Source organism: Notolabrus celidotus, chromosome 18 (assembly GCF_009762535.1).
Source record: "Notolabrus celidotus isolate fNotCel1 chromosome 18, fNotCel1.pri, whole genome shotgun sequence".
NCBI lineage: Eukaryota > Metazoa > Chordata > Actinopteri > Labriformes > Labridae > Notolabrus > Notolabrus celidotus.
The window spans coordinates 30,420,443-30,554,912 of NC_048289.1; the positions used below are offsets into that span (position 1 = coordinate 30,420,443).

The 134,470-nt window shown below is 42.8% G+C and overlaps 2 protein-coding genes across 3 annotated transcripts; both read left to right on the plus strand.

The window, feature by feature from the left end:
* The first annotated feature begins 13,152 nt into the window (after positions 1-13,152).
* LOC117829817 (SRC kinase signaling inhibitor 1-like) lies at positions 13,153-110,446 on the plus strand. The gene is made up of 20 exons (XM_034707512.1): positions 13,153-13,214; positions 15,309-15,619; positions 36,966-36,992; positions 62,797-62,998; positions 66,153-66,282; positions 68,721-68,892; positions 78,504-79,450; positions 81,928-82,017; positions 86,249-86,289; positions 86,526-86,549; positions 89,534-89,694; positions 90,030-90,205; positions 90,299-90,429; positions 93,206-93,353; positions 95,219-95,543; positions 96,867-97,206; positions 97,289-97,431; positions 101,340-101,489; positions 101,586-101,684; positions 110,294-110,446. Exons 1-20 carry the CDS (start codon positions 13,175-13,177, stop codon positions 110,444-110,446), a joined length of 3,810 nt encoding a protein of 1,269 aa, XP_034563403.1. The 5' UTR covers positions 13,153-13,174.
* A 13,825-nt stretch (positions 110,447-124,271) lies between these two features.
* LOC117829829 lies at positions 124,272-130,879 on the plus strand. 2 transcript variants are annotated; one of them, XM_034707540.1, is made up of 4 exons: positions 124,272-124,416; positions 127,388-127,589; positions 129,405-129,411; positions 129,502-130,879. In XM_034707540.1, exon 4 carries the CDS (start codon positions 129,555-129,557, stop codon positions 130,548-130,550), a length of 996 nt encoding a protein of 331 aa, XP_034563431.1. In that variant the 5' UTR covers positions 124,272-124,416; positions 127,388-127,589; positions 129,405-129,411; positions 129,502-129,554; the 3' UTR covers positions 130,551-130,879. The 2 variants fall into 2 exon arrangements, with proteins under 2 accessions (XP_034563431.1, XP_034563430.1); XM_034707539.1 differs by lacking the exon at positions 124,272-124,416 and adding an exon at positions 124,740-124,785 and having other exon boundaries at positions 129,405-130,879.
* Positions 130,880-134,470: the final 3,591 nt, after the last annotated feature.

Consider the following 134,470-nt stretch of genomic DNA (forward strand, 5'->3'; position numbering starts at 1 on the left):
AGCGTTGAGAACATTGGACGCCGTAGTCGGGTTGGCAGCTGATAATAATAATAATGACTATACTTAGAACAGAAATGGATTTAGAAGTAGAGACTAATGCACACCAATTGCAAATAAAATGTATATAGATGAACAAAAAAGGGAAATAGTGAGGAGATAAATAAAAGATAAAACATGGGGCGCCGTTGGCCTAGCGGTCTAAGCGCACACCCCATATACAGAGGCTATAACCCTCGTCACAGAGGTCGCAGGTTTGATTCCAACCTCGACTATTTACTGCATGTCCTCCCCCACTCTCTGCTCCCCATGTTTCCTGTCTCTCATCATCTGTCCTATACATTACAAGGTCAAAATGCCCCAAAAACATAACTTCAAAATAAAATAAAAGAAGATAAAACATGACTAATTAAGACAATAAAAACAGTATGGAAAGAAGTCTAAAAAAAGCACAAAAAATAGTGATAAGATAAGAGTTAAAATAAATAAATAAAACAACAGAATATTGAAATAAATCTAAAGAAACAATAAAATGATAAATTATATGAAGTTATAAGAAACCTTACATAAAAGCCCGACTACAAAGATGTGTCTTTAATTTACTTTTAAAAGTCTCATTATCTACGATGCAGAAGTGCCAAAAACTGCAGTTCCTCGAGTGTCCACTAGAGGCTGGCTCCAAAAGCCCCAGAAGCCACATACACACCCATTCATAAAAGCAGATCTTTACAACAGAAATAAACATGTTTACAGCCTGGTTCAAAAAACAGCTTTTGTCTAACTAGTTCATTTGTCTATCCGCACACACTGTACGGGGGTAGAAGACGTTAAGGTTAGGATTTGGCGTAATTAAGGGCACAGCTAACGTGACTGACAGGCGGGCACTATCGCTGTTAGCGAGTAGGCTAAAGGCCCGCCACTGTTCCACCTCTTTGCTTTGACATAACTCCCCCTTGGCATTTTGCTGTCAGGGTTTTAAGTCATAATAGGGGTTCACATTCATTGTTTTCATATCCATCAATCCTTGTTACTGGACATCAACATGGAACCAGATTGCAGCCTCCTTTGGATGCTTCCTCTTGGCTGCCTTAAGTCAAACCTACGCTGTAACATACGCCATCATTTTCATGCATATGTAGCCTGTCATGCACCTCCTCAAAACCTAACTATGCATCAAAACAACGCAGACTGCAAGCCTTGTGATTGGTCCACTGGGTAGCGTTGCATTTCCTGTATTTACAACATTTCTGGCATTGTTCTACATCGCCATTTACATTTCTTCTTTGCAATCACAAACAAGCAGAGACTGTAGCTGAACTGGAATCTGACAATATGACTTGCATAGAAATCACACTGCCAACTAGTGTTCATGTGGAGTATTACAGAGCGACACAGCCTTTGTTTTTGTCTCTGTGTTGTTGTGTTGCAGACTCCACTCCTCTTTTCTCTCATGCAAACAAAAACACAGACTTCCTTCCACATCACAGTTTACACCTCTCCTGTGTACACTTCATTATTTCCCCCCTGATTATAAGTCCAGCTTTTATCGCCGCTTCCTGTCGGTGACTGTTTTTATTTAGAAGCTATAAAAACTTAGTAAAGCACACAAGAGATGATGTTTACTAGGATGCATTTTCCCCCACAACAGCCAGAAGGAGTTAGAGGAGGAGCAGCACCACAGCAAGCCACGATAAAGCCAGCATGGAGTGTGATCGTCAGAAGTTACTTCAGATGAGAACATGAAGTATCAGCGTGGTCATGGCTTAGCGTGTAACAGAGCTGTGGAGTAATTTCAGCTTTAAGATCTCTGCAGGCTGTTAGAGGAGAGGGATAAACATTCATGTGAGAGAACATCTTTTATAAATATTAAACCATTTAAAAAACCCAACAACAATCTCTCCTGTTTAAATGTTCATGTTTCTGGACTGTGTTTTGACAATATCCCTGAATCATATCAGTTTGTTTACTACCTTCATAGAGAATTGAAAAGCAGGAATAAAAGATGTCAGAATAACAAAAAAATCAAGGATTTAAAACAAGATGAATCAGAGCTCAGAAACAACTCTGAATAAGTAGGAACAGTTAGATTTCAGAGAGGATTTCTCTAACACTTCTAATGTGATAAATCAGTGAAAAATCAATCCTCAGTGATTGCTTCAATCTTCTTTATCCAATCCAACCACCTCTTTGCGTTCCCTTACATCACTGCATTTAAAATGTGTATAATAAGTGATAAAATGCTGCTAATTAAACAATAAGTTCACATATATCAGCATCATTGATTCCCTGAAACACGAGCCTCTGTTGTTGAACACTCAACACTCTGATGAAGCGGCGGTTTAAATATAGAGGAGAGGGGAACAAAAGCCAAGACGCTACATTAGCCTGCTCCCTTTTAAACCCTCCTGCTCTCTGTTTTCTGAAAGGTCAGGGCTGTCAGGACGGCTTACTTCAGGTCAGCGGCACAAAATCTGTTGGTCAAAGTTCAGGAAAGCTGAACTAATACCCAGAAAGTACACACAGCTTTACTCGTCTGCTGTTGTATCGTACTTTTCTACCAGAACAAAAGTGATGCAGTGAAAGTTCCCTGCTTTCAAAAGCTTTGCTGGAGAGCAACAACGGCCTTAATACTATGATGTGTTTCTTTACTCATTCATTATTTATAATACAAAATGTCAGATAAATTAAAATGACCTGTCCAAAGTTTCTGTTGCGTAAGATAATGTTTTCAAATAGAATTCCTAATGCAGTTCCTCGAGTGTCCACTAGAGGCTCCAAAGGCTTAGAAAAGACCCTTAGAGATCAAATTAAAATGCCTGTTCTTACAGTAATCTGTTTCATCGCTATACCTCATTTCTTTATGGGCTGATTTTTCATGTGTTTTGATTCTATTGCATAAGTCGAGGTGTGGCTGATCTGACTTGGTTGGTGTGTTGTAGCTGTTAGCTAGGAGGCTAGGCCATCTCCTCAACTCCAACTCTTTGCACGTCTGTAGATTAGCCGAAAGCTAGCTGGAGTCAGGGTTTCCAACATAGAATATATAAGGAGATGGATGGCACAACTTCCAGTCCCATCTTCCAGACAGGACTCAGTCTGATCTCATCTTAATCCACCATGAGCAGAGCACTTTGCAGCATTTAGCAAGTTACAGTGGCAAGGACAAACTTCCTTTAACAGGCAGAGACCTCCAGCAGGACCAGACTCATGTTAGACACACATCTGCTGAGACCCTGTTGGAGAGAGGGATAGAGGGAGATGTAGAGAGAGAGAGATGATAGTGGGGAGACGGATAGTAGTAGTTGTAGCAGCTGGAGTCTGGCACATCCACAGCAGCAGAGATCCAGAGGAACCTACGAGACAAGGGAGCTCAGGGACTCCAGAAAGGTCTATGGTTAGTAACTTTAATGGGACAGGAAGAGTTAAAGTAAGAGACAGACAGAGAGAGGAGAGGGAAGGAGAGACAGGATCCCAGTGTGCCAGTCTAAGCCTATAGCAGCATAACTAAGAGCTGGTCCAAGCCTGATCCAGCTCTAACTATAAGCTTTATCAAAAAGGAAAGTTTGAAGCCTACTCTTAAAAGTAGAGAGGGTGTCTGCCTCCTGGACCCTGACTGGTGGATGATTCCAAAGGAGAGGGGCCTGATAACTGAAGGCTCAACCTCCCATACTACTTTTAAAGACTGTCGGTATGTTGAGCAGGCCTGCATGTTGGGAGTGTAGTGTTCTAGAGGGGGGAATGGGCAGAGAGAGGAGAGAGAGGGAAAGACAGGATCCCAGTGTGTCAGTCTAAGCCTATAGCAGCATAACTAAGATCTGGTCCAAGCCAGCTCTAACTATAAGCTTTATCAAAAAGGAAAGTTTGAAGCCTACTCTTAAAAGTAGAGAGGGTGTCTGCCTCCCAGACCCTGACTGGTGGATGATTCCAAAGGAGAGGGGCCTGATAACTGAAGGCTCAACCTCCCATACTACTTTTAAAGACTGTCGGTATGTTGAGCAGGCCTGCATGTTGGGAGTGTAGTGTTCTAGAGGGGGGAATGGGCAGAGAGAGGAAAGAGAGGGAAAGACAGGATCCCAGTGTGTCAGTCTAAGCCTATAGCAGCATAACTAAGATCTGGTCCAAGCCAGCTCTAACTATAAGCTTTATCAAAAAGGAAAGTTTGAAGCCTACTCTTAAAAGTAGGGAGGGTGTCTGCTTCCTGGACCCTGACTGGTAGATGATTTCAAAGGAGAGGGGCCTGATAACTGAAGGCTCAACCTCCCATACTACTTTTAGAGTAGTACGATGATCATCTTTCGGCTTCACGTCGTGTCTTCAGTAACAAACATGTTGAGACTGTCAGTGTTTGATCCTGTGTATGGTGACAGACTGCAGCTCCGGTCTCATGGTTAACACAAGCAGCACTATTTAGCAGAGCAGTGTCATACATGTGGTGTTTATAGTGATCATCAGCACGGCGTCCTCTCCTCCTCCTCGCCACGAGTCAGAACCTCAGGAAGAAATCTCTCCCTGTAAACCTGAGTGAAGCCCAGACGAGAACAAATAATCAGACCTCAGCGTGATGAAACCATAAAACTAACAAACAGCCTCTGTCAGACTCCGACCATCAAGTGGCATAGGTTGTAATACCTGAGCACGCACACACACCTCACACACACACACACACACACGCTGTCTCGCTCTCTCTCTGGCACACTCACAGCCTTGTAATGAGAAATGTTTGGACGTGGCCTTGAGCAGACTTTTGGAATGTGTCCCGGGCAGCTGATATATGATATCTGTGGCACAATGACGATCAATCACGCAGGTTTTAGTCTCCCTTCAGCTCTAATGAACACAGAATAATGAATCACCGGGGGAGGCCGGCTCACGCCTTCAACTAGTGGGAGTGACAGACAAACACACATTTTATTACGGGGAATTCAAACGACTTCATGATTTCAGACGTGACAGATTTTAGTGCATTTGGTTTAATATTGCAGATAAGAAGCGTTAATCAAAGCTGCTGTGAGGAGTTTGTGGACAAAATAATACATCTTACCTCTTTGCTGAACTCATCCTCTGCACGTCTAAGTCACGTTTGTCCGTCTACATAACACTTTCTGCACTGTGTATCTGCTGTAACTCATTTGGTCTCCTAAAAGCTCTCACAGAAACATCTGTATTAATTCCTGCATCAATCAATCAATCAGACTTTATTTATAAAGAACTTTTCATACAATAACATTGTAACACAAAGTGCTGTACATCAAAACAAATTCAAAGAAAAATGTATTAACCCCCCCATCCTGATCCCACCCCTCAATCCTAAAGTGAAGAACACAATATATGCAACAATAATAATAAAAACAATGAAAATAAAATAAATAAATAAACGAATAAAAAAGAAGTTGCTGAACGAATTGAGGAAACGCTCTCATGATATCTGAATGAGGAAACACTGGAGGTAAAATAAGATGTTAAAACTCAACACAGGAAATTAAAATCACCAAAATAAAATACATTTCTAAGATAATAAAACACTGAAATATTAAACCATTGAAAGAACATAAGATGCTAGACTTAAACAATAAAATAAATAAGTAAATAAATATATATATAAATAAATAAATAAATAAATAAATAAATAAGTAAATAAATAAATAAATAAATAAATAAATAAATAAGTAAGTAAGTAAATAAGTAAATAAGTAAATTAGTAAATATATAAATAAATAAATATATAAATAAATAAATAAATAAATAAGTAAGTAAGTAAGTAAGTAAGTAAGTAAGTAAATAAGTAAATAAGTAAATAAGTAAATATATAAATAAATAAATATATAAATAAATGAATAAATAAGTAAGTAAATAAGTAAATAAGTAAATTAGTAAATATATAAATAAATAAATATATAAATATATAAATAAGTAAATAAGTAAATAAATAAATAAGTAAGTAAATAAGTAAGTAAGTAAATAAATAAATAAATAAATAAATAAATAAATAAATAAATAAATAAGTAAGTAAATTAGTAAATAAATAGAATAAAAGTGACTTAAAGTGACTAAAATTTGATCTAGATTCAAAAAACCCTGGTGGCCTAGTGGTCTGGGCGCCCCACGTACAGAGTCCTCTACGTAGGGTCGCCGGTTTGATTCCTGGCTGGTCAACCGTTTCCTACATGTCTTCCCTCGCTCTCTGCTCCCCACATCTCCTGTCTCTCTTCAGCTGTCCTATCAAATAGAGGCAACAAATTTGACAAAAAAAATTGAACTAGATAATAAATAAATAAATAAATAAATAAATAAATAAATAAATAAATACATGAATAAATAAATCAATAAAACTGTTATAAGAAGGAAACTCAGTTAAAAGCGAGACTAAAAAGGTCGGTCTTGAGTTTGCTTTTAAAAATGTTGATGCTCTGTTCCGCCCTCAGATCTTCAGGTAGTGTGTTCCATAGATGTGGTCCATAATGATAAAAGGCTGCCTCACCATGAGTCTTTGTTCTAGCTTTTGGAACCATTAAAAGTCCACTACCTGAAGACCTGAGGGCTCTCACTGGCTCATAGGATAAAAGCAAATCTGATAAATAAGAAGGAGCATTAAGATAACATTAAGAGATTTAAAAACCAATAAAATCATCTTAAAATCTGAAAGATACTGGAAGCCATGCAGAGACTTTAAGACTGGTGTAATGTGGACTCTCTCTTTCTGGTCTTTGTCAGCATTCTAGCAGCTGAGTTGTTTCATAACCAGCCACAGGATCTCTGAGGTGCAGCATAATGATCTGAGCACACTCAAACAGCCCTCACATCTGCTCTTTGAGGGCTTCTCTACATGTTTGCAGAGCATTACTAATGTATAAAACAGCCGACATGTATGTAAGTCAAGCTGAAATAATGCTTCACCCCGATAGCGACAGCGTCAAAGTTAAAGATTCCACACTGTGAGTAGAGTAAGATAATTATCAGGTCATTCATCAGCTGGACTTGTAGCGGTGTTAGCAGCAGCAGCGCTGTAATAACAGAGGTGGTGCCAGGAGCAAGCTGGGAGGAGGAGGTGGCAGCCCATTAAGTAGCAGTAGCAGCAGCAGTAATGACATGTTGGAGTTATGAAAAAGTAGACGGCTGGTTTCACACATGGATGAGTAATGTCAGGGTTTCAGTCGTATGTGCCGGTCCGGGCTTTCTGTGTGCAGCCTGTGCCTCTGGGTGAACACACAGAGGAGATGAGATGAGACGTTACATGACAAAACACAAATAATCAGGCCGGATAAAACAACACTGGAATAAAACATATCAACATTTACTCTTAGTTTTTAAATGAGAGTGTTTATTGTTTGGATCTGTGAACAAAGAGCGTAATCAAAGCTTCACGTCTGAAAGGAAACATTTGATGAAACGATGAAAACATCACGCTTTGTTTAACATGTCTCTCAACTAAAGAATGTTTCTGTGATTATTGGTGCATAACAAATACAATATGAGTCAAACAAAGCCAAGAAATATACAACTCTGATCCACAGGAATTTAAGACATTTTATAAAACACTCATACAAAATAAAATGCATTGATGTTATAATATTTTCTGAATTATTTTCAATGAAAAACTGATTTAAAATGTTAAAACTGATTTATTTTTAATGAACTTTGATGTATTTAATTTCTGCAAATGTTATCAACATCTAAAACCGTCTAACATTTTTTAAAAGCAGTTATAAAATATAGAGATTTTAAATTGCTGTGCACTTTGTCCAGGAAAAGAGACTCAGAAGTGGTTAATGGTTGCTTATCTCAATCAATCAATCAATCAGACTTTATATGTAAAGCACTTTTCATACATTTATATTGTAACACAAAGTGCTGTACATAAAAATAATAGAAAATAGAATCAATTAAAAATACAACAATAAATGTATAAGAAGACCCCCCATCCCAATCCTAATCCCACACAACCAACTTGAATTAAATTAGATGAAATAAGAAATCCAAAGTCCAACATGTTTTTAAAGGTATATTTTTTGGCATTTTTTGCCTTTATTTGATAGGATGGTAGAAGAGAGACAGGAAATGTGGGGAGCAGAGAGAAGGAGAATTTAATGGCCAAGGTTGGGAGTCGAAAGAGCAACTGCTGCCATTAGGACTGTAGCCTCTGTACATGGGTACACAGGAATTCCACCAGATCCGTGTCCGGTCTGTCTCCAATCCTCTGCGGTCTGTAATCCCTGAATCAAGGATTCTTCTCCTCCTCCTCTTCTCATCCATGTTGTCTTTCTGGTCCTCTGAAAACCTCTGACCTGTTGACTCCAGGCCTGGCTCCGCTCATCATGACTTTGGTTTGTTGTTGTAGTTAAGTGAAATACGATCTGGTGATAACACAGAGTGTTTTATTCTGAAAATTAACCAGATGTTTTCATTTTGTTTTGGTGAAACCTGACTTCCTGTCCCGCTCCATCTGCTCTGTTGAGATTGATGCGTCGTGCTCCGGCATCCGGCAGAAATAGAAGTCTTGTGTATCTGATCCGGAGGACTCCGACCTGCCGGAACTCGACGGAGTGGATCCAGTGGAAGTTAACACATTGACTAGAATAGAAACGGATCAGATGCTGTGCTGTGACGGATCGGAGACGGGCCGGACAGGGATCTGGTGGAATTTGGCTGTTTGTCTTACACACAGCCTGCTGTTTAGGCTTTTGCAGTTTGAACCTAAGCATGTCTTTGTCACGACCCCGGTACAGTGGTTGGTTCCAGTCATAAAAATAGAAATTGTCAAGCCTTTTGTCTATGATCTCATTTTCTTGTCTTGTGTATCTGATCCGGAGGACTCAGACCTGCTGGATCAGAGACGAAGACGGAACGCAACAGAGCGGATCCAGTGGAAGTTAACACATTGACTAGAATAGAAGCCTATCAGATCCGGTGCTGTGATGGAAGGAATTTGGCAGTTAGACTAGTAGGCAAATGGGCACCCCAAGTCCAACAGATTTTTAAAGTAAAAAACAAAAAGTCTGCAGTTTTTTATTTTATAATTGTGTCGTACATATAATCATCATATGCCTAGCCTGTATGAGCTTACAAGACACCATGAGTTCATGCAGTCCAGGGTCAGAGCGCACAGCACGTCAAGAAACACGGGACGAAAATGAAAACACAATGAAGTAAAAATGCACACTACTTAAAGAGACTATCTTGTCTTCCTTTCCAGCTTTTGAGACCAAATCAGTGAGCTTAAATGAGTCAAAATTAAACAACCATTCCAGTTTCTGTCCACCTCAATATTTCAGGCTTTTTTGACAACTTTTTGAAGTAATAATTCTCTGAGGACGACCCACAAAGTCTACTTTCTTCTGGGATGTTTTTGAATCCACAGACCTCGACAGCCAGAGGAAAAACACCAGATCTTAACTGAGCCACCAAGGATGTTTGGCCTCTAGATAAACAAGATGTTACTGATAATACAAAGGATTCAACAATTTAAAAATTACACTGCAAAGTGAGCAAAGTCATCGATGTGTAGAAGAAATATGTAGAAGTTAGAAATCATCACTGAGGGCACTGGTTGTCTCAGCGGTTAAGCATGTTCCTCATGTTCAGAAGCTGTAGTCCTTGTTGCAGTGGTTGCCAGTTTGACTCCAGACCACGACCTTTGCTGCATGTCTCCCCTTTTCTCTCCTCTCCTCACATCCCCTCTCTCTCTCTTTAGCTCTCCTGTCAAATAACAGCAAACTCATCCAATACGGGATTACAGAGGCAGCGGGTGAACATTGGTTGTAACGGGCAGCTTCCAGAATGATTGACTGTGTTTCTATGAATATAAATGACACATTTAGAGCGAGTGAAGCCTCGGCATGAATAAAGTTTAATGTAGGACAGATGTTCCTCCGGCTTCACTGTAACTCCGTTGTTTTAAAGAGACCTTTGCTGTAAATCCCAGCAGGTATTGCAGTAGATGACCAGAGGAGCTTCTACTGGTAAAATATAGCATCTGTTTGTCCCACATACACCCACATACACTCACACATTCCACCTCCTCACACACATACACACACGGTGGAGGTTTGCTCAAGGCTTCACATAAATTAAAGTGACAAGCTTCTGTCTGGATGTTCCTTCCGTCTCTCCCGGTCTCCCCCTCTGTTTTATAACTCTCTTTCTTCCCTCTTTCCTTCCATGGAGACACACCGGCATGCTGCTGCGCTCCTATTGGAAGATTTACATCTGGGACCGACTCAAACACTCTCTGCTCCAAACAATTTACAGCTACAAATACTGCTGTTGTCAGGCTGAATCTCCGGAGACAAAACATTTCACATCCTCAGAAATCAGAGAGGGTGACTGAATATTTTCATCTGGCAGAGTATGAAAGTGAAGCGTGATGAACTTTATGAATTACTGGTTTACTTTCACTTTAATGATCTGCTGCAGCTTTCAAAGGATTCATACATTCACTGAGATATGCCGTTAAAACCCTCTCTAGGTATTAACACATGTATGTGGAAACAATATTCACAGGTGCTGCTGTCATCTGCTGTATTCTGTGCCTGTAAAGTAAAGTGTAATCTATACTTTTAACTTCTCTCTGATGACTTTCTGCATCACAGAGTTTCTTAACTGCAAGCTAATGAAGTCGAGGGTCTTGCTTCAGTGCTTCTGTATTTGCCCAGCAGGCAGATCAGAGACCTCAGAGCACGGATCAATAATGTATACAGAGTCTTTCTGCTCGTTCTATACAAACTCTGTGAATGCTTTTTAAATATGCAGATTAGACATTACAAAGTGGAACAGGAGGAAAGCTGTTCACGGTCTCTTCTGAGGACTCTCTGGTTCTTGAACGAGTCTCAACGTCTCTGATGTGACTGACAAGTACGACCCACATTAACCTGAAGCTTCATATTAACCTGAACTTACATTGAGTTGTGTAGTATCACGGCTTCTTCTGAAGAAGAAGTACTTTAAAAAGGTCGTGTCCACACTTGTGCCTGACAATACGGACCAGAGATGAGTCTTAATTCTTTCATTATAATCAGTTTGAAACAGTAAATGTTCCATTTTTAAATAACAATCTCTACAGACAAGAATTTAGGTCCTGGAAGTGTTACGGTTTCTTGTAAGCTGACACAGGACTTCCATCAGATATGTGTCTGATCCGTCTCTGATCGGCTCCTGATCCGTTCCGGAATGCTGGGTTCCGGAATGCTGGGTTCCGGAATGCTGGGTTCCGGAATGCTTGGTTCCAGAGTGCTGGGTTCTAGAATACTTGGTTCTGGAATGCTTGGTTCTGGAATGCTTGGTTCTGGAATACTTGGTTTTGGAGTGCTGCGTTCTGGAATGCTTGGTTCTGGAATGCTTGGTTCTGGAATACTTGGTTTTGGAGTGCTGCGTTCTGGAATGCTTGGTTCTGGAATACTTGGTTCTGGAGTGCTGCGTTCTGGAATGCTTGGTTCCGGAGTGCTGCGTTCTGGAATGCTTGGTTCTGGAGTGAAGGGTTCTGGAATGCTTGGTTCTGGAGTGCCGGGTTCTGGAATGCTTGGTTCCAAAGTGCAGGGTTCTGGAATGCTTGGTTCTGGATTGCTTGGTTCTGGAGTGCCGGGTTCTGGAATGCTTGGTTCCAAAGTGCAGGGTTCTGGAATGCAGGGTTCTGGAATGCTTGTTTCTGGAATACTTGGTTCTGGAATGCTTGGTTCTGGAGTGCTGGGTTCTGGAATACTTGGTTCTGGAGTGCAGGGTTCTGGAATACTTGGTTCAGGAATGCGGGGTTCTGGAATGCTTGGTTCCGGAATGCAGGGTTCTGGAATGCTTGGTTCCGGAGTGCAGGGTTCTGGAATGCTTGGTTCCAGAATGCTTGGTTCTGGAATGCTTGGTTCCGGAATGCTTGGTTCCAGAATGCTTGGTTCTGGAATGCTTGGTTCCAGAATGCTTGGTTCCAGAATGCTTGGTTCTGGAATGCTTGGTTCCAGAATGCTTGGTTCTGGAATGCTTGGTTCTGGAATGCTTGGTTCCAGAATGCTTGGTTCCAGAATGCTTGGTTCCAGAATGCTTGGTTCTGGAATGCTTGGTTCTGGAATGCTTGGTTCTGGAATGCTTGGTTCCAGAAGGCTTGGCTCCAGAATGCTTGGTTCTGGAATGCTTGGTTCTGCAATGCTGAGTTCCGGAAAGCTTGGTTCTGGAGTGCTTGGTTCTGGAATTCTGGGTTTTGGAGTACTGGGTGCTGGTGTGCTTAAAATGTCCTGAAAGAGACAGTAGCTAGAATACGACAGCAGTTTGACATGAGCACAGAATTGTTGATCTGTAAATCGTATAAATCTTCTAACAGAGATATCAGAGGGATGATATGAAGCCTGAAAAATGCCTGAAAACCAGCGTCATGTGACCAGACTGTGAGTTAGTAAACCTGTAGTCCAAATACCACAAACCTGACTCTGAAACAAACGTCTGTAATAGATCAGCTTCTTCATCCAGACAGGGAGACAGCAGAGAGTATAACACCACCTCAATGCTGCTGATGTTAGAAAGTGAAAGGTCGATTTCAGACTCTAAATATGATCCACTATTGAGTGGCTGGTCGATATGAACATCTATCTCATCTTGTGCATCCTCCACAGCTTCTTTTACAACTCATCTCACTTCTTCCAGTCCATCAGATTCTTTATTTCTCAGACAGTGTGTCTGTTTTATACCAGATGACATTTAGAGACAGAGACTCTGTTATTTAATAAGTTATCTAATATTTCTCTCCCCTCACACGCAGCAGAGATCAGCCTGACTTCAGATGTTTGTTGTATTTGCTTTAAATGTCATGTACACTGGAGTTTCTCCTCCACAGTGGGTATCATTTCATATTGTTTACAACAGGACTGATAGCAGTGCTTCCTCCATTCTTAATTCGATCACTCTTTTTCTTTTCTTCTGCACGAAGTCCTCCAAACCTCATCGTGTCGTCTGTAACATCACCTGTGAGTGCTCACCTCCAGCAGCTCTGCGGTGCTTTATGTCTCATGGTCACAAGGTGGCACTAAACCCGTCCCCATGCAAACACAGCTCCTCTCCTCCTGTTATCCCTCCTCTGCTGCTCATGACTCGGCTGTGAGATGTCGTTGCTGTCACATACTAATGGGGGACGTTTCTGTGCAACAGTTTTTTGTTTTGTTTTGTGCCTCAGGGTTCCCAGGACAGTGGCAGTTGTTGGAATTGACAGATGTTGCAGCTGTTTCTACCAGGGCTCTATACTGCCAGAGGTGTGTTTGAGTCTTAGTGGTGTTGTCGTGTGTGTGTGTGTGTGTGTGTGTGGCGACACATTAAACTGTGTCCTCCAGACATTATTAGACTGCGTACGGTGCTGGAGTCAGCACATGTGTGAGACTGTGGGAGCACCATCAGTCGTCACATTAACACTCACACTGCTGCTCCGTCGATGGGCCTCCAGGTGTGACCTGTTAACTTCTCTGTTAACACAGAGCATGCTGTGATATTAACATTATCAGCCTCACTTACTCACAGTGGGATGAACAACCTAAAGGAGTTACAAGACATCTGTGTGCTTCTATAGAGCGCAGCTAGCTCACTTAAACAAGCCTCTGCTGTGTTTACATTCACAAACGTCACAGGATGAGCAGACTACATGTATGCATTAAGCTCAAATCATATCTTAATATATGTTTATGTGTTTGCATGTCATATTTACTGCCCTGATGGTCACCTGTGCATCACTCTCTGGCCCCGAAACGACCCACAAACCAGTCTGGTTCTGTTACTGATGTTTTACTTTGTCACAAAACAGGTTTCTCTGGGCTTTTACTAAGTTCATGTCCAATGAAAGCTCTCTGAGAGGGATAACCTGCATGCATACAGAACCTATGAACTAGCTGATACTAAGCAAAGTCCCAGGACTCAAAGACAAAGGGACAAACAATGAGTCGTCTTATTTGAGAAGATGGAACCAGTAAATGTCCTAAAAATGTTCCTTAAAATGTCAAATATTTCTAAATGTGATTTCTTGTTTGATTTTTTAGTTCATTTTTGGGCTTTTATGCTTTAATTTAGAAAGTGAGGAGATACAGGGACGATAAAGACCCTCCAGGACTCATATTTGTTTTTTGTTTTTTTTCTTTATATTTTTGGCCTTTTTGCTTTTATTTGTTAGGACAGCTGAAGAGAGACAGGAAATGTGGGGAGTAGTGAGCGGGGGAAGACGTGCAGGAAATGGTCGACCGGCCGGGAATCGAACCGGCGACCCCTGCGACGAGGACTGTAGCCTCTGTATGTGGGGCGCTTAGACCACTAGGCCAGCAGTGCCCCCCCTCCAGGACTCACATACCCCTTTTTGACCAAGGCAGTTTCAGGGCCGGTTCGGAGCTGGCGCTCAATTGAGAACCGGCTGGGAAAACCAGTCCCAGAGCGTCTCCAACTCTTTGCTGGTCTAGAACCATGAACCGCTTACGTCAGGGGCTAGGGGCGGGGGCGGGGTTGGCGTGATCAAAAACACAAACCAAACGTGTTTCCTCCATTGTCCTGCAGTGAAAAAATAAAAGAGACTAACGGATTCCAAGGCAAAGCTGCGGTCGGCCGAGGAGACAAGCTGCCGTTGTCCACCATCATTGTTGTTGTGAGGGAAAGTTCGCGGTAGTGCTGCTGGGAAAAGTGGTAAAGTAAATCTGACGCCATGGCGTGCCTCTTCCACGGACTCGAGCGGGCGGAAAAACAAACGGGTGCCGTGTTGGTTTGTGAGTTCAACCAGCTGCAAACCAGCGCGAGCACCAGCCCGGAAATACAACCCGGTTTGTGTTGGTCCAAAAGAGGTAATAGTCTCTGCACACGGGGATCTCGATTCAACTCCTGAGCCAAACAAGTGCCCTGGAAATGTATTTTAATATGTTTATTCCCAATCTAACCCTGGCCTTTTTGGCACAGATCAGCTGTAGTACCTGCTTTGAACAGTCTAATACCTGAAAGTTCCCCAATGGGAGCTGGAGCAGAGGCTTGATATTGTAGTGGGGGCAGCTTTAGCTAGTTTGGGGCTTGGCTTGGGAGATCCAAGTCTCAGTGTGGACCAAAGTAAGGAAGTTGGTTCTTAAAGCACTGAGCCCCCTCCTTCCTTACTGCATGTCCACAGAGTCACTGGATGATGTCATCACAGTCATGTTTAGTTCTGGTGCAGGTTGAACTCCCAGCTCAGGGACTTTCCTGCGTCCTCTCTCTCTTCAGAAGCCTCGACATAAAAAAGCAAAAAGGCCCAAAAATAACTTAAAGAAAGGAAACAAACATGTAAAGCTCTCTCACTTCATCCTCCTCTACTCTCCATCCTCTGCCCCTACACCCCCACCCTGCTGCAGGTCGAGAGAAGAGAAAGGGTCCCATGATCTCTGCCGGTGATGCCGAGTTCCCGCGGGATTACCACACCCTGGCTGCCGGCGGCGGCGGCCGCGGGGCCCGGCGGTTCGCCGACAACAGCAACGGCGGCTTCACGTCGTCCTCGCTGGACCGCCGGCACAACTCGGTGGCCGCCAAGAGCCTGGAGGCGCTGAACAGCATCCACAAGGCGGACATCGAACGCCAGCGAGACGCCCTCATGGACCTCCAGAAGAACAAGTACACCAACAGCCCCGGCAGCCTCTCGCAGGGCGCCGCTCCTATTGGACGACAGGTAACCGAGTTATGATACCACACACACTAACAGCGGACACTTCTGTGACTTATTTACATGAAAGCAGAATAAAGTGAATTATTCTGCAGCTTCCTAAATTCCCCCGGGACACGAGACTTATTGGACTCTCCTGCATCGTCTCTTAATCATGCTGAATATTTCTGTTTATCACTGAAGCGTTTTCTTTCACATAAACTCAGGGGACAGAGAGCGTGCAGTCCTCAGAGAATACAAACAGAAATATGACACATCCTGGAAATATGAGACTTATTATCAAAGGACCTAAGAGGAGAAGTTTCTCTCTTTTACTGCTGCGAGCTCGCAGGATAATTCATCATATGAGCTGTTTACGTTGTCTTATTATCCTCTGAAATCTGCTTACAGTTTATTGTTTTTATAAGAAAAGAAAAGAGATACTACGCTGGATTCCTCACACACTCTCCCCTGACAGATGCTGCTGTATTCCGTGTTTCTGTGGGGCGTATTCATTAATACAACACAAGCTTATGGCTGTTTGTCAAACACAATCTCTTACAGGAAACAATGAGATCCTTTGTTTGAAAAGACACTTTGTCTTCCTCCTGCTTCTTCCACTTTTTAATACATAGTCTGAAATTTGAAAGAGTTGAGTTTGCTTTGTGTTAAAAAGTCCAAATTGAGATCCCTTTAAAGGCCTTTAAACTTCCACTCCTGTCCATGAAATATTAATGCCATGCTGACACTTCAAAGTAACCGGACTCCACTCACAGAAAGTTGTAAAAGGAGATTATTAATGCATGTACATAAAGAGCAGGGAGGTTTGAGTTTTCTGTAAAACCCCTGTTAGGGTTTGTGTTGCTTCATATAAACAGGTCAGCTGTCAGAGTGGTGCCACACTGTTTAGATCTTTGTAGACACTCCTTTAAAACAAAGGTGGTCAAACAGGACTGAAACACTCCTGAAGTGACATTCACCTTAGTTATATTCATCAACGTCCAACAATGTTACAATGTTACAATGTCATTTAGAAGACGCTTTTATCCAAAGCGACGTACATACGAGAACAAGAACAACACAAGCAAAGATCTAGACAAGAGGAAACAAGATCAGTAAGAGGAACAAAGTGCTTCAAGTCCATTTGGGTGCAGGTACTGCCAAGCAGTGTAAAGACAATGCACAAAGTAAATAAGGAACATCTACAATGAAGCAACCAAACCATTTAAGACCTTCCATTATCATCATCAACAATTAACATCACCACAATAATGACCAAAGTACCAAGTGCTGGGTCACTCCAGACCTGAACACAGAGTCCCAGAGTAGAGCAGGACAGTGTGAGTCAACTGTAGCTGGAAGACATGATCTGCCACTGGGGACAACAGTGGAGAGCAGTCTAGCTAAGTGCATAGTGCTTCCTAAAGAGCTGGGTCTTTAGCTGTCTTTTGAAGGTAGAGAGGGACTCTGCAGATCGAATGGAGTTGGCCAGTTTGGATATATAGGTTGAATCTTGTCTAAGCTGTAATGCAACCCACCCTCCACTGGCATGATGATGTTAAGCTCTGCACAGGTGACAGATGTCGTCTCGTAGCACGGCGTGGTTTGTCAGTATGTTGATCTAGTAAATGGAGATAAAGTTGTATGTAGGCTGTGTCTGGTTAAAGTGACATATAACCACTCCACCAGAGACATGAGGAACCAGCACAGGCATGAGGACGCTAACATGCAAGGTGGTGCTAGCTCTGCTATCTTTAGCCTCACTCTGCAAACTAATCTGACATGTCTACCCACAGACTCTGGGATCCTGGGTTATATTGAATACATCATGCTCAGTTTTGAATGTTTGTTACCTTTAGATTAGTCGGTTGGTTGGAGTTTAAATTGGCGTTTAAACGGCAAGGTAACCAGTCGCTTTGGAACATCCCTTTTGTATAATGAGCAGGTGTTTGTAGTGGATTGGAATGAACCCTGCTTTGAAGTGTGGTGGTCTTTTGCCACCCTGAAGGATACCAACCTGCTGGCTATACTTTACCCTGATTATTACCGGCCTTCCAAGTAAAAAAGGAAACAAGTCGACCCAAAATTTGTATTAAAAGAAGATATATTAAGTGAACAATATTAATTTGTGCAGCTAAATAAAAGTAGTCAGTCTGATTTTGCGATGCGTGGCGCTTTTACGGCAACAATAGATTATTTAAGGACTACAGATGGGTCAGATTAATATTCAATTTAACATTTTCACTCACCGTAAAATCTAATCCTTCTTTTCTGTCCTCTCTGTGTTATTTTCATCCTCTCTTCTTCTCTTCTTTTCTTTGCTGGTGACTGAAATGTCCTTCATGTTGTTTTCTGATTTAGAATACTGACACTGATAACTGATTTTGCCACAGTGTCAACAGGCAGAGGTGAAATGAGCCCCGACTCCTCTATAGGCTCCTCACATTTGGCATCAGTGTATCTGGTGACACTTTACAGTCAAAAACTAACCCACCATTGCTTTGGAGAATCAACCAATCAAAGTCAAGTTGAAGTTTAATCTCATAATAATCTCAGTGTGATAATGGAAGGGTCCATTTTTAGTTTTCCTCGAGTATCAGGAAGTTTTCTCGACATTGAGATGTAGATATTTTTGTCCATCTGCACTCATTGCATGAAGAAGTCTCACAGATGTAGTACTCTCCATCACTGTCAGTGTTTTAACTCAGATGAAGACTTCCATACAATAACAGATCCAGAGGAGAGTGTCGCCCAGGGCGGGGGTTCGAGCTCGTTGAGTGCTCTCCGTTTCCTCATGTGAACATTTTCTTCCTGGGAGATAATAACAGGCCGTCGGTGGGCTCTGAAGCCCACACAAGAGCATTATGTGGCGAGTTGCCTCGGGGCCCGTCAGACGCACACAGCGGAGGCATCCTTACGACCGGCCTCCTGGGTCAGTAATGGCCACTTTTTAAGTGGTTATCATCTGAGAGAGTGAGCAATAGAAGACGGAGAAAAGGGGGTTTAAGTGAGACGGTGAGAAAATGTCAGAATGTGAAATATGAAATGCAGCGCTCCGTCACATCTCTTACCCCTCCGCCTGTCTGCTCGCTGCTCTCTCCTTTCATTCTGCCATCAATCACCACATGCTCTGATACCTGTGACAGATGGTCAGAGCACACTGCATACTCTTCATGCAGCTTAAAGGAATACCTCAGCATGAAGGAGAGAGATATGTGATTTCATGTCCAAATCCCACTCCTCTCATGTCTCTACAGCTCAATATGAAAATACAGAGAAGACGTCTGCCTTATCTGAGACTATTCCTCAAACTATGATGCTAATATGTGTCTGTCATGGATGCTGTCTCCCAGGTTAATGCTTTGATTGGCTGTTGCAGTCAGGTGATGTATAAGGATGAGAAGAGTCTGCATAGGAAGCATCGCGTGTCAGCAGTCGTCTCTGTGAACGACTGTCACAGAGACAGAGCAGGCGGGGCAGAATACCGCCGTGTGTGTGTCTGAGTTTGTAACAGCAGGGCGTGACAGGCGACTTCATACAGGTGTTTCAGCAGTTAGCTATGTTTCCAACCAGGTGAGCACGTCAGCACAGAACCTGGAAGTGTGTGCAGTCAGCTCATCTACCACCAGCTGACTCACAGCGTAAGATCTCATTTAAGACTCTGAACACAGTTCTGTTACAACCCAGTTTGTGTCCAGGGATAAGTGAGGCAACATAAGCGCCGGCGTTCTCAGGGAAACAAGCCGTTTATTGTTTACAGCCTGTAAATCAACAATAACATAAAGTGGTCAACACAAAGGGAAAGGAAGGGAAGGGAGGGATGCGGGATCATGGAACAAACAAAACAGAACAGGTGCTTATCTCACTCTAAACGCCAGGAAGAAGAAAAGACCAAACATAAATACACCAACAGCAAACATAGCATCCAGAATAAGAAAATAAACAACCTAAACCTGGTGATCAAGCTCCTAACAAGACAAAACCAGGGCCTGGATCTCAGTAAGAATAAGCATGCTACAGTGTTGACAATCTAGAAGCACAGAACAAACTCTGCCTCCCTGATGGATGCAGGATGGAAGACATGTAGTGGTTGATTGGTGGACAAGAGTAGGTGAAGTTCCTGAAGCCCTCTTTTGAAGATGTTAGTCGGTGGGTGTCATATTGGAAATGATGAACTCAACCTAACTTCATCCGAGCTAGTGTGAGGTAAAGAGGCGTGCCTTTATCAATCAATCAATCAATCAATCAATCAATCAATCAATCAATCAATCAATCAATCAATCAATCAATCAATCAATCAATCAATCAATCAATCAATCAATCAATCAATCAATCAATCAATCAATCAATCAATCTTTATTTGTATCGCGCCAAATCACAACAAACGTTATCTCAAGACTCTTTTACAAACAGAGCAGGTCTAGACCACTCTATGTCAAATTATGAACAGAGACCCAACTTCAAGACAGGGTAAGACTCAGTCTGACCCCAGCTTAATCCATCATGAGCATTGCACATCGCAGTATTTAGCTAGTTACAGTGGTGAGGAAAAACTTCCTTTTAACAGGCAGAAACCTCGAGCAGGACCAGACTCATGTTAGACACACATCTGCTGAGTCCGTGTTGGGTCTTGAAAGAGGGATAGAGGGGAGTAAGAGAGGGAGGTGATAGTGATGAGACGAGTAGTAGAAGCTGTTGCTGCTGAAGTCCAGAACTTCTGCAGCAGGAGGATGCCTACGGCAGCTCAGAGGGACCTACGAGACAAGGGAGCTCAGGGACTCCAGAAAGGTCTATGGTTAGTAACTTTAATGGGACAGGAAGAGTTAGAGTAAGTGATTGGGGGGAAGGGGGTGGGATAGGATCCTAGTGTGTCAGTGTGCCAGTTCCCCCGGCAGTCTAAGCCTATAGCAGCATAACAAAAGCTGGTCCAAGCCTGATCCAGCTCTAACTATAAGCTTTATCAAAAAGGAAAGTTTGAAGCCTACTCTTAAAAGTGGAGAGGGTGTCTGCCTCCCGGACCCTGACTGGACCCTTTAGCCTCCTTGCTAAGAGCTACAGGATGCCCGCCTGTCAATCAAGTCAGTCACACCCTCCACCTCTTGCAGTGTGTGCTGATAGAGAAATGAGCCATTCAGACCTGAACTGTATTTTGAACCAGGCTGTAAACATGTTTATTTCTGCTGTAGAGATCGTCTGCTTTGAATGGGTGTGTATGTGGTTTCTGGTGTTTCTGCAGCCAGCCTCTAGTGGACGCATTTGCTTCATATTTTAAGACCGGAGGTTGCAGCTTGAGATCCACCGACCAGGCACATGACTGCAAAAAATAAAACCAGAACACAACCAGATATCAACTTGTTAGTTCTTGATTCAGTTGATTTTGAAGTCGTGAGGTTTGGGCGGCGACTGAAAGACTCAGTCACAGTTATAAGCTGCAGAATGAGACTCCTCTGCAGGGTGGCTGGGCAAGGAGGTCAGATATCAAGAAGGAGCTCAGGTACTGTGCTGCATCAAAACCAGGAAGGTGAAGTGTTTCAGGCATCTGATGAGGACGCCTCAGGGCACATCCGAGCGTGGAGGGGAAGACCCAGAGCCAGCTGGAGGGTTGGACTGAGCACCTCAGGAGGAGCTGGAGAGAGTTGCTTGGACTGCTCCACCTCAACTTGATACTAGCTTAGCAGAAGAGAAGGGATAGATGTCTGGTGATTTAAGAAGCTTTATCTCTACTCATCATCCTTTTCTTTCTTTAGCTATAATAATCATTGACTCAGAAGATGTCAGAGAAACGAAGACTCTGCTGTTCTGCTCGTCTCGTCTCTCGAGCTGCTGAGTGACGGACTCCTTCGACCGTCGACTTGACACCTTTTCTTCCCAAGGATAGAGAAACAGCTGCAGGATTTCAGCTGAAGGGGCGCTGGTTTGGCCTTGTGGTTTGGCGCCCCATGTAGCAAGCAGCTATTCCACCCTGCAACCCCTCTCCCATACGCCGGTTCCTACTCTCTCAGTCCTCTGTCCTCTCCTCCCTGAATAACATCCATCGTTTACTAATTTGGCTTGTAACTTGGGTGCAACTCTGAACATTAATCTGTGTTAATGCATTCCCTGGATGCTCACTTCTCCCTCTGTAGGAGTTATTTTTAACTTCTTGTTTCTGCACAGGTCAGAAAAATGTGTCCCAGTGTCCCAACATCTGAGCTGTGGAGGTGTCACTCAGCGTTTCTCTCAGGGTCAGTGTCTGGACATCAAACTTCTCATCCCAGCTTCACTTCCAGGAGCGAATAAGCATCTTCACTTCACCGCTGAGCTACACCTTTAAGGGCTTTCTCTCCCTCTCTCTTCTTCCTCCGTCAGCTTGTGTCCATCACGTCTCAGGCTGCCGCTCTCTCTCTCGTCTCACCGCTCCAGCTCCTCCTTCCTCTCCACCCACTCTCCGCTACTCTTCATGTGCCGTGTCTGTGTAACCGCGCCGGACCGACCGAAAAGGTGCTCCTAGACCCGAAACCGAGCGAAGAGGAGGAAGAGGAGGGAGAGATGTAGAGAACAGGTGGAGTCTGCTGTCGTCATAGCAACCTGCCATTTCCCATATAAGGCAACTGAGTGATATCATATGGTTGGCAGTGCCTGGGTCTGTGGAGGGAGGCACACGCTGTACTGTGTGAGCAGCAGGAGGAGGAGGAGGAGGAGGAGAGGGAACGAGCGACAAGAGGAGACACAGTGAAGGAGGGAGGGAGGGTGTTTTTTTATGTCAACAGGGACGAGGGGCGAGAGAGTGACAGACTCAAAGAGAGAGAGAGAGAGAGAGAGAGAGAGGGAGAGAGAGAGAGAGAGCGGGCAGGGGAGGAGGAAGAGGAGGAGGAGGAGGAGGGGACAGGAAGAGATGCTAACAGCCTCTTAGGCGCTACTACGGGTACCAGCGAGGGGGGACTCTGGCGGATCCTCAGGGCGCGGGAAAGACACAGAGCCGCAGTGAAAAAAAAAAAAAGGATGGAGAGGGGGGAGGAGGAAGAGGGAGGCGTGTGGAGCGGGAGGATGCACCAGGCGGCCGACGCGCTCATTAAGTAGCAACGGTAACTCTCTCTAACCCCGTCATTGCATCCTCAGCTGAGAGGTTTCCTGCGTGGAGCTGCCATGACGCTGTCTTCATCTTCTTCTTCTTCTTCTCCTGCTGCTGCATGAATGATGATGATGGAGAGGAGGGTGGAGGAAGTGCAGGAGTGTGAGTGTGTGTATGTGTGTGTGTCGACATCATCTTAATGTATGTGGAGGCATGTGTGTGCTCTGTCATCTCCTCCTTTTCTGTGCTGTGTGTGTGTGTGTGTGCGTGTGTTTTTAGGGGAGGGTCTCTTTGCTCCAAAACAGGCAGGCAGGTGTCGTCCAGGTGTGTGTGTGCTGCCGCAGTGATGTATGATCATGTGCAAAACAAAACTGTGTGTGCATCACAGGAGTGTGTGTGTGTGTGTGCATCACAGGAGTGTGTGTGTGTGCATCAGAAGAGTGTGTGTGTGTGTGCATACTGGTGAGTGCACATGTGTGTGTTTTTGGGCAGGAGAGGAAGCTGTGAGTGGGGGGGTTAAAAAAAGAAGAGGGTGGGTACAAAAATGGCTACTTGGCATGCAGGTCAGACGCATGTCTCTCTCTCTCTCTCTTTCTGTGCTCATGCCTCTTTTTGCTTTTCTTATTTTCCTCCTTCCTGTCGCTCTCTAAGCTTGGTCTGTCTCCGTGCACACGAGCGCCTCGGGATTTCAGCTCAAGTGATTGAGAAATATTGCAGGCAGTAATCACTGAGTCACGGTGCATAGGGGGCCCGTTTGTGTTGGAGGAGACCGGTTCTATGTCCCTAAAGATGTCCGCTTGTTGGTGCATTAAAGTGTTTGTGAAGTGACTCTGCAGGTAGATTGTCTTTGATCTTGTTTTTAAGGTGCTCAGCTCTGTAATCTGTATGAGGGATTATGACACAGCGGGTGCTTGACTTCTCAGTTATCAGCTGTTTGTTTGTGTCACAGTAAGCCGGACGAGCTCCTGCGTGCTGGATGATAATGTGAGCGCCTATCGTGGAGAGAATGTGGGAAAGTGCTTCAAAGTTGTGACGATGAAGTCAGCAGGAGGTTACGTAGCTTCTGTTGCAGGGACGAGACAGAGACAGAGACAGAGACAGAGAGCTGCTGAGACATCGACTCTGTTCAGTTATTGATTGCAAACCTGATTACATGAAGGCGAATGATCGGTCTGCTAAATACAGTCTGCTCAGGTGAAAGGTTCAGTGACATCTAAACAGGGATTACCTGAACCCCTCCTTATTCTTCTGTGGTTCAGTCCAGCTTCTTCCAGCTGAGACTCATAGCTAAGGTGAAGGCCTATCTCCCTCCCAAGGATCTAGAGAGAGTGGTCCATGCCTTTATTACTTCTAGGCTTGATTATTATAACTCGTTGTATGTGGGCTTAGACGTGTCGTCTATTCAGCGCCTGCAGCTTGTTCAAAATGCGGCAGCTCGCCTCCTGACTGGCAGGAACAAGAGGGAGCACATCACACCTGTGCTGCGTGCTCTCCACTGGCTCCCAGTCCGTCACAGGATTGATTTTAAGATTGCGCTTTTAACGTACAAGGCCCCTAAATGGATTGGCACCATCCTACTTGGCTGATCTTCTCCGTGTTCACAACCCAGCTCGAGCACTGAGGTCAACAAACCAGGTGCTCCTGGATGTGCCTAAAAGTCACCTTAAAACCCAGGGAGACCGAGCCTTTGCAGCAGCGGACCCCAAAGCTCTGGAATGGCTTACCACTCCAATTAAGATCGGCCCCCCACTGTTGAATGTTTTAAATCTTTGTTGAAGACACATCTCTTCTCTTTGGCCTTCTCCTCGTGAAGAGGACAGTAATATCCTGATATGTTGTTTATTGTTGTCTTCATGTACTTTGTACTTTTTATCTTGTAAAGCGCTTTGGACAACACTGGTTGTTTTTAAATGTGCTATATAAATAATGTTGACTTGACTTATTGGTAGACCTACGAATACATAAGCTAAAATATAAGCTGCACACAGAAGTAGACCGGATCAGTTTCCTAGAGGACGACTTCATGGTGGGAGAATGTCTTCAGCTCATCTTGAAATTGGACTTCACGTCAGGTCTTGTTAGGATTCTGTTTCACATCATTACCTGCTCACTATACATTATCCAGCTTATTACTCAGCTATAAACTAAAGATGAGAGCATGCTGGCTCTGAGTATTGATCTAAAGATGATGTCATTGATTTAACATAATGGATGCAGGTTTATGCAGTTAGAGAAATATCCCCACCTCGATGTAAACCGTATTCTTCTCAGTCTACTTGCAGGATGCATCAACATATGTCTCAGCATTTCATTCGTGTTAAAGTCTAAACATTATCCTGCTCTTCTGTCAAATTAAACTAAACATTTCTAATCCGGGTGAAGTCTTAACATAAGCGTTTTTATGACGTCATTCTTGACAGATGCAGAAAATATCAGCAGCTCCTGTATGAAGTCTGTTCTCTTCAATTTGGTCGACGTCTCTTTCACTCATCTCATCCCTCCTCTCATTGTTTCTTTCCTTTTCATCTTCTTGTTTCTTTTAACCACCGATCTAAAGTTTAGTGCTCTTCCAATAAACTGAGAGTGAAACGTTTTTGCCACAGGAAGAGGGGAAATCATACAGTTGATAAATGTGTCAGACTCCTGTCCACAGCTTGATTTGATATGACGTGTGTGATCTGGTTGTATCTGGCGTCTCTGCAATTCAGAGTTAATAACCGTTGTTATGTTATGAGGTTTTGACCAATCAGAATCAAGTACTTAACACAGCTGTGTGATTGGTTAGAGATGCTTTTGATGGGGGGGGTTTGCAGACTTCTCAGCGTGTTAGTGAAGGCGTGCAACGATTTCTTTGAAGTCGCTCGTATTTAATTTGTTGCCAATCCAAAACAGGAAGTTGACTTTAAGTTTAACAGCGCTCTGCTCTGAGTTTCCTGTAGTCTCTGTTTGCTGAGCATTGATTCTGACCGTCTGCTTCTTCAGAGAAAATCCTCTCGTCTTTATTCTGGAGTTCAGCTCGAGTGCACTTTGCTGACTCAGAGCCTGGAGAGCATTGATGTGGGTTATGTGCAGCACCTCTTCGATCTTATCGCCCTCTTACATAAGGTTCAGAGAAGGCTACATCCTCTGCATGTTCATAGAAAACAAAGTTTATACAGTTTCATCAGTGAGAAGGTAAAAGAAGGTGAAGGAGAGAGAACGTGACATGTTTGTAGCTTGAACCTTCATCACGATCAACTACGTCAGACCTTATATACAGTCAGAAGTTTTATAAACGGTTACAGAACAGCCTGAATTAAAGCTCTGCATCGTTGAATGTTAATGAAGCTTGCTGGTGTGATAGACGGGGAACAGTTCAAGGAGTTCAGAGCCGGCTCAAAATATTTGACTCTAGGTTTTATTCCTTCCACTGTTTTTCAACTGCATAACTGGAAAACTACTCTCCACATTTACCTCTAACTTTAGAAGGATGCAGGGATGGCAGAGGGAGAGTTTATTCAAATTAGGGACCGGTAACACTCACAAAGCTGCAGTGGAAGCAGAAATGACTGACATCTTAAGCTCTTCATTTGCTCGTCTATTCTTTGAGTTGAAGGATTTCTTTGAAAGTGATGATAGAGACCATCTTATTTAAGGTTAATGCTTATAAGTGATCTTATTTGACTCATTAGAAGAAGAGAAGAAAGTAAAAGTGAAGATTGAAGATGATTGAACATGGACCTGGTTGGTTCTAGCTGTCTTAAGATCTAAGGCTCCTCTTGAAAGCACTGTTTCAGACGATAAAGAAGAACGTGCTTCATTTGATTTGGCTCCCTCAGATCTGATAGGTTTCTATTCTAGTCAATGTGTTAACTTCCACTGGATTCACTCTGTTGCGTTCCGGCTGCGTCTCTGATCCGGCAGGTCAGAGTCCTCCGGATCAGATACACAAGACTTCTATGTTCACCGGATGCCGGAGCACGACGCATCAATCTCAACTGAGCAGATGAAGCGGGACAGGAAGTCAGGTTTCACCAAAACAAAATGAAAACATCCGGTTAATTTTCAGAATAAAACACTCTGTGTTATCACCAGATCGTATTTCACTTAACTACAACAACAAACCAAAGTCATGATGAGCGGAGCCAGGCCTGGAGTCAACAGGTCAGAGGTTTTCAGAGGACCAGAAAGACAACATGGATGAGGAGAGGAGGAGGAGGAGAATCCTTGATTCAGGGATAACAGCAGGAAAACCTCGGTCACATGACTTGAGCTGTCCGGCGGTCCTGCTCCTTGCTGCGTTCTGAAAACACAACCGGGGAGTGTTGACGGATGAGAGAGCATGGAGATGGTGGAAGTCCTGTGTTAGTTTCTGATGCAGTTTGGTTCCAGTTTGCTGTAATATGAAAAACGGGTCCAAGGACGATCAGGCTGAGGCGTTTCATTAGGGATTCAGAGCGTGGCTGTGGATGTTATAAATCTTTGATATAACGGAGGAAGAATAGCTTAATAGTTCTGTTTTGTTGTCGTGAAATTGCAGCCGGCTGAGGCTAAGTGGCATCACCCCTGTTTGTGCTGTTTTTGGTCACGAGGCTTGTGCAGAGGCCTGAAAACCACACAAGGCTTGAAATCTGGGTCACAGCACCCCAAAGGCCTGTTGGTCTTTATTTCCCAAACCCTGATGCTCTAATCCGGCTTCCTTCATGACTTATTCACAAATAAAGTGGGATGGATTTCCAAAGCTCCAACCAGTGGAAATATTTGTAATCCATGCAGCTTCCAGAACAGCTGCTCAAACATGCATTAAGATGCACCCACACCTTGGTTTCATTATTGAAGGATGACTTTTTAAAAGCTGAGAGCAGATTCAGACTTTTAAACACCTGGGCTGAGAAGTTAAAGTCGCTGAAGTTACTCCAGAGTGTGTCGGCGTTTGAGTCGACGCCGTGACGGCATCAAATCTACACACTCCGACTGAAGTAAATGGTTTGTTGTGACAGTCACTTGAAGATGTGTAGACTTTTGTGCTCCAGATAACAACTAAAGAGGTGCTGAGCGGGAGTAAGAGTAGCTGCAAATATTAAACTTTGAACATGTTAAGAGACGCCGAGAGGCAAATAAGCTTGGAGCTGTCATGCTGGTTGTATTCTTCTAACATTTAGAGTCTGATGTGATAAATACAGAACGCCCTCAGAGCAACTCTGCCAAATAGATCATCTGTGCCAGCAACATTCTACTCTGTGTGTTTGTGTTTAGGTTTACTGTTAGGGGACGACTTTATGTGATCATGACGAAAGCAGAGGAGATAGTGACCTTCTTATAGATGTGAGGGAGTCAGAGTCCAGAGGAGTTAGTGACCTTCTTATAGACGTGAGAGAGTCAGAGTCCAGAGGAGATGGTGACCTTCTTAAAGATGTGAGAGAGTCAGAGTCCAGAGGAGATAGTGACCTTCTTATAGATGTGAGGGAGTCAGAGTCCAGAGGAGATGGTGACCTTCTTAAAGATGTGAGAGAGTCAGAGTCCAGAGGAGATAGTGACCTTCTTATAGATGTGAGAGAGTCAGCATCCAGAGGAGATAGTGACCTTCTTATAGATGTCAGAGAGTCAGAATCCAGAGGAGATAGTGACCTTCTTATAGATGTGAGAGAGTCAGAGTCCAGAGGAGATAGTGACCTTCTTATAGATGTTAGAGAGTCAGAGTCCAGAGGAGATAGTGACCTTCTTATAGATGTCAGAGAGTCAGAATCCAGAGGAGATAGTGACCTTCTTATAGATGTTAGAGAGTCAGAGTCCAGGGGAGATAGTGACCTTCTTATAGATGTTAGAGAGTCAGAGTCCAGAGGAGATAGTGACCTTCTTATAGATGTGAGAGAGTCAGAGTCCAGAGGAGATAGTGACCTTCTTATAGATGTGAGGGAGTCAGAGTCAGAGTCCAGAGGAGATAGTGACCTTCTTATAGATGTGAGAGAGTCAGAGAGTCAGAGTCCAGAGGAGATAGTGACCTTCTTATAGATGTTAGAGAGTCAGAGTCCCGAGGAGATAGTGACCTTCTTATAGATGTTAGAGAGTCAGAGTCCAGAGGAGATAGTGACCTTCTTATAGATGTTAGAGAGTCAGAGTCCAGGGGAGATAGTGACCTTCTTAAAGATGTGAGAGAGTCAGAGTCCAGAGGAGATAGTGACCTTCTTATAGATGTTAGAGAGTCAGAGTCCAGAGGAGATAGTGACCTTCTTATAGACGTGAGAGAGTCAGAGTCCAGAGGAGATAGTGACCTTCTTATAGATGTTAGAGAGTCAGAGTCCAGAGGAGATAGTGACCTTCTTATAGATGTGAGAGAGTCAGAGTCCAGAGGAGATAGTGACCTTCTTATAAATGTTAGAGAGTCAGAGTCCAGAGGAGATAGTGACCTTCTTATAGATGTGAGAGAGGCAGAGTCCCGAGGAGATAGTGACCTTCTTATAAATGTTAGAGAGTCAGAGTCCAGAGGAGATAGTGACCTTCTTAAAGATGTGAGAGAGTCAGGGTCCAGAGGAGATAGTGACCTTCTTATAGATGTGAGAGAGTCAGCATCCAGAGGAGATAGTGACCTTCTTATAGATGTCAGAGAGTCAGCATCCAGAGGAGATGGTGACCTTCTTATAGATGTGAGAGAGTCAGAGTCCAGAGGAGATAGTGACCTTCTTATAGATGTTAGAGAGTCAGCATCCAGAGGAGATAATGACCTTCTTACAGATGTTAGAGAGTCAGAGTCAGAGTCCAGAGGAGATAGTGACCTTCTTATAGATGTGAGAGAGTCAGAGTCCAGAGGAGATAGTGACCTTCTTATAGATGTTAGAGAGTCAGAGTCCAGAGGAGATAGTGACCTTCTTATAGATGTGAGGGAGTCGGAGTCCAGAGGAGATGGAGATGGATGGCTTAAGTGACTTTAATGACATAATGAACACAATCATTGGAACCTAAACCCTGTAAACACGGTAATTACTTTCACATTCTCACAATCACCTGACGGAGTATCCTCCTAATCAGGCGGTCTGTAGGATGTCTGGTCTCTGCCTCTGCTGCGCTCACATTTTCAGTTCCCAGAATGCAGCTGCAGGCTCAGACTACAGGAGCCTGCAGGATCTAGAAGGGGTGTTGAGGTTCGGATGAAGTTTTGATCAATACAACTTCAGTTGATTGACTGAGTTGGTTTTAATCAGGAGCATTTAATGTTAACACCTTCATCAGGATGCTATTGCAGTCCAATTTGAACATGTTGTTTTTTTCCTGCATGCTATTCTGTCCCTTATGGCACACCGTAGTTAAGCTGCCGCATAGTCTTCCTGCTTCCCGCTGCCGCCATGATAGAAAATAACGACACCAGAATGACACATTCTCAACTCAACTTTTTTTATATATCACCTTTTAAACATTCAAGTGCTTCACAAAAGAACAGAGACAGAAAACAACAGAAATGGGTGAGATAATAATTTTAAAAAATAGAATGAAATGAAAACAATAAAGTCAATAAAATAACTAAGGGAAGAAAGCAACATTTGAAATCAGTTCAAGCTAAAAAGATCAGATAAATACAATAAATAAATAAGATAGATAAATGTTGTTAAAATTCTGAGTATAATAAAGCAGTCCAGGGTTAAAAATAAATTATTCCACTTTATAAAACTCCCAGACATTTATGAGCATGAAAAATGAAAGACTTTGAAGCTGTCTATTACCTCATGGTCATGGTTTAAGACCACACTGGTGTAGCTGTGCAGCATTTATTTAAATATTAAGTGCATTGCTTTTATTCCCAAATGAAGACACTCGTAAGAGTTTAACAAAGTTGTTAATCGCCTTAAAAACGTCTTTTAAGATGATTAACCTCGGTTAAAGAAATCAGGGATTTAAAGGCCATAGTTTTCTCACTTAACCCCAGAATCAGAATCAGAATCAGAATCAGCTTTATTCGCCAAGTATGCTTGAACACACAAGGAATTTGACTTTAGTAAACTGTGCTCTCTTTGTACAAGGCATAAGAATAAGAATAAGAACTACAATAAAAAATAAAATAAAAATATAATAACAATAACCTTAGCTATAAATACAAAGAAACAACAAATAGGCTTGACTAATATGTACAGGCTAAAATAATATGATAAAGTGCAGTGGTGAGTTGCAGAGGTAGTTTTACATTATAAAATAGAAGTTAAATAATACAAAAAATAGAAATATGGAATTCTGCTTGAGAATTGTTGCATTGTGTATTTACATGTATATTTACAGAGAGTATTTATCTGACAGGTGTGACACTGTTATGGTTTAGTGTTCATCAGAGTGACAGCCTGGGGGAAGAAGCTGTTCTTATGACGGGTTGTTTTGGCGCACAGTGATCTGTAGCGCCTGCCGGAGGGGAGGAGTTTAAAGAATTTGTGTCCAGGGTGTGAGGGGTCAGCGGTGATGCTACCTGCCCGTTTCCTGGCCCGGGACCGGTACAAGTCCTGGATGGGGGGCAGGTCGACACTGATGATTTTTTCTGCAGTCCTTATAGTCCGCTGCAGTCTGTGTTTGTCTAGTTTGGTTGCAGAGCCAAACCAGACAGTGATGGAGGTACACATCTTATTTCATGCAACTTATCTAACATTAACTAACTAAATAACTTAACTATGCTAACCCCCCTAGCTAGCTGATGCACTGGTTGCTTCCCAGTGTTGGTTTGGTCACATTTGTCATCATGTTAGTCTCTGTCAGTCGTTTTCTGTTAGGTTGTTGGAAATCTTATCTTAATCTGGCACGTTTGGTTTTCATAAAAAGAGCTCTGATATTTAATATTTCACATTTGGTGTGAATGGTATCGGTCAGGGTCAGAGCTGGCTGTGTGATAATGTTAGTGTCTGGTTGTGATTACAGTTAAAGAGCCTGATCGGCCTCTCCTTGAACTCATGTGTCCGTCTGAGGAAACATCACAAATGAATCTTTAACTCTCTGCTGCTACATTTTTAAACCCAGGAACGAGCCCGTGTTGTTGCTTCATCTTTTGTTCCTTTGACCTTTATTTTTCATGGTGTGTCCTCGTGGCATCAGACTCAAATACAAGTTAATTAAACGGCTGTCATGATACATTATTCCATTACAGTTGACTTAACCTCAAACTGAACCCTGCGTTCATATAAACCCAGTGGAGACGTCTGACGTCCTGCTCACACCGACACTCTGATAAACCCTGACTCTTCTTTACTGTCGAAGTCAAACCAATAAATTAGAGAGGCGGACATCTTGGCTCTAATGTTGTGAGACCAGTCGGTCCAAACATCCCATCACCACCCAGAAGCTGTTTCTGTGTCTGCATGAGTGATTAAGTGATGCTTTTAAAGATCAGTGTTGCCTCTACATCGTCTGTTAAGAAGAGCATTTCTATCCATCAGTATCAAGCTGCTTTTATTTATTATTTGTTCCTTTTTAAACAACATTATTAGATATTCTCAATGGAGCTGCAGTAATGAGTATTTACAGCTGTTCAAACCGGCCTTTGAGCACAGAGGCAGCGTGTTAATACCAGTGTCAGTTACCTTGACTGCAGATTACAGTCTTGGCTCCTCGTTGAAGCTCAAACAAAAGACTGAATTTGTGACTTTTATTCCCCAAACCAAGCTGTTAATGTTTTCTGAGAATGTTCATTTCACATCCTCACACCTCTGTCAGGTTTCCTCTCTCCGAACATATTTTAAAGTCACAAAGGAAGTCAGTTTTTTAAGTGGTGTTTATGTTTGTAGGATTATTAAACTGCTGGCTTGATTTTCATGAAAATTGGTGAAAGCATTAAGTGTTTGCCAAAGAAGAAGCCACCAAACTTTGGGAAGTATCCAGATCCAACTTTCAAACACAGAAATAGCTGACTGTTGGCCTCGGCAGAATATTAATAATAAAACAGAGGAAGTTTGAATAACAGAAAGACTGTGGAAGCCAATTCAGCAGAATAGTTCTTCTTCTCCTGTAAGATATGGTGCATATAATTAAAGCCCAACTGTGGACAAGTTGCTCTTTCTTTTAAACCTTTTTACTTCATCAGGTCAGAACTTGAGTTGGTTCAACACGTGTATGACTCAGCTTGCAGAAATACTATCATCCTGGTGATTATGGAAGCTTTACTTGATCAGATCTGAAATGGTTTAAACATTGGAGCATCTCAGCATCCAAGAGTCACAGACCAATCTAGAAGAAGGTCCTCAGTCGAGGCAGATGTGTGTCTAACGTGTCTGGTCCTGCTGGAGGTTTCTGCCTGTTAAAGGAAGTTTTCCCTCACTGCTGTAACTAGCTAAATACTGAGAGGTGCAATGCTCATGGTGGATTAAGGTTGGGTAAGACTGAGTCCTGTCTGTAAGATGGAACAACCAAACGCAGTAAGTTAAGTTTAAATGAGTCATTAATGGAGACAGAAACAGAGACACAAAACAAAGCCTTCCTTCAAGAAGCTCCCAAAATCCAGTCCAGGTTTTCTTTTCAACAGTCCACAACAACAACTCAAAAACTGTTCAATAAATCAACTCACAGTTTTCAGTTTAGTTTATTTTCCTGCAGGAGATGCAAAAAATATCATCTAAAAGATAGAGTCTCAACAAATGTCTGGTCCTGCTTAAGGTTTCTGCCTCTGGTTCTCTTGCTGTGGACGTGCCAGACTCCAGCTGCTACAACTACAACTATCCGTCTCTCCACTATCATCTCTCTCTCTCTTCACCTCCCTCTATCCCTCTCTCCAACACGGTCTCAGCAGATGTATGTCTAACATGAGTCTGGTCCTGCTGGAGGTTTCTGCCTGTTAAAGGAAGTTTGTCCTTGCCACTGTAACTTGCTAAATGCTGCAAAGTGCTCTGCTCATGGTGGATTAAGATGAGATCAGACTGAGTCCTGTCTGTAAGATGGGACTGGATCTGATCCTGGTCTTGATGTTGGGTCTTTGTTAATACTAGAACATAGAGTACGGTCTAGACTTGCTCTGTTTGGAAAGAGTCTGAGGATGATGTTTGTTGGGATTTGGCGCTATCTCGCAGTCAAACGTGACTTCAGATTTAAAAAAAACATGGTGGACGATGGAATAGTTTTTAATCTAAAGTAGTTACAGTTACAGTTTTTGTTTCACTCCTCTCCTCCTCACTTTGTCATGTTGTTGCCAAAAATCCTCCCTTTCTGATGTCCGTCTAACTTTATGCTCCACATTTACCAGTTTTGCCATGGCTGTTTGTTATGCCTCCTTCTTCAGTCTGCTTGATCCCAGAGTGACAAACCCCAGAGTCAGGCGGGGGAAATAGGTCCCAAAATCAGCCCAGATATCTTGTTGTGTGTATCCTACTTGAGTCAATGGCTGCAGGCTCTTATTTCCATTATAACCCATCTGTACTGTAGTTGCAGTGAGTTCAGCCTTCAAGCCAACAATTTAATGATCTCAGTGATGACCGAGTTCTTTGCAGGTTTCTGATTCTGCTGAGTAAAAATAAACACTGAACTCACAATAACCTCTGAGCACTGAAGCACTAAACAGATCTTGTGTATCAAGCGGCCTCGTGTAGGATTCACATTGTCACTTGTTTTGGAGGACAGCCATTCATGCTCTCTTTTGTACCGTTTTCTCTCTCAGTGGCGTCAGAAAACACAAAATAACTCTGAGTTGAGGGAAGCGGCGACCTTGTGGATCTGTTCATACATATTTATCCCTTTAGCTTGAGTGAGAGTAGACTTTGTTTGAGAAATAGTCTCACTTTACAGACACGTTTCATCCAGGTGGTGACAACAGAGCTTTAAGTGGGTTGCAAAGTAACCTGGCAGTGTTTCAAGAGGACAGGCAAGTCACGTATTTCCACACCAAACTGGATCCATCAAAGCCACGTACTGTAGCAGATAATTGATGGTTTTTGTAAATTAGTATTTTTGTCAAAAGTGCATCACATCATCTTATCAAGCAACCCTACCCTAACTGTATTCAATCATCCACCCAGGAGTCCCTACTGTATTCTACCTGAGTTCATTTATCCAACCAGCCTATCCTACCTTAGACTACCCTACCCTCCCCTACTTCTGATCCATTTATCCAACCAGCCTACCCTACCGTAGACTACCCTACCCTACTTCTGATCCATTTATCCAACCAGCCTACCCTACCTTAGACTACCCTACCCTACCCTACTTCTGATCCATTTATCCTGCCAGCTTTCCCTACCCTACCCTACCCTACCCTACCCTACCCTACCCTACCCTACCCTACCCTACCCTATCCTACCCTAACCTACTTCTGATCCATTTATCCTGCCAGCTTTCCCTACCCTACCCTACCCTACCCTACCCTATCCTACCCTACCCTACCCTACCCTACCCTAACCTACCCTACCCTACCCTACCCTACCCTACCCTACCCTACCCTACCCTACCCTACGCTACCCTAACCTACTTCCCATCTATTTATCCAGCCACACTACCCTACCCTACCGTACCCTACCCTACCCTACCTAACTTCCCATCAATTTATACTGCCAACCTACCCTATCTTAACCTACACTTCCCTATGCTACTTCCCATCTATTTATCCTGCCAGCCTACGCCCTACCCTACCCTACCCTATCCTATCCTATCCTACCCTATCCTACCCTACCCTACTTCCCATCAATGTATCCTGCCAGCCTACACCCTACCCTACCCTACCCTCCCCTATCCTATCCTACCCTACCCTACTTCCCATCACTTTATCCTGCCAGCCTACACCCTACCCTACCCTACCTTATACTGTACTGCCCTACACTACATTACCCTACCCTACCCGACCATACCCTACCCTACTTCCCATCCATTTATCCAACCACCCTACCCTACCCTTCTCTAAACTGAACTACCCCACCCCCAATTAATTTAGCCACCCTATTCTAGCCTAGCTTAGCCTACCCTGCCCTACCTTACACTGTACTGCCCTACACTACATCACCCTACTCTACCCTACTATGCATCCATTATCCACCCATCCACCTCTCTATCCAACAATCCATCCATCTATCCGTTCAACCATCAACCTTGCCAGCAAGCCATCCTACCCTACCCTTCTCCTACCTACTTTACCCCCCAATACCCAATCCATATTTTTACCCTACCCTACCCTACACTACCCTACCCTACCCTATCCTACCCTAACCTACCCTACCCTACCCTACTCATCAAACTACTACTACCACTCTATAGTTTATTATTCACATACTGCAGTTAATCTTTTCTGAATCCCAAACACACTTCCCTCCCTCTCGTCCTGTTTAGGGCGGTCAAATAGAAAATACAGTGACCACCTAAAGTACATGCAGTAAATAATTTTGAACTAGCTTAATAACTGTTCTTGGGGCTGCTGTAGACCGGGCGTGGATATGTTGAGAGATAGACCAACACTTTGCTATTTTCTTCCCTATAAAATATAGAATATTATGCTAATCCTATTAATGTTTGCACTTTGCAACCGAGGAATTAGAGCAAAAAGACGTCTGAGATTATCCAAAGTTGGCAGAGTTTTCACTCGGCTGTGATTGGTGTCTGAAGGGAAAGGAGAGTTGCTCAGAATGTGTCAATTGTGATCAACAAAACTGTGAAAAACAACATTTAAATGCTCTGAGGACTTGTTTTTGGCGATTAAGCTCACACAAGAACATTCATGTCATTATTGTGCACACACTCACAGCTTCAGTTGCTGTTTTGTAGAAAGTCAGAAGGATGTCGACCTTAATGTTGGCTCCTTCCCAGACAAAGTAAAAATGGCAGCTTCTTAATCCAGTGTTGGTGCTTTGCTTTAATCCTGCTCCTGGGTCCTCGCCAGCCAACGCCGCATCCAGGGAGAGTGAGGGGTAGCATTGAGGAGCTGCCTGGGTCTACATCATTAGCGTGTGTGAAGTCACTGTAAACATTTGATTAATTGCTGAGAGGCAATTACAAGCAATTAAAGTCCTATTATGACGGCAGTGAAGGACAACGCAAGTTAATCTGGCTATCATCATTATAATTAGCACATCATGTTCGCACCAGGGCTAATGTACAAAAAATAGGATTTTTATCTGCTTGTTTGCTTAAGCTTGGCAACAATTTGTGGGAATTTCATGCAAAGTGACGAGACATTCAGGGCGCAGTACACATGCTGCATGAAAATGATACACACATGAATCTCCTAAACTTATCATCAACACTCTGCGCTCTCAGTCTTTCCTCTCTGTCCTTCTTTTTCTGGTTATTTCCTTCTGCAGCTTGACACATGAGAAAATGTCTCACACTCACTTCTTTCTCCCTCCTCTCCCCCTCCCTGTCTCTCTTCTGTCTCCTTTACTCTTTGTTTTTTCTCTCCCCCCTTAGCAACAACCAAACTACTGGAGCTTCAAGGTCAGTGCCAATATTGTGTTTGTGTTTCAGCGTAAATCTCTCCCTCTGTGTGGATTTGTCTCTAATAGGATAACTTTCCATTGTGTCTTTGCATGCCTGCTTGCCTCTTTTTCTCCGTCGGTCACATGTTTGCTCACACTTTTCTTTGAGACTTGCTCTCATACTGTGCTGTGTGACATTTCTTAGCTGGAGCAGAACTCTTAAATGGAGACTGATTGCTGGAGAAAACGTTCTGGAGTCTCATGTGCCGTGTTTAATTTGGACCATTCATGTTAAACTCCTGTCCAAATGAGCACTTATAACTCAGCACTGCCTCTTTCTAATGAGCTGGTGGAGGTATAGTTATCATAATTATCAAACAGAATGGGCACTTGTCCTGCTAAAGGAGGTGAAATTGTTCAGCTGCTGTGTTGAATGCAGCGCGTGTTCTGGGTTTAGCTGAAGAGCCGCTGATTAGAGCTCACATTTCTGCTCCTGCCTCCAAAATATTCAGATCCATGGACGTGTGCCCACACCTGAGATGATTCCACCTGTGATTCAAATAGACTGTGGAGCAGAGCTCACTGACTGACTGTTTCCTCCATTATTAGAAAGAAAATGAAGCCAACAATCGCTCTGCAGACTGGAATTATAATGAGAATGTTATTATCTGGTGCCATGACAGGATGATGTCCATATTTGGAAGAGAGGGGTGGAGCTAGAGAGGAGGGGGCTAAGATATCCAAACTAAGCCATCAACACAGGAGCTGATTCATTAGCTGGTGGATGATCTGTTCTGCCTTCTTGAGACTCTGTTTGTGGTGTGTGCTGACTGCAGTTGTTTATGAATCAAACTGAAGCAAGCTATCAGGGATCGTAGGAGAACGTAGCACCAAATCTCTGATGAGGCAAAATGAGCCGCCTCCTTGTCTCTACCAAGCGTCAACCTCTGGTCTTGGAATATGAAGCCCATCCGGAAGTGCTAAAAACTGTAGTTCCTCAAGTGTCCACTAGAGGCTGGCTGCAGAAACACCAGAAACCACATACACACCCATTCAAAGAAGACGATCTTTACAGCAGAATTAAACATGTTTACAGCCTGGTTCAAAAAACAGTTGAGGTCTGAAAAGCTATTTTTTCTATCAGCACACACTGGACGGGGTGAATTTTTTAATAACTTGTTATTTTAGAAGATATTAAACTTACAAGTTTTGCCCAAATAAGGGCGTGACTGACTTGATTGACACTGAACACTGCAGCTGTTAGCGAAAAAGCTAAAGGCCCTCATCTTTACCTCACACTAGCTCTGAAGAAGTTAGGTTGTGTTCAGCATTTCCAGTATGGCACCCGCCAACGATCGGCTCCAAAACAGCGCTCCAGAAACAGACCGGTGACACGGCTGAGAGGTTAAGTTAAATAATTATTATAATAATAACTGGGATTTATATAGCGCCTTTCAAGAAACCCCAGGTGGCTTCACAGGGGCAGGTAGGGGGTCAGGGGGGTAGGTGGGGACAACACTAGCTAACGGGGAAAGGCCTTGAGGAAAAGGTGCGTTTGGACTGCTTTTCTTAAACGGTCCAGGGTTGGGGCGCTGCGGATGTCGGGAGGGATAGAGTTCCACAGAGTAGGGGCCGCCACACTGAAGGCTCTGTCTCCTAAAGTCTGCAGCTTAGTCCGGGGGACGGAGAGAGGAGACCCAGGTCCGAAGACCGTCCGTTCCGGGATGGAGTGTGTTGGTGGAGGAGGTCAGGCAGGTATTGGGGGGCGAGGGCATGCAGGGATTTGTAGGTGAGGAGGAGGAGATTATAGGAGATGCGGTACTTAACAGGGAGCCAGTGGAGATGCATGAGATGTTCAGTGATGAATCAGCTGTGTTGATGTCCACCTAGAGCGACAGCTGTAGTGACCCCAGACTGTAAACCTGATGTAGCTGAATTAGACATGTTTTGTAGAAATGAAGAAAGACGCCACAGAGACCTAAACTGGATTTTCTGTCAGACTGTGAATGTGTTCTTTTCTGCTGTTAAATTTCTATTTTATTATTGGGTTTAAAGGCAATTAGCCTCAAGTGGACACTCAAGGAACTGCAGCTCTTTCTGCACTTCCACTTTGGCTTCATTTCTCCCCACCAGAGGTTCAGATGCAGGTGCAGATGCTCCACTATCACTACAGCTCATATTCCAGCTCCTTCTCCGGGCAGAGTGTCACTCACTCCTGATAGAGAGGGGAGTGTTATCACGACCCTGTGTTGGTGTCAGCCACAACCAGAGGCAGGATGTTTTTGGAGTCGTCTCTTGTTCCTGTGAGCTCCTTTTCATAGAAACACGATGAGGAAGTATCTTCAGATTTGGCACTTGGAGTCAATGATGAACTTACAAGTGTTAGTTGTTAAAGAGGTTGATAATGCTGTGACTGATGTTGACTGATGTGGACTGATGTGGTTTCACGTACACTTTCTACGAAATCTGCTTCACACTTCATTTTAACCTGAGGATGACCTCTAATAACCTCTATCTAGCTTCATCCATGTTGGTTTTAACATCACGTCTGAGCTGTTTGTCCTCTTTTCTTTTCTGTCCTCATGAATCTCTGGATATGAACTCTGTCTGAATCCTGCCTGGTGAAGCTGCTGCTGCTGTGCTGCAGAGTGATTGACGACTGATTGGAAAACCTCGACTGTGCTGACATGACTCTTGACTTTATTGCATGAGCATTCATTGTTTTGTTCCTTTGTCTTGTCTTAAATATTTTGCACCCTAAAATGCAATGTTGTTATTGTTTATATGGAACCACATTGAGTGGACTTGATGAGCTTGATGAGCTGTTGGTTAAGAGTTCAGAGTTCATGATGCTGTTTGGTGAGGTCTGCTTTGGGTTCTATTTTGTGATACTGACTTACATCCAAAGACCTGACTCCAATGTTGTTACGCTCTGAACGTCACTGTTGTCCCTGCACTTGGTCAAACAGTTTGATGCATCCTGCACACATTTTTTCAACAATTGAATCTCAGTGCAGGGGGATAGTTGCACTTTCTGTAATGTGCTTCTCTTGCAAGTTTGCTAGCTCTCAGCCCCAGGGCGGCTACACCTGGGTTCTTATTTGATTAGCTGCAGGAAGTCTTCTGGCAGCCCCAAGTGCAGTAATGGAGACGGCCGTGAAAGTGCTGTGTGGTGAGAGATTATTCATGCCCTCTTATTTCTTCAGGTAATATGAATGTAAGCTCTACTGTATGACGCTGTTTCTTTACCTAGTGACAGGAAATGTGAGAGAGGGGATTAGTTGGCATGCAGAAGAAATCAGGAGCCAAATTTAAGCCCACGCTGTGACAAACACATGGTTCGCCTCCAGGATTTCTGCACCACTCTGCTGCCTCTGAAAGTGTGCCGACGCTGAGAGCTACCACCAAAATGAAACCTCATTTTTTTCTGCGACTCAGACATTTCACCAAGCAGTGGCACAGTTCAGATATAAACAGTGTGAACTGTGAAATGCACGAGTCAGTCTGAAATATGGAGCCAGTAACAGTCATCTGTCGCTGCCAGCTTCATGCTGTTCCCCGGGTTAGCTTGCAGTCGCAGCTGCAGCACTAACAACTGGTTTCAAATATCCTAAATGAGAAACTTGAGTCCCATTACGTGAAAGGGAAATCACACAAGGCGCAATAATATTCCAAGAGTGATTTTTCAGTCTGCTGTAGCTGAAGCTGCAGAAATGTGGGTGCTGTTTGGAAGAAGCAGTTATAGGGAGGATGGAATTGATCATCTTGGTAGGAGTAAAACGAGTGCTGAGTTTTTGTTTAAATGAGCCAAAGTAAAATAAAAAGGACCTCTGAAGTGTTTGGATAAATATGCCCTAGTTCCTCTGAGGAGCCCACATTTTATTTGGAACAACTTTCATCCAAAGACGTCCCCACAGAAATGGCAGACGGTATGTTCGGTGACAAGTCTGATTATATTTAAGACACTGTTCAGCTGTGTGCACATGAAGCTCCCCCGTAATGTAGAAGTCTTTAAGTTAGGTTCCTTAAAAGCTGAATAACATCAGAGCTAATGCTGTGTTGAAGGCACACTGAACACTGAGGATCAGGTCTGTGAAGCAAGCTAAAGCAGCAGAAGTTCCCCCTGAAAGTCGTTCCCTGCATTGCCATCTTATGTATGAATATTTTTTGAATGAGAGGGTTATATCTTGTTGCAACAGTGCCCACTTTTAGAATCAAAAACTGAAGAGAAGCTGCAGTTTGTAGCTTCATGCATGATCAGAAAGTGAGCGTAGCGTTTGTTCAGGCAGGCCATGAAGTCAAGCTCGGCCGACAGAACATCAGCCGATCTTTACGCCAGCCCCTACCAGCTTCACCCCAGCTCCTCCTTCCTGCTGTGTCTGATGTTACCAGTGTCATATGTACCACCACTGATGCTCGCTCTGTTCTGCATTGGAGGTCTTTGCTGCTGATCTCCCTGCCCTGGCTTTTTTGATGTATGCACACGAAAGTTATTTGTTTAACGGTGCACATGTAAAATTGAGGGTAGGATTAGTTTAGGCAGACCATGAAGTCAAGCTTGGCCTACAGAACATCAGCTGATCTTAACGCCAGCCCCTGTCAGCTGACGGCAAAATATGCGTTCTATTTAAACTGCTTCTGCCTGCCTTCTCTTGCTGCTTCCTTCCTGCTCTGTCTGATTTTACCAGTGTCATGTATCGTCACTGATGCTCGCTCTGTTCTGCATTGGAGTTCTTTGCTGCTGCTCTCCCTGCCTTGGCTTTTCATGTCTGCATATGAAAGAAAGGGGAGGTGTGCTCTTCCCACCTCAGGCTTTGGCATTCCACGTAGATATTTATTTAATGGTGCACATGTAAAATTGAGCGTAGGGCTAGTTCAGGCAGGCCATGAAGTCGAGCTTGGCCTACAGAACATCAGCTGATCTTAACGCCAGCCCCTGTCAGCTGAATTTTCTGATGTGTCTGATTTTACCAGTGCCATATGTATTGTCACTGATGCTCTCCCTGCCTTGGCTTTTCATCTCTGCACATGGAAGAGAGGGGAACTGTGCTCTCCCTACTTCAGCATTCCACGTAGCTATTTATTTAATAGTGCACATGCAAAATTGAGCATAGGGTTAGTTCAGGCACGCCATGAAGTCGAGCTTTGCCTACAGAACATCAGCTAATCTTTACAACAGCCCCTGTCAGCTGACTTTGGATGTATTGTCAATGATGCTCGCTCTATTCTGTAGCTGCTGCTCTCCCTGCCTTGGCTTCTCATGTCTGCACATGAAAGAGAGGGGAGGTGTGCTCTCCCCACATCAGGCTTTGGCATTCCACTCAGCACATGGAAGGGCAGGGATCTCCCAGAACAGATCCGTACTGCCAAATATAACTTCCTGCCTAAAAATAATTAGTATTTTGAAGAGAGTGGTCCCGACTGACTTAAATTATGTTCAAAAATAGACTCATTTATTTCTGTTTTCTTGCACTCAGTGTTTACCCTCTACCTGTGATTGCACCATGAGCTGGAAAACATGCACCTCTTATTTGGGAACCAATGCTTAAAGGTGCAGCACGTCAACTCGAGCGGAGAAAATGAAACATCCGATTTTAATATAAACTAGAATATCAGTTTCCTCTCAGCTCCACGAATAAAACAAACTCCTGTAAAGAGCAACAAAAGGTTGAAATGAGATATTAGTTCCAGCTCAGTCTTGCATACATAATGTTCACTCCACAGACCCTTTGACCCTCACTTCTATGTACCCAGAGGGAGATTGTACGCTGTGCATATGCTAACCTAAGCACTTACTGCAGCTTATAGCGTCTTAACCATAAAATGAGTTGATATTCTGAAAGGCTCTTTGCATACCTTCTGCTGATCCGGCGAATAGAAACACAGCTGAAGGATTCTCTGAACTGGAACAATGGGAAAGCTGCTGCTTTAGGATTAAATGAAACATAATGTTTTATGAATATTTTATAATTTGTACTTTTAGAGACCCAGGCTGATATTCTGAGTCTCTCATCTTTAACAAACTGCATCAGAAGACCAACACCAGCGTGAACCGCTGACGGTTCTGTGAACACTGAGGCCTGATTCTTCTTCTTTGTTGTTGTTCTTCAAACTTTCTAACTCATATTAATGAGCCACACTGTTGACATGCTGCGTCATTAACACAGACACACTGTAGTTTATATATAGAGCCTCTCCTAACGAAGGGCTTCACAAATACAAACCAGGCGTCTTATTGAGAAGAGATATCTGTTGAATTCCAGACAGAGATCAATGAAATCAAAGAGTCTGCCGTCTTCAGTCGCTACTGTTAGGAACTGAGACTAATCCTGAGTTAGTATCCTCTCCACAACCATCTCTCTTTCACTCGCCATGCAGAGTGTAATTTAGGAAGGGCACCTTCGTCTATTTGGGCTGACTGTCCGTCCTCTATGTTTTATTATTAACAAAGACCCAACATCAAGACAGGATAAGATCCAGTCCCATCTTACAGACAGGACTCAGTCTGATCTCATCTTAATCCACCATGAGCAGAGCACTTTGCAGCATTTAGCAAGTTACAGTGGCAAGGACAAACTTCCTTTAACAGGCAGAAACCTCCAGCAGGACCAGACTCATGTTAGACACACATCTGCTGAGACCGTGTTGGAGAGAGGGATAGAGGGAGATGAAGAGAGAGAGAGAGATGATAGTGGGGAGACTGATAGTAGTAGTTGTAGCAGCTGGAGTCTGGCACGTCCACAGCAGCAGAGATCCAGAGGAACCTACGAGACAAGGGAGCTCAGGGACTCCAGAAAGGTCTATGGTTAGTAACTTTAACAGGACAGGAAGAGTTAAAGTGAGAGACAGGCAGAGAGAGGAGAGAGAGGGAAAGACAGGATCCCAACGTGTCAGTCTAAACCTGTAGCAGCATAACTAAGACCTGGTCCAAGCCTGATCCAGCTCTAACTATAAGCTTTATCAAAAAGGAAAGTTTGAAGCCTACTCTTAAAAGTAGAGAGGGTGCCTGCCTCCCGGACCCTGACTGGTAGATGATTCCAAAGGAGAGGGGCCTGATAACCGAAGGTTCTACCTCCCATACTACTTTTAGGTACAACATGCATCTTTAGGCTTCACGTCGTCTCTTCAGTAACAAACAGGTTACATCACTGAGACTGTCAGTGCTTGATTTCAGCATTTAGCAAGTTACAGTGGCAAGGACAAACTTCCTTTAACAGGCAGAAACCTCCAGCAGGACCAGACTCATGTTAGACACACATCTGCTGAGACCGTGTTGGAGAGAGGGATAGAGGGAGATGAAGAGAGATGATTTACAGATTGTTTATCATGAGGAGAGAGAGGGAAAGACAGGATCCCAGTGTGTCAGTTCCCCCGTCCTCCAAGAGGGGAACTTTTGCAGCCTCAGAGAAATGCATGAAAAAGCAACTTTTGGAAAAGTCTTTCCCAAACTTAAAGAACACTCTACCTTTCTTAAGGTGTTGAAAGTGTGAACAACCAAACGTCAAATAATGAATCCATGGTAAAGCAAACAAAGTCCAGTGTCTTGCTTTCTTTGCTTGTTTTTTAAAACTTGTCTACCCCAGGCTGCAAACACACTCAAACACCAACTGATAAAAGCAACACAATGTAAAGACAGCCCATATGTTTGAGTTATAAAAGTAAACTGTGTAGCTTCAAGAGATTTGGATGAAGCCAGAAGTGTTTACTAAGGATTATTTTGCTCCTTAAATACTCTGCTGTCTCCTGCTAGAGTAACATATTCTTAAAGCAACAGCGCACAGCTCTTAGAGGAAATCATGAGTCTGTAAAAGAGAAACTAAAATACTTGTTGGGACCAGATTTTAAAGATGCATTTTGTGTTTCTGCAACTAACAGACAGGATGCAGAGGACTGGGATTATAGAGAGACTGATCTATGTGTTTCATCTTCCATTCAAACTAGATCTTAGATCTTTAGAGGTGGACGATGTAGAGAGGCTGTCGTAATGCAATCAAATTTGCACGTACAGTATGTGAAATTTAAACGTCTAATTTACCAAACCTGCTTCTTTATAAAGAGGTGTTCATTTCATTTCACTGCATCCTCCATGATGTTCTCACATGCATAATCCATCCACACCATGTTTTGTGTCGTGTTTCTTTTCTGGCACCTTGCTCAGTACATCTGTGTCGTCTGGTAACTGGTGACAAACACACACACACACGCACACACATGCACACACACCCACCCCTCTTTATTTGTTGCTGGTCTGCAGCTTGTGCAGGATTGGTTCCTGCTCCTCTTCCTCTCGGGGAGTCGGGGAGTCTCGCATCCTCTTCTGATGCAATAGAAACCCCTGCAGCAACACACTGCTGTGCTTGTGTGTGTGTGTGTGTGTGTGTGTGTGCATGTGTGAGGGTGTATATGTGTTTAATAGTCTCCCACTGCTCCACTTTGATGTTTGCCATCTCACTAAATGCACACGCGAGCACGGGTGATACTCCCTTTGCAAAAACACATCACAGATTAGGAAACAATTAGGTTTAAAGCGCACACACATTCACATGCACACGTGGACTCTGAGTGGTCAGGGGAAATGTAATTATGGATGTGCATATATTATACACACATTACAAGACTCCCATCACATTTTTAAACAGTTAGAGGGGATCGCCGGCTGGTCTACAGGGGCGGACATGGATTCAAACAGCAGCCTGTGACTGCTGCTGTTGCTGCTGCTGCTGCCTCACTCTGCAACACAATGGAGCCCAGAGCTGCACATTTCAGCGCTTATACAAATATTAATGCTCCATTTTGCGTCTCTCATGCTCTTGTCTTTCTGTCTGGAGTGGCCAAAGTAATCACAGCCCATTGTCTCCTCTCTTGGATTCAGAGGAATGTAGGGGATCCTGCTGAAGCTGTCACCAGTTTTCCAATTACGAACCATCCGTCTTCATTTCCGAGAGGACGATTGCGAAGCCTTTCACTGGTGGGTTTCTCCCTCTGCTTGTTAAAGTAACCATAGAGACAAAGCAGAGGAAATAGTTAATTAAAAAGAGATAGCATTCATGCGTCCTCAGAATGTAGTATAATACATAATTCTGTGCCTCATTAGCATATATATTACTGTATCACAGCCAGGACCAGAGTTTGCTCTCCGCTCCAACCATGTCGAGTCGTGATGTTTGAAAATTGAAAAAGGTGACGGTGTCAGAAGTGGATCGTGGATTTCAATACGATTCTTAAAGAGCAACAGAAATAAGAGTTTACGTCTGTGTCAGTGTCAGGAGAGAGAATATAAACATCCAGTTATTGTCAGATTATTTTTAGCTCCTCAAACATCTTTATAGAATCAGTGTTCAACAGTCCTGTGTGTTGGTTATGTTATGTTACTCTGTAGAATAAAGAAGATGATAGTTTATTTTTAAAGATACACACTGATCAGACGTATAGTGTGTAGGCCTTTCTCCTCCAGACCTTTTGAAGGTTAGGTGTGTAGATCCTTCAAGTCCTGGAAGTTGTGAGGTGGAACCTCCAGGGATCAGACTTGTTCCTCCTCCAGACCTCCTTCTTCTATCGCTCTGTGCTCCAGTTCTGATCCTCACATCAAACAGTCGAGAGGTTTTTATTCTTTTTTGGCAGGATTTAATTTTTTCAGAATTTGTTTCTATATTTTTGTATTTTATATATTTTATATTTCTGATTTTTGATTGTTTTAATCTTTTATTTTGTTGTTTTAATTCTTCCAACATCGTTTTATTTCCTTTTATTTGTTTTAATCACATTTCTCTTTTAGTGTCTTTTGTTTCTTTTTATTTTAAAGCACTTTGTAAACCTGTTTTGAAAAGTGCTTTATAAATAAAGATTATTATTAGAATTATTTAATTTATTTGTAAAGCACTTTTCAAACAACTAATAACAAAAAGTGCTGTATATAAAAATAATAATGGCATTAATAAAATAAGAAATTAGAAAAAATTAATAAATAAATCTGTTTTAGGAAAATTAAACTCACCAAAAGAAAATAAATAAATAAGAAAATAAAACATCAAAATATGAAACCAGTAAGATAAACTAATTTGCTACACTCAAAATAAATACAGCAAAATAAAACAGAATAGAATATTAAAATGCTGAGAGTAAGTCTGTAAAAACCACTGGAATAAGAAATTAAAATAAATTTAATCACTAACTAAATAGGGAAATAATCTGCAATAAATTAATAGATAAATACAAATTAAAAATGTAATTAATAAATAACATAAATGTGTCTATAATGATTTTAAATAAGACACTATGACTATTAAACGTGACTAAAATTTCAATTAGATAATAAATAAATAAAGTAATATAAAATAATACTCTGGTAAAAGGGAGTTTAAAAAGGTAGGGATGCTTATTGAGCTTACAGTGGTGGACTGGAGTCAGCATGGACACCCTGACCGGTCTGCAGCTACACAGCTCCAAACACAACAAACTGTGACGCCTTTCTATCAGAACCAGGATTCACTCTTTCAGTGGTTTGAGCTCCAGCAGCTCTTCTGTTGGACCACACGGGCCGGCCATCGCTCCGCCCCTGCATCAGTGAGCCTTGGCCCCCATGCACCATGACCCCTGCAGACCAGGATCACCCCACAAGAGCTGCAGTTTCAGAGACGCTCTGACCCCGTTGTCTCGCCTCACACTCGCCCATTTTGTCCTGCTCCCAACACGTCAACTTTGTTGCCGACATGTTCGCCTGCTGCCTGACATGTCCCACCCTCTGACAGGTGCCACTGCAAAGAGAAAATCAATGTTATTCTCCTCAGCTGTCAGCGGTCATAATGTTATGGCTGATCTGTGGATGTCTCCGGTGCTGTCACTGTTCTTTGGACTGAGTGAGACCGACACTGTTGGAGCAGACGCTACCTGCTGAGTTTAAATCCAGACTTCAGATTATTTTAGTTTTAGCTGAAGAGGTTTTACGACCTTCTCTGTCTCAAAAGCCTGAAAACTTTCAAATGACGTTGAGCCTTTTTTCAGTTTGTGGATCATGCATGTTTGCTTTTATAAATGGCATTACTAAACTTTAATCCAGCGCATTAATAAAGCATTTTTTTACTCAGCAGTCTGGAATAATCTGGTCTTAAAGGGAGCCCTCATCAGCAGAACCAGCTCCTACAGAAGGCTGTTTGTTGACCACTTTCTAGAGCTTGAAGCTCTGCGAGGCGCTGATCTGTGCCTCCTGTGTCTCGTGAACAGAGTGTATCGGGGTGTTTTGTATTCAGAGCTGCATCCCCAGACTACCCCGGCTATGTTTGTCCCAGTGAGCTAGCTCAACCCTAACCCGTTCAGACAAACGCTTTTGTTGCGCTCGTGCTGTTTGGCTGTTGATACGATGCTCGGTGGAAAATCGCTATTCCCCAATCTGACTCTGAGAATGGCGGGAGTGCTTTCCACCGCTGAAAGGCTTAGGAGTGCGGCTGCTGCAGCGCTCCCCGCCCGGCTCTGTGCTGAAGCATGAGGCCAGGCTCACTTATTGACACTTCACTGCCATCTGCCAGGACTGCGAGGTCTGCGCGGATACACATTCAGGAGGACGAACTTTGTGGAGAGCTCTAACGGGATGAAAAGTTTGAGCTGGATTTCATGTGAAAGACAATTATCTTTCAGTGTAGGCCGTACGTCTGAAGTTTTATTGAGACAAAGCAGGAGCAGATGCTGCGCTCGCTCTGTAATCTTGGATGTCTGTGTTGCTCAGACAAAATTAAAATATTTAAAACCAGGTGGACAAACATCCTGTCTGCAGACGTCAGGTCCAACTTAGTCTCAAAGCGTCTCAGAGTGCGTCTGAAAACCCGGGCTGGGGGAAATGTCTTTGTACCAGGAACTTCTGATATGTTTAAATCTTTATGGATGGACTGAAATGAACTCTGATGCCACTTCAGGAACTATCAGTCATCACAACAAACTTTATCCTCAGACTCTTTCCAAACAGAGCACGTCAAGACCGTACTCTATGTTCTATAAATAACAAAGACCCAACATCAAGACCGGATCAGATCCAGTCCCCTCTTACAGACAGGACTCAGTCTGATCTCATCTTAATCCACCATGAGCAGAGCACTTTACAGCATTTAGCAAGTTACAGTGGCAAGGACAAACTTCCTTTAACAGGCAGAAACCTCCAGCAGGACCAGACTCATGTTAGACACACATCTGCTGAGACCGTGTTGGAGAGAGGGATAGAGGGAGATGAAGAGAGAGAGAGAGAGAGAGAGAGAGAGAGAGAGAGATGATAGTGGGGAGACGGATAGTAGTAGTTGTAGCAGCTGGAGTCTGGCACGTCCCAAGCAGCAGAGATCTAGAGGAACCTACAGGACAAGGGAGCTCAGGGACTCCAGAAAGGTCTATGGTTAGTAACTTTAATGGGACAGGAAGAGTTAAAGTGAGAGACAGGCAGAGAGAGGAGAGAGAGGGAAAGACAGGATCCCAGTGTGTCAGTGCCCCCCTTCTCCAACAGGGGAACCTTTGCAGCCTCAGAGATATGCACGAAAGGCAGAAACCTTGAGCAGGACCAGACTCATGTTAGGGGGGGTTATGAAATCATCCAACTGTGTCATGTCGCTCGTTCAGCTCATGATGTCATTTATTCATTTGTTTACTTGAGTTTTAAAAGTTGACACTAATGCATCAGAGCTGCGTTGTTCCTTCTAAATGTTTCAGCTTTATTTTATTTATTTAAAGGTGCACATGTAAAATTGAGCGTAGGGTTAGTTCAGGCAGACCATGAAGTCGAGCTCGGCCTACAGAACATCAGCTGATCCTAACTCCAGCCCCTGTCAGCTGACTTTTCTGCTGTGTCTGATTTTACAAGCGTCATATGTGTTGTCACTGATGCTCGCTGTGTTCTGTAACTGATGCTCTCCCTGCCTTCGCTTTTTCACGTATGCATATGAAAGAGAGGGGAGGTGTGCTCTCCCTGCCTCACTAGGCATTCCATGTAGGCACATGGCAGGGCAGGGAGCTCCCAGAACAGAGCCAAACAGCCAAATATAACATACTGCATGCTAATAATTCATTATTTTGAGTGCTCTGAAATGCAGTCATGTGTTTTTAGGAGCCTCTGTAACTTAGCCGTCTCTGCAGTTGCAATATTGAACAACGTAATCACACATCTCCTGTTCTCCTCATTCCTCCCAGCCCCTATCTCTTCTCTCTTCCTTCAGGCTCTTTTTTCTCACCAAAAACAATGTGTGCCGGTCAATCAAAGAGGCCTCATTATTGAAAACCGACAGAGGCAGTGCAGCAGGGAATATCCGAGCGGGGAGGTGAACATGAGCTCCCCTCCTCACTCAAAAACAAGTGCCCTTGAGCAAGACAATTAACCTCCAGCTGCTCTGTGGAGCCGGAACAACGTGGTGGCTTTATCGAGCAGCTCAAAAGCGAGCGTGTCATGTGTGCTCCTCCCTCCGGCTATTGTTTTTAAAGATGTGAGCGCTGTTCTCTGCCTCTGTCTGTTTCAGCTGCATTGTTAATACCAACTCATTTGATGTTAGCACAGGGTGACGACTTTTTCTGATGCTTAAAAGTGTCAGTGGAAAGGAATGCCACGCTCTGCAGACGTAATGCCCATGAAATCACGGAGTTTGGGGGTGTGGCAGCTGTTTGCAGGGGGGGGGGGGGTCTTACAGCTGTCTCATCAGTCAAGAGTCTGTGAGTGAGCTGGTGGGAAATGTTAGTCAGACTCGCTGATTGTGAACTAAAGATGGAGGTTTAGCTCTCAGTGAAGGAGATCTTGAGTTAGAGAAGTACAGGTTAAAGAGCTGTGTGTTGAATCGAAGGATTTCCTCCGTCACAGTGTCGAGGAGAGGAGTTAAAGCAGCCAAAGAGCAGAGGATGGAGATAATTCAATGCTAAACAAGATGCTGAAAGTGCAGGTAAGGGTCAAGTCTGCATACTGTTAGATTTTACTTCATCTGAATCCACAGAAACAACTGCTTGTATGGCTCAATATGTGCTGCTCTTTTTAATTTCATCACTTCTTCTTGTTTGTTGAGCTTGTTTTTATTCAGGACGTTTGGTTTCAGCAGGTTGTTTGTACATGACGCACTTTGACTACCTTTTTTTGTTATCTTAAAAGAGAGCTACCCTCGCTAGTCAGCACCAGAATTTGTAGCGCAGCAACCTGCCACTAGCAGAGGTTAGAGTCTGCTGCTTTAATACTCTAAAGCTCTACTACCTGGATGTAAACAAGCACAGGTGATGATGTCATCTGGTAGCACGGCGTGGTTTGTTAGTATGTTGATCTAGTAAATGGAGATTAAGTTGTATGTCGGCTGTGTCTGGTTAAACTGACATATAACCACTCCACCAGAGACATGAGGAACCAGCACAGACATGCTAACCTGCAGGAGGTGCTAGCTCTGCTAGTGGTAGACACAATTTAACATTGTTTACTTGCAGACTCAATTTGGATTGTTTCAGGGCTCTGCAAGGCTGTTGACCAAGTCCAGCCGGACAACCCACATCACTCCGATTCTAGCTTCCCTACATTGGCTTCCAGTTAAATTTAGGATTCACTTTAAAGTCCTCATTTTCGTGTATAGAGCTCTGCATGGTCAGGCTCCTGAATACATCGTCGACCTGCTCCACCCCTACCTTACCAGTAGGCCACTCACGTCTTCTGACCAGGGCTTGCTGGTTGTCCCTCGAGCGCGCTTAAGAACGAAAGGTGACCGTGCTTTTGAAGTTGTGGCACCGACATTGTGGAACGCTCTTCCTGTAAATGTCCGTTCTGCTATATCTGTTGTCGCCTTTAAAAAACTTGTGAAGACACATTTATTTAAACAGGCCTTCGACTCACTGTGTTCAGACTAATGTTCTATTTATGCTATTGTCTGTTTCTTTTAATGTGTTGGATATTTTCCTGTGAAGCACTTTGTGATTTTATTCTGTGAAAGGTGCTATACTAAATAAAATTTACTAAATTTACTCTAAAGTTTTGAACTCAGTTCAGAGTGAGATATTGGCAGCGGATTGTATGCTCTCATTATAGTCATTATCCGGCTGTATTTTGTTCCTTTACCTTAACAGTTTTTAACGCCCTCTCTCTTACTCTCTCCGGAGCTCTCTTTATTTTTGTAAAAAAAGTAATAATGTCGTTCAGTAAATAGCCGACGAAATCAATTGATGAGCTGACTTACTGTACACATTTAATACGGGGCTCCTGCGTCTTCCAATCTGAGTTGGTCAGTCTGCAATTGCGCATGTGCATCCTTTTCTTTGGAACGTAACGTTGTTGCGTTGTTTTACCCAGATACAATGATGCTAGTTTTTGATTGGCTGTTGGGTAGCTATAGTTCTTGATTTTTTTTGATTCGCTTGTTCGTGGCAAGCTCCTTCTGAACTCTACAGGAAACCCACTTGAATCCTACCTGTTCCACAGTTTAAAGAAAAGCGGCGCAACTTGGTGCACGTTGTCCTAGTAATTATTCTGCGTGAGAAATACAAGGTGTGGCGTGTGAGTGTGTGAACAGGTTGAAATGTGTGTGTCTCACGCCCAATGCATGAGACTTGAGAGCCCTGTTGTTTTCTGAGTGTTTTCTTACATTTAGAGTAGTTGGTTGGATTTTAAGTTTCAGTTTAATCAAGTTGGAGATTAGTCGCTTTGTAGCATCTCTTGTCACAACTAGCAGGGAGGCTGACACCATCGCTCACCGCTCCAGACCGGCAAGTCGCCTCTTCGCTGTCATAGCAAAGCAGACCACTAGAGGTGCTAGAGGTGCCAATTTTTTGTAATGGTGCATTTAGAGAAAACAGGACATTGTAAAGTGCTGGTTTGCTTCAAAATGCTCTTCGATTCAAGATGATAAAGGAGAAGTGGGTGGCGTGAGTCTACGTCTGGGTTCAACCCCCGTATCAGGAGCTAGCAGGATTTTAAACATGACACGGTGAAAACTTGTGGTATCAGAAGGAGCTTCACAGCTGCAGGTCGTGGATGTTGCTGAATGTAATGAAAACTGTCACGTAGGGAGACAATTTAAAAACCATTCCCCTCTGAGAGACCCTCGAAATCAGACGCCCTCACCTGGTTAGACTTTTTCAGCACATGGTGAGGTCGAGGACTGAGTGCTTCTGTCACACATCCTTAAACTGATCCTTTTAAGTCATCATAAAATACTAATATTACAATTAAAACACCATCTGCTTTTGTGTGACCGTGTAAGTGTTTAAAGAGACGGGAGGCAGCTTGTTTGCAGAAACAGATTCAGAACAAACCAAAGTGAAGGTGCCTCCAACAAACCAGCTGCTGTAAAACACAGAAACAGACTTTTGTCAGAGACAGATGAAGTGAGGGAGGTTCTGTACACAGATGCTCATTAATAGAAACCTGACAGTCGCTCTCTTGGATGTGTCACAGTCAGACAAATGAAATCATCCTCCTCTTTCATTGTCTTCTTCAGTGATCACAGATCAATCCTCGGCTGCAGAAAACAGGGTCGTGTAGGTTATTTTCCATGTCAGGAATGTTGCGTGACTCTTTTGCCCTCATGAAATTCATGCAGGCGCTCATGCAAGAGAATACAAAGAGACATTTCCTGACTGTATGTGCTCTGTTCTTCAGAGTTTAGTCACAGCTGTCAGAGACCTTTGTCCCGTCCATCATATAAAAAATGGACGAAGTCTCCGTGACTTCATCCATCTGTTCCTGAGCGCTGTTTTGAAGCCGATCGTCAGCGGGTGCCATATTGGAAATGCTGAACTCAACCTAAAGTCAACTTTTTTTGGTTGCAGGATTGCTTGTGTATTTCTAGAGTCACATTTGAGTGTTGCAAACACAGTGCAAGATAAAGGAATGCAAAGTAGACGTGCAACAATCATTGCAACCTGAACAGCAATCCATATATGTTCCTCATTTCAACACAGTGCATACATGAAGGGAGCAGCAGAGACACGGGGTGTTGTTGGTTTACAGGTACTGTAGATATTTGACTCAAACAGAATTATTCACCTGGAACAACAACCAAAAGAAAGGTTGAAAAAGAGTGTTACTCCACCAACAACCAGAAAGCTGAAGTTGTCAAATCGTCGTCACATTTGAGGAACTTGAACCGACATATTTTTTATTTGAAAAATGACTCTTTTTGTTACTTTGTTTTTGTCTTTAAGGGTATTTTTGTCTTTTGTAACAGACTGTAACAGAGGAATGCCATTCATCACAGATGGAAAAAACAATGACTGTGAATGGTTTTTGAAAAAAATGAAAAAAAAAATTGAAAAAAAAAAAATTGATAAAGAAAAGTTTTGGAAAAAAAATTTTGAAAAAAAAAAAAAAAATTGACAAAAAGAACATTTTGAAAAAAAAAATGAAAAAAAAATTTGAAAAAAAAAAAAAAAATGAAATTTTTAAAAATTTTCCTCAAATTTGAATTGTGCTCCAAAAGCAGTGAAAACTTTGCGCCTGCCGTTAAGAACATGGAAAAAGCAATGAATGAATCAACACGTGAGAGGAGATAAGTGCGAGTAGCAAAGACGTTTCAACACGGCTTTAAAATCCTTTTGAACTCAAAAAGCCGTGGCAGAGATCGGACGGTGTTTTGGTTTAAACAGTTAACCCTGTTAACTGGAGACTCTCAGCCGGATGCATCCCTCATAAACGTCTTTAGACCATCATTAAATATCTGATGAGGATATTTTAAAATCTTAATAAAAACCAAACTAGTTTGCATTCCCAGGAACTCCCTCTGTGTTTCAACAGCTGTGTAAACTCCACAAACACTGACACGTTCAGCTGAAGGTCTCCAGTTTACAGGGTCACTTTTAAAACCGGAACACCGGGAGGAGAGACGCATTCACGATGGGCTGAGAGAAGACTACTGTTACAAGCTGCTAAATCAAGAGAATCACAGCTTCTTCTTTTGAAAAGTACACACACATACAAAAAAGATAGAACAAATAAAAACTAATGAAAGAAAGAGAAATCAAGAGAATCACAGATGGAAAAAACAATGACTGAATGTTTTTGGAAAAATTTGCCAAAAAAAATTTGACAAAAAAATATTTTGACAAAGAAAATGAAAACAAAAAAAAAAAATTTAAAATTTTGAAAAAAAAAAAAAGAAAAAAAAATTTTTGACAAAAAAAATTTTGAAAAAAAATTTGACAAAAAAAGTTTGACCAAAAAAATTTTGAAAAAAAAAATTTCCCCAAAAAAATATTAAAAAAAATTGCCAAAAAAAATGTGACAAAATATTTTGACAGAAATGTTGACCCGGAGCCTGTCGAAAAAATAGATTTTCCTCAATTTGAAATTGTGCTCCAAAAGCAGAAAACATGAAAAAAAGTGAAAATTTTGCACCTGCAGTTAAGAACATGGAAAAAGCAATGAATGAATCAACACGTGAGATCAACAGCTGTTGTAAACTCCACAAACACTGACACGTTCAGCTGAAGGTCTCCAGTTTACAGGGTCACTTTTAAAACCGGAACACCGGGAGGAGAGGCGCATTCACGGTGGGCTGAGAGAAGACTACTGTTACAAGCTGCTGAATCAAGAGAATCACAGCTTCTTCTTTTGAAAAGTACACACACATACAAAAAAGATAGAACAAATAAAAACTAATGAAAGAAAGAGAAATCAAGTGAAACACAGATGGAAAAAACAATGGCTGTGAATGGTTTTTGAAAAAATTTGACAAAAAAAATTTGACAAAAAAATATTTTAACACAGAAAATGAAAACAAAAAAAAAAATTGAAAATTTTGAAAAAAAAAAAAAAATGAAAAAAAATGTTTTGACCAAAAAAATTTTGAAAAAAAATTTGACAAAAAAAGTTTGACCAATAAAATTTTTAAAAAAATAAAATTCCCCCAAAAAAAATTGCCAAAAAAAAAATGTGACAAAATATTTTGACAGAAATGTTGACCCGGAGCCTGAAAAATAGATTTTCCTCAATTTGAAATTGTGCTCCAAAAGCAGAAAACATGAAAAAAAGTGAAAATTTTGCACCTGCATTTAAAAACATGGAAAAAGCAATGAATGAATCAACAGGTGAGATCAACAGCTGTTGTAAACTCCACAAACACTGACACGTTCAGCTGAAGGTCTCCAGTTTACAGGGTCACTTTTAAAACCGGAACACCGGGAGGAGAGACACATTCACGGTGGGCTGAGAGAAGACTACTGTTACAAGCTGCTAAATCAAGAGAATCACAGCTTCTTCTTTTGAAAAGTACACACACATACAAAAAAAGATAGAACAAATAAAAACTAATGAAAGAAAGAGAAATCAAGTGAATCACAGATGTGTGTGATGTTATTGTGGACGGCTTTTTAGGGGGGAGATTATCTACCCCTGAACTAAATTTAGACCCTGGGTCCACCGGTCGAAATGCACATAGTTCCAGGGTAAAGTTCCTCTGGCCTATCGATTCTCATATTGTTCACCTGGATGTTACTTGACAGAGTGATCAGCTGGTCTGGGACGCCGTCTGATGAACTTTCCCCAAACCTCCGCTGTAGTCCTGTTATAATGCAGACCGCGCTCCTGTCGGTAAACTCTCTCTGATGCAGCGCTCTCAGTATTCAGACGGCACCTTTTCCTTCAGGACTTACTGAGGATTATTTAGTGTTTGATGCTGCGTCTGAAATAATTCTGCATCAGTCACTGAAAACAAGATGAATGGAGTGAAGAGGGGCAGAGTGTTTGCTTTGAATCTGTTAAATAAGAATCAAAACGTCAATCCTTTAATGCTCTGTAACGTCTGTTTTTATGAATGATTCTCTGGCTGTTAAAACACTCTGAAGACCTTTTTTTAATCATCACATTTTAATATTTGTCAAACCTTTTGGAAGTTTTCACAGTTTTTCTTCGTCTCTTGAGGCCGAGTCGTTCAGCTTCATCACAAATACACGTTTTCATCATGTTTGAATGAAATCATGGTCTTATTGTGGTTTTTATCAGCTGCTCCCTGCACTGATTTATCTCTGCGACCGTCGTCACCGACTGCAGCAAGCATCTCCTGAATGATCGTCAGAGGAGTGAGAGGGAGGAGGCCCTGTGGGAGAGTTTATCGACTGTAACTGAGGAAATAAACGGAGTGTTTACGGAGCTTTCCTCTGACTTTACACTCAGAGAGAACATCCTCTGCAACAAATCTAAGGTTACATCCAGACTACCTGATCCTAAAACCACTCTATCAAACAAAACAACGTCCCTGCATGAGTACTGAGGACTGTGCAGAACCTTTAATTCTTGCATCCATTAATGGCAGACGTTTCTTTCCCCCCATCAATCTTTATTTATAAAGCGCCAAATCACAACAAATGTTCTCCTCAGACTCTTTCCAAACAGAGCAGGTCTATACCGTACTCTATGTTCTATTATTAACACAGACCCAACATCAAGACCGGATCAGATCCAGTCCCATCTTCCAGACAGGACTCAGTCTGATCTCATCTTAATCCACCATGAGCAGAGCACTTTGCAGCATTTAGCAAGTTACAGTGGCAAGGACAAACTTCCTTTAACAGGCAGAAACCTCCAGCAGGACCAGACTCATGTTACAGAGAGAGAGAGAGAGAGAGAGAGAGAGAGAGAGAGAGAGAGAGAGAGAGAGAGAGAGAGAGAGAGATGATAGTGGTGGGACGGATAGTAGTAGTTGTAGCAGCTGGAGTCTGGCACGTCTACAGCAGCAGAGATCCAGAGGAACCTACGAGACAAGGGAGCTCAGGGACTCCAGAAAGGTCTATGGTTAGTAACTTTAATGGGACAGGAAGAGGTAAAGTAAGAGTCAGGCAGAGAGAGGAGAGAGAGGGAAAGACAGGATCCCAGTGTTTTCAGTTCTCATTGCAGTCAAAGCCTATAGCAGCCTAAATAAGAGCTGGTCCAAGCCTCAGCCAGCTTACAAAATAACAGCGACAAGGACAAACTTCCTTTAACAGGCAGAAACCTCAAGCAGGACCAGACTCATGTTAGATAGACATCTGTTGAGACCGTGTTGGGGTTGGCTCTCAGACTGTTGAAAGTAAAACCTGGACTGGATTTCTGGAACTTCTGGAAGGAATGCTTTTGTGCTTTTGTGTCTCTGTTTCAGTCTCCATTAATGACTCATTTAAACTGAATTTACTGTCTTCAGTTGTTTTAATTTGAGGCTCTGAATAAGTTTTGCTCTGAGTTTATCACCTTTGTAGTGCTGCCTTTCACTCTGAAAAACACTGACTCACAAAACCATGACTTCAGTATTATCCAGCTCTAAACCTAACTGGCACCTGAGCACAAACACATTACTGAACCACAGTCGAGTCAAAAGTGGAGGACTTAAAGCAATAATCAAACCTGTTTGGACACAGCAGAAACAAAAACACGAGTCATGGGAACTCTCCTGGTTTTAATTAAAAACCTGAACACAGTTCTGTCACAGTCTGAGGCTCTGAACACAGAACAACTCGTCTGTAAGAATATATTCCCCCAGTTATCACTCATCTAGAGGAAGAGGAAGAGGATGTACATGGTGGTGTTTATTTCTGCAGGACATATGACCTCCGTCTGTATCTTTAGACTCTGTGTTTATGTGTTTGTCTGTGTGTAGAGTTCACAGACCGTCCACAGAAGTGTCCCTCCTCCTCTGCTCTCTGTGTCTGGATCAGACGCAGACGGAACTTGTGCACCTTAATGAAGACACTGTTACATCTTATCAGGAGGCCGCAGAACAGCGCCACCTACAGGTGTGGAGGTCGTTGTGATTGAGAAATCAAAGGGACACATGAGGACATGTTTGATAGATTAATGCGAGTGTGAAAACAGAGCGTATGGAGAACGCTGATTGTCTAACTTTAGATCTACAGTGTTGCATGTTTCCGTTCCTGTCTCTGCACACTGGATCAGCAGGGGGTCCAGATGTCTCTTTTTCGGGGGGTTCAAACAGGTGAGAGAGGTTTGGCGAGGCTTTGATGTTGCAGAGAGTCATGCATTTTAAGTAAACATCGTCGTGTTGATGTAGAGTTGTAGTAGAGAGCATGCAAATCAGACCGAGCTGCAGCCGAATCCAGAGTAAGTGGATTAAGACTGAGTCAAGATCAAGACCGAGGCAGAGCAGGACCCAGAGTGAAACATGCAAAGACGAGGTCCAGCACAGAGCACAGACAGTAAACAGACAGACCTCTTCTTCATGGCAATTAAATGATGTCCTCACTCTAACACAGACACGACTGACTGATCCAGAGACCAGACAGAAACCTTCCAGAACAGGTCTGAGGTCCATGTCTGATCTGAAGTACAACACGAGGACATAACCTCAGAGAAAAGGAAAGTAGTTTGAGGAAAGAGTTAGAGAATGTATCACTCCATCGATCTGAGTCTCCCTCCTCCTCCCTCCTGCTTGTTATTCTCCTCTCTCTCCGTGTTTCTGCTGTGCTCATAAGCTCCGGCGCTCTCCTCCTCACCTCTCTGCGCTCTCTTTTCTTCACTGTTCACTAAACACAAACTTTATAATTCCCAGTCGCTGCATTCTTCTCTCTTCAGCAGCTCATTTCTGGTGCCTCGGTGTTGAAAGCAGAAGGTGTGCGGCGTCTGGCTGACAAGCAGCCTCAGAGACCATAAATCTCCAAACATATGAGAGGCAGCGCGCTTAATCTGTCAGCCTGTTCTCAGCCTCAGAAGATATGTGGGTGCTCGTGTTCGCTCTCAGCACTCTAAAGGACATTTTTAACACATTATTAATGCAGAAGCAGCCTCAGGAGATGCATGTGTGTCTGCAGAGCGTTTCATTACTCTTAGAATCTCCTCCATGTTTGTTTTTCACATGCGTGGACGAGCGCCATGCGTGATGCTTTCAGCTTGTTGAAGCCTCTGAAAAGTGTTGCTGCATCCATAAAGCGTTTGTGGAAACCGAGCACAGACCACAGATGCATGAGGCAAAGGGAGCTGGCTACACATACAGCACTGTGGGAGCTCATTACTGTATTCTCTGGGCTGGAAAATGTCTGTCAGTGAGGATTCATTAAAAGCCAACCTGCTGCAGCAGCTCCTGGTCGTGCTGTAATGAGAGGTCCTTCACAATTTAGGCTCCCCAGCGGCTCAGATTGGACAGGTGAATATTAGCAGTAATCTGCACTACGGATGGAGGCTTTGTTTATTCATTCATTAGCATTAAACTGCACATTTGGTCAGTGCTGCTTTACGGTACAGTTAAGCTTGCTCATGGCCGTCTGTTGGAGGCAGAGCACTTTATCAGAGCTGTGGAGTAAATCTTTTTATCATATTTTCTACAAAAACCACCGGGCTGTGATTTCAGATTCTGGTTTTGACTTTTAATCCTCATCCCAGCCGGTGGTCAGGTGCTTCTGAGCGTGGAGTTTTCATGCCCTGTAATGTCCTCTGCATGTGCTGGTTCCCCTCCAGGCGCTCCGGCTTCCTCCCACACTCCAAAGACACGCTCGTTAGGTTAATTGGTGACTCTAAATTTTGCAAATGTGGGAGTGAGTCTGTTTGTTTGTAGCTTTAAATGAGCTCTGTGAGAGAACGACGACCCTGACGCTCGCCCAGTGACAGCTGGGAGTGACTCCAGCCTCCTACAGCGCCTGACAGGATAAGCAGTGCAGACAATGGATGGATGGATGGATGGATGGACTTTAAAGGTCACATATTATGCAAAATAGACTTTTTAATGGTTCTCTACCTGAAATATGTGTCCCTGGCATGTCTACAAACCCCCCGAAAATGAAAAAAATCCATTCTGCCCCTGTTCTGATTTCAGTTTCATTTTTTCATTTCCACAACGCCATCCGGTCTGTAACAGGAAGTCAGAGCTCGGAGCTTGTTCAGCCCATAGACTGTATAAAATACAACTCAACCCCTCCTCCATTTTTCATTCCCTGCACACATGTGTGCTAACAAGGAGCTTAGGAGGGAGGCATGCTAGTTGTAGGCTGTCTTAATAAACACAAAGGTCGCTTTGACTCCCCACGTCTGCAGATTTGAAGATCTAGTGGATGATTTTTATTTATCATGGATAAGTGCTAGCGCTAGTTAGCATAGCTACATAGCTACATGTTCGTAGCTGTGTACAAAGACACGCGTCGACATGCTGACAAATAAAACAACAAGAAACACTAAATCTGTGACCAATGGTTCAGAAAGGTCCTGCTGCAGGCGCCTCTCTGTCAGGATCAGATTCTGGATCAGATTCAGAGGGTTGAAGTAACGCGGGTCTGTGAGCAGCCGTGTATATTCAGCCAACATGTAAACATTAGATCAACGTGCTGAACAGCCGAGGCCACACCCACTTCCTGAGGGGGCGTGGTCAGAGAGCTCATTCTTATTTAAAGGCACAGACACAGAAAACAGCCTGTTCTGAGCAGGGCTGAAAAAGAGGGGTTTACAGGCAGACCAGAATCTGATTTCAAAGAGTTTTTATGAGCATAAACTTTAAAGACATGTTTTGGGGACCTCTTAGACCAATATATGTTGATGAAAAAGAGCAGAATATGTCATCTTTAAAGCCTCTGGAAACTTGGCTTGAAATAGTAAAATTGCTCGTGTGACAATAAAGTCAAAGGTCTCATTAAGCATGCATGAACATGTTCACTCACATTGTGATACCTCTGTCTGGAAGCTCTGAATGCAAAGCAATATGAAGGTTGCTCTTGTATCAGCTGGGGCTGTATCATCATGAAACTCAGTCCGACTCCTTTTCCTGCAAAAACAATCATTAAGGTTCTCACCGGAGCTCCAGCAGCCCAACACAGAAAACTCTGAACACCTGAGGCGTCTGTAATCTCACGCAGAGTGTAAACAGTTAAATAGCTGCTTTGTGACTCTTGATTTTTCTCTGAATTTATTTCATCATTTCATCATTTCTCACTTTTTTTTTAGATGACAAAAAATGTATTTAAAGTTTGTCTTCTACAACAAGTGTTAAAGCAGCCTTTGTTCACCTTTGGAAATACTCCTTCACTTCTCCCACAGACTGTCATATTCCCTTCTTTAACTTGAATCCTTTAAAGTCAGAAACATTCAGCTCGTCTGAAACCCTCTGACTGTAATCCTAACTCTTAGAATATAGATCACATCACCCTCCCTCTCTACGTGTGTTTCTACAGCTCATTAGAGTTTCTTATCTTCTTCATAAAGCTGAAAATGACTCTCCTCTGTAAATCAGAGCTCCTCTTTATGTTCCATGCAGATCACTTCTCTTTTAAACGCTCCTTATGTGTGCAGTAAAAGCTCCATGGAGAGAGCGCCGTGTGTTTTTATTCCTCTTACTGTGGAAATATCTTCCTCCTGATATTAAACCGACGAGCTCTGTCTGTGTTTGTGAAAGGAAATTAAAGACAGGCTTTTAATTTGGAGGGATGTTAAAGTCTGAGTGGTGGAGTTTGTTTTGTCGTATTTGACTGATTTTAAATTATTAATAAACTCTTACATGAAAATCATCTGTAGTGTCCCTCCTGTCGTCACAATGTGAAGGTCTTTGTTTGTTTAATTGAAGCATTTTCAGTCTTATTAAAGGAGGAGACGTATTCAGAGGACAGATTATCACCACTCCCCTCCTGCTCTGCTTTGCTGCTCCAGTTTCATCCTCCTTCACGTGAAGCTCTGCTGGAGATGCAGAGGCTTCTTTGTCTGAGATAAACTGTGTGTTTTGTCTGCTCCTGGGTGCTTAAAGCTCCTTCTCTCCCCGTGTGTGTGTGTATTGTTTCTGTGCATTGATTTCCTCAGGCCTTTGTGTTTGCTTTTGTTTCCTTGTTCTACATTTTTCGTTGTCATCTCTCTGATTGCTCTGCTGAAATAACCGCGTGTTTATCCGTACCATCTACCTGTTCCTCTCTGCTCTCCTCACGTCTTATCTCGTGTCTTGCAGTCTCGCACCCCTCGTGTGACTCGCCTCAGCCCAACGCAGCCGGCTCTCGCTGATCAGGCCAACAGGGTGTCCTTCGCGTCGGCTGAGAACTTGGAGACCATGTCGGAGCCTGACATTCCCATCGGCTTCAACCGGATGAACCGGCTCCGCCAGAGCCTGCCGCTGGCTCGCTCGTCCAGCCAGGCCAAGCTGAGAGCTCCAGGTCAGAACACTGAAACACAACATCTGAACGCTGCAGTGTGACTTCAGATCAGCTGTTACATCAGCTGGAGCAGAAATCTACCTGATAGAACTCCAACCCTTTAAAGGAAGTGTTCATGTTATCACTGTAGTACTAATGATAACAATCAGCATGATTTATAAAACAGAACAAAAACAGAGCGTGATTTAAACTCAGAGAGAAAGCTTCATGTCAGAAGATGTCTTTAAAATGTTGGATTTTTATAGATAATTCATCAAGATTTTACTGAAGGACAGCAGTATGTGGACTTTGACCAGTTGAGGAACAACAGTTTGGACCAAACACATCAGTTCATGTATTTTTTTTTAAAGAAACGTATTACTTACTTTTTTAATCTGGCTTTTAATTGAACTTATTTTTAGCCCTGGACTGCATCATTGTTATTATTATTATTGTTTTAACAACATTTATTTATTTATTTGTCTGTTTGTTTGTTTGTTTGTTTGTTTGTTTGTTTGTTTGTTTGGTTATCTGGTTAGTTAGTTAGTTAGTTAGTTGGTTGGTTAGTTAATTAGTTGGTTAGTTAGTTAATTAGTTAGTTAGTTAATTAGTTAATTAGTTAGTTAGTTGGTTAGTTAGTTGGTTAGTTGGTTAGTTAATTAGTTAGTTAGTTAGTTAGTTAGTTAGTTAGTTAGTTAGTTAGTTAGTTAGTTAGTTGGTTGGTTGGTTAATTAGTTAGTTAGTTAGTTATCTATCTATTTATTTATTTGTTTGCTTAGTTAGTTAGTTAGTTAGTTAGTTAGTTAGTTAGTTAGTTGGTTGGTTAGTTGGTTATCTATCTATTTATTTATTTGTTTGCTTAGTTAGTTAGTTAGTTAGTTAGTTAGTTAGTTAATTAGTTAGTTAGTTAGTTAATTAGTTAGTTAGTTAGTTAGTTAGTTGGTTGGTTGGTTAATTAGTTAGTTAGTTAGTTTTTTAGTTAGTTAGTTGGTTGGTTGGTTGGTTGGTTGGTTGGTTGGTTAGTTGGTTATCTATCTATCTATTTATTTATTTGTTTGCTTAGTTAGTTAGTTAGTTAGTTAGTTAGTTAGTTAGTTAGTTAGTTAGTTAATTAGTTAGTTAGTTAGTTAGTTAGTTAGTTAGTTAGTTAGTTAGTTAGTTAGTTAGTTAGTTAGTTAGTTAGTTAGTTAGTTAGTTAGTTAGTTAGTTAGTTAGTTGGTTGGTTGGTTGGTTAATTAGTTAGTTAGTTAGTTTTTTAGTTAGTTAGTTGGTTGGTTGGTTGGTTGGTTGGTTGGTTAGTTGGTTATCTATCTATCTATTTATTTATTTATTTGTTTGCTTAGTTAGTTAGTTAGCTAGCTAGCTAGTTAGTTAGTTAGTTAGTTACTTAGTTAGTTAGCTAGTTAGTTATCTATCTGTTTATTTATTTGTTTTTTGTTTTGTTTTGTTTAGTTAGTTAGTTAGTTAGCTAGTTAGTTATCTATCTGTTTATTTATTTGTTTTTTGTTTTGTTTAGTTAGTTAGCTAGTTAGTTATCTATCTGTTTATTTATTTAGTTTGTTTATTTAGTTAGTTAGCTAGTTATCTATTCATTTATTAAATTTTCTTGATCTTTTTAACTCAACATTATTTTTTATTATTTTTATTACTTTCATTATATTTATTTTATTTTATTTTAAAGATTTTTTGGGGGATTTTGTTTCTATCATTTTACCCATTTCTGTTGTTTCCTGTCTCTCTGTTCTCAGGCTGCACGCCTGTTTGTATAAAATGTGTTTTTTTAAATTGAGTTGGGTTGAGAAAGGATAGCGACCAATGACCAATTAGAATAACTTAAATCGTCTGACTAAAACTGGACTTTAAAATATATTTTGACATGTTGAAATCTAAAAGTCCAATTTCTGGAAGTCAGACTAACACACCTAGATAAAGCTGTTGGGGATCTATTTCCTCTTGCATGTGTACAACTCAATCCAGCTACAAAGTGGACCAGGCGTTCTGAGCATGCTCCACAGTTTGCACGCTGGGAAGTCGAGTAGCATAAATTTGCAGAAGGAAGCCGGGTAGTAAATGAAATATGCACAGAAGAAGAAGAAGAAGAAGAAGAAGAAGAAGAAGAAGAAGAAGAAGAAGAAGAAGAAGTAAACAAGACAAAGCTATCGTATTGCACATGAGATAATAGTTTAACAGGGTGAAGGTCAGTTAGTAACAAGCTGAAAAGAGGGATAGCTCCACCTACTGCAGTGGAGGTAGAAGTGCTTTTGTCCATGAATAGATTCTTGTAGGGTGCTTGGACGAGGAAAGTAGACAAATTAAGTTGCCTAATGGGGCCTAAGGATCGTCTTCTCTTTGGAAACTAATGTTTGAGTCAGACTCTCTTAAAGTTAGATGAATAAGGAGGCGGAGCTGATCCAGTCTGCAGCAGCTGAAAGCCGAGCTCACATGCAGGTTCTCCAGTCTGTTCCTCAGCAACGAGGCCGAGCTGCCCGAGGTCTCCTGTGGGTTATACACCAACGATTGACAAGTACTTCATACAACCCCACTTCAAAAAAGCTGAACTCTATCCTAAGATCCGTCTCATGGACAGGTTAATGCTGTGATTGACATGTTGAGCAGCGTGCACGCTCTGCCTGAGTGTAAGCTAACATTTGACAGAACAGAAGACTCTAAAGTTGTGACTCTGACATGGAGATGCCTTCCAGAGAAACGCTGATTGAGTCGCCTGAAGGCATCATGTGTTAATCTGGTGAACCCGACTCAGCCCTCAAAGTCAGACTTCAGTCTGCTGCCTTCAGGAACTGTGGTTATAAACAGAGCTGTCTAATGCTGCCTAATGATCTCACTAAGCTACCTGCCATCTTTGATTAATGTCTTACACAAGACGCCAAATCATCTGCTGCTTTAGACTCTCTCTAGAGGAGGAGGAGGAGGAGGAGGAGGAGAAGGAGGAGGAGGAGGAGGGTGAGGGTGAGGGGTTTGTAGGAGCTGGAGAAGTGGTGATTGATTTTACGTGATTGATCGTGCATCATGACGGAGCGTATGTCCAAAGTCAAACTTCAGCTACCCACCAAAAAACTTTCTCTTCTTCTGCTGTTTTAAACTGAAACACGCGTATCTCTACACTCATCCTCCACCCTTCATCGCTCCTCCTCCTCATCCTCCTCCACACACGCAGGGATCCTGTTCCTCCAGCTCGGGGAGGAGACTCGCAGAGTGCACCTGACCCACGAGCTGACCAGCCTGGACACTCTGAGGGCGCTCATCGTGCACATGTTCCCGCAGAGGCTCACCATGGCCATGCTCAGGTACACGCCTACATCACCTGATCCTGCCTCCTGTTATTGAACCGTCTGCATGCTCATCGATCGGTCTCCGTGTTAATTTAACTCCTGCAGCGCTGCATTCACAGTTCACGCCTTGTTAAGTGTCGAGTGTGATAAATCAATCCAGAGGTGAGTGGACTAAGTGAAGCTTTGTTTTCATCCTCAGACGCAGAGATGGAAATATTAAATATCGGAAACACATGAAGGGTGAAAACTGAGAATAAGACACACGTGAAAATCAATAAACCAATAAAGGACTGAAATAGAAACGAAGGTCGACCTGCATGAAATCTCAGCCTTGTTGTCAAAGCTTAAAATAAGGAGCTTTTCTGAGGGTGATGCAGGAATGGCACCTCTGCTACTCACCTCTAAAGACACGCACTGATCATTCCTACTAAGAATGAATTTCAGGTTAAGTTTTGCAGCAGTGGTTCTCGCTCTTTTTCTGCATCACACACCGACACATTCACATAATGTCTACACCATCATCACACACACCCTTTGACGACTGATTACTCCATCTGTAGAAGTATTGTGAACATTTCCTCACCTTCAGTCTGACATCCAACCACAAAACCCATTAATGGAAGCATTTAAAAGCAACGCTGCGTCATGCAACTTCTAAATATTTAACATGTGGGCGGCCTCCTGTGGGTGGAGGTCAAACTGTTAGCGTAGTTGTGACATGTGGAGTAGATTCATCATCAGCGTCGAGTTACCTTACAGTCCTTTCTACTGAAGTCGCCATGCTTTGTGAGCTGTGCTGCATGTTGCCCTCTCCTGTCCTGCCTCCCCCAAGGGTCAGGCGTCACTGTGTTCCAGAGACATTTTACATTTACTTGAGGAAAAAACATCCTCTGTTATTCTAAATTAACATGCTAATCTTCTCAGACTAACAAGAAAGGTTTTTATGACAAAATAAAAAATGTGCTCTGTTGATTATGGAGATTCTGGTCCCTCCACATGCTGATGAAGATCTAATTCAGGCCACTGAAGGAAGCAAACACTTTAATCCAGTTTTTCTTTTTAGCTTTGTGTCTGAGACACCGGGAGATACTCCTGTCTTTAAGTAACATAGATGATGATGTTATAAGGCACATTAGGACTGATTAGGCCGTTCTGATCTGCAGGACGCTGCAATGCTTCTGCAGGATCAGCTGAGTCGATGTAAGATGATGCATCAGGCAGCACTTAAGAGACAATTTAGCAAGTGTTGAAATACGGGTTATCCATAGGATGCACATGTACAGAGTTGTATTGCATTCACATGAGAGAAAAAAACACTCTGTTTTTCAGAATCAGAACCAGAAGCCTTTATTGTCATTGTAGTGCTACAACACAATTAATATTGACACTCAAATCACACAATATAAAAGGTAAAGTGTCGCAGTGTGATAAATAGATATAAATTGTGCCTATGTGCAGTAAAGTGCTTAGTGTATACTAGCAGTGAAAAACCTTGTTTGGTTTTTGTTTATTGAGTGTGCTGATGACTGTGGGAAAGAAACTGTCTCTGAGTCTGGTGGTTCGGGATTTGGCAGTTCTGAGCTCTGCCAGATGGTTACAGTTCAAAAAAGGGGTGACCAGGGTGGGAGGGGTCTGCAATGATGTTTTTTGCTCTGTTGGTGTAGCTTGAGGTGGCGAGTTCGTCCAGAGGGGGCAGGGGACTGCCCTGAATTAACGAGATACCCGACCCCTCAGTTGCACTCCCTGAGAACCAGTTTTTTCAGCAATTGTCTGATTATGTCTTGAGTCACCAGGCAGCCAGCTTCAATGCATTTCAGATGCATCGTTTTATCTCCATGAAGCAGGCCATATCTGCCCAGAACTGGCCTTACATCTAAACACCTGCAGAGTCCTAAAGTGCCTGTATACCATCTATGTTACTGAAAGACACGAGTATCTCTCAATGTCTTAAAGTCAAAGTTTTAATACAACTGGATTAAACTGAACAACCAGAGCATGTTTAGGCTATTTCCTTGTGTGGCCTTCAGGTGCTGCTGGGATACTTCTCATAACAAACTTTTGATATAATGTTGAGATAATTATCTTGTTACTTCAGAAAAGCAGAGACTTTCTCACAGTCCCTTAAAGCTCAGACATACTCATCACAAGTTTTTTTTTATTTACAGGATGAACATTTTCTTAATTTTTAAGAATCAATAGTAATTTCACCAAGCTGCTGATTATAGATTATCCTCTAAACTGCTCTGAAAGTGCTTCACATTGTTTGTTTCTGCAGGATTATTAATTAAATGTAAGGCTGTGTTGGGAGCGTGTTGATTCTCTGATTACAGCCCATCGTACAGTTTCAGCTCCTCCGTGTGTACCTGAGCGTACATCAATGATTATTAGCAGGTAACAGGAGCTGAAATTGTCTCTGTGTGGACGATATATCAGCGTTTTGTATCGATCTGCAGGTCTCCCAGCACAGCTCTGTTGATCAAAGATGAGACCCGGAACGTCTTCTACGAGCTGGAGGACCCGCGGGACGTTCAGGACCGCTGCGTAATTAAGATTTACTGCAAAGAGCCCGTCTACGGCACCTACCCCGGACACCACAACCCACACCTGGCCAACGGAGACCTGAGGGTAGGTGTTTGTCTTTGTTTCCTTCTCTTTGTGTGGGTGCAACATGTTTATTCTGAAACACTGACTCACCCTTCTCTGAAGAATCTTAGCCTGATCACAGCTCCTCACAGAGCGGGGACTGTACAGTGTTGGTCTGTTTTTGTTCTCTTTTATTTCAAACTGAAGCCAGAAGAAGGATCCTGCCTCAGCTACAGTCACCTTTTCCTTCATTACCACTCTATTCTCTGTGCAGCCGCCTTATGACTCATAGATTACAGAGCGAGACAAACGCTTGTCTCTTTCTGGCGGTGGCAGATCGCCGCCAACCAAATCATCCCGAGAATAATACATCCTGTAATTCCCCTCAGAATCCACTCGCCCCCGTGCCAGCATCCTCTCCTACGTAGCATTTCTGTTTACACACACCAGTTGGCCTTACATAAGTTAGTCTCATACACTCTGAGATGGTGTGAGTGAGTCATGTGACCTAACTCCAGCAGCACTACTGTACTTGGATGGAGGCCAGTGCTTCACTTCGGCGGTGCTGAGTAGGCAGAACGCTGGCTGACTGTAAAATATCATCAAAGCTGCTCAGAGGAGACGGCCTGTGGTCTGGTTCATCCGAGGACGGGGTCACAGATGCAGAGCGGGGTTGTAGTAGTAGTAAAAGTGTTGGTGAATGGACCTGAAGAGCTTTTACCCTGAGTACAAAACGCTTCACAGTTACTCACGTCACTGCAGTGCGCACACACACACACACACACGCACACACGGCGGGGCAGGATGCTGACTCGCAGTTTGCTGTAATCTTGGAGCCGATCTGCCGTCGTCTGATGAGGATGAAGATTATGAGCGAGACTTCTTGGGCTTTAGGTTAAAAGACTTCAGGTCAAGACTCGTCCAATGCTTTTCTTTACAGTCTGATGAGCATCGTTGACGTCTAAGATCAGCTATTAGCCGCACATGCATGAAGAAGTCTGTTAATAGAGATGAATATGGTCTCAGCAGATGTGTGTCTAACATGAGTCTGGTCCTGCTGGAGGTTTCTGCCTGTTAAAGGAAGTTTGTCCTTGTCACTGTAACTTGCTAAATGCTGCAAAGTGCTCTGCTCATGGTGGATTAAGATGAGATCAGACTGAGTCCTGTCTGTAAGATGGGACTGGATCTGATCCGGTCTTGATGTGTACGGTCTAGACCTGCTCTGTTTGGAAAGAGTCTGAGGAGAACATTTGTTGTGATTTGGCGCTTTATAAATAAAGATAGATTGATTGATATAACTTTATAACAACATGAACGACTTGATAGTTCGTCAAATGTGAAGCCTAAACACTTTAAGCTCCTCCTACTGGCCAACTCCAGTTCAGCCCTTACAGCCTGTATCTTCCATGTAAACAGATGGAACACAGGTCAAACTATAAGATTAAAATACACTCTGTATTTTCTGCACAGACACTCCTCCACCACGTCATAGATGCACCTCGCCTGTATGTCCTCTGCATCCTCTGAAAGCAAAAGCCCAGCAAGTTCCTGGAGATCGTTAAACTCTGAGGCTGCTGACAGGAGGACTTAGTGACTAACTGTGAAACATGGACTGGATTCACTGGATTGCTAACCTTTTCTTGCATTGAACTGCAAGAAAAGGTTAACATGTTTTTATCTTTGTGTGAAATAAAGATGCTAACCTTCAGCATTTTGCTCTGTTTGAGGTTTTTGTTGCCTTTTGAAGTTGATGCTGCTGTTTGGTTACGTCTATTTGGGGTTCAAGAAGTGAAACAGCAAGTTTTGTGGGGGATGGTTAGGAAGGAAAACACGGAGAGGACTTTTTGGGTGTCTGTAATGGACTTTTTCCTTCATCTTGGTGTTAAATAAAACTCCTAACTGCATTTTCCTGATTGTGGATCTATGTTGCCTTTTGAAGTTGATGCTACTGTTTGGTCACATCTATTTGGGGTTAAAGAACTGAAACAGCAAGTCTTTTTTTAGGAACAGTTTGAAGGAAAACGCGAACAGGACTTTTTGGGTTCCTGGAATGGACTTCTTCCTTTATCTTTGTGTGAAATAAAAACTCCTCTAACTGCATTTTCCTGTTTGAGGTTCTTTGTTGCCTTGTTAAGTTGATGCTGCTGTTTGGTTATGTCTATTTTGGGTCCAAGAACTGAAACAGCAAGTTCTTTTGGGAATGGTTTAAAAAGGAAACACAGAGAGGACTTTTTGGGAGTCTGGAATGGACTTTTTCCTTTTAACTTGATGTGAAAACAAACCATGCATTTTGCTCTGTTTGTGCACTGCTGTTAGGTTATGTCTAGTCTGGGTTCAAGGAAGGTTTAATGACTTCTTTGGACCTTTGCACGGTTGACTTAAAGTAACAGATACCGTCAATCCAGGTGACACAGACCTCCTTATCTCAAATCAGGAGATGAGGAGTGACTGTGCCGCCTCTGAATCAGGACACAGCTCACAGCCTCTGTGATACCACAGCAGTCATCACACAACTCCTCTAGTTATTGTTTTGACCTCGAGCTGCAGAACACACTCTCTTTGTTTATGAAGTGCTTCCTCTTATCGCCTCTTCCTGACCACTTGTCCTCGCTCTGTTCTCTGCACCTGCTCCATCCCTCCTGTTCTCTGCTTTATTGATGAGCCTCTTCTGGATTTATCTTAATTCATCCGTCAGCTGCTGGCAGGATGACTGTGGCATCAGCCTGATTAGCATGATTACTAATGCTATATGCATTGGGTAACAGCTGGAGCCGTGTAAAGCACATCCAGCAGATAGAGAGGATAATGTCGCTCAGTTTTTTGCAGTGTTTGTGTTTTCTATACAAGACCTTGCATTTTGCTGTCGTCTAATTACAGAGCGATTATGGAAATGAGAAAGTGGTAATTTCCAGTGTTAGAGAACGCTGCTTTTATAGGATATGATCGATTATGAAGTTGGTAAATTACATTAAAGAGAAGCTCACATATGCGGCGTGCTCACTGGAAATGAATCTGCATGTTAAACAGGGCAGAAAAAAGGGAGCGGCGTCAGCAGCGGGGCACTTTTGACACATTTGTTGTTCTTGTTGTCGTCAATCAAACACCCTGGGGCCCTTTTGTTTACATGCTCGTGTGTGATTGCTTTTTTTGCCTGCCTGTGTGCACGTCCCCAGACGCCTCTTCATGGTTTAGAGGTCAGTTTTGGTCTCTCTCATGAGACTCCGTGGTCGTCTTCGGTTTGTGCATGTCTCTGAAATCTTCTGAGCGTGTTACAGCCTTATCAAACCGACGCTCTCACCTTCAGGTTTATGTGTTCGAGCTGCATTGCTGCTTCTGCCAGTGCCAAGGTGACTGACTAGGACATGAGTGTGTATTTGTGTGTATTTGTGTGTGTGTGTATTTGTGAGTTTATTGAACCACAGCCAGCAGAGTCCAGATTATTCCCTGTTTGCAGACCATGAAAGCATGACCGGGATTACTGAGGGGCCTGGGAGTGGAGGACAGCTCGTGGTTGAGGATGAGATTGATTGGCAGAATTTCCTCAGCGGGATGAAGAGGGGTTTTAAACTTCTCCTTCGGGGGACCGTACCTGAGCCAGACATCTGGTGACTTCAGGGGGTCTTTGAGGTGGAATAAAGAGTCTGCATGTCTTCAGCTCCGTTAAAGCAAAGTGTCAATACCGGGCCGTTGCTTGGATACAAGGTGGAAGATGATGGCACTCGAGTCATTAGTCTGCTGCCAGGCTGTCCACAGGGTGTTGTTGTAAGAGGCCTAAGGGTTATTATGTAGAAATATTGGTTTTTCAATTTGCAGCGTCTCCAGGAGATAGCTTTATGCGTCACAAGCAATTACAGTGTTGTCTTCTTTTGTTGCTTCCTCGTGGTGTCTATTACTCCTGGTGCCGTCCGACTTTCACTGCTCTCCATCCTGCTCTCCATCCTGCGCCGCTTTGTTTTCTCCCTCTCTCTCTGACATGTAGGATAGATGCCAAAAGATAATCCCTTCATGCTCAGCCCATCAATAAGCCATCAAGTGCAACCTAAAGCGCACTTACGGGGGCAATTTGGAGACTTTCCTGTCAATCTCGCAGCAGCATCTGTGAATGGCTGGAAAATCTTACTGCACACCGCATCGAATTAAAGTGACATGAAGATATTTTTAGATGCCACTCAGTCAGAAACATGTGAAAGTGGAGGAGCTCTGAGGAGAGCAAACCTCCCCCACGGCTTTGTTTGTGAGTCAGATCTGCTTTTATTGCTGGAGCGTGAGTTTGATACAGATCTGGTGCTCATTTTAATGGGTTCCTCCGTAATCTGCACGACATCCTTTCATTAAGTTTCATGTAAAGTAAGACTAAACAGACAAACAGGAAAACAAACCAGAATAACTGAAGATAAACTCCTGAGAAGAGATCCTAATAAAGGAGGATTCAAACAGCCTCAGAGTCTGACTACAGATAGAATCACACGCTGCAGCAGTGAGGTCTGAAACCATGACGTAGAGGAGACAACGTCAAAGTGCTTAATCTGTGTTTATTCAATATAAATCATGGTGTGCATTTATTCAGAGATCATTCTGATTACTCACCGACGTCCAGTGATTCCTGGTTAATGCGACAGGATGTGCACTTTCTCTGTTTCATACAGGACATGCATGCATTAAACTATTGTTCCCCATGACAGTAAGGCATATCATAACATGCCAACCTAAGGAAGTCCCTTGGACTCAAGTCTGCCATGATGTTGACAGACTTTCTGCTCTTGTTAACTTCTTCAATTAGCTTCATCCTCAGGCAATTCACTCATTCCAAAATAGAGCTTTGTCAACTTTCTTGATGCAGTTGCCCACTGACATCAGTCTGTGTAGCTGCACCTGTATACTTAGTTCATAAGTGGCAGTTTCAGTGATGCTTTAATTCTGTCTGACACAAATTGCATACCAGCGCGTTAAAACAAACAATGCATAGCGATTAACATGATTACAGCCCTACTACACATGCAGCTTAACAACCTGACTAAGCTCTCCAGGTAGAGCAATAAACAGTGCTTTAGTGCTGTTATGCATTTGGGTTTGAACACAGTCATGCAACTTTAAAGCTGGGGTTGGTGTTCAGATTCAGATCCACTTTTTGTTATACTGGTTAAAATGATCTTTATGTCCTGATGGTAATCAATACATGATGTGTTCTTAAAAAAGAGCGAAGAAAATCTGCTATCTACAGCCGGAGTAAACCTGGGAAAACACCAACCAATCCCCGTTTTTGTGTGCCAAAATCTTAAACCAATCAAATCCCGTCCTGCCGTTCTACCCACCTCCTGCAGAGCGTACATTTCCCCGGCGTGTACTCCTCGTCCCTGTCTCCTGCCTCTGCTCCCCCTGACTCTACTGACTGCCCCTCTCGCTCCACCTTGAGCCTGTCCCCTCTGACCCGATGAGGGGCTTTACTCAGGACTGTAGTCCGGATCAGAGTCTAAAAAGCTCTCACCACGGGGGATCTGACAAGCAGAAGAATTAATGACATTTAGTAAGTCCTACAGAAATGTAGATGTACTGTAGCGTCCCTCCGGACGCTGTAGTGATGACGAGCCGATTCGTGAATATGTTCATCTTTAATAACCGGTCACTGTCGGCCGTTACCACGCCAACCAACAAAGCAACAATCAGTGTTTGAATGAATGAAGAACTTCTCCTCTTGTCTCTCCTCTCTCCCGCTCACACACTCTACACCTCTCCTGATGCCTTCACTGACCGTCAACACTGTAGGAATTAAGAACATCTACACTGAACAGGTTTAACAAACAGTAGAGTTGTTACAGTATTATATATGTGTTATAACTTTTCTCCTGATATCGTGTCACCATGACAACTGGATAATGCTAGCATGATAGTTGTGAGTACTAACAGCAGCCATGTTTGTTTGTGTTTTTAACTTTCACTATGAGAATGTTTTGGTGAGGACCGGGGGGGGCGTCGTTTTGGAGGAGCTCTGAGGGGGGAGGGGAGGGGTTAGACGGAGTCATGAGGAAATGCTACATTCAAATTCATGCTAGTTTTCCGAGACTGCCAACCCCAGCTTTAAGTCTCTAATAGAAAAATTGCAAAATTGAAAACAGAAGATATTACACTGAGAGAGTTAACTCTTTATAGAAAGTATCAAACACAGGTTGGAAAACCAGTTTTGATTTTCTAGCAATGTAAATTATTAAAGCTAGGGAGAGAGGAGAGACAAGAGGAGAAGTTCTTCATTCATTCAAACATTGATTGTTGTTTTGTTGGTTGGCGTGATCACGGCAGACAGTGACCGGTTATTAAAGATCAACGTGTTCACCAATCGGCTCGTCATCACTACAGCGTCCGGACGGACGCTACAATAAATATATATTTTCTGTAGGACTTACTGAACGTCATTAATTATTCTGCTTGTTGGTGAGAGCTTTTTAGACTCTGATCCAGACTACAGTCCTGAGTAAAGCACCTCATCGGGTCAGAGGGGACAGGCCCGAGGTCAAGCGAGAGGGGCAGTCAGTAGAGTCAGGGGAAGTAGAGGCAGGAGACGGGGACTCAGAGTGCACGCCGGGGAAATGTACGCTCTGCAGGAGGAGGGCAGAACGGCTGGACGGGATTTGATTGGTTTAAAATTTGGGGAGCCAAAAAACGGTGATTGGTTGGTGTTTTCCCAGGTTTACTCCGGCTGTAGATAGCAGCTTTTTTTCACTCTTTTTTAAGAACACATCATGTACTGATTACCATCAGGACATAAAGATCATTTTAACCAGTATAACAAAAAGTGGATCTAAATCTGATTACCAACCCCAGCTTTAACTAGGAATGTCAGCAATTAATCAAGTATAAAGTAACTCTCTGTGAAGAGTGTGCTCAATGCAGGTAGAAATAAACAATGCCTGGTCTCATTAATATTCAGCTGTCAGGATGGTGTCATTGAAAGCATGTATCAATGGGAACTAACTCACCAAAGTCTCCATGATAGATCTTTTTGGGGTAGCATCCACTAACAACATGGACACAGAGGTTGAGAACTTTTTACAGGACGTTTCCTCACCTTTGGATACAACGCTGACAGACTGGTGGTCAATGCAGAGTCATAATATTGCACAAACTGGCACACCAGTATCTCTGGTCAGACTGATTGTGACACAGTTGTGCTCCTGACTGACACCCGACCATGTGGACGTGCTTATTTATCTCTGTAAGAACATGAAGGCAGAAAACTGGACGCCTGAGTCTGACATATTTTCCTGTTCAGTTCTCTTGATGTAGCAAAACCACATTCAGTAGTCTGATCCTCACTCTATATGATTATAAAGTCTATGGAGATTGTTTTTAAGAGCCTGCTCTGCCTCTATCCCTCACCAGTTATGCGATACAGTCAGTTCTATGCATTATGTTGCTGAGGGATATATATGATTGAAGGAAAGGAACACATTCTGTTTTGTTTCCAAAGATGCATCATGGAGAATACTCATTTAGATTCCTAAAACACACCAAAAGATTCTGGTTTTCACTCCTATAAGAACTGAGCAACAGTTTCAGACGACCTTCCCTGAGAGAAGGTTATCTTGACCCGGTTACAATCTAAACTCTGTGACAAACTCCTGTTATTGGGCTCAAAATGAATCCTGAGCCTCTGACTGTCACATTGGGACATTTTCAGGGTCCTTCCTTGTGAAAGAGTCGGAGCAGATTTAAGGGGGTAATGAGATTTTGCTGGAATGTGCTCACCTTTGTGTGGCTATTTACCTGAGGAAATGACTCCGCGTGTGTGTGACGATTATATACAGATTGAATGTTCTTTATAATGTCTTATAATAACAAGTTGCCTTTTTAAATGTGTAAAAAAAAGAAGCTACTTTGTATTATCTGTGTGTAATATCCTGCTCGCCCCCGTCTAATCACACAGCTCCTATATATGCTTCATTTAAAGTTAATTTCCCTCAGCAGTGATGTGTCTAATCCTCTTTAATGCTGCAGACACTTATGTAATCAAGAACGCCCGATCTCCAGTCTGACTTCCTGTTAACATATGTTCCCTTACAGAAGAAGGTAATGAGTTATTTCCTTATTAAATATCACCTCTATGTTCTAAGAAAGAGAGAAAGAAAGAAAGAAAGAAAGAAAGAAAGAAAGAGAGAAAGAAAGAAAGAAAGAAAGAAGGATAGAAAGAAGGAAGGGAGGAAGGAAGGAAAGAAAGAAGGAAGGAATGAAAGAAAGAAAGAAGGAAGGAATGAAAGAAAGTAAGAAGAAATAAAAAAGAAAGAAGGAAAGAAAGGATGAATGACAGACCCCAAAAAAGGAATCTACAGCAGAGATCCAGAGGAACCTACGAGACAAGGGAGCTCAGGGACTCCAGAAAGGTCTATGGTTAGTAACTTTAATGGGACAGGAAGAGTTAAAGTGAGAGACAGGCAGAGAGAGGAGAGAGAGGGAAAGACAGGATCCCAGTGTGTCAGTCTAAGCCTATAGCAGCATAACTAAGACCTGGTCCAAGCCTGATCCAGCTCTAACTATAAGCTTTATCAAAAAGGAAAGTTAGAAGCCTACTCTTAAAAGTAGAGAGGGTGTCTGCCTCCTGGACCCTGACTGGTAGATGATTCCAATGGCGAGGGGCCTGATAACTGAAGGCTCTACCTCCCATACTACTTTTAGACTTTCCCATGTATACTAAATTGGATGTTCACATCTAAAAAGTGACTTTTAAGAGAGAAGAATAACGTAACCGAGACAAAATCCATGTCAAGGTCCAATTTCACTATACATATTGTGCTAATGACATTCCAGCACAAACACGCCCGTACAGTTTTGCAGCTTTGCTCTTGTTTTGCGTCTGATTATGGAGAGGAACTGTTAGCATCTCCACTCCATGCATTCTCATGGAGCCAAAACATGCCAGTTTAAAAGTGATGAGTAAAACAGAGAGGGGACACTTCTTACTGGTGTTTTGGGAAGTCGATTCATGACAGATGTGACACAAATTTCACGGTTTGCAACAAAGCGTCCACTATAAGCTTTATCAGAAAGGAAAGTTTGAAGCCTACTCTTAAAAGTAGAGAGGGTGTCTGCCTCCTGGACCCTGACTGGTAGATGATTCCAAAGGAGAGGGGCCTGATAACTGAAGGCTCGACCTCCCATACTACTTTTAGAGACTTTTTTCAGCATTTAAAAATCACTCCTGAAACAGATTTAAGTGTTTTTAAAATAATTCCACGTCGTGCAAACCGTCAGACAGGAAGATGACTTCTGTTCTTCCTCTAGCCTTTTATGAAATACTATCAAATAATATCATGAGACTTGCTTAAAGTGTCTTCTTGTTCTTGCATTGATCAATATTTGAGCTCCCAGTGATATCATGGTTGTATCTCATGCGTCTGGATGACATTTTATTACCATATCCATATTTTATCCCACCTCTGGCTGTGAGAATTGATGCTTAAAACTCCATTTTCCTGGCAATGGTATTTTCACTGTCGGGATAATAGAAAGAGGAATAATCCTGTTTATGAAGAAAGTTGTTTTTCTTTAAAAGCAGAAGAGGAAAGGTTCATTTGTTTGTTTGACTCAACAGGATTTATTTCCTTCTCTGAAATATCTCATAAAAATAAATTGAAGTTGAGTTTCTGTTCTTTGTTCCTCCTCAGAGAGAGATGGTGTACGCTCCTCAGGACTCACCGCCCAGCCGCCGCCTCAGCAACCCGCCCATGTCCTCCCAGCATTCATCCTCCTCCGCCTCGCCCCAGAGCTCTCCGTCTCGTGCCCGACTCCTCTACAGCGGGGGCCGACCTTCCTCCTACGCCGGGCCCCCTCACCACACTCACTCCCTTCCTCACCCACACCCTCACCCACACTCCCAGTCCCACCACTCCTCTCCCCACCAGCAACCACAGCTCCACCAGCCCCACCACGCCCAGCAGGCCTTCGCCGCTTCCTCCAGCGCCATCCTGGAGCGCAGGGACGTGAAGCCTGACGATGAGGTGGGGGGATCCAGGAGCATGGTGCTGCTGCGGGGGGACGAGCGTGGGGGAGGGGGGATCTATGCAGACCCCTACTCTCTGGGTCCAGAATCAAGTCGGCTGAGTCTGGCAGGAGGTCCTCACTCCCCCCTGCCAGCTCGAGCAGACCCCTATGGCTCCTTATACCGCAGAGGAGGTGGAGGAGGAGGCGGAGGAGGAGGAGGTGCTGGATCAATGCGGTCTCTCACCTCTTACACAGCAGCTGCTTTACAGGGAGAGCTCATGGAGAGTGGCGCCCTCTACAGGCCAGGAGGACCACTTTATAACGATGCCTACGCTGCGTCCATGTTGGCCATGGGGCTGCGGGTGCCTCAGCCGTCCTCCCCTCAGAAGATACCCGACATGAGAGATTCCTACGGGGGTACGATGCCCGGCCGAGGCTCTCCGGGGAGGCAAAGCTTGAGAAGGGACTCTGTGACCTCTTCAGTGTTTGGGGACAGTCCCAAAGCCCGGGGCCAGGGCCCAGGGATGGGACTGACCGCAGAGCAGCTCTGCTTGATGGCCGGTCCTGGAGGAGAGGGAGGGGGCGCAGGAGGGTTTGGATCACCTCTAATGGGGAATGAGACAGAAACCAGGTAGGACAGCAGGACGAGTTCTTCTTAATGCATGCTTTTATTCTCTGTGGCTGTTCTCTGTGAGACTAAACGAGATGCACTTACAGAATATTTTGTGCTAGATATTCAGGAAATAGTTGCTTCTTGTTTGGTTCATAGACTCTTCCTCTTTTGGCTCCTCTCTGTTTAACTTTTAGTCTCAGTAATCATATTTTGCAGACAAAGTGGAGCCAGAGGGGTTTTGAATTATCAGCTCAGCATGGTTATGCAGTTCATGTAAATTTCAGCAGGCTTCTTTTCAATAATAATAAGTGGAAAAAAAAAACAAAGGTCTCCTCAGAGTGTCTTCAAGAACAACCAAACACTCAAGAAGACAGTTTTTAAAGTGCACCATGGAGGTTACTGCCCCCTGCTGGCCGTTTGAGAGACTGCATGCTTAAGTCACTTCAATATTAGCTTCATTCTCCAAAACCTGGAGGCTACATCATTTTCTTACACACTCCTTTCTTTCAATTTCACATTATTCTCATGATTTATTAGTCACCAACTGTTGCTGTGGCGGCTCGCCAGGATTGCTCTCTTACCTGGCGTGATACCAGCTAGCTAGTTACTCGTGGGGCTCGCAATATGTCTCCGTTATTAACTTGGACCGTGAGAGCGATGTTTTCACAGCTGTGTGCAAACCAGGTTGTTGTTTCAGAGGATTAAAACGACTGAGGTGTCTTAGTTTGGGCTTTTTGACACCGACACAGCCTCCAAGGTCAGAGCTGTAGTTGTATTTTATTTTAAAGCCTCAGAAAACATACATATGAATATTTAAAATCCATATAGAGTATTAAAATGTAATGTAACTATAACATAACTCTGAAAAAACTCTGTTTAAAAAACAGCTTATTTTACAGGTCAGAGCATTTCTCAGGACTGTGTGGGCGTGGCCTAACTCTTTGATTGACAGGTCAAGAGAGAGTTCACAGCCTGCATGTTTGAGCCATCTGACTCTGAATCTAAAGACATCAAAACTCCAGAATCTAAAAATTATTCATTTCAAACGGTCTCTGAGTGCTGAGTCACAAAATACTTCAGAATCAGGACTTCTATCATTTATTAGTTTATCACTCCATAGTCTCCAGGGCATCAGGACCATGGGACGCCCGGAGCAGAGGAGGCTGAAGGGTAGTATGTGCACGCAGAGGAGCTCGGCTCCGGGTGTCTGACGGAGCTGTTTGTCTAAACTCTGAGCTGTTTGGGGAAAGTTAGTGAACCGGTCCTGGGGAAAGTTAGTGAACCGATCCTGGGGAAAGTTAGTGAACCAGTCCTGGGGAAAGTTAGTGAACTGGTCCTGAGGAAAGTTAGTGAACTGGTCCTGGGGAAAGTTAGTGAACCGGTCCTGGGGAAAGTTAGTGAACCAGTCCTGGGGAAAGTTAGTGAACTGGTCCTGGGGAAAGTTAGTGAACTGGTCCTGAGGAAAGTTAGTGAACCGGTCCTGGGGAAAGTTAGTGAACTGGTCCTGGGGAAAGTTAGTGAACCAGTCCTGGGGAAAGTTAGTGAACTGGTCCTGAGGAAAGTTAGTGAACCGGTCCTGGGGAAAGTTAGTGAACTGGTCCTGGGGAAAGTTAGTGAACCAGTCCTGGGGAAAGTTAGTGAACTGGTCCTGAGGAAAGTTAGTGAACCGGTCCTGGGGAAAGTTAGTGAACCAGTCCTGGGGAAAGTTAGTGAACTGGTCCTGGGGAAAGTTAGTGAACTGGTCCTGAGGAAAGTTAGTGAACCTGTCCTGGGGAAAGTTAGTGAACTGGTCCTGGGGAAAGTTAGTGAACCGGTCCTGGGGAAAGTTAGTGAACCGGTCCTGGGGAAAGTTAGTGAACTGGTCCTGGGGAAAGTAAATGAAGTGGTACTGGGGAGCATATGTGGGACTACTTAAACAGTCCCACATATGGGACATGTTAAAAAACATAATTGATGTTATTGTTAAAAATGTTTCATGTTAAAAAACATAAATGAACATATTTGAAAAATGGATCGAAGTTGAGTTCTAATATTTTTACATAGGTTTTAGTATTTACATGTGGTCTGAAATATCATAGGTAGAATGTTTTTATTGATTTGGGTTCCCAGAGGCTTTAAATGATCAAAAAGCTCATATTGGATTTTCTCTCTGAGCAGAGTCCGTTAAATTAAATTGATTTGTTGGAAGTGGATGAAAATACTATTATTACTAAAAGCAATGCAGAATTTAGAGTTTTACTATAATTGTGGCAGATTTGAACAGCCCATGGTTCATTTTAAGAACTGTCGTTAACATAACATCATCATTCATGAGCAACATTTTCAATACGACCAAAGTTAAAAAAGATACCAGAGCGGCTCTGATTCCACTTTCTCCAACAGAGAACACAGAGAGAGAGCGGGGAGAGTTTGGTGCCATGTGTTATAAATTATGTAAAGAATATGTGTCAGACATCTGTTACAGAGCTGCGTGTGTCTGTGCTGTGTGAATCCAGGGAGCGTATGGAGGCCATGGAGAAACAGATAGCGAGCCTGACGGGGCTGCTGCAGAGAGTGCTGAGCAGAGCGCCTGAGGCTGAGAGCCCGTAAGACACACACACACACACACACACACACAAACACACAAACACACACTAATACACATACACACACACCTACACACACTAATACAAATTATGCATGAGGAAACACCCTCAACATACAGACAAGTTTCTCTCACAGGAAGGCAGCGTCCCTATTTCCCACGTGTGTGTGTGTGTGTGTGTGTGTGTGGGTGTGTGTGTGTGTGTGTGTGTGTGTGTGTGTGATAATGTACAAACTTCTCATTTGTACAGTTTTTTTCTGTCTTTGTGTAAAGCTCCCATGTTATAGGATATATTTCAGTGACTGTTCATCATTTTTAAGCAGTTTTAAGAGCTCCTGAGGAAGTTTGAAATGTACACAACCACATTCAGAAGAAGTACCTGGTAGCAATGTGAAGAAAAAATGCAAAAGTAAGGAACTTTATCTTTGCTCTGTCTTTGAAATAGCTTTAAAAAAACACTGTTATAAGTTTCAAAACATCTAAACAGTTGTGTCATCATAAAAGTAAATATGTTTTTAACAGCTGCACTTATCTTTATTTCCACAGTCACTTAAAAGAATCAATGAGTCACAACAAAAACCATGAAAGCTTATTTATTCCTCTTTTCCAACTCAATTTATCTCCAAAGAACATTACACAGAAATAATATACACTGCAAAAATCAAGTCCAGAAAAATATCTTAGTACAAAATATTAAAGGCCAGAAATAAAGCTGTAAGTTCTTGTAATGAGTAAAAAAGAATCTGCCAATGAAAAAAGAAAAATCTACTCAAGTTTATTAAATTTGAAATATTATTTTTGTTTCAGGAATAAAGTATTTTTCTCTTATTTCATTGGCAGTTTTTAATACTTTGAAATACGATAATTTTCATCATTTTATTAAGACTTTTTTTTTTTTAAATAGCTTAGTTCTAAATATTTGCAGTGTATATTATTTCCCTGCATTGTATTTTAGGTTGTATTTTTTCAAGAAGAACTCAATTTGAGTTGAAAAGGTGAAATAAATAAAATTTTAATAGTGTTTTGTGAATCCTTGATTATTCTAAGTGACTGTGTTTTTGAGTTTTTGCAGTGTAGGTCTAGGTAGCACTAGTAAACCCTGAACTTTAAAGCCACATAACGACATGCAGCTTCACATTTTAACATCAACCAGGATTTTAAGGTCAATCAATCAATCAATCAATCTTTATTTGTATAGCGCCAAATCACAACAAACGTTATCTCAAGACGCTTTTACAAACATAGCAGGTCTAGACCACTCTATGTCAAATTATGAACAGAGACCCAACACCAAGACAGGGTAAGACTCAGTCTGACCCCACCTTAATCCACCATGAGCATTGCACATCGCAGTATTTAGCTAGTTACAGTGGTGAGGACAAACTTCCTTTTAACAGGCAGAAACCTCCAGCAGGACCAGACTCATGTTAGACAGCCATCATGCCTCGACTGAGTTGGGTCTGGAAAGACAGATAGAGGGGAGTAAGAGAGAGAGGTGATAGTGATGAGACGAGTCGTAGAAGCTGTTGCCGCTGGAGTCCAGCACGTCCGTATCAGCTGGAGGACGTCAACGGCAGCTCAGAGGAATCTACGAGACAATGGAGCTCAGGGACTCCAGAAAGGTCTATGGTTAGTAACTTTAATGGGACAGGCAGAGTTAAAGTAAGTGATGAAGGGGTTGGGGGGAAGAAGGTGAGCTAGGATCCCAGTGTGTCAGTGTGCCAAGGTTTATTGCCAAAAAGGTAAAACACATTACAAGAAATGTAATATATGGTATAAAACACAGAACTAAAGTGAACAGCAGTTCTCCTTCTGTCAAGACATTTTAATGCAATAAAATGACAATATGAAATAAAAAAAAAAAAAATTCAAATAAAGTTTTTTCAATACATTTTTTAAAAACAACTGTAAAGATTTTACAGAAATATCCAATGTGTTGCACAATAAATCTTATTTTTTTTAATTAATTTTTTAACCTTTATTTATATAGCTCATCCAAAAAAAAAATTATAAGTCCAGTAAAAAATACGGAGCCCCTAAAGTGACATGTGCAGAATTTTTTTTTGGAAAGTATCTCGTGCGCACGAGATACCAAGTTAGCACTGGAGATCAACCAGTTTCAATCTAAAAATGACAGTACAGCAGTTAGTTGAGCTTTATTTCAACCTTGGGCTGCCTTGTATCTTGTTACATTTATATACGGACTGTTCAGTCTGCATTTACGAACTGTTTGTAATTTGTGAACCTCACTGCATTTGTGAATGGAATTTTTTTTTTTTTATTTCAAATATTTTTATTGAGTTTTCAACACATATGACAATACAAAACACAGCACACACAAATACAAAAAAAAAATAAGACAGAAAACACCGGGGTTGGGCGGTAATGTTCTACATTGCCACAGATGGTACTGTATTGTGCAAAACAAGGAAGACGAACAGGTCTCTGCGGCAGTGATAGTAATACCTGACATAGTGCAATAGCCCTTCCCACCCTCCCATCCCCTCCCTCCATCCTCAGCTGTCCTGAAAAATTGAGGCGTAATATGTAAGAGTCAGTTTGCAGCGCACCACACAGAGTCAGATCTTACTTCTTATGCCAAGGGCCGTATAAAAGCTCATCTTATGATGGTTTAGTTTGGGTGTCATGAAAGTAGACTAAGAAAGGGTCCCATGTCTCATAAAATTTCCTCTTCGAGCTACTGATAGAAAAACGTAGCATCTCGAGTTTAAGACAGGACATTACATCCTGACGCCACTGGTCAAGCGTGGGCAGGGCAGCACCCTTCCATTTTAGCAGGATTGTACGTCTGGCCAAGAGCAAGGCAAAGGCAACCATGCGGTGTTCTGTAGGAGTGAGGTGGGGGTTATCTCCACCAGCAATACCAAGTGAATGGAATTTTTGAGACTGCAGGGCAATGTCTGTAACCAATCAGACGTCTCACTCCTATGCAGCCAATCATAGTGTAGACTCCAGGGTATCATCCCGCATTTAGGCAGTTATTTAATGAGGACTATGTTTGATCCTTTGTTACAATGGGTAGCCTATCTGCTGACGCCTCTGCAAACGTGTAAGATACAAGGCAGCCCAAGGTTGAAATAAAGCTCAACTAACTGCTGTACTGTCATTTTTAGATTGAAATTGGTTGATCTCCAGTGCTAACTTGGTATCTGGTGCGCAAGAGATACTCTCCAAAAAAAAATTCTGCACATGTCACTTTAGGGGCTCCGTAAAAAAAAAAATTAAAAACACAAACTTTTTTTTTATTCTGACTTTTATTTCAGGATTCATTTTTTTTTAAGTCAGAATTTTAAAAAGTCACTTTTTATTTGTTGGCTCCAAATGTTTTTTTTTCAGTTGCACTGATCCTCTTTTGTAGTTTTCTCACAGACACATTTTTAAGAGTGACAATACAAACAACACATTAAAGTACCGACACACAGATTTAAAAATGAAAGTCCAAATGAAGTGCATTGATGTAGCTTATAGAGACAGATGTTACATAAAGTGTATGTGGGAGAGTGCATGCTAACTATTGGATTTAACATATGATCCCAGATTTAAGAGAAGTCTGTGAATTTGAGTCTGATGAGGAACAGAATGTTGATATTAAAGTTGTGTCAACATTGAGCAGCGTTACAACACTAAGTAACAGAGTTAGCATCCTGCAGCCCTGCAGAATATCGCCGACATGCTCTGCACGTTAGGGAGCTGTTGTATCATTGAACAGGCTTCACTTTGATCGTGTATTTTTCTTTGAATTTAACCCTTTAATGCCTCTCTTTGGTGCTGAGAGCCTCCTCAACCGGGCAGATATGTTTCCCACAGAAGCTGCTGATCACATGAAAACGCCCTTTTCTTCATTGAAATCCCAAAAGAAGCTTAAGGGAGGAGATAAAAACCTTTCTCTGAAGATTATCAGTGCTCTAAAGCAGAAAATATCTTCTTACTGATATCCTGATTTTAAATGAAACATCTGAATCATGAGATATGAGACCTTAAATAAGTAGGAGGGATGATGTTGGGAGAGTGAATGAATGATTTCAGATTTATCCACACACACAAACACACACACACACACACACACACCCACACACCAGAGAGTCCATTCTGAATGCAGCTCCAGGCAGCACATATATCCCCCACATTTCCCTCCATACATCAATAGCCTCTCAGTTACTCAGTCGATAATGTGTTCTGGCTGGAAGTCTTTTAACGCTTGCCTCTTCCAGGGAGAAGATTGAGTCAGCCAGTGACTGCTCAGGAACTGACAGTAAGTGCTCTCCATGTAAAAAAAACCACTATCACTGCCTGTTGCTGCTCCCACTGCTGCCTGTCTGATCACCACAGAAACTGTCTCCTCCTCTTCTTTTTTAAAAAGCTGCAGATATTTCATTCTTTGCGTAATTCTTTAAGTGCCTCACGTGATCGCTGCAAGCTTCCTCATGCTGTGTGTGCCGGCTTCTGCTGCTGCTGTTGTGTAACTGGTGCTCATGCTTCTTGTTTTAGCTGGACGCACTAAAAAAAAGAAAGGTAGCTATGTGAAGTGTGTGGTACCCGTTCTCTCATCTACCCCCCTCCACTGTGTTTGAAACCCTGTTCCTGGATCCACTTGAGCTTCCAAAATGTGTGTATTTGTGTGTCGTCCTGAAGGATGTGTCTCCCTCTCAGCGGGCGTCCTTCACTCTCCACTTGTTTTCTGTCTGAACCATCAGAGTTGCATTAAATACGAGACAAAACAACATGTTTTTGTCGAGTGTTCCTCCTCTGTTCTTCGTCCGGATGAACTCTGTGTTTCAAAAGTCCAGGAAGCATTTGAACGCCTCTCTAAGAATGAAATAAAACTGCTTCAGCTTCATGATGGTGCATGTTTTGAAAGCTGAAGAGGGGCGAACATAACGGATTAAGAGTTTGATCCGCTGTTCCTTCCCTTGAAGTGTTGAAGTGGAGGTAATGAACGTCCTCTTTTATCTGATTGTGCATTAACTTTTAAAATACAGCTCTGTCTCTTTAAAACTCGCGAGTACTTTCTCCCGCTCTGATTTCTGTGAAGCCTCGCAGACTTTTTCACTCTTAACCTTCACGTTCCTGTCCTCCTTATAAAATCTGTCAGATCCGTATCTCTGCGCCCGCCTGCAGGAATGATAAAAGTCTACATTTTCCTTCAGTCAGTAATAGTCAAATGGACTCGGCTTTATCTGATTGGAGCGTCTTTGTGCTCGTAATCTCATTCATCTCATCTGGTGAGGCAGCAGAATGTCATCTGGAGAATGACGTCTGAGGAAAGTTTCAGCCTGCTGTCACACACTCAGAAATGATGTCTTCTGTTGAAGGTAAATGTGGTGTTTTTAAACCATGGCCCTTTATTAAACAGGTTTCAGAGGGGCTCCAATAGACTGCAGGTCTAGACCGTACTCTATGTTCTATTATTAACAAAGACCCAACATCAAGACCGGATCAGATCCAGTCCCATCTTCCAGACAGGACTCAGTCTGATCTCATCTTAATCCACCATGAGCAGAGCACTTTGCAGCATTTAGCAAGTTACAGTGGCAAGGACAAACTTCCTTTAACAGGCAGAAACCTCCAGCAGGACCAGACTCATGTTAGACACACATCTGCTGAGACCGTGTTGGAGAGAGGGATAGAGGGAGATGAAGAGAGAGAGAGAGATGATAGTGGGGAGACGGATAGTAGTAGTTGTAGCAGCTGGAGTCTGGCACGTCCACAGCAGCAGAGATCCGGAGGAACCTACGAGACAAGGGAGCTCAGGGACTCCAGAAAGGTCTAAGAAAAGAGAGAAGAGAGGGAGACCAGAAGAAAGAAAAAGAGGAGAATAAATGATGAAGGAATGACAGAAGGAAAGAACGGGATGAGAAAAGGAAACGGAAAGGATGAAGGAACAAAGAGAGAAAGAAAGAAAGGCAGAAAAGAAGTTAAGAAAGAAAGAAAGCTGAAAGGAATGAAAGGAAAATGAATAAAAGAAATAAGGAAGGAATGAAAGAAAGAAGGGATGGATGAAAGAGGAATGAAAGAAAGAAGTGAAGAAAGAAAGAAAGCAGAAAGGAAAATGAATAAAAGAAAGAAAGAAAGAAAGACCCAAAAAAGGAATCTACAGCAGAGATCCAGAGGAACCTACGAGACAAGGGAGCTCAGGGACTCCAGAAAGGTCTATGGTTAGTAACTTTAATGGGACAGGAAGAGTTAAAGTGAGAGACAGGCAGAGAGAGGAGAGAGAGGGAAAGACAGGATCCCAGTGTGTCAGTCTAAGCCTATAGCAGCATAACTCAGACCTGGTCCAAGCCTGATCCAGCTCTTACTATAAGCTTTATCAAAAAGGAAAGTTTGAAGCCTACTCTTAAAAGTAGAGAGGGTGTCTGCCTCCCGGACCCTGACTGGTAGATGATTCCAAAGGAGAGGGGCCTGATAACTGAAGGCTCTACCTCCCATACTACTTTTAGAGACTTTAGGTACGATGAGCAGGCCTGTATGTTGGGAGTGTAGTGATTTAGAGAGGTAACAGGACACTCTGAGCTCTTTAAGATACGAAGGTGTCTGAGTTTTGTAGGTCCGTGCTCCAGCAGCTCCTTGAGTCTCTGTGAGGTTAACTTCCTGTTTCTCTTAAAGGAGTCTGGTGGGTTCAAAGGGAGCGATCTAACAACTGCTGTCAAAAGAAGCACATCTCTTTCTAAGAAAAGGTCTAGCTCTGCAGGGATCTGTTTTATATTGTAATTAGACACTAAGAATAACAATCAGAGGCTCATTCACCCCTCAGTATAACTCTGCAGCCGCAGCAGAAAGTTGAACAGCTGCAGGAGGAAGCAGTGATAAGAGTTTGAGACACACAATGACCAGAATCCTCCTCTAAAGATAGCCTCCCTCGACAGCGTCCTCAGTATCTACAAACACAGGAACGCTGAGGCATAACATCCTCGCCTTGTCTGCAGAGGTGTTCACACCGACCTTTCTCCTGCTCCTCATCTGAACGCCTCCTTAAAATGCAACTCTTCAATCTGTTATCGATTGATCGTGTCCTCGTCGTCGTCTCTTCCTTTGTCTCGTTCCTGCATGTCGGTGTGACTCAGCACCATAACTACTGTCCCTGCGTTACGAAGCATCCATTCATTTCAGAGGTGAGGAAACACTCATACATGTGGGCTGTCTGGGGTCTCTGTTACCCGGGACACGTGGATTTGTCCTGGAAGCCTCCTCATGCTGTTGATCGTTGTTGAGTAAACATAAGGCTGTGATCTCCACCCCTGACCTACAGCTGAGATAGAAGTTATCCCCAATCACTGCAAATCCTGCAACAACAAATCATGTGTCCAGTCTGAAATTGATGGACGTATTAGCTCAAACCTTTAGGGAACTTAAAGCTCCACATGCAGGACTTCATTTCCTCCAGCTTGTGATTACTCAAAGTGTTTTGGGACAACTTCTATCAGTCCTGCTGCTCCACATGACAAACACTCGGAGAGAAAACTTCCTGATTCTTCTTCTTTTTGAATGTCGGGCAGCTCTGACTCCGTCTGCTCCTTTGGCCCTGATGCCCCCTCCGTCCTCAGGGGCCCACCAGCCGGTGACAGTGTCCCGTCTGCAGATGCAGCTCCACCTACAAGGCCTGCAGCAGAACACCAACGCCCTGCGCAAGCAGCTGTCGCAGCTACGCAACATGCAGGTGAGTTCATCGCTTTGAGAGAGAAGGGAGCAATCAATCTTTGTCTGTTTGTGATTCTCATCTCCTTTAATAAATCCCTCCTTCATAAAGGGTTTAATATTGTGAGTCTTTTAATATAGTTGGCATTAAACTTAATAGCTTTTTTGAAAGGCCGTTCAATCGCCCTCACACCCCGGCCCTCTTCATTACTGTTCCTCTCTAAGCTCTACATTAACGAGGGTAGACTCAATCACAGAAATATCTCTCTGCCTACATTTAACAACCCAAACTACACCCAACATGAAGATGATGCATCTCTGAACTGACCTCCTGCTTCTCGTCTCTCTGTTTCCCAGCTGGAGAACCAGGACTCAGTTTTGGCTCTGCTGAGGCAGACCGAGTCCGAGCTGAGCCTCATGATGCTGGACGCTATGCGCACGCAGGAGGACCCGCTCCAGAGACAGCGCCTCCTGGTGGAGGAGGAGAGACTTAAGTACCTGAACCAGGAGGAGCTGCTCATCCAGCAGCTGCAGTGAGTTCAGAGCACCATGATCTTGTCAGCTGTGTGAGTGAACGCATGAAGCAGACTGATGTTATTCACGCTGGGTGATCTGAATATCTGCAGTGACCTGGAGAAGTCGGTGGAGGAGCTGCAGAGGAACTCGTCGGTGAACCACGGCCTGGTGACGGAGCATGATGTGGAGCAGAAGAGCAAAGAGCTGAGGATGCTGGGAGAGACGCTGACGGAGCTGAAAAGTAAGTCATCACGTGACGTCCTGAGTGAGTCAGGAGATCACGATGAAAGTACTGAGGCTAACTTCTCTAGTTCACCATTCAAGCTGAGTGGGAAAAATCCCTGAAGAGATGTTGCTTTGCTCTCACCACCTCAAGTCTCAAATGTAACTGAGCAGATCCTGTAAGAAGCTGTAGAGGTTGTCGCCGTAATGAGCGTAAAGTGCATCCAAACTGCATGGCCTTTGGTGTTTGCTTCCTCCATGCTAACGTTTGCTTCACATGACAAAATGCACGGCCTAGGCCTGCCTGCACGCTGATGACACATGATGAGAATACACATGTTGGAGTGAGTATCAGACCATTATCCAATATCGGGATTTGATCGCTGCATCCATCTGTTTGGGTCTCATAAAGAAAGAGATTAGGACGGAGAACAGAGCGAGACACAGCAGCGTCACCTGGGTGCTGCTTTTTCCAGACCTGACCTGTCGGCTGGAGGCTGCACACCTCTACATTTCAACAGCTATAAAATGAAGAGTAAACAGATGGCAGACTCTCTATGTGCAGGTTGATATTCAGAAACCAAATTTAGGTCGCCCACTTCTTCATTTTTTGGAAACACAGCAGGTATCAATATCATTAGACTTTGACCGGTATTGCATGAAAGTTTTGGATCCTTTCATCACCTGACAAGCCAGATAGACTGTTTCACACGTCCACGGCATGCAATATGTTTCACATCCAACTGGGCAACACCCCGTAGATGGAGTTTGGGAAGAGCAGAACCTCTAAAAAACAAACTGGGAGGGTGATTGGATGAACGTTCTCTCTGTCAAATGAATTACACTTCATTCAGAGTGATAAAGTCGTGCAGTAGCAGATGGATTCTTGATGTTTAAGTAAAGAAAGTTTGTGCATTAGAGGCCTTTGCTCTTCATTTAAAGGTGACATATTATGCTCTTTTTCATCAAAATATATTGGTCTAAGAGGTCCTCAAAACATGTCTTTAAAGTGTATTGCTCATAAAAACTCTTTGAAATCAGATTTTGGTCTGCCTGTAAACCCCTCTTTTTCAGCCCTGCTCAGAACAGGCTGTTTTCTGTGTCTGTGCCTTTAAATGAGAATGAGCTCTCTGACCACGCCCCCTCAGGAAGTGGGTGTGGCCTCGGCCGTCCAGCACGTTGATCTGATGTTTACATGTTGGCTGAATATACACGGCTGCTCACAGACCCGCGTTACTTCAACCCTCTGAATCTGATCCAGAATCTGATCCTGACGGAGAGGCGCCTGCAGCAGGACCTTTCTGAAGCATTGGTCACAGATTTAGTGTTTCTTGTTGTTTTATTTGTCAGTATGTCGACGTGTGTCTTGGTACACAGCTACCAACATGTAGCTATGTGGCTATGCTAACTAGCGCTAGCACTTTTCCATGCAAACTAAAAATCATCCACTAGATCTTCAAATCTGCAGACGTGGGGAGTCAAACCGACCTTTGTGTTTATTAAGACAGCCTACAACTAGCATGCCTCCCTCCTAAGCTCCTTGTTAGCACACATGTGTGCAGGTAATGAAAAACGGAGGAGGGGTTGAGTTGTATTTTATACAGTCTATGGGCTGAACAAGCTCCGAGCTCTGACTTCCTGTTACAGACCGGATGGCGTTGTGACGTATGAAAAACACTGAAAACTGACAAGTGGAGAAATCAGAACAGGTGCAGAATGGATTCTTTTACTTTTCAGGGGGTTTGTAGACAGGGACACATATTTCAGGTAGAGAACCATTAAAAAGTCCATTTTGCATGATATGTCACCTTTAAGAAAGAAATATCATCCAGTTCTGATAAAACCTACACCAGAGCTGCATCCAAGCTAATCTCTGCACGGCCGCCATTGTTTACAGGCTTTCAGTCGCCGCCTCTTTCTGCCTCTTTCTCCTAAACTGGCGCTGATTGGTCGTATCATTCTTCCTGATTGAAGCTTAACAGGATGGATCCACCTGATGACAGAGGAGGCTGCTCTGTGAGGTTAATCCAGAGTTGAACTCGAGTACCTCCCGTCTTCTCAGTTTATCCTCCATTTTTCCGCCACCTTCCTTTAAGCCACCGCCTCCTTCTCTACTTAAAGGCAGTAATCTAGTCCTTCTTCGGGTCACAGTTCATCTCAAGTTGTGTTGTGTGTTTCTCAAATTGATGTTGTTAAAAACTCATGAATATTTATAGACGTTCTCAGACTTTAATTGATATTCATGAAGTTTCAGGTTTGGCCTCTCGTCCGGCTGCTCCGACCCGTGTACCTGCGCTCTGCATCCTGAATCTTAATGAGGGACTCTCCATCTCCCGGAGGCCTCGTTATAATTTTATGCAGACCGACTTCATCGCGGCGCTTTGATTCAGCGTTTGAGTGACAGGCGGACAGTTTTCAGGACGGCTGAGCGTCCAACATTTCCCAATCCTGGCGGTGAGTCGTCCTCACACTCTCCCACGGACGAGCACAGATTCTGTTTTTGTCGCCGCACGTCCAGCCCGCCCTTCACCCCCAGTTGGCCGACCTCCCCTGAATCCTCCGTCTGGATGTGACAGGAAAATCCAGCGCCTTCAAAAACGCTGCGACAGAAACGGCATCCTGTAATCTCCCCTCCCTTCGTCTTTACCTCCGTCATTCTGCGCCTCCATTCTTCCTCACATCTCTATCCAAACACCTCTCTCTCTGACACGCCGCTTTCTCTCTGCATCTGTCTGCCTGTCATTCTCCCCCTCCTCATCCTCTTCTCTCTCTTCTTCTCTCTCTCTCTCATGCAGACCAGTTTCCAAGCTTGCAGAGTAAGATGCGGGTGGTGCTGAGGGTGGAGGTGGAGGCTGTGAAGTTCCTGAAAGAGGAGCCGCACCGCCTGGATGCTTTGCTGAAGCGCTGCAACACCATGACGGATGCGCTCAGCACGCTGCGCAGGTACACGAATCAAACACTCCTTAGTTTCCCCAGAAATAAACCGGGTGCTGTTCTCCTCTGTCAGGCGTTTGTTTCTATCAGACCATTGACTGTGTATGAAGGTGGATGAAGCTTTAACACCGTCTGTGGCACAAAAGTGAAGCCCAGAATACGCCCTCATGACGGGAGCTGACACATTTACTCATTTGAAGGCAGAGAGCTGTGGTGTTGACGTCACGCCTCCTCACTAAAACAAGACAGTCCGGCTGCAGACCTCCACAGTCAAGACAGGAAACACGCAGAAAGTTTCAAAATAAAAGTGGTCTTAAAGCTTCTTCTTCAATAAATCAATCTTAATTTATAAAGTGCCAAATCACAAAAAATGTCATCCTCAGACTCTTTCCAAAAAAAGCCGGTCCAGACCATACTCTATGTTCTATTATTAACAAAGACCCAACATCAAGACCGGATCAGATCCAGTCCCATCTTCCAGACAGGACTCAGTCTGATCTCATCTTAATCCACCATGAGCAGAGCACTTTGCAGCATTTAGCAAGTTACAGTGGCAAGGACAAACTTCCTTTAACAGGCAGAAACCTCCAGCAGGACCAGACTCATGTTAGACACACATCTGCTGAGACCGTGTTGGAGAGAGGGATAGAGGGAGATGAAGAGAGAGGGAGAGAGAGATGATAGTGGGGAGACGGATAGTAGTAGTTGTAGCAGCTGGAGTCTGGCACGTCCACAGCAGCAGAGATCCAGAGGAACCTACGAGACAAGGGAGCTCAGGGACTCCAGAAAGGTCTAAGAAAAGAGAGAAGGGAGGGAGACCAGAAGAAAGAAAAAGAGGAGAATAAATGGTGAAGGAATGACAGAAGGAAAGGATGGGATAAGAAAAGGAAACAGAAAGGATGAAGAAACATGGAAAGAACAAAGAGAGAAAGAAAGGAAAAAAGAAAGAAAGGAAAATAGAATAAAAGAAAGAAAAAGGAAAATGGAATAAAAGAAAGAAAGAAAGAAAGAAAGAAAGAAAGAAAGAAAGAACGAATGACAGACTCAAAAAAGAATCCACAGCAGAGATCCAGAGGAACCTACGGGACAAGGGAGCTCAGGGACTCCAGAAAGGTCTATGGTTAGTAACTTTAATGGGACAGGAAGAGTTAAAGTGAGAGACAGGCAGAGAGAGGAGAGAGAGGGAAAGACAGGATCCTAGTGTGTCAGTCTAAGCCTATAGCAGCATAACTAAGACCTGGTCCAAGCCTGATCCAGCTCTAACTATAAGCTTTATCAAAAAGGAAAGTTTGAAGCCTACTCTTAAAAGTAGAGAGGGTGTCTGCCTCCCGGATCCTGACTGGTAGATGATTCCAAAGGAGAGGGGCCTGATAACTGAAGGCTCTACCTCCCATACTACTTTTAGAGACTTTAGGTACGATGAGCAGGCCTGCATGTTGGGAGCGTAGTGTTCTAGAGGGGTAATAGGGCACTATGGTGGATTAAGATGAGGTCAGACTGAGTCCTGTCTGTAAGATGGGACTGGGTCTTCTCCTGTCTTGATGTTGGGCCTTTGTTAATGATAGAACATAGAGTACAGTCTAGACCTGCTCTGTTTGGAACATTTGTTCCAATAAAGATTGATTGATAACTTCCAGACCTCCCTGTGGAGGTCTTCAGCTAGCCCCCCTCTCACTAAAACACATATCATCTGTCAGAGTTTAAAGGGTTGGAGGGGTCGGGGGTTATGACCTGTACTGCAGTCAGCCAGCAGGGGGAGCTGCTAATGTTTCGGCTTCTCTTTCGAGGAGCCGTCTTGTCATCCATCCTTTCATACTAATGTCTAATGTCCTAGCAAAGTCTAGCCCTTTGATGTTGTCCTTTATGTATTATAGCGGCGTGTATCCTTCCTCTGTGTTCAGACAAGTCACAGAGGGAGTGTGGAAGGGCCCCGAGGACCTCTCTAGCCAATCACAGAAGAGATCAGAGGACATGAGTCGCGCCTCTGATCTGGACATCCTGAACAGTCCTCCTCTGAGCCTCACCGACCTGAGCACCAGCGCCGGTCTCGCTAACTGGATGCCCGTCACACCCGCGGACTCGGACACATCCGGCCCGGAGCAGGACATCCAGCACTCCATGACCTTCAGGAACCGGATCCTGGATGAGCTGCCGAGCCGACGTCCTGCAGATAAATCTGTGTCTGCAGAAGTCAGACTGGTATTCAGCTGAGAACTCCATTTATTCATTTTAAATCACTCTGCTGCTCCACTCAGTGCACGTTATTATCTTTATTATTGTGCCCTGATGAGCCAGATGGCAAATATCATCCACGTTTACATCCTATATAAAGATGTTTAAACTTTATTGAGACCATCCCAGAGGAAAATTTTACTGCACAAGGCTTTCTCTTCTAAGTCTCTGCAGACAAACTTGAGATTCTCCCTTCAGCCTCATTCAAGTTTCAAATTGTTCTCATTAGTTTCTCCTAAAATTCACTAGCAGAAATAGTTGAGACCATGACATGAGTCTTATTTAAGACTTAAATGAGAGATCTCATTAATGGTTAATTTTCTTTTCTTTCTTTAAATATATTTTTGGGCTTTTTGCCTTTATATGACAGGACAGCTGAAGAGAGACAGGAAATGTGGGGAGTAGTGAGCGGGGGAAGACATGCAGGAGATGGTCGACCGGCTGGGAATCAAACCGGCAACCCCTGCAACAAGGACTGTAGCCTCTATGTGGGGCGCTTAGACCGCTAGTCCACCAGCGCCCAAAAGAATCCGCTCCTTTAATTGTAATAGTCTGGATAAATCTGGTCGGCCCTTTTTGCGGCCCATATTTTAAATAAATGGTCTGTCATACCTGGGATGAAATCTCTATCTTTGCAGTTTCTCTCAAATCCACTAAATCTTTGTGAAGTTGTTTTGTTCCAAACAGACTTGTAAAGGAAGGACCAGACTGTGAAGTCAAAGAAGAGATCATTTCACATCTAAATATCTGATCTTGAAGTGGTTCAAATGTTTTAACGAGAATTGTAAGTTTGTGGACAATTACATTGAAATCTTAATTTTGCAGGGCACTATAAATGTTGATGAAAAGATGAGCTCAGGCTCTTTCTTTGCTCCATCTGAGCTCAACTTGAGACACAAAAACTGAGTCTGACCAAAACAAATGGATGAGGTTAGATTGAGACAAGAACTCCCTGATTTCTCCTCCTGAGCTCAAAAGGAGTCACAACACTTCAGAAATACCTGAGAATCATTTCAGATTCTGACCAGATCTCCTTTTGAACTGAAAGGGAGACTAAGCTGAGACTTTTTGCAAGAATGAGAAACAGGAAACATAAGCTATAGTCTCATTTTGCTTTCAAACAGATCTCATTGTTGTCTAGGAGACAGAAATGAAACACTTTTGAGATCTCCTCTCTAAATTAATTTTCCTATGGGATGTGCACACACGCGAGCAGCAGCAGTCTGTGTTGTGGTGTTTTTTAGGAGGTAGCATCCTCTCACTCATCCTTTGTTTCTGTATTCGTGTCAGGCTGCAGAGCGCGACTGGGAGGAGAAGCGAGCCAGTCTGACCCAGTTCAGCGCCCAGGACATCAACCGCCTGCTGGAGGAGACCCAGGCCGAGCTGATGAAGGCCATCCCGGACCTCGACTTCGCTGCCAGGCACATCAACAAGCCGGTGGTGCCCCCCAAGCCCCAGATCACCATCCCCTTGACCTCCACCACAGGTACGTCCGCTGCAGCTGGAACCACCGGGACCGCGGCCACCAACTCCACCACCACACCCAGCGGGGACCAGCTGCCCGGGAAGGTGCAGCTGGCCGCACAGAAGCTGAACAATATGGAGGGGGCGGGGTCACATCGAGGGTCGGGTGAGTCTCAGTTCTTGTGCAGACAGTTCTGTATCTTCATCATTAAATAAAAGTGTCACATGTTCATGTTCTCTGGTTCCAGTGGATCTTAACGTCGCTCGGTATCGTACAGAAAAACCCTCCAAGTCTCCGCCTCCTCCTCCACCACGCCGAAGCTTCCCCTCCGCACACGGTCTCACAACCAACCGGACCGGAGACGTCATCATGACCAACAAAAACCTGAAGGTGAGACTCTTTCTGATTCCTCACAGCTGATTAACTTGTTGCTCGTTTAAATGCAGACTTAATGACCCGAAGGTGATTAAACACGCACAAGACTCAAAACAACCCGAGCGACTCACCGGTTATCAAATTAAACCCAAAGTACGGATGCTTCTAGCGGTCCTCTGGCTCCGGATCAGATCCAGCTCAGGCGTTCTGAACTGATTCATCCATGTTTTTCCTGACTCACAGTTCCTCTCCGGTCTGGTCATTAAAACTCAGTCTGTGTTTCTCTCCTCTGAGTGACTGAACCGTGGAGCCACTATACAAACAAACAGCTGTTTTAATTAACATGACAGCCAGAGTCTCTGAGTGAAGGAGGCAGAGCTGCGCTGAGTTTCAACAACAGCTGTTCTGTTTCTAATGGCTGTTTTTTTTTAAATCTGTGAAACTTTGTTTTTACTTTCTCAACTTCAGTTATTTATAGATGTTGTCACTCAAAGCAGCTACAGATACAACTTATCTGATTCACGTACTTTTACTGAGCTCATACATTTGTGACCTTCACATTTCTGCAATCACACCCCTGATGCATGTTAGAAAGAGTTCATTATACGGCTGTGCAAAGCTGAAGAATCATGGTCAGCATGGTGCAGTCTGTGGCCTCCATTACTGTTCAACAGTCTGATGGCGGCGGGCACAAAGGAGCGCCTGAAGCGTTCAGTCTTGCACCGTGGTGGAATGATGCGCTGACTGAGCGAGCTCCCCATCAGCCACAGCTCATCATGGAGAGGGTGAGAGGGGTTGTCCAGGATGGCTCGCAGTTTGTCCATCAACCTCCTCTCAGCCACTGACTCCAGACTGTCCAGTTCTAGGCCAACCACAGAGCGGGCCTTCTTTACCAGCTTGTTGAGCTTGCTGGCCTCACCCATCTTGATGCCTCCACCCCAACACACCACAGCAATGAAGAGAGCACTGGCCACCACAGACTGATAGAAGGTCTTCAGAAGCCTGCTGCAGACACTGAAGGACCTGAGTCTCCTCAGGAAGAACAGTCTGCTCTGTCCCTTCCTGTAGATGGCATCAGTGTTGGTGGACCAGTCCAGTTTATTGTTTATTTGGACCCCAAGGTACTTGTATGAGTCCACCCTCTCCACTTCCTCCCCCTGGATGAGGACTGGGGCTGGGGGCCTCCTGTTCCTCCGGTAGTTCACCACCAGCTCCTTAGTCTTGATGATGTTGAGCTTCAGGTGATTGCTGTCGCACCACGTGATGAAGCTCTCTATCAGTCCTCTGTACTCCTCCTCGTCATCTTCACTGATGCGTCCAACGATGGAGGAGTCGTCGGAAAACTTCTGGAGGTGGCAGGAACCGGAGTCGAAGCGGAAGTCGGAGATGTAGAGGGTGAAGAGGAATGGCGCCAGAACAGTCCCCTGGGGGGCGCCAGTGCTGCTCGTGACCACCTCAGAGGTACAGCCATCCACTCTGACGTACTGCGGCCATCCAGTGAGGTAGTTCACGATCCAGTCTGTGTGATCCAGTCACATATGTAACACAAGACAGCATCCTTTAGCAATGGTCCAAATGTCTGCAGTTTTTACTGAGAGAACTCTGTGAAATGACCGCTTTGTTATGGAAACAGCTGTTGTATAAGATCTCTCAGTCTTCATTGAAACACTTTAACACAAAATCCGCCTGAAGACTTTCAATAACTGCAGATTTTTAAGCACAACTAAATCCTCAAACCCTATACCACATTTGAGGCAGATGTGTGTCTAACATGAGTCTGGTCCTGCTGGAGGTTTCTGCCTGTTAAAGGAAGTTTGTCCTTGCCACTGTAACTTGCTAAATGCTGCAAAGTGCTCTGCTCATGGTGGATTAAGATGAGATCAGACTGAGTCCTGTCTGGAAGATGGGACTGGATCTGATCCGGTTTTGATTTTGGGTCTTTGTTAATAATAGAAAATAGAGTACGGTCTAGACCTGCTCTGTTTGTTGTGATTTGGCGCTTTATAAATAAAGGTTGATTGATAATTTATGGCTAACAGTGATAAAACTTCATTCTCAAACAGTGTTGGTCATTCTGAAACAATAAGGCGTAATCAGAAGTGTTGATATACACACTTTATTTACTTGAGTGAAAGTACAGATACTTGAATAACAAGCCCTGAAATGTTCTCACAGTATAAAAGTCTGGCTGTTTCAGTGCAAAACTAACGAAGCATCACTTATTATTCTCGAGAAAATTCAACTTCAATCATTCTGCTGTTGAAACGTGTTAAATGCAGGCTGTAAAAAATGAATACTCAAGTGAAGAACTGATACATAAAAATCTACTTAATCACAGAAACAAATAATTAGAGGCAAGAAAAATACTTTTTTGAGGGAAGATTTTCATAACAGGACAAAAAAACACAGGAATGGATTCACTAAGAATCGCCTGCAGCCACTGATGTGCCCCCGCTCTCTGCTCCGTCTCAAAGTCCAATTCCCAAAGCATATTGTGCTCATCATACTCCAACCCAAACACAGCTCTGTGCAGTTTGCTCTTGTTTAGCGTCTGATTATGGAGGGGAACTGTTAGCATCTCCACTATATGCCAAAACCTGCCTGCTTAAAACTGATGAGTAAGACAGAGAGCGGACACTTCTTACCGGTGTTTTGGGAAGTTGATTCATGACAGATGTGACACAAACTTCAGTTTGTAACAAAGCTGAAGCAAACCGGCAAGAACAGCTGTCCAGATTTTTAAAAATACATAATAACTGCCTTAAAACATCTGGACTAAGAGTTCCCACATGTGCTGGGTTTGACCTTCATTTGTTGACATGATCACTAAAAGGTTTGAAGTGTCATCCTTCATCTGTTGGCTGTTAGGGGATTATTTTGCCTCACATGAATGCATGATCGTTTAAATATCTGCAAACAGCTCCAGCATGTAGAGACGCTGTTTCCTTAGCAGCAGTTTGAGGAGCATTTAACCCTTTGTGTGTGATTTATGAAACAAAGGATGTGAAAGGGTTAACTTCCTCCATCTCTTAATCTATTTTAAGCTCTGGAAACTCAGCGTCTAACATCTTCAGCCTCGTGTGTAATACCCTCTCAGAGTCGTGGTGTGAAAGACTGAAGGATGATCTGAGAGACAGTTCTGATTCTGACCCACATCTTAATGAACCTGCTCTCTCTCACGTGGGCTTCAGAGCGGTTCTTCCTGTACGCTGGGGGCAGTTTTCAGTCTGACTCTCAGGTGAGAGCGAGCGGCTGCTGAGCTACACTCTGCTTGATCTCTCTCTCTGTGGAGAAACCCGCTGAGTGGAGATGGTCTCCAGACGGACTGAAGTCTTCAAGGTGTCGGTTCATCGAAGTGATGGAGAGCTTCCTCTGGGACCTCGGACCTTTATGATTGAATAATGTCGAGTTGTTCCTTCTTTGATTCTTCACTCACGTAAAGTTCAGTTTGAGGTCTGAGTGGAAAAACTACTGAAGGATTCAGTCAAAGAAGGAAACAGGAAGAGAAACTGTTTCAGCTGAAATCATTTCTAACCAAGAAGAAAAATGAATAAAGAGTCCTGATAAACTCATTCTCTGTGGATCACTGCCGCATGTTGTTACATACAGTTTATTAGTAAGCAGTAAGCAGTGAGACTGATGGATGTGTTTTACTGGAGAAGTTACTGAGTATATGACGGGCAGTCTGAGAACTGTCACCAGTGAGTCCTCAGTGATATTTCAGTTATCAGCATGACGAGATGAGCAGCTGTTAAATCGAGTTTTGAGGTTCAGACAACCAAGACGGATCCTGCTGATATCTCTGAGATCTGATCCGAGCTCTGACAGTTCAGTCTCATTCTTTAATATTTATTTTACACCTTCCCTTTATTTAGCAGACGGGAATCAGTGGAGCTCTGACATCTTTATTCGTCCCCCTTTAGATGGAAGAAGACGGTGACCTGCCCAAGACTCTGGTGAAGCTGAGGCGGACCCCCTCTGACACCCCCCGACCCGCCTCCACCCCCCCTGTGATCGCAGCGTCCGGCATCCAGGACGACGACGACGAGGAGAGGATCATCGCTGAGCTCGAGGTGAGACATCATGATTCAATCACTCAGAGGTTTCATCTTCATGTTGTTTCTGTGATCACGTGTCTCAGTTTTTCACACACAAACCTCTGATCAAAGATATTTCAGAGGACGCCTGTAAAAGATAAAAAACAGGTCAGGACTCTACCAAAGGCTTCACCCACTCCTCCCTGCACCTTCAGGTCCTTGGGCAGAAAGGTAAATTAAAACAGTGCCTCTCTTTACCTGGCTCCCCTCTGGACTCTGCTTCTACTTCTACTGATGAATGCACTTTAACCCTTTTTATCCTCTTCTTCACTTCAACTTTAATCACTGCTGATATTAAACTGTTCACTCCTCTATGAAGGGCACATGTATGAATAAAATAAAGTCTTTACAGAGAACTTTCACTGTTTAAAAAGTGACTAGCTCAGTTCAGACATTTGATGTGCTGTAAAATCTGGTGAATAAGATGTATCTATATATTAGGGCCATTGGAGGAAAAAACAATAGAGGTGGAGAAGAATAATATTCTGAGATTAATGATGTAAATTTGTGAGAAAAAAAGTTACAGGATTAAAAAAAAAAAAGTCTAAATGTTTTAAGGAAAAAAATAGCACCTTTTAGGTGTTGTGTCAGCATGTAGGCCCCCTCATCCTGGCTCACCATCCTCTGGGTCCTGATCTCTACAGCCTCCCTTATCCAGCGCTGGTATTTGTCGCTCTCTGAGTGGATGACCTCAACCTTTTCCCGGTCCGTGGTGTGATTCTCTCTCTTGCAGCTGTCTGAGAATACAACTCAGTTCACTTAAGATAAAGTTTATTGCAGCATACAGTATTGTGTTTGGCGTATGGGCTCCGAACCTCATTACTCATCATACATTATTTAAATGCATACATTTAGGAGCAATGAGATAGGACTAACCCCCCTCGGAGCCCGCAGGTGGATGCTGTGGAGGAGGTGGGTACAAAGTTTGCACACAGCACTGAGCAGGACAGCAGGAGCACTTGCAAAGCAGAGGCAGAGACAGAGACGGGGAGACATGCAGCTTAAATAGACCGCCAAATGAGGATGTTGAGATCAGCTGATAGGGAGGATGATGACGTGTCAGTATGAATGAGCGCAGCTCGAGTTGTCTGCCTGAACTATCTTGCAGGCGGCGCTCCATTTGACAGGGGCCATGCAAAACAAAAACTGTCAAGCCAGAGTTAGCTATAAGCTAATTTTCATCTGTGGTCCCTGGGCAGGAAGATGTAAAGGAATGTACAATACAAATGATAAAAAAACATGCTAGCATTTAAAACAATGCATATGCTACTCAACACAATCCATCACTAATAAAAACACATTTAACGTTGCTTTTCATTGTCTCTAGTTGGATGCAATCAGATGATCACATGATTGTTTTTCCTTGATGAAAAGTTTCATTTTTTTTAGAAAAAGATTGCACATTTGTGAGAAAGAAAATGTTGCATAATGATAGAAAAAGGTTCCAAAATATTTTTTTAAAAAGGCAAATTTGTAGGAAAAAGTTTGCAAAATTGAGAAAAAGTTGCGAATTGGTGATGAATAAAATTTCACAAAAATTGTAGAAAAGGGGCAAAAAATTGCATTTTTTATAATTTTTCAGAAATTGTAGAATTTGGAAAAAGTCCCCAAAAATTTTTAGAAAAAGAGTAAATTTCTTGAGAAAAACAGTTGTCAAATTTTTTAAAAGTTGCAAAGTTTAGAACATTTAGCAAATTTATGAAAAAAAAAAAATATCCAAAATTGAGAAAAAAGTTGCAAATTCGTGAGGAATGAAATGTCACAAAAATTGTAGAAAAGGGGCTGCACGTTTTTATAATTTTTGGGAATTGATAGAATTTAGGAAAAGTCCCCAAAAATTTGCAAAATTTGGGATATGTGGCAAATTTATGAAAAAAAAATGAATCCAAAATTGAGAAAAAAGTTGCAAATTTCAAAGAAAAAACACATTTTTGAGGAAAACTGCTGCTAACTTGTTAACATTAAGTTTCATTTACAGAAATCTCAAACTGCTACAGGCACAGGAACATTTCTTAAAAGGAGTACTCCAAATAAGTTAAAAGCCTCTTTAAAGAGGAAAGTCTTTAAATGTTCCAAATTTGTGACAAAATAGAAGGTAACATTTATCAGAGTATCTCAGTGTGTCTCATATTGCATGACAGGCGCTGCTGCCAATGTCTGCCTCCTCAACTTCACTAGGCACGCACTTCTCAACCAGATTTAGCTTTTGATTATGATCATCCTCACTTGGTGTTCTCATGACATCAACAAATGTGTGACTTTAATCTCAGAATATGAAACTTCTCCTCTGATGTTTTGCATTGGTGTGACCAGTAAACCAGTAAACCAGTATAAGATGCAGAGGGAGGGACTGTAAGCAGAAGGTGGCGCTATAATCTACAGCCTCAGACTTTTTCACCCGTTTGGCTTGAAAGAAATTAAAAACCTGAATTCTTCTTTGTGTAGTTTCGTACCTAAATTCTATTTTAACTACTTCATCAGATAATCGATGTGTGATTGATTTAAACCATATGACGTCTGACGTGAGACATAATGTAGCATCATGTGACCCACAGAGTCAATAAAACAATCAGTAAGCCCAAACTTTGTTGATTTAAAAGAAACAGAACCAGGTTTTAATCCCCTTCAGGAGCCAGAGGGAGCGGTACATGTATTTGTCTTAGTACTGCTTCCAAATGAAGATTTCTATCCACACCAAAACAAACGTTTCTCTGCAAGGTCGTTTATTAAAAGCTATAGACAGGTTTTGCATCCTGACACGACCTCAAGCAGGAAGTTTGCAGCTCCAGTGTCTGCGGTGGAAAAGTTAGTGTGCTGCTGGTTTGAGTTTCTGACGCTGAGCTTCTCTTTCTCCCCGTGTTAACAGCTCCTGACCTTCAGCCTCGTCTCAAACACCGCCTCTGTTTGTAAAACTTGCTCTGAGTTTCTCTGCCTTCCTCCTTGTTAACCGATGCTTAAGCGGTGTGAACGCACAACCTTGTAATTGCTGGTGTGATGTGCGTGCGTGTGTGTGTGAGTCATTGAGCGAGGCAGATGATGTCTTTAGTGGTTTTTTTCCTTCCAGACTGCGAGCACTCGACAGCTCTGGTGACATTTTTAGCTGAGTAAAGAGCTCTTGTTTTTGTTGGAATTATCTCACAGCCGAGCCGAGCAGGTAGCTGTCAAAATAAAGGACAGAGAGGGGGGAGGGCGGGGGAGGGTGTGGGAGGGAGGGGATTTCAGGTTCAGAGCTGCAGACAGATTTTCTCTCAAAGAATCTATTTCCTCTCATGCAGGTGTTTTAAATTCTGAACCTGCTTTTGTTCTCTGAAGGCGTCGGGGCTCAGGGCTGTGTTTAAAGATCTGCTCATAGTGATTAATGTCAGCAGAGTAAAAACAAAGGCTCCTCCTAATATCGCTCATTAAAACTATATTTCCCCCGGCGAGGCGTTTTCATTACCTCTAACTATTCTGATTACACATTCAGGGAGGGTTAGGAACCTAAACTGGACACCCTGCGGGTCATTTCATTTGCAGACAAGACAGACTCTGAAAAAAACACAACAGGAGTGGAGGATTCTGAAGCAGTGGATACAATCTGTGTTTAGTGTGAGCTTGATTAGAAAGATTTAAACATTATTATAATTAAACACTTCTTTTAACTAAACCAGTGTTTCCTTGACTACAAACTTCCTGCAGTCGTCCTCAGAAGAGTCATGTGATGTTGTTGTGTCAGCATGTAGGCCCCCTCATCCTGGCTCACCATCCTCTGGGTCCTGATCTCTACAGCCTCTCTTATCCAGCGCTGGTATCTGTCGATCTCTGAGTGGATGACCTCGACCTTTTCCCGGTCCGTGGTGTGATTCTCTCTCTTGCAGCTGTCTGAGAATAGAAAACCTAGAATATATCTTTATTTTCATTGTAGATTGTACAACGAAAGAGCGGCAGAGATGGTTGATTTTAAGTTTTCTTTGTTTGCTTGTTGCTCTGACTCTTCTGAGGAACTCTGCAGGAAGTTTGTCGTCGGAGTCTTTTTGGACTAGAGTCGCCTGATGTTGTCTGTCAGCTGATTCATAGAGGTTGGGTCATCCTACGTGAAGCAGCAATCTCCGGTCGTGAGAATTGAAGCCCATGCAAGAGTGTAAAAAAAATGCAGTTTCTCAAGTGTCCACTAGAGGCTGGCTCCTGAAGTACCAGAAACCACATACACACCCTTCAAAGAAGACGATCTTTACAGCAGAAATAAACATGTTTACAGCCTGGTTCAAAAATGAGAGTAATCTGAATAATAATAATAATAATAATAATAATAAATTTTATTTAAAGGCGCCTTTCTCGGCACTCAAGGACACCGCACAGATAGAAATATATATACATACACGAATTTACATTAAAAGAAACAAAATCAGAGTCAAAAATGAAAACAATATAAACTAACAAGGGGTAAGAAAAAAATAGAAACAATAACAAAATGACAGAGCGATTGGAGTCAGACGGAGTAAGCGGTTTTGAACAGATATGTTTTGAGTTGTGATTTGAAATGGGGGAAAGAATCTGTGTTTCTGAGTTGAGGTGGTCATGAGTTCCAGAGACGGGGAGCAGAGCGGCTGAATGCTCGGCTCCCCATAGTGGTGAGACGGGCGGAGGGGACAGACAGGTGTATGGAGGAAGAGGATCTGAGGGAGCGGGAGGGAGTGGGAACATGGAGGAGGTCGGACAGATATGGGGGGGCGAGGTTGTGGATGGTCTTGAATGTCAACAGAAGGACTTTGAATTGAATATGGAACTGAACAGGGAGCCAGTGGAGCTGTTGGAGGACAGGAGTGATGTGGTGGATGGAGGGGGTTCGGGTAATGATACGGGCAGCTGAATTCTGGACCAGTTGGAGTTTATGGAGGGATTTGTGAGGGAGGCCGAAGAGGAGAGAGTTGCAGTAGTCCAGACGGGAAGTGACAAGGCTGTGGACAAGGATGGCGGCAGTGTGGGGGGTGAGGGAGGGGCGGAGATGATTGATGTTACGAAGATGGAAGTAGGCAGCTCATTTCTTGATCGTCACACTGTACGGGGGGGGGGGGGTTGACAGGCTTGAACACTGTAGCTGTTGGCTAGGAGGCTCAAAGCCCGCCTCTTTACCTCACACTAGCTCGACAGACGTGAGGTTGAGTTCAGCATTTCCAATAAGGCACCCGTCGACGATTATACAGTCTATGGTCCGACCTGAAGCGGCAGAACGATGCATACTCTAAATAGGACCCTGATTTACCAAACCAACTTCACTCTGCACTGAAGAAGACTTCAAACCAGAGGTTGAGACCATAAACTCATGAAGACGAGGTTTACTGAGGCACAGAGAAGTTAGCTCATTGTCTCATAGATTTCTCTACAACCTAACTTCTTTTTGCAACAAGTCGAGTCGTCTCGAGTTGTTTTCTTGTCACAGTCAGATTATCGAGTGTCCCTTTCACAAGTCCAACATTATTATTTTTTTGATCAAGGTGAAGTAAACATACAGTCATTTTCATCGTACAAACTTTTTTCTTTTTTCTCCCCTCCCCCCCATGTCTCATTACCAGTATCAGAACATAATTGCCAGAAATCAAAAGACAAAACATATGTACATGTACAAATAATAATAATAATTAAAGCCGCAAGCGGCGATGAACGGGCCCTCGCACACCTGCGAGCGCCGCCTACGCAAGCCGCCGCCACACGTAAACCGCCTCCTGATGTTTGCCACCACACGATGCGAAAACAAGATCTTAGAGTATATGCTGCCTTAGGTGGTGCAAATGTTCCAAGTTTTTGGCAGATTGCCAAGAAAACCTCAAACTTCAGAGTCTGCCATGCCCACAATTTTAGTCTGACCAGAATGCCTTTAATGGTTTTATAATCGTCAATATGTCTGCTATAGAATGTGCCTTGTTGGACTGAATCAGAGAAAAACTCTAGGAGGAGCTCTCAAAAGTATGCACCCTTATTCAGGCTTCATTCTTCACATTCAGAGCTGTATGTGCGTTTGATGCCCCGCCTCAACGCCTGCCACGCCCACATTTTTTGTCTGATCAAAATTTGTTCTGATAATTTTTTCTCGTCAAGGTGTCTACTATAGGTTGACCTTGGTTTGGACTGAATCGGAGAAAAGCTCTAGAAGTTAATAGCGTTAGTATGCACCCTTATTTTTCACGCCACTTTTCATGTTCAAAGCTAGGTGGCGCTCTTCCTGTTGAGTTTGGGATATGGGTGCAAGAGGCTTTTTTGTTCGTCCTGATGCCATAAATATGTGTAAAATCTTTCAAGCATGTAGCTCAAAATAACCCCACTGGGGAGGGTTTTTTGAAAACTGTAGGGGGCGCTAGTGAGCACATTTTTTCGACTTTTTTTGCGAAACCCACAAAATGTTGCAATTTTTCCCAGCACTGACGAGTGTGTTGGATGAGGTGAAATTACGTGCATTTTAAAGTCACAAAATTCCATTTTCCGACGTTTTTTTTTTATGCCCCGCCCCAAAGTCTGACACGCCCACATCTTTCGTCTGAACGGAATGCCTTTAATTTCTTTTAATCGTCAATGGGTTTACTATAGAATGTGACTAGTTTGGACTGAATCGGAGAAAAGCTCTAGGAGAAATTAGCAAAAGTATGCACCCTTACACGGACCCATTTTGGCCCATTTTTTCATGTTCAAAGCTAGGTGGCGCTCTTCCTGTTGAGTTTTGAATATGGGTGCCGCAGACTTTTTTGTGCGTCCTGATGCCATGAATATGTGTAAGATTTTTCATGCATGTAGCTCAAAAAACTCTATGCGTAGGGTGTTATTTTTACCTCTAGGGGGCGCTACAGAATTTTTTTTTGCAAGACCTATAATAACTTGCAATTTTCACCAGGCCTGATGAGTGTGCAAAAATATTCGCGCTTTCATTAACGTTCAGGGGTCCAAAACTGCAATCTCCTATAATAATAACCCTTAGGGTTACAATAGGGCCTTCGCCACCAGCGGTGCTCGGGCCCTAATAAAACATAAACACTCCTACATATATATACACATACATACCTACACAAAATACACGTACACATACATCTACACATTACACGCTAAGATCAATTTCGTCAGCACTTAGAGTTTCAAAGAAAGTCAAGAAAGGTCGCCAAGTGTCAAAGAAACTCTTAATTGACCCCTCTATGGTGTATCTTATCTTTTCTAGTTGGACATGACCTCTCTCACCCAGTGTCCATATACAGGTGGCCATCCTTCTTTCCATTTTTGTAATATCATCCTTCTTGCTAAGAGAGTACAAAAAGCTATCATGTTGGTCTGTTGTTTAGTCAAACCGATGATCCCCGGAGTCACTCCAAACAGGGCTAGAAAAGGACATGGTTCTAATGAAGTGCTACAAACGTTTGACAAGGTGTTAAAGCTGGACTCCCAAAAACTGTTCAGTGCAGTCCAGTGCAGACGGTGTACAATTTTAAAGGTGACATATCATGCAAAATGGACTTTTTAATGGTTCTCTACCTGAAATATGTGTCCCTGTCTACAAACCCCCCGAGAATGAAAAGAATCCATTCTGCCCCTGTTCTGATTTCTACACCTTTCTGTAAATGTGTGCTGAAACCAGCCGTTTCAGACTTCCGTGTTTTTGTTACGTAACAACAATATCCGGTCTGTAACAGGAAGTCAGAGCTCGGAGCTTGTTCAGCCCATAGACTGTATAAAATACAACTCAACCCCTCCTCTGTTTTTCATTCCCTGCACAAATGTGTGCTAACAAGGAGCTTAGGAGGGAGGCATGCTAGTTGTAGGCTGTCTTAATAAACACAAAGGTCAGTTTTACTCCCCACGTCTGCAGATTTGAAGATATAGTGGATGATTTTTATTTGTCATGGATAAGTGCTAGCGCTAATTAGCATAGCCACATAGCTACATGTTCGTAGCTGTAGCTGTAGCTGTGTACCAAGACACACGTCGACATACTGATGAATAAAACAACAAGAAACACAGAATCTGTGACCAATCCTTCAGAAAGGTCCTGCTGCAGGCGCCTCTCCGTCAGGATCAGATTCTGGATCAGATTCAGAGGGTTGAAGTAACGTGATCTCTGAGCAGCCGTGTATATTCAGCCAACATGTAAACATTAGATCAACGTGCTGGACAGCCGAGGCACATCCACTTCCTGAGGGGGCGTGGTCAGAGGGAAAACAGAGTGTTCTGAGGAGGGCTGAAGAAGAGGGTTTTTCAGGCAGACCAAAATCTGATTTCAAAGTGTTTTTTTGAGCATAAACTTTAAAGACATGTTTTGGGGACCTCTTAGACCAATATATGTTGATGAAAAAAGCGTGATATGTCACCTTTAAATTGAATTACTACGTGTTTAAGACAAATATAAGAAGAACAGATTCTGTCAATTATTTTTTGCCACAGTTCTTCTGACATTTGTTGACCTAAATCACCCTCCCATTTATTCTTGAGTGATGCCAGAGTCATGAGCTTATACTGTATGTGTTCAACAGCTGATAGATTATACTAATAACTCGTTTTGAATATGTTTTTTTGACTAAAAACAAGTACAACATTTGCATCTTGTAACCTTCCTAAAAACTAAAGATTTCTTTACAATATCGCTAAAACTAGCAGATAGTATGTACAGCTTGGTGAATCACATACACAGCTATGTCTGGATCTATGATGTGCTACTCCTGGTACAGATGTTGAGGTGTGAATGACAGTTTTGTACATCCGTCCCTGTGAAACCGCTCTCATGCAACGTCCAGTCCTCTGAATATCTGTCTCCTTTTTGCCCACAGAACAGCAGCAACTCTCCGGGCCCGATCAAGGGTCCCACCGTCGCAGCCAGACTCAAACATCTTCAGCAAGGCAGCCTGGAGAGGCCAAAAACCCGCAAGCAGAAAGAGGACTTCCCCAAAGTCCAGGGCCAGCAGCAGGTATTCCACTTCTAACAGCTCCACCTCTGACGCTGCGTCTGCTTCTGACTCTCCTCTCTGCTGTCACTTCACACCGAGCTTTCCTGCAACTCCTGCGAGATCAGACAAACTGTGTAGGCTGAACCAGCAGACAATGAGAGTACACAGAATCCAGAGGGGGGGGGGGGGGGACTATCTCCACAAACCGTGATTTTTACCAGTTCTTGATGTGTGTTTTGACATTTTGAGTTACTGGATCTAACCTAGCCTGCGTAGAGATCACGTTTTTGTCGTGCGAGTATGTCGATGTTTTGATTTCCTGATGACGGTCTTTGGTGGTGCTCGTGACTGATCCAACTAGCTTTATTACAATAGTCACATCTTCTCAGACACATCCTCTGCCTCCATTGTGCCGCACAGTGTTCAGCAAAGCCACGGAACGATTTCATATCTCAGAGCTGAATTAATGAAGTTTCACCATGATCCAGACATGTTTTCTTTCATCTCTCGCTCTTTTTCATCCAGTAATTATCCTCTCACGCTGCTTCTTCTTCTATCACACATCCTTTAAATCTCAAGGTTAGCTGCAGAGAAGTGTTTGAACGTGTCGGTGTGGCTGGCACCGAGCAGCTGAGAGGTCCACACTCCAGACAAGAGGCCAATCCATTAAGCTAGCTTTCTCAGAGCTGCCTTTTAACAGCTCTGACGGTTCATGTTATTATGCAAGAAGACGAGAAGGTTAGCCGGAGAAGCTGTTTTTGTAGACGAGCTATTCAGTTTAATGAGCGCAATAAAGATATTTATAAATGGTAAAAAAGAGAGGCAGAGACGGATGGATGACTGAGAGCAGCAGAGGAAAAAACGACACATGAAAATATGAAGTCCTGAAGATTTAATAAGGAACAGTGTGCAGGATTGTACTTCAATTAATCCCTCTACTTTTATAATAACAGGATTGTTTATTTATCCATGATTAGCATAGAGATAATGTCAACAAACACACACTGATCAGCCATAACTTTAAAACCACCTCCCTCACATTGTGAAGACCCTGTTCATCCTGATCCAAGAGAAAAAACTGGACTTGGTTGAAAGTCTTGAAGATGTTACATTTGGAAAACAAACATCCCCTTCATAGCAAAGAGAGCTAGCTCCATCAGCTCCATCAGCTCCATCAGCTCCATCAGCTCCATCTTAAAGGCACAGAACACTCATTAAAGGACAGTAAAGTTAGCACCTACGACTCAATTATGAAAAAAGATGGTAACGACTCCAGAGAATCAAAGTCAGCATCCCTGGAAACAACAGCCCTTATAGAGACTCTGTGTGCACCAAGCTTTATTATCACACCTGAGTGACCTGATCACGAGGGATGAGCCTGAAATCCAGGCGTAAACAACCCAAGCGACTCACTTATGAAGGAGGATGTGAACGACTCCAATAGACACTAGGACAGAATACACCTGGTAACAAAAGTCAAAGCGACTCATCTACAACAGAGGATGTGGACGACTCCAGGAGTTACCAGGACAGAGTACATCTGGTAACATCAGCCCAAGTGACTAACATACAACAAAGGATGTAAGCGACTCCAGGAGTTACTAGAACTGAACACACATGGTTACAACAGTGACTCAATAATGAAGGAGGATGTGAACGACTCCAGTAGACACTAGGACAGAATACACCTGGTAACATCAGTCCAAGCAACTCGCCTACGATAGTTGATGTCTGCGACTCCAGGAGTTACTAGGACTGAACACACATGGTTACAACAGTGACTCAACAATGAAGGAGGATGTGAACGACTCCAGTAGTAACTAAGACAGAATACACCTGGTAACAACAGTCCAAGCAACTCACTTACAGCAGAGGTTTTGAACGACTCAGGAGTATTTAGGACAGAAGACACCGGGTAACAACAGCTCAAGAGAATCACCTACGATTGAGGATTTGAACGACCCCAGGAGTAACTTGGAAAGAATACACCATGTTACAACAGTCCAAGCGACTAAACTACGACAGAAGACAGTAACGACTCCAGGTGTAACTATGACAGAATACGCCTTGGAAGAACAGTCCAAGCGACAAACCTACGACAGAGGATTTGAACGACTCCAGGAGCAACTTGGAGAGATAACACCTAGTAACAGTCCAAGCGACTCAGTTATGAGAGAGGATTTGAACGACTCCAGGAGTAAGACAGACGACTCCAGGAGTTACTAGGACTGAACACACATGGTTACAACAGTGACTCAATAATGAAGGAGGATGTGAACGACTCCAGTAGTAACTAAGACAGAATACACCTGGTAACACCAGTCCAAGCGACTCACTTCCAACAGAGGTTTTGACCGACTCCAGGAGTATTTAGGACAGAAGACACTGGGTAACAACAGTCCAAGCGACAAACCTACGACAGAGGATGTGGACGACTCCAGGAGCAACTTGGAGAGATAACACCTAGTGACAATCCAAGCGACTCAGTTATGACAGAGGATGTGAACGACTCCAGGAATAAGACAGACGACTCCAGGAGTTACTAGGACTGAACACACATGGTTACAACAGTGACTCAATAATGAAGGAGGATGTGAACGACTCCAGAATACACCTGGTAACAACAGTCCAAGCGACTCACTTCCAACAGAGGATTTGAACGACTCCAGGAGTATTTAGGACAGAAGACACCGGGTAACAACAGTCCAAGTGACAAACCTACGACAGAGGATGTGGACGACTCCAGGAGCAACTTGGAGAGATAACACCTAGTAACAGTCCAAGCGACTCAGTTATGACAGAGGATGTGAACGAATCCAGGAGTAAGACAGGAGACACCTGGTAACAACAGTCCAAGCTACTCATCTGTGACTAAAGGTTCCAGGAGACACTAGGCCAACATCCCTTGTAACGACCTTCCCAATGACTCAGGGGAGATGTAAACGACTCCAGGAGAAGTAGGTCAGCAGTCCTGTTAAGACCGCCTGTAGAGAGCGATGATCATTAGCATGCTTTGACCCACAGAGGTTTAAATTCCCTGATAAAATTCAACCAAGTCCAGTTTCCTTTTGGATCCATCTTTGGATTTCTGGGTTCCTTCTCACTCTTTGAGTAAAGCAAGAGGTAATAACGGTGTGTTTATTTTATCACAGGGATCAAATTATTTTAGCATTCCTTTGCTCCTAATCCCTCCATCCACAAACACAGACTCGAGCACAGCAGCTGTGACTCGATGCCCTGCGGTGTGAACTTAATTCGTATCACTGACGCCTCGACTCGTGAGCGCAGAGTCGCCCGGCAGCGACGTGTGGAGGTAAAGAAAGGTTCAGCATAATACCAGTGTCCTCCTGGAGACAACCAGTCATGCTCCATTTCTCCCTCCGTTTCTCTCCACTTCAAATCAGATATTTCAGGACTTCAAACACAATCCAGGGGAAACCTGTCAACAGCTTTCTATTCAGCATTATATAACCAAGCGGCTACAGGCTACATGAGAAAAGAAATGTCAGTGAAGAACAGAACTACTTTGTCTTGAGACTGCACGGTGGAAGAAGGAGAAACTAAATCAGATGTTTTTCTTTATGCTGAGATGCACCATCACTGAGTGTGTTTGTGTAAACAGCAGGTTAAAAACTCCTCCTCTGATGAACTCTGCATCCCAGAGTTTGAGACGTGTCCACTCGTCTTATCTGCTCCTGCAGACGCATCACACTGCCCCCGACCTGCTGCGTGACGCCGCCTCCACCCACCCACTGATAGCACACCTCATCAGCTCTCACACAAACCACACATCCACCCAGATTCACCGTCTCTTCCTGCGTTCAGCACAGTTTCAGGAACTTTGATTAATTCATGAATTCACCCATTAAACATGCAGTTCCTCATTTATACTCTATTTTTCTACCAGCCTTTAAGAATCATCGGACCCACAGGAGCTCAGGCATGTGTACAGACTTAACTTTCAGGTTTCTGAGAACGCAGCATGGTTTCCATTAGCTGTAACAGCCGTTAGCACATGGCTAACGCAGCTGACCTCCGCTCGACATGTCGACGCCATCTGGGCCAGCGTGCCACTTCCCCCCCCTCGGAGAGACCTCCAGGATTAGTATTCAGGTCTTTCTGTGTCTCCCTCGACCTGAATATCAACTCATCCTCTTTTTTTAGTTGTTTAAAGATTTATATTCCAGAGAGCCTGGAAGATAACGGCCAAATGATCAGGTTTTTGTGAATTATTTTCACGTTGACACAGTCAGGAGAGAGCTCACGGCTGGAGACGGCATCAAACTTAGTGTTAATACAGAACAGAAACACGTCCTCCACTCAGTTTGAGATCAGCTTCAGACTTGCATCTTTGGTTATTCAACATAAGTGGACATCTGAGACTCTTTCCCTTCCACACCTTTATCTACCATAAGTCTCCAAGAAGTCCTGCTCCCCATCTTTAATTCTAACTGGAGTCCCCGTTCATCATTATTAAAGTCAAGGCCAGACCTAACTAATGCTACAAGAACTACTACTGCTGAAAGACCTTTGACCTGTCACTGAGGACATTTACATGTATGTAATGGTCTTGTGAGGGAAACATCAGTATACCTTTGCTTTAACACTACAAAAACCACTGGTAACGACCATAGACTGTATATAAAATGGACGTCATCTTGCTCGGCTCGAAGTGAGGCCGCCACAAAAGCTGCTCCCCCTAGTGGCTGGCTGCAGTTTAGGTCAAAAACTCTGTCTCCCCCATTCATTTGAATGGGGCTGCAGTCAAACTTTAAACAATAAATACATGTGGTATGAATGTTTCTCAAGTTTCTTCTTAGTTAGTTATCAGAAGTTAAAAAAACGGGGTTTTACATGCGGGTTCACTTTGATTGACAGCTGCTGTAGAGAGAAACTCGGGACGGTACGCTGTAGGGCGGAGCTCATTACCGTGGAAACACAAATTCCCTTCTGTGCAGACAGAAAATTTACAAGATGGCAGCGTTCTGGAACGGGATATTTTTGCCTTCAAAACCGTTCAATGGGAAAAGGCAGAGTAACGCTGTCCATTATATATACAGTCTATGGTAACGACCCCCAGACCACTTCAACATGGTGTCCATTTACTTAAGTGAAGTGATCCCCAAAGATGCAAATCCAAGCTGAGTTGTGAGCGGGTTCAAAAGAAGCCTCATAGGTTTCCTGTTCAACTTAATTCCACCAGGAAAAGCTTGTTGAGTTTATAAATCTGTGTCCTGGCCTTTCTGACAGACAAGGAGCAGATATACAATCTGAGTTCGACGTTTAACTTCTTGCTGTTGTTGATTTGTTGGTTTGGGGAAGTTTATCAGAGCTGATGAACCCACCTTAGGGCCTTACGTTCAGGAGGGAAGAAAGAAATGGAAAGAAGAGGTTTTACTTTACAGCCGTCTGTGTTTTCAGGTAGTTTCTAATCTTTTATTTTGTGGCCTTTCTCTACTGAGGTTGAAGGATGCAGTAATGATCACATGATGCCTGTTCAGCAGAGAGGGGGAAGAAGAACTGTGAATACAGCTTCCATTTAAACATCGTCACCCTCGCTAGTCAACACCAGAATTACTAATCCCTGAAAGTCGAGCTGTCGCGCCGCTTTAAAGCTCTACTACCTGGATTTAAACATGCACAGGTGACAGATATCGTCTCGTAGCACAGCGTGGTTGTATGTAGGCTGTGTCTGGTTAAACTGACATATAACCACTCCACCAGAGCAACGAGGAACCATCACAGGCATGAGGATGCTAACCTGCAGGAGGTGCTAGCTCTGCTATCTTTAGCCACACTTTGCAACCCAGTTTGAAAATAAATTTGGACTGTTATCTCCCTTTTAGACTAATAAGTTAGTCTGATTTTAAATCTCTAGAACTGTTATTAGTCACTCCAGATCAGCCCTTTGAAGAACTGTTAAAAGTTGAGACCACATACTCTCTAATTCGTCTCCTTGTCTCTTGACCTGTGAAGGGATCGGTCGTTGTTTCCAGTGCAAAAGAAAATGTAAACCGCCGACATTTATCAGAAAAAAGTTCCTTCTCTGCTGAACAAAAAGAGGCAGTGCACTTTGTGAATCCTCTGAGCCTGGGAGGTGCACCTGTCTGCCAGCTCTGTTCTTGGGAAAGAGCCACAGTTGTACGTGTGTCCCCCCGAGGCACCGAGCATCACCTTGTCATCACGATCTGTTCTCTTTTTTGTTGTTGCTGAACGTGGGCTGTCGTCGAGCTCGAGTGCTTCCTCCTTGTTCAGCCTCCTCCAGCACAGAAACATAAAATCTGAGCATTCAGACGACATGAAAGCTTTTGAGTGGTTTTGATTCGCTCTGTGTTTTCTGCAGACGTTACATTCGGGTTTTAATCCTCAACAGATGCAAAGACTCAATCTGTATCCAAGAACTGTTTGCCAAAATGGTGAATTTATTTCATGTTGTCCCTTACACAGAGACATTAATACCCTGTAGAGTCTCTGCTTTGATGGAGAAGTGCAGCTGATCACAGTTTAGCTCTGAGTTTGTGTTTTGGCTTTACTCTCTGTCAGTAATGTGATTATTTTTTGACAAATTACTCAGCGGGACGCAAGACAGCACACACAGAAGAAAACCCTCTATCCTCCTTTCCTCTCACCTTCCAGTCACCCATCCTCATTTTACTTTCCTTCCTTATCTCCTCTGTCTGTATCCTTACTTCCTCTCCTTATCTCATACCCTAGTTTTCTCAGTTCTCTCTTTCCTGACCCTGTCCTCTCTTCCTCTTTCTTTTCCCATCATTAGGAGATCATTGACTGCTTATAGATTTGGAGGACACACCCACATTTCCTCCTGCACAAAAGTGAAGACAAAACTTCGCCTGTTTTGTGGTTTTATGTTTTGACACATGTCCCATTTGAAGGTTTGGGCTTCACTTTTGAGGAGGTGATGTGCTGCTCTTGTTTCTATACAGTCATAGATAGAACGATACACTCAACTAACGATACAATACAACTCGAATCAGGGTGCAATTTAATTTAATATTTTTTGGCCTTATTTGATAGGACAGCTGAAGAAAGACAGGAAATGCTGGGAGTAGAGAGCGGGGAAAGACATGCAGGAAATGGTCAACCGGCCGGGAACCGAACCGGCGACCCCTGTGACGAGGACTGTTGCCTCTGTATGTGGGGCGCTTAGACCGCTAGGCCACCAGCGCCCCACAGAGTGCAATATTTTAAAGGTGTAGTTTAAGTTCAAGCTTCAGAGAGGAGGTAGCCTCATGAAACTGTCTTTGTGGTGCTTTTATTTTGCTTTTTTAACTGCCTATGCTAAGGTTACTTAATTGACTCTTGGTAATAAACAGGGGTTCAATATGAAAGACTGCAAAAGGTATTTCCACTAGATCCTGAAGTTACAGGAGTAAAAGTAAACAGCTACAAGTTGCTAAAAATGTTGAATGTGAGAGACATAAGCTCTTTCATTGACGTAACGTTGTCTGTTTTCAGATGCAGACTCTAGGCTGTTAAAAACATGGATGTAGTCTCTGTGACGTCGCCCATTGGTTTCTGAAGCAGAGTTTTGAAGCTCAACAATGACAGTCGCCATATTGGAAATGCTTAACCGTTGAGCTTTCTGTCGATTGAGCAAGAGGAAAAGAGGTGGAGTTGAGGTCTTTAGCCTCCTCGCTAACAGCTACAGTGTTCCCGCCTGTCAATCAAGTCAGTCATGCCTCTAATTATACAAAACTTATAACCTTAATATCTTCAAAACTAATGAGTTATAAATAAACGGATAGAGAAATGAGCTATTCAGATTAGAACAGTTTTTTGAACCAGGCTGTAAACATGTTTATTCCAGCTGTGAAGATCCTCTGTCTTGAATGGGTGTGTATGTGGTGTCCTGGCTTTTGGAGCCCGCCCCTAGTGGACACTTAAGGAACTGCAGTGTTTAGCACATCTGCTTCATGTCTCAACACCTGAGTTTGAGGAAGCTCAATCTTTATCTCTCTGATTTGAGTCATCCTTCAAGTGTACTAATTTCAATCGTCTGTTTACATCCTCATTTTCATCTCCTTATCTCCTTCCCTTGCATCCTCCACTCTCCTCATCTTATTCCTCTGCTCTACTTCTCTCTCATGTCCTCGTTTCCTCCCGTTTCTATCCCTCTTCTTCTCCCTTCACTTGTCTCCTTATCTTGTGTCTTCCCCTCTCCTCACTTATCTTCTTCTGCACCTTACATTATCCCTCCTCCTCTCCCTCCCTCCCTCCCTCCCTCCCTCCTTCCTTCCTTCCTTCCCCGCCTTGCTGCGTCACACAGAGTAGAAGACGAGGACAGATTTGTGCGTCCCTGAGCTCTGACAGCGGTGCAGTGATCACAGCCTCGTTTCTGCAGCTCAGCGACAGCCTCGTGCTCTCCCCTCTCTCCCTCGTTTCCTCACGATGCACCAAAACCTGACGTCCCTGTCGACCAATCAGAGATCAAAACACAGGGTAGTGTCAGAGCGAGGGGGAGGCGGGGCTTACCTTCAGAGGAACAGATGTCAGATTGAACAGAAGTTGAAATACCTAGCAGTGTGTCTGTTTATAAATTTTGATTTTTGTCTTTTTTCTTTTCTCCTCCCTCTCACTGCTTCTTGTTTTTGACTCTTTTTTTGCTCCTTTGGTCTTCCCTCTCTGCTTTGCTTTTTTTGGGGCAGTGCTGAGATTTTGTTTTTCGTCACTGACGGCTGCTTCTTGTGCTCCAGCAGAAACACTGCTGCTCATCCTCTCGGCCAATCACCATCAGTCTCTCGGATGTTTCCCTTTCACTGCTTTTTTTCCTCACATCACATTAGTCTGTGAGCCGGTCCCTCTCTCCTCTTCCTCCCTCTCTTCATCCTCTGTCTGCTTCTCAGGTCTCAGCCGGACTAATAACACGAGGAGCTGGGATCAGTCTGGTTTTGGATCCTAGTTCAGACCTTACAGACGTGAGACTTTGCTTTGTGAACGATCTGTTTTGCTGTGAGTTAGAGGTAAAAAATGATCGCCCTAGAGGGTCAGACAGAAAGTCAATAATGAGTTAAAATCATGATCTGTGAGAGGAAATGAACACGCTCTGGACCTGCAGCATGAGTCAGTGTAGAGATCTCACCTCTGACGTCTTTGTTTCAAATCCATCGCACAGCAAATCTAACATCTAACACAAGATACGAAACGCAGAAACAAACCTCACACCTCTGAGCCTGGAAGAATTAGAACTCTGAAGGAATGAGATGCACAATATTCAGTTCTTATAGATTTTTACAACCTGCATATCAGAACTGCTTTTAGTTCATACTCCAGATTAAAAGTAGACGTGTAAACGTCTGAGCAACACTCAGTTTGCAAGATTCAAGTTGATAATTTACAGGAAGGAAGGAGCACTTTTGAATTTATGATAAATAATGTGTATATCCTCGAATATTACACCTAAGAATTTATGGGAGAAAAAAAAATGTAGATATAATCTGAGGATTTTCCAAGAAGAAATGTCCTTCTTTTCGATGATTTATAAAGTTAAATAATGAGGAGAGATTATGATTTAATCTGAGAGAAATTAAGAAAGTATTATCTGAGATAATTTGGATTTTCTCTTGGATTAACGTCACAAATTCCCAAGGATGTTTCATAAGAAGTAAATGAACTGATCATCATATCTGAGACTGAATTTGCCCGGTCATGAGAAAATCTTGAATATTATCTGAGTTAAAAGTTAAAGTTTTGAGGACAACACTCACAAACTTTGAGATATTCTTTGACTTCAGCATTTTAAATATGCATGGATTCAATTTTAGACATTTCTGAGATTAAAGATGTAAATGAACTGGAAGCAGTTTTAATATAGTCAATAATAATGATAATAATGATCTGTATTTATAGAGCACTTTTCAAAATCTACATTGTGCTTTACAATGCATCAAAGGACAGGTGCAACATAATTTTTAAAGATGCATGCAATCAGTGCAAGTAGAATTTAAAGAAGACATAAAAACACACAAATAAAACAAAAACAAGAACCTGTGTGAGACACTTTGATCAAATAAAATCAGGAAATGCTCTCAGATAAAAGTATGTTTTGAAGCAGAGCACAAAAAATACACCAGATAAATCCTCAACTAATGAAAAACAGAAGCCACAAATCTCAGAGGATAAAACTACTTTTTATTTTGAATCCAGCATCAAACTCATTTGTGATAAACAGATCAGATTTGTAAATTTTGTTTGTTTACTTTTTAAACAAATCGCTCTTAAAGTAAAAAAGTTCTTGATTAAAGCTCCTGTAGGGAGTTTTTGAAGGGTAATGGAACAGACTGAAACCAATACACGTCTTATTATGAGCTACAAAAGAAAACAAGACCGTGGTCCACAAGACTGATTATTTAGTAGTAATTAAATCATCTGTTTAAATTACCAGGAAGTAAGACGCTTTGGAACATCCCTAATTTTTACCGAGTTAGCTAAGGTCGGAATCTGCTGCGGGGGAAAGGTGTCCGACAAAGTGATTAATAGTTGTTGCCAAAGTCTTTGCATCTTCCACAGCTAAGACTCACAGAAAGGCTCATTTATGCTTGAAATCTTCTATAAGATACGAACCATATACTGCAGTACCACCAGAAAACTGTGGGGGCAGTGTTGAGCAACGTAGCAGTTAGTTCAAGCCAGAAAGAAAGAAAGAAAGAACGGCGGACATTACTGACAGAAGGTTTTGTGAATCATTTATATATTTAAGACCTCCTCCACTGTTGCCATGTTCAGTCAGAAAACTTTGACTCTTCTTCCCTGGTGTAACTTTGACTCTGGTGGCGCCCTCTAGTGGACACATTGTTTTACGTGCGTCCCAACATAAAGAACGCGAACACGTTTATTTCCATGCGTTAAGGAAGCATAAATGAGCCTTCAGAGAAACACCTGGAGATGTTTAATTAAAGAGCACACGTGTAGGATAAAATCACCACAGAGATGCAGTGCACCTCTTTGTCCACAGGGGTCGCCAAATTCAACACAAACCCAAAGTCCTGTCCGTACAGGAGCTTTAAGAAAGACAAAGTAATAAGTGCAGATATCTGAAGCACAGAATGAGTATGGAGCATGAGAGTGACACAGAGACAGTATTTGAGTTTTTTAAAGCTTCTTTGTTGTGAACATGAAATCAAACCCCGGAGGTGACACCGTCAGCGGGTTGAGAATAAAAAAAACAAACTGTGAAGAGTGAGGGTGAAATCTGAATAATTCTGGCGCACACAGTCTGTGCTGTTTGACACGTCGCTGGAGGGACGTATTAATCTCCTCCTGTGAGTGTGTGTTTAAAGCGCTGACAGACATTAATAACAAACGGATGTTTCTCTATATAGTTAATACATTTATGGAATGTATTAGTAGTGTCAGAATTAGCATAAAGAGCTAGCACGAAATAGAACAATGCAGTAAAAGTATAACCTGAATCACTCACAGATATATTGTATGTATATTATAAGACCATTTAGTTTTTGTTTTGAAGAAATCTCTTTATTAACATGTAAAAAAGAAAAGTATCATCTATGTTTTATATAATCAAGCTTTTTTGTATTTTTATACTTGAAGAAGAGGATTCATACGCATGTAACACATCTATTCTGTAAATTATTATTTTTCTGTGTTAAAGATTTTTATTTTTGTTCCTACTAACATTGATCACAGCAGTCAGAGGGGGAGAGAGAGAGAGAGAGAGAGAGAGAGAGAGCGAGGTACACAGGATGGTATACAGAACCACCACATTAATGAAAAGCACACATCCTCCTTTCTCTAAGTGGATCACCTCACTGATAGACGCCCATTTTGTAGCTGTTATTCTCTATTATAACCTACAGTGTCCGTACGCGACACACACTACACTTTATTGATGGTTTATTGATGAATGTGTGATTGTTCAAACCATTTGTGGATGTTCAAAAATGTATATAAACCCAAATAATATATTACAAATTGATTTTATGTGGAGTTTTTTCTAAAACGGGAAAAAAAGAATCCAAAAACGGCATGCATACTGTAAACATTCCTGGAAATCTGCACGCTGGGTCAACAGAGGTCTCATTTTCTTGTCGATAAGTCTGTGTATACCTGTGAGTGTATGATAGAGTAAACAGATTGTACAGTAACATAGATTTTGTATGATGTTAAAAACGGTCGGGTAAAGCCCCTTCTACTGTCAGAACAAAGAAAAAAAGAATCTGAATGATGTCGTGTATCATCTAAATACTGTTCCTCAGTCTGAGAGTGCTGCCTGCTGTGTGGGGTACGTGTCGTTTGTGAATCGTGAAGAAGAATGATAATCTACTACAGAGTCCGTATAACTAAAGACCAACTAAACCGTGCAAAACAACACAACGCAACTTTGTGTATGGAAAGTAAAAGTTGCTGCTTTGTGTGAGAAAAAATCAACCAGACTAAAGGGTTGCTGCTTTTGTACGTTCCTGTTGTGTTTTTGTGACAATAAAGGTGACCCTCTTATTATACATGTGCTTTGTACGACTGAGTCTGTCATCATTTTAAATTAACAGCTTCTTCTTCTTTGGTGTCACTTGGAGAAATTGACCCGCCCTGGTGTTGATTTCTCACATGATGCGGCTTAAATGGATCTATAATAAAAACTGTAAAAGATAGACTTTGATTTTGCTGCTTCCACAAATTTTGACCTCAGGGTCAGCCGACATCTTTCTTCAAAACTTCTGCTTGTCCTTAAAGTATTTTTTGAGAAACCTGTCAAATGCTCTGATAAGGTCACAATTTTATGAGCTTAAAAACATTCAAGAAAAAAAAAGGAATATAATTACAAGAATACACATGTAAACTTAGGAGAAACAATTTTTAATTTCACATAAATTACAATCAAAAATCAGAAAAAAAATCAGAAAATAAAGTAAAGTCATAAAATAAAATAAAATCTGATAAATATCGAAAAAATCCAATCAAATCATACAAATAACAGAAAAACAAAATAATCATTACAATACAATAAATTAAATAAAATCAGATAAATATCTGAAAAATCTCATACAATCATTACAAAAAATAAATTTTAAAAAGCTGATCAATATCAGAAGAAAAAATGTAATTGTTACAATATAATCAATAAAATAAAATCTGAGAAATACTGGAGAAATAAAACAAAATCATTCAAATAACAGAAAAATAAAATAAAATCATTACAATAAAATAAATTAAATAAAATCATTTAAATGTCAAAAGGATACAATAAAATCATTACAATAAATTCAATAAAATAAAATCAGATAAATATCTGAAAAATCTAATAATCATTACAGAAAATAAATTTAAAAAAAGCTGATCAATATCAGTAGAAAAAATAAAATTGTTACAATATAATCAAAAAAATAAAATCTGATAAATACTGGAGAAATTAAATGAAAATAGGTGTGCATGTGTAAGATAGAATAAAAAAAAAATGATACTTAAACAATGGTTTTATCAGTTATAATGCAGTCCAGGGCTTAAAAGAAATTACTCTAAATTAAAGATTAAAAACGTATTTCTTAAGTTTACCTTAAACACAGCCAGAGAGCTCACCGTTTTAATGTCCAGAGTTCAGAGAGTTCGGAGTTCAGGGGCATAAAAACAGAAGCTAATGTGTGAGGGACACATGAGGAACATTTAAAAGGAACGTGGAGCATCATGTGAAGTTAAAATGAACAGCTGAGGACGGACAGCTCTCCCTAAGCGCAGCGATGAACCTTGTTCTTCGATCACATCCTGAACAACAATCCACAACGTGAGGGAATTAAATCTGACTGAGACTGAAAAACATGATTCTTAAAAAGACACTGAAAGAATGATTAGACTGAGGTTAGAACACAGAATCCCAAGGACAGTAGTCTCCACTGAGGTCTCAATCCAACACCAGGTGCTTCTGATTGACAATCAGGAGGTTCACCTGAGGACACCTGCCTCCTGGAGGAGACGTCAAATCTCAATGGAAACCAACAAGTTGTCTTCTGCCTGAGGAGCACCTTTAGCTGTATCAGGTGAGTCTCAGCTTCACTGTAAGTTATAAGTTGAATACAGGCTTTGGTCCTTTCTTTACTGAATTGAAATGTGATGTGACCACAGCTCCTGGATTTTCTGTGAAATAAGAGACATTTATTTCTCTTTCAGGACCATTAGATAAAATGCATATTCTTGTTTTTTGTGAAACCCCATAAAAGATGATAAAAGCTGCTTTTAAATGTATTATGTGGTCTGTATTCAGTCCCCACAGCTGTGAGAGCTAATGTTGCTCGTCTCACTCTGGATCAGTGCTTAACAATATTTATAGCCTGTCCACTGACCTCCTGTATTTTATCCACAGACCTCATTACATGTAAACCATCAGTACACATAAAGACTCAGACAAGGTCAGAACCGTTATTACCCAAAGTGTTGAGTTGAGTCATTGAATGTCTCATGAAGCAGCTCATTTTAAAGCTTTGTAAGAGGAAGTATAGAATCATTCCATGGCTGGAGATCAGAGCGCTGCAGCTGGGAACGTTCCTCTCATTAACGCGCTGCAGCGACGGACGCTAATGAAAGTTAAAGTCACACTTGGTTTTTTCCTTCAGGGAGATAAACTGCAGGCGAAAGGTGATCCTGTGAGAGTGAGTGATTATGTAAAACAGACTTCAGCTTGACCTTCATCCTCTCTGCCTCAGCTGTGTGGATGAACCCTGAGGCTGAGAGACACATGTTGACAACAGCTGGTTTGACCTGCTTTAAAGATGCAGTAATGGGTCTCCGGCCACTAGGGGGCGAATTTAATTACTGTAAAAATCTGGAAAATAAGTTTAATCAATTAATCAGCAGGTCTAGACCGTCCTCTATGTTCTATTATTAACAAAGACCCAACATCAAGACCGGATCAGATCCAGTCCCATCTTCCAAACAGGACTCAGTCTGATCTCATCTTAATCCACCATGAGCAGAGCACTTTGCAGCATTTAGCAAGTTACAGTGGCAAGGACAAACTTCCTTTAACAGGCAGAAACCTCCAGCAGGACCAGACTCATGTTAGACACACATCTGCTGAGACCGTGTTGGATAGAGGGATAGAGGGAGATGAAGAGAGAGAGAGAGAGATGATAGTGGGGAGACGGATAGTAGTAGTTGTAGCAGCTGGAGTCTGGCACGTCCACAGCAGCAGAGATCCAGAGGAACCTACGAGACAAGGGAGCTCAGGGACTCCAGAAAGGTCTAAGAAAAGAGAGAAGAGAGGGAGACCAGAAGAAAGAAAAAGAGGAGAATAAATGGTGAAGGAAAGGATGGGATGAGAAAAGGAGACAGAAAGGATGAAGAAACATGGAAAGAACAAAGAGGGAAAGAAAGAAAGGAATGCAATGAAAAAATGAATAAAGGACAGGAAAGAAGAAAGGAAGAAAGAAGGAATTTTTAAAAAAAAAGGGGGGGTGAAATAAAGAAAAAAAGAAGGAAGGAATGAAAGTAAGGAAGGGAGAAAGAAGGAAAGAAAGAGGGAATGAAATAAAGAAGGAAGGAAGGAGAAGGATTGAAAGAAATGAAAGAAAGAAAAAAAGAAAGAAAGAAAGAAAGAAAGAAAGAAAGAAAGAAAGAAAGAAAGAAAGAAAGAAAGAAAGAAAGAAAGAAAGAAAGAAAAGAAAAGAAAGATCCAGAGAGAGGGATAGAGGGAGATGAAGAGAGAGAGAGATGATAGTGGGGAGACGGATAGTAGTAGTTGTAGCAGCTGGAGTCTGGCACGTCCACAGCAGCAGAGATCCAGAGGAACCTACGAGACAAGGGAGCTCAGGGACTCCAGAAAGGTCTATGAAAAGAGAGAAGAGAGGGAGACCAGAAGAAAGAAAAAGAGGAGGATAAATGGTGAAGGAATGACAGAAGGAAAGGACGGGATAAGAAAAGGAGACAGAAAGGATGAAGAAACATGGAAAGAACAAAGAGAGAAAGAAAGAAAGGAATGAAAGGAATGCAAGGAAAAATGAATAAAAGAAAGAAAGGAAGGAGACATAAAGGAGAAATGAAATAAAGAAGAAAAAGAAAGAAGGGATGAAATAAAGAAAGAAAGGATGGAAGGAAGAAAAGAGAAGGAATGAAATAAATGAAGGAAAGACAGAAAGAAGGATGGAGGAATGGAAGAAAGAAGGACAAAGAAAGAAGGAATGAAAGAAGGAAAGGATGGGATGGGAAAAGGAAACAGAAAGGATGAAGGAACAAGGAGAAAGAAAGAAAGGCAGAAAAGAAAGAAGTGAAGAAAGGAAGAAAGAAAGAAGGGATGAAAGAAAGAAAGCAAGCACAAAGGAAAATGAATAAAAGAAAGAAGGAAGGAATGAAAGAAAGAAAAAGAGAAAGAAAGAAAGAAAGATATGATGAATGACACGCCCAAAAAAGGAGTCTACGGCAGAGATCCAGAGGAACCTACGAGACAAGGGAGCTCAGAGACTCCAGAAAGGTCTATGGTTAGTAACTTTAATGGGACAGGAAGTCATGTGTCTCTGAGGCTTGGTAAAGATCGGACTGTAAAGTAGCCTGGTGTTACTTTTTCTCTACTGTAAATTTAAATTAAAATAAAGAATAAAATGTGTGAGAAAAATCTTCTTTATGTGATATTTATCTGTTCCCTGAAATGTTATTTGTTTCTTTGAATATTGAAGTTTTTGCATCCAAGAAAAAGAAGTTTAAAATGTGCTGATATGATATGATGATTGTATGATTCATGATCTTTTAGACTGAAAAGCTGCCATGTGTGAGTATTTTGTTGTCTTTTTTTTTTTTGTTTGGTTGTTTTTTTTTTTAGATTTTTCAGATTTCTTTCAGTTGACTTTATCACCACCTACTGGTCTGGCATGCTCATTATCATGCTTAAAGTCCTTTTATATGTTGTAAGTGGATCTGATGATCTGGTATCTTGCAGTGAGCAGAAGCACCTCTGAGTCTGACCCGTGTGCAGAGGGAAGGTTTCAGTTTGACAGTAGTCTGGTGCTCTTTGCCCTCCAGGCACCTGGAAGTGTTTAACCGAAGCAGCTCCGCCCTCCGCTCACACTGCTTCACTTCCTGATCTGTGTCCTCTGAACGGAATCCACTCTGCAGACTTCACTCACCAACGTCTGTAAGAAACTGTGTGTGCAGAGAAATCCAGAGCAAGGGGACAGGAAGGAAACTCGGGTTGAATTCAGAGACGTGGAACAGACAACAGACTGTGAGTACAAACAACACCCTGACTGAGTCTGCTTGGACATGTCAGAGCTGCTGCTTCTCTTGCTGTCAGCTGCACATGATCAAAACCTATACCTTGGTTGTATTTTGTCCTCTGTGATGCACCTGAGAGTTACTATGATTTAAGGTTTGTGTTGCAGGATTAGAAAGACGATCACTGCAGCCATTAGGTCAGATTAAAAACTCACTTAAACTTGAAAAGCTAGAGAGCATGTCATTAAAGTGGTCACACCTTTTCATGTGTCTTTATGAGACAGTCTGTAAGGAAGGTCAAATGTGCCACAAAATAAAAGCCGCAGAGTTTAAAGCTCCTGTGAGAGATTTTTCACTAGTTTTGAAAAAGGCTGAAATTCTCATTAATTCCTGTTTACGACCAATAAAAGCAAACAAGACCTTCAACAACAGGATTTACAGTTTCTAGATTATAATTTTTAATGCTTGTAACCGCTGTGAAGGGGTAGTATGATATTTTTGTTAGTTGAAACAACCTCAGCATGTACAGGACAACATCTGCAATGCTATAAGATGCACTTGTTGTCCACAAGGGGGCGCCAAAATCAACTGCAGCTTTAAAAGATTTGATTCTGAAACAAATTCATCTTTAATTTTTGTTTTTTGATTCATATAAGATAAAATAAGTTCCAGCAGCAAACAAGAAGGTGTACAGAACAAGAATTTAACAAGAATTTATATAGAAAAGAAATGTTCATCAGAGACGACAGCTTGGCCGTAATTCTCCTGTCAGCCACCACCTCCACAGGGTCCAGGACTGAGCTGGTCTTCTTCACCAGTTAGTTCAGTCTTGCTCTCCTGTATCCTGTCCGCCCACAGCAGGTGAAATCCTTCCAATGTGGCGTTCGTGTCCGGTGTTAGCTCTGTTAGCATGATGCTACTCTGGTGCTGGGTTAGCTCGTCCACCTTATTGTAGATAGATCTTACATTCCCCATAACGGTGTGTGGAAGGACAGGTCCATGTCGTCTTTTTTAACTGTATATATATATACATATAAACGCACACGATATATATACAGTATTTACACGTGTGTGTTTTTATACAGTGTATATATATTGTGTGTATATATACACACACCATTCAGTTTGTTCTCAGGAAGATGATGTTTTAAAATTCGGCCTGAGTGGATGTTCATATTCAGTTATACTAAAAAAAAACCTCTATGTCCAGGAAATGTGATCACATATGAACTGATGTATGAAGTAACTGTTCCATATCTTAATTAATGATGTAGTAAACATGTTGACATTACATGAAGTCATAGTGACAGGATCATTAGTTGATGGGGGGACAGGGCCTTCTCTGTCCCTGCCCCCACCCTCTGGAACTCTCTCCCCCAACACCTCAGATTCTCTCCCTAACTCACCAAATTCAAATCAAACCCCACCTATTTACAAAGGCTTTTAACCTAGAACTGATTGATTTTTGTTTGTTTTGCTTTGTTTTGCTGCTTTGCTTTCCCTTGCCTTTTTGCACTGTTTTCCTTTGCTTTTCTATTGTACAATTTATTTTCCTGTAAAATGTCTTGGAGAAACTTTTAAAGCACTTTTATAAATAAAAAGTATTACTATTATTATTATCATTATTATTATTATTATGGTGAACAACAGGAATTAATTATGAATTCATACAGACATTCATCATGAGTCATGCTTTACTTCAACATGAATTAAGCTTTATTTCACTAACTGTTCCATTATTGTAAAGTGTGACCTGTTTTCTTAATTATCATGTAGATTTTTTTTCTACAGAGTTTTAAATATTTTCTGTTTTTTTTAAACCTAGGCAAGAAGTGAGTTCCTCTTCAACATGTCCTGGTTTCATTTTTGGGAACACTTGACCAGTTTTGGATCCTAACACAACGACTGTCTTCTTCAAATAGAGGACTAACTAACTCCACGTGGATCACCAGGAGGACGTTAAAGTAAAACAGAGATGGAGAATCTGTTTGACTTTGAAGGCGGCTCTTCGGACTACAGACTCCTCATCCCTCAGAGCGACCCTAAAGACGAACTCATCACAAGTCTGAAGTCGTTCTCAGTCCTCTACAGCCAACGCAGAGATCGTCTCCAGAGAGTTTCAGAGAGCTTCACACTGACGGCTGTTCGACTCCACCAGGACGCCCCTGAGAATAAAGCAGTACGGGTGGTGTTTGCTGTGTTCGGAGGAGCTCTTGGAGCAGGGTGCGGGGTCGTTTCTGGAGGAGTCTGGGGGTTTCTGGGGGCCGTTAGCGCTGCAACGTTCACCAGGATTTGTGGTAAAATTAACGCAGTTGGTGCGACTGTCGGATTCTTCGGCAGCGTGCTGGGTGGAGTCGTCGGGGGAGTTTTTTGTGGAGCTCTGGGAGGAGCTATCGGAGCTACAGCTGGAGCATCTGCTAGCCCGGTTCACGGCGTTGTTAGCGATGTAGCGTGGTTCACCATCGGCTGTGCGACTGGAGGTGCGATTGGAGGCACGTTTGGAGGGACGGTTGGTGCAGCAGGCGGGGCAGTCGGAGGCGCTTTTGGTGGGTTTTGTGCCACCAGGTTTGCGTCATGCTTAGTGGGAAGCATCTTCGGGCGCGTGAGTGGGAACAAAGATTCAGACGGACAGAAAAAGATGTTAAAGAACAAGAGAGCGATCGAGGACGCTGCAGGAGACTTCAGAGAAACCATCAAACCACTGCTGCAGGAGATGAAAACCATCAAATCCATAAGTGATAAAATGAGTGACAGTGACGGCGTGCAGAGCGTAGCCACAGGAATAGAAAAGACTCTGGATGCTGTGATAATACTGGGAATAACTCTGATTGACTCTCAGAGAGCCACTGATCTGCAGAAGTTTGTCTCCAGTGTTGAAGACGCGGCGAGACAAAGCACGAAAACCACAGAGGAGCTGAAGACGACGAGTCAGGAAGTGGAGAAAGTTTTGGGATCGTTGAGGAAACACTGAAAACTGATGTGAGCTGAGACTCAAAGTTAGTGTACAGAAATACTCATTAGAAAAAGAACACAAAGATAAGTGTCAGTTAAGCAACTTCCAGGGTTGGAGCGCAAGACACTGCAGTTCCTTGAGTGTCCACTAGAGGCTGGTTCCAAAGTCAAAGATGCAGCATTAGAGCCCTGTATCAAAACACAGATCCTTACAGCTGAATTAAACGTGTTCGCAGCTTGGTTCAAAATGTTTTAGGGGTGAGCCCGACTAAGGATTCGCTTAGTCGAATCTGATTCATCAGATTTTGCCCATAGTCGACGAATAGTGGAATGTTTGTTGTTTTTCCTTATTGACCCAAAGTCTGCATGATGGTGACCGCATGACAATATTACACATAACCCTTTACAATTAAGAGACTCATAGCTTAAAGTAAAAGGGACAACAGAATATTATAAGCATAAAACTTAGATTTTTTAAATCTATATTGCAAAAACAACGAGGTGATGAAGGAGAGAAAACTCAAATAAGACCACCATCAGTTAAACATGGAACAACGCTCCACTATAGAGTAAGGAATCAGGAGATATTTAAACAGTGTTCACACAGCAGAGAGCAGCACTGCAGAGGGTAGTTTGTCCAACTTAAGACTAAACATTTGTATAATGTTCAAAATCAAACCTGAACCAGCTAAAGGGTTTTTAAATCTCTTAACAGAACCTTTTAAAACAGTCTTTCATCGCGTCTTTGTCCGCTTGAGTCTTTTCAAACTGTATGTGAGGAAAACCATCGTGTGTACGGGCAGAAGTGCGCTCCTGTCTTTGTTGACTGTAAATCCTGTCTTTGAGAATATCCTCTCTGATGGTGTGGAGGTGGATGGGATGCTGTGGATTGTGTTTGAGGCTTCGGACAGCTTTGGGTATCCCTCCTGGTTCTTTTGGCCCCGTACAGTTTTTGTGTGGTCCGGTAATCCTTGATCTCACAGCCCTCTTCATGAAGCTGCTCCTCATCTTCATCACTAGTTTTTAGAATCAACTGAAGTTTTATTTCCTGACATTTTGAGCTGCCATGAACGTAGAAAGATTTAAAGACCAGCTGAGGTACGTCTGCTCCACAGGTCCTGCTAAATGAGAGAGTCCACCTTTAATTACCAGGGGAGATTTAATTACCACTTTAAGGAGATTTAACACTTCAAGAGCTGTTCTCAGAATCACATTAAATAAGTCTATATTTATATCAAAATAGGATAAATGAGACACTATTTTTACAGGAAACAGGAAAATAATGTAACATTAGACATTGAGCACCCCCATGTTTTGAATGGAATGATCCACATTTCATATGCAAATATTCAACTATGAGATTGGCAGTCGACTAAGACTCGTTAGAACCAATCGTCTAATATTCCACTATTTGGGGTCACCCCTAAAATGTTTATCAGTCTCTATAGATCCTCTTTTGATTTGTACAGATTGTACCTGAGACGTTGTGAATCAAAGAGTGGTGATGGTGTGTATGTTTGTAAGTATGAGTATGAGAGAAAAATGTTAAAAATCGTAATAAACCTGCTTTTGTCCTCAAAGATGATCAGAAAGAAAGAAGTGTTCATGTTGAATCATTACTCCTTCATCTAATAAATTCATCCTGATTGAATCTGCTGATTGTTGTTGTTCTACATGAAACACCAGAGAAGTCCTGTCATCAAAGCTCATCTACTTTAATTATTTTATTTTAACAAAATTTTAAAAAAGTCACCAAATGTAGATATTTGACAACCAGAAGGAATCATCTTTGTTCCTCATGTTTAGCTTGAATCATTTAGCAGAGTGTGAAAGCTCTCAGTGGAATAATCTGATCATTTATCAGTCGCTTCATGTGCTGCAAAAATTAATATTTACAATTAATATTGACTATTAGCTGTTAATCCATTCATGGCTGTTACACAGATGGAGAACATATCAGCAGACAGACTGAAGGAGTACAGACTCAGAGTGTTTGGATGGAGAGAAGTGATCGGTCACGAGAGGAGATTGTGGTTTTCTTTCTCTCATGGATAAAAGATCTGAGCAGAGGAAAAACACCTCCGCGGATCCTAAACCCGGCGAGGGTTCAAACATCAGGTCCAATGTTCTCAGGAGCTGTTCTTCCTTTGATTCCTCGTCCCTTTGCGTGTGTTTATCTTACAGCTGTTGGTGTTGATGCATTAATTACGACTCGTTTAAATGATTGTTTTGTTTGTTGTTTTAATTGTGCCCTAGTTTGTCCCTTTCAGCACACTGTAGTTAAGCTGCTGCAGCTTCTTCCTGCTTCCTGCTGTTCCTCCATGACGGCTTGGTTGACAAGACAGGGGCTGTTTTTGAGATCTCCTCCTATACGAGCAGTACGTACTGATGTGGCATCAATTCAGTATGTAATAAGTGAACAAGAGCAAAAGCTGCAGTATGCCAAAATCACCCGGATGCAGCGGACCACATCACAACCCTAACCTAAACCGTAACCTTAACCGTAACCTTAACCGTAACCCGAACGTTAATCACACCCTAACCCTAATCGTAACCCTAACCCTAACCCTAATCCTAACCCTAATCCTAATCCTAACCCTAACCCTAACCCTAACCCTAACCCTAATCCTAACCCTAATCGTAACCCTAACCCTAACCCTAACCCTAATCCTAACCCTAATCGTAACCCTAACCCTAACCCTAACCCTAACCCTAACCCTAATCCTAATCCTAACCCTAATCGTAACCCTAACCCTAACCCTAATCCTAACCCTAACCCTAACCCTAACCCTAACCCTAACCCTAACCGTAACCCGAACGTTAATCACACCCTAACCCTAATCGTAACCCTAACCCTAACCCTAATCCTAACCCTAACCCTAACCCTAACCCTAACCGTAACCGTAACCCGAACGTTAATCACACCCTAACCCTAATCGTAACCCTAACCCTAATACTACACCTAACCCTAACCCTAATCGTAACCCTAACCCTAATACTACACCTAACCCTAACCCTAACCCTAATCGTAACCCTAACCCTAATCGTAACCCTAACCCTACTACTACACCTAACCCTAACCCTAACCCTAATCCTAATCCTAACCCTAATCGTAACCCTAACCCTGATCCTACACCTAACCCTAACCCTAACCCTAATTGTAACCCTAACCCTAATCGTAACCCTAACCCTAACCCTAATCCTACACCTAATCCTAACCCTAATTGTAACCCTAACCTTAATCCTACAGCTAACCCTAACCCTAATTGTAACCCTAACCCTAACCCTAACCCTAATCGTAACCCTAACCCTAACCCTAATCGTAACCCTAACCCTAACCCTAATACTACACCTAACCCTAACCCTAATCCTACACCTAACCCTAACCCTAATTGTAACCCTAACCCTAATCCTACAGCTAACCCTAACCCTAATTGTAACCCTAACCCTAATCCTAACCCTAATCGTAACCCTAACCCTAATCGTAACCCTAACCCTAAACCCTAATCGTAACCCTAACCCTAACCCTAACCCTGATCGTAACCCTAACCCTAACCCTAATCGTAACCCTAACCCTAACCCTAACCCTAATCGTAACCCTAACCCTAATCGTAACCCTAACCCTAAACCCTAATCGTAACCCTAACCCTAACCCTAATCGTTAGCGTTACAATTAGGGTTAGGGTTAGGGTTAGGGTTAGGTGTAGGATTTGGGTCAGGGTTAGGGTTAGGGTTAGGGTTACAATTAGGGTTAGGGTTAGGATTAGGGTTAGGGTTAGGGTTAGGTGTAGGATTAGGGTTAGGGTTACGATTAGGGTTAGGGTTAGGATTAGGGTTAGGGTTAGGGTTAGGTGTAGGATTAGGGTTAGGGTTACGATTAGGGTTAGGGTTAGTATTAGGGTTAGGGTTATGATTAGCAACCTTACATCTTTTTTACCT

Bases quoted from the DNA above. Each gene is read 5' to 3' on its own strand.
- LOC117829817 (XM_034707512.1), top strand. From the start codon at position 13,175: ATGTTGCAGCTGTTTCTACCAGGGCTCTATACTGCCAGAG. The intron at 15,620-36,965 runs GTAACCGAGTTA...CTCCCCCCTTAG, and splicing joins CCGCTCCTATTGGACGACAG to CAACAACCAAACTACTGGAG. The intron at 101,685-110,293 runs GTAAATTAAAAC...TTTTGCCCACAG, and splicing joins TCAGGTCCTTGGGCAGAAAG to AACAGCAGCAACTCTCCGGG.
- LOC117829829 (XM_034707540.1), top strand. From the start codon at position 129,555: ATGGAGAATCTGTTTGACTTTGAAGGCGGCTCTTCGGACTACAGACTC.